This window comes from Gadus morhua, chromosome 21 (genome assembly GCF_902167405.1).
Source record: "Gadus morhua chromosome 21, gadMor3.0, whole genome shotgun sequence".
In the NCBI taxonomy this organism is placed as follows: Eukaryota; Metazoa; Chordata; class Actinopteri; order Gadiformes; family Gadidae; genus Gadus; species Gadus morhua.
The window spans coordinates 16859924-16966301 of NC_044068.1; the positions used below are offsets into that span (position 1 = coordinate 16859924).

Here is a 106378-nt window from a genome sequence, read left to right on the forward strand (position 1 = left end):
AAAGGTCCGCAGGAAACATTCACTTTCATCTCATGTGAGGGGAATCTGATGGCCTGATAATGGTCAGTTGGCCTATTGGGGTTTGGAATGGACGTGCATTTCAGTGTTGTATGGAACTTACTCCTCTGGCTCGGGGCAGACGTGGACCAGTGCCCCGTCGTGCTTGCGGTACGCAACCATGCGCTTGCCTTGGCCTGTGATGAAGTGGCTCACCGTGCCAGAAAAGTTCTTCCTGAAAACCAAGCATCGAGTCAATGACCCAGAGGTTAAACACTTTATCCATTGTGTGTCCCTATTGTGTCTGGTTCTCAGTGTAGAGACTACAAGGATACGGGATGGTAGGAAACTCCCGGCATCGTTAAACCAACAACCCGCCCTTCGCAGTGACTCCATTGTACCCTGTCTAAATCGTTGTGATCGACAGCAGTTGGGTAGCTTGTGCGAACCCGCCAATTTCCATTTCAAATTAAGTATATCAGGGCTTTGAGGGTAACCCTTGGATGCTGTACTTACGGCACCAAAGACCCCTTTGATCTCTGCCATCGGCCGCACTCTCACAGTTTACTGGGATAGAATTGCATGCCAATGACCGAGCTCAGGCTGGTATGTTTACATGGCTGACACTACAAGCCTGGGAGCTGAAGCAGGAATGTGTTTATGACATGTTCACTTTTATTTAGCAGGAGGCTCTTAGCCAAAGTGACCTGCAGTGAATTCAGATACATATGATTGTGGAGCGGGTTGGGCTCAGGGGGCACCTTGCTCCAGGATGCCTACAGGTAGACTGCAAACATGGAGGACTGAACAAAGAACCTTTCAGCTGGGCGTCAAACACTCTAACCACTTGACCTTGGGGTTCCAAACTTTTTCCAGAGCGGGACTCAATGGACAATTTCTGTCCGAGGGACCCAACGTCTGAATAGGGGGTTAGGAATCAAAAGTGAGTTGGGACCCTTAGTTAGAGGCTTGGTTTAAGAAGGTTTGAGAAGCCTAACACTAGACTAGGCTGCCTCTTAATTGTCGAGACTACCCTTCAGTCTGCAAGCCTCTCCGGATGTCTCTGGACAGGTGCTGCCTGCTATCAAGTAACCCCAGCATAACAGCACAGAATAATAAACTATACTATTTAGTGCAAAGCTCCTTTTATAATCAACTATTTCCAAAATAATAGAATAGAAAAATAAAAGTCCTTCATAAAATATAAACCACACAGGATATCCGTAACATCAGTTTAAATTACCATTCAACTAAAGAAAAAGTTAATTTGGAATGTGTGTGTAAAAGTGTAGAACAACTTTCGTATGTCCTTGAGGGGCAGGCCGTGCAACACCCACGGATTGAATAATTTGTCCGCTGGGGGATTGTGGGAACTGTACTGCGCGGCAGCGCCCTCAGGTGGCTGGTTTTGGGGAGGGTTTGCACGGTTCGGTCCGTTAGGCTGACCAGTTCGAAGACTTGAAAGACCTCCACTTGTTTCTCCCCTTGAAGCCGAACTCTGGTTGCCAGGTTGATTCTGGTTGCCGGATAGACTGGGGCTGTTGGTTAGACTGCGTTCGATGGCGAGCGCAAGGAGTTCGTCATCGGACAGCTGATTGTAGATGGAGTAGTCCTCCAAGGCCAGGCCGGAGTTGCTGGCCTGGGAGACTGAGGCACTGACCAACGCCATGTTGGATCTGGGGACAGCAATCTCAGTCACTCTCCTCCTCTCGTAAATAAAGTTATTTTGAATGCCTGGGTCTGGGCATGCATTGGTAGGAAAGTTACGGACAGTCATGCTCTCAGTCTGACCCTGAAAGAAGTGTCCGGGCACTGAACCACTAGTAAACATCTCCCAGCATGCAACCGAGAATGTATAAATAGGATGTGCAAGGTCTAAATCTAACGGTGGTACTGAATGTGCTTTCCTCTAACTGGAAGCTATGGGGGAAATGCTCTCAATAGGTCAACATAATAAAACATGCATTTGTGTGTTGTTTTAAATGCATGCAATTACTGCTGCAAAAACAACAGTGGCAAGAGTAACATCTCAAGAAATTACATTTTTCAATAAATACATGTAAATGTAGTTACCGCTCATCCAGTCTTTCACCTGAATATCCAAGGGGTGGCAAAATGTCTCACTTATTCAACTGTAATGTCTGCTATCCCTTATGTCACTCTGTTGATGTGTGGTGGAATCCATGACATCCTGTCTGCCTGCTGATCATTTAGTTGGTAGTGTCTGCTCTTGGTAGTGTCTGTCTATCTTGTGTCTCTATGTCTCCCCTGCCTGTCTGTGGTGGTCTCTGCAGCATGTCTGTGTTTAGGAGTCAGAATTCAGGGTGTATTTTTGGAGATTTTGCTCCAAGTGGCCCCTCCCACTCCTTCCCCTCCCAGAGCTGCACCGAGAGGTGACCTGTATCTTTAAACATATCACCTTCCTATCCTGTTACCTGTTATCCGACCTTTGACCTTCACGAAACGTTACCTGATTACATTACCCTCGACTGTTAGATCACATTACCTCATTACATGATGTGTTGTGATTAATGTTCTTGATTACATCAATGTAACCCGTCTCCCAATGGAGTATCGCACCTTTCTATTGGCCTAATCTCCCTGTCTGGTGTCCTATTGGGTGCATATGATGTATGCTGTTTCATGCTGCATAGTGGAAATTACATGGCAAACAATTTTTATCCAAGGCGTCTTGCAAGTGTGGTTGGGAACAATAAAAAGTTAGGATCAAAATTTGAGTAGTGAAAAATGTATCGACATTGTTGCTGTAGGAATCAGAAAGACAAGGCTAATATAATTAAGTTTATTATGAATGCATAATTAACAGGTACATTTACAAGTTCTTACATTTCATCAATATATATTGTCACTTCAACATCAAATTAATTTCAACAAAAAAAAGCGCTCAGGCACTCACTCTGAAAGGTACTCCACATTTGGGACTTTTACTATGAAATGCACTCCACGTCGTACCAGAGAAAACGCAGTAGTATATTTGGCAGCGGTAGAACATTGACTGTTTTAAGTCGTTTGGCTCCCAGAATCTTCCGGATTCTCAGTCTGCACAGCTGCATCAGGGGATGCGGTGGTACTAGTGCAACAAATAACATCAAATGATTAATGTAATGTTCAACAGATGTTCTTCTTCAGATATTGATATACATTATCACATCGTTGGGCAGGAATGTCATGTGGTTAGGTTGTTTGACTCTCAAGGTATACTTGAGCCAAGCCCCCAACCGCTTCTTAGTGATGAGAATTTTAAACAATCTCCTGATTGACAAGAGGGTAAATAGCTATAATCGTAGTGAGTAATGAAGAGTGATGAATGATGATCTCTCGTACCTGCCTTGCTTTTGATGTGCTTCCTGTCGTTGCAGCCGTCTAGGATCTCCAGCAACCGGGAGCACAGTTTGATGTGGCCAACATAATCCAGGAGCAGGGAGATGAGCGGACCGGGCTCCTTAATGGAATACTTAGAGATGGCTTCACAAAACTGAAAAAGAATTACAGTTTGAGTTAAATTTTGGTCGTGCCGCGAGTTGGTGCCCGCTACAAAACAGTCAATATTAGTCTGCAAGTTTTTATCCATCTATCGACTATCGATCTATCTTTCTCTATCATCCTTTCTTCTCCATCATCAATCTGAAGTGGTTAACACATGAGGAGATGAGTGACGGCATCAAAATATAGCCGCCCAACCGACAGGAGTTCAATGCCTTTTGCTCAAACAATCATGGGAACATGTGTTCTATTCAGAAATAACTACAAATTTGGACCGGTTGTAAACAAAGCTGTTATCTGAAGGAACATACTTCAATAGGTCAGGGAAGGTAATTATTTATTTACAGAATTATCTATCTAAATATGTATCTATCGATCTATCCATCTCTAAAATCTATATATATACCAGTATCCCTCTCCCTGTATCCATCCCTCTATCTTCAGCCCCTCCCTCTATCCTTCCATCTCCATCTGCAGCCATAGATCCAGCAATCCCATAGGTTACCCATCACGAGGACAGACATACATCGACAGAGTGTTCAGTTGGAGACTCTCTCCTGTATTGCAGTTCGTGTGCCTCCCACAGCGGGGCGAAGTATGGATGGGCCTTGCTGCCATAGTCACAGTCAAAGCAGGGGTGGACGTCGCAGCCGTGGTCCAACAGGAGCTTCAGCACGTTGATGCTATTCATGGCCAGCAGCACGGCCGACGGGAAGCCCAGTTTATGTGTGGAGAGGCTGGCGTGGACGTCTGCTCCGTACCTGAGGATGAGGGATTAGAGTGACTGTCGTTGAGAGTGTTGTGGATTGGCCGTGGCTGAGGCAGCCAGGACAGCCCAGGCCATGTTCATATGCGATACATTATGGGGGGAAGTGGACATGTCTGCAAGAATGCAAGGAAACTAAAGGAATCTGCACAATACAGTATAAAGTCAGGAGACATGGTCTCAGTGTTTTAGACTACATGTCGACACTGGCGATACAGATGCTAACTATAACAAGACAACTTTCAATTGGAGGGAGGAAGGGAGCTACCTCTATTTAGAAGGAGACACTTGACACATGTATGCTCAAATTGATCACAGGACTAGACGGATGTGTTACTTATTATATTCCACGACCGTACATCAACAGCAGCTCCACTAATTCAGCGTTTCCCTTCTGGACGGCAATCAGGAGAGGGTTGAAGAAGTCCAGGTTGGGGTCGGCACCGGCCTCCAGGAGAATGGTGGCGGCCTCCAGGTTGTCGTCGCAGACGGAAAAGTACAGCGCCGTGCTGCGGTGGTCCTCGTACATCAGCCGGTGCTCCCTGGACAGCTGGCTGTTGACGTCGTAGCCGTCTCGGATCAGCAGCTCCAGGATGTCATCCAGGCCATCCTCGGCGGCGAGGTGCAGCGGGCTGATACCGCTGCTGCTCACCATCTTCTTGCTGGTCAGAGGAAGCAGCATGGAGACCATCCTTTTAAAAAAAATCATTGGAAAACAGGTTAGTGTAAGTAAGTAAGTAAGTAAGCTTTATTTGTACAGCGCCTTTCACAGACCAGGGTCACAAAGCGCTTCACAGTTAAAACAAAAACAATAACAATACACAGTTAAGAAGTACATACAAATTTAAGTTTAAAAGGTCAAGACAACTAGGTGACAATCATAGCAGCCCCAAGACAGCTAAGCAAAAGCATGAGCAAACAAATAGGTCTTTAGTTGCTTTTTGAAGGAGTCAACAGACTCCATTGAACGCAGAGAGAGCGGAAGATCGTTCCAGAGCCTGGGAGCAACAGCGCTGCCAAGAACAGATTTTAGGATTACAGTTTTCTGTGTGTAGAGCAGCGGTTCCCCATCCGTCTGTCGTTATTCAAGGCTAGGTGTTCCCCAAAGACTTGCTTCATCATGGATTGATTATTCTAGCAAGGTCTTTTAATTGTGCCAAGGCTGGCTCTCGCCAGGCTACATGCCTAGGAACTGGGAACGTTTCCTACTCATAATGAGTGTGACATTTTTCAGAATCATTCCCTACATCTTTTAAGTTGGTGCCACAACCCAACAATTACTTGTTGGGTTGTGCCACCAGAAAGGTTGGGAACTACTGGAGCAGAGCATGATGTCCAATAAATAACTAAAACATTTCCTACTGTTTGTTTGCCCTCTGCGTGGCTTGGTGGATGGGTAGGAGGCCAGACTTTGTGGGCAGGTTTACGTCTGCCTTATGTGACAGAAGAATCTCCACCGTGCAGAGGTGGTCGTTCTTGCATGCTTCGTACAGAGGAGTCGCTCCATCTCTAGCCTGTTTATTAATATCCGCACCTGAGACACAACAACGGACACGGTAAACAATGTCAAAAAGTCAGAAAGCAGTTGCATTTGTACATTGCTTGCCTGCAGTTATCCAGAATGCACAATAACAAACCTTATCCTGGAAAAGTGTTTGGAAGTTCAGTCTAAATCCTAATCCATCTACATACAATATCCATAAGTTAGAAGGATGAGATAAAATTAATAATCACAGACGAGAAATTAGGACAAAGAGCTAACCTTTAGCCAGTAGGAAGCCCAAGACATTGGAACATCCACCCTGTGCGGCGGTGAAGAACGGCCGATTCCCGTAGATATTGAAGGTAGAGATCTTAGCTCCGGCCTGGAACAAGATCTCACAGACCTCCAGCTGGTCGGTTCTGACGGCTTCATGGAAGGGCGTTGCTCCCTGGTTGTCGGTCTTGTTCACTGACGCTCCACACCTCAGAAGGAGCTCCACCATGCGCAGGCTTTTATTTTCACATGCTGAAAGACACCATTCAGCTTACCGAACAATAGCGCTTTGACGTTTTTTCTGTCCTGCCTGTGTCCTTTAATCATCTTCTGGTTTTGCCGCACTATGTAACAGTCTAATTACACCTTTATTCTAGTGCATGCCATTAGGGATGTCCGATATTGGCTTTTTTGTCGATATCCGATATGCGATATTGTCCAACTCTAAATTTTCGATTCCGATATCAGCCGATACCGATGTCGATATTTGGGTTATTTTTCCTCAAACCTAATTTAGGTAACATTACATATCTCCTGTTGTGGAATTAACACAACATGCTTAATGCTATTGTGATGCCCCACTGGATGCATTCTTGAATGCAACAAGGCTTTCCAAATGTTAACATTGTCTGTGCAAAATAAGAAAAATACTTCAACTTAATTTAAGGGAAAAGTGCCATGTTTATTTTTATTTTTTTAATGGTCTCAGACAATAGTTTGGATTACACTCTCCCTGAGATAATCTTGACAATGCCCACAACAAATAGGGCAAACTTGACTTCACAAATGATAAAACATTGTACCTGAACAACTATGTGCAACATAGCAGTATGTTTCTTTAACTAAAACTCAATAACCTTAATTGAATAAATGCACAAATATGAGTCAATTACAATGTGCACTGTACTGCACAATTTTGAAAACATTTATTTGAGCTATAAATAAAAAAATAATAATAATAATAAAAAAAAAAATCGGTTTTAAGGCAAAAAAAATCCGATACCGATATTGACAGATATTACATTTTTATGCTAATATCGGGCCGATAATATCGGTGGGCCGATAATATCGGACATCTCTACATGCCATTAATAAGCAGGTGAGGATGCCTAAAAGTTGACATTGTAGGACATTTGGGATCAAACCCAGAATCTTTCGGCTGAGAGTCAAAGCCCCTACCTAACCACAGACCAAACTGCGCTTCTAAATCAGAACCACTCAGTAGTATATAAGATGTTTGCCTGAGTGAAGGGTAAAAGGAAAGAGCTGTACTTTTTGTGCTTTTTTGAAAACTTGTCTGCTCTTCTCCATCTTTGGAGAGAGGGGGATTGCGTTACCTCTGAACAGCGGACCCTCTCGTTCCTTGTTGCAGATGTTGGGGTCGGCGCCATGCTCCAGGAGATACTCAACACAGGAGACATGTCCTCGGTATGCAGCCAGGAGAAGGGCGGTCTGGTTTATGGGGCTACATCTGTTCACCATGTCAGGAAACCCTACGGAGAGAAAGAGAGGACAAACTTAATACAACTCTTCTTTACACTGCTGCCTGTACTTGATTCTAGTGTTCTACTCATTTAGCAGACACTATTATCCAAAGCTACTAAGAGTCACATTTTTCAGATACCACATCAATGAGTAGGTAGGGGGGCTTTCTTGCTCAACGATGACTACAGTTAGACTTTGGACATTGGGGATGGAACCCAGCACCTTTCAGTTGGGAGTCCGACCCTGTAGTATACACAACCCTGTACACTGCCCCGAGGATTAACAGACCATGAGAAAAACAAATGAAGGACAAGGCTCTGAGGTATTTGCTTGAAAGTGGTCAAGTGGTGGTGACAGGACACTAGTCTTACTTTCTATCAGGATCATGACGCATCCCAGCACGCCAAAGTAAGCGGCTTCATGGAGAGCGGTCCAGCCGTCAGTATTGGTGGCCGTCGAGCTGCCTGAGTTTTCCTTTACAAAAGCCAACAAAGCTCCTTCATCCTGGTCGCGGATCATTAACTGCATCTCAGTGAAGAGGCTGCAAGTAAAGTCATTTTATTATATTATTCTTCCAGTGGGTTAGTGTTTTGCCTTGTGTTAGGTGAATGTTTTGAGTCATTTATTAATTATTTTTTTTCATTGTATTTTAATTAGTAATAGTCATACTGTGCTAGGGGTAGGTGTAGTTAGGGCTAGGTTTGCTAGGGTTTGGGTTAGCTAGGGATGACGTAGCTAGATTAAAGGCTGGCACATAGAGTTTGTTTGTGGGGGAATCATACTCATGTTTAAAAGAGGGGCGTAGACTTGGACTTGGACACGGTGTCCTTGGCGCATCAGGAGGGGGATGAATGTAACGGCCCTCAAGGAATTGCTCAGTTAGACTTCTTTCGATGGCTAGCTGTAAGAGCTCCTCATCAGACAGGTTATTGTAGGCAGTGTAGTCTTCAAACTCCATGTTTGGCACAGTGGTATCAGGTCCAGCTGCAGTGAAGACCGCATGCCCGGTCGGGAAGGAGAATAAATGGGTATCACAGGTCACACAGCATGTACATAAAAGATATTACTAAGCCATACAAGTAACATGTAAATACTACAATGATACGCATACTCAACTCATGATATAATAATGCTTATTTTATTGCACTAAATATTTTGATCCTAGCTGGACCAAAAGTACATCCACGGGTCGCCAAAAGTGAAAAGAATTTGACCCCCTTTATTTTCCTTTTCACTTTTACTTACAATCATCTATATTTACTCGGAATGTAGTGAACAAATCATTGTAAAGATGGTCTGTCCCTGCATTAAGCAAAAATCTTTATTTATAGTAATCTGAAATTCAAGCCATTGAAATGTTGGCTGAGCACACCTGATGCTCAGCCAACATGCTCAGGTTGATCATCTGAAAGCAAAGATCCAGTGACCTGCATCTGTGTTGGTAAGTTTCAACATGCAAAAGCAATACAAATTACTGATTGTTCACACTAAAGTACATGGATGCACCAAAGTACAGTGCATGGTCGATTGGCATTAGTAGCTGCTATAGAAATGTTAAGTTACAAATACCTTTGATTTATTAAGGTCTTTATTGCACTTTATTAAGACAAATCCGGAGGATTTGAGGTCAAAACACACTTCAAAGCACCAGCTACACTAACTAGAGTCCTACCTTTCAGAACAAATCCGTCAGGGGTTTGGAAAGGCTTTCCAAGCTGTCTCCAGACACCTGTCAGGGCCCTTTGGCTGCTCAGGCTGTTGTCTGGCCATGGGATATTTTATTCTAGCAATATGCTAGCTATTAAGGGGGAGTGGTCACATTTGGCTGACCTAGTTTGAACTATGAAAACAGATTGAACTACAGGCCAGATCAACACTTCTTCCTGCCAGGCAGTAGCAAGTACTGGTTACTGGTTCGGTTTTGAATGGCTTAAGAAAAGAAGGACTTAAAAAAATTATGATGATCTGTTTTAACTGGTCAAGTATTTCTGTAGGTATTGTTGGAATTGTTATTTATTTATTATATTTTTATTAATTATTATTATTGTATGTATTTATGTTGACATACAATATTGTGTTTGTCTGTGTATACAGAAAAGATCAACATATGGGGATTTGCCCTTAATCCCCAGCCTCAACACTGAATGACTACCGGCCCATAGACCTCACAAGCGTTTAAATGGTTGGTCAAGGCTCATATTACATCCAGTCTCCCCACTTGACCCATTACAGTTTGCGTATCATCCCAAATGCTCCACTGATGATGCCATAGCTACAGCACTCCACCTAGGCCTGGCTCATCCTGAAAGCAAATACAGTGACATGCGGATGCTGTTCATTGACTTCAGCTCCGCCTTCAACACAGTCATCCCCTGTCAACCGGTGAATATACTCAGCTTAATAGACATCAGCACACCACTTTGCAACTGGCTACTGGATTTCCTTACCGACAGACCACAGACAGTAAGTGTTGGAAAAAACTCCTCAGAGACCACCAGTGCAGTGGAGTCTGTGCAAAGCACCATGTTCCTGGGGGTGCATGTCACAGGACCTGACATGGTCCACCAACACCACCTCCCTAGTAAAGAAGGCACAGCAACGCCTCCACTTCCTTTGCCGGATGAGGAGAGCTGACCTCCCCCTTCTGCCCTCACCACTGTTTACAGGGGTGCCATCAGAAGCATCCTCAGTCAACCAGCAACCCCTCAGTCTGGTACGGCAGCTACCCTGCTGCTGACCAGAAGGCTCTACAGGGGGGTGGTGAGGGTGACGGGTACAGGTCCTGGATGGTTGGTTGGGCTCATCTGGTGAAAAGCCAACCAAGCTTCCTGATCCTGATCGTGTATCATTATCTGCATCTCAGTGAAGTCACTGCAAGTTAAGTCAAAATTAGTCATGTTGACGAGTCATTATTCATTGAGTCATTATTATTACATTATTCTTCCGGTATTATGACATGGCTGGGTTCGTTTTTTGCCAACTGTTTAGTGAATGTTTTGAGTTAAAGAGTATAATGGGGGGGGGGGGGGGGGGTAGGTACTTTCATAAATGTTTATTTCAATGTATTTTAATTAGTAATAGTCATATTGTGCTAGGGGCATGTGTAGCTAGGGATAGCTTTGCTAGGGTTGGGGTTATCTAGGGATAGTGTTGCTAGACTAAAGGCTGGCACATAGAGTGTGTTTGGGGGGGGATTCATGTTTAAAAGAGGGGCATATGGACTTGGACACGATGTCCCCGGTGCATCAGGAGGGGGAGGAATGTGTCAGCTCTCATAGAATTCCTCAGTGAGTCTTCTTTCGATGGCAAACCAAGAGCTCCTCATCAGACAGGTTACTGTAGGCAGTGTAGTCTTCAAACTCCATGTTTGGCTCAGTGGTATCAGGTGCAGCTGCAGTGAAGACCGCATGCCCGGTCGGGATGGAGAATAAATGGGTTTTCAGAACACAAAGCACGTACATAAAATATATCACTAAGGTATAAAGTTACATGTGAATACTACTGGACCAAAAGTACATCCACGAGTCGCAAAAAGTGAAAAAGTTTCGGCAACCAAATTAAATTGGACCCCCTTTAGTTTCCTTTTCACTTTAACTTACAATCTCCGTTATCTTCTAAGAATCCAGTTGAACACCTCAATGTAAAGATTGTCTGTCCCTGCAATGAGCAAGAAACCGCTAGAGAGCGTGGTAGGACAGCAGAGAAGATTAACAGACCAGCCCAACCTTCCATCCAGGAACTGTACCCGTCGTCCCGCTGATGCAAGAGAGCCATCACCACCATCAAAGACCCCGCCCACCCAGCACACAAACTGATCACCCTCCTGCCTTCCGGCAAGCGCTACCGCAGCGTGCGGTGCAGGACTACCAGACTCAGCAACAGCTTTTTCCCACAGGCCATCGTCAACTCACTCAAGTAAATCCATGAACATTCTGTACAATGCTCTTTTTATGCACAATAACTTATAGTCATAATAAAGTGTAACTGTATCTCCATGCTGCTATTCTATGTTACTGTTATTATGTTAAATACTATATGTGGTATATATATTAATAGCACATTTGGAGTATGGTTCAACGCAATTCCGGCCCTTTATGTAACTTGTTGCTGACAATAAAGTTCACTTTGACTTTAGGAAGTGACACAGGAAGCAACTCCAATTACAACCCTCCAATAAAAAGCGAGACTCAAACAGGGTCAAATTTCACACTTTTAATCAGTTTTATTTATTAACTGAACATGCTTGCAGAAGACAGTATTTTTACGTAGCATTACAAGAAGCTCTATTATTATAATTGCTATTATTAGAATACCCTCATCTGATTGGTTCAGATAGCAGCCATATCATTTGATTGTTCGTTTTGCAAGCCGATCTGTGATTTGCTCACACAAACCATATAAAACCACAACAATAAAACGGTTTTAATACGTACAAGGTCCTAACCATTCAGTCGATTCAAGAAATGTTAGGAGACAAAACAGAAATATGTTATATGTAGTCCGCTAGTTTATTTTAGATAGTGGGGTTACGATTAGATACCAGGTCAGCATGGTTACATGCACAGCGTAGCGCCTTAACTGCATTAAGCAATACATTCATTCTCCGTACCGACCTAAGATGTTTACATTAATAACTTGCCTGTTTGTCCTAACCAGATTAGGATCAGTGTATTTGCATGTAAACATAGAGTTTCTGTGATAATGTGGTTGTTCAGTTGGTATAAGAAGGTGGGTTCCTATATTTGTGACAGGGTTAGATAGTTGGGGGTGAGCTTCTCAGAGGTAAGGGTTATGTAGTAGATAGGTGATTATCTTAATGTGTGTCTGAGGCTGGGGTTATGTAGTTGGGGTAGGTGCTATGTGGTTGGGGTTGAGCTTCTCAGGGTTAAGGGTTAGGTAGTAGATAGGCGATGGTTCTCAATGTGTGTCTGAGGCTGGGGTTATGTAGTTGGGGTTAGGGATACTTGGCTGGGTTTCCCTGGGGTTTGGGTTAGGTAGCAGACAGTGGGTGACTATGTTTGGCGTGGGTCCACCACACGGCCCATGTGAAGGATGCTGCCTGTCTTCTCGTGATAGATGATGAAGAGGAAGGGTCTGTTGATGGTGAGCCGGGGTGGAGGGCTGTTAAAGATCTCCATCGGGGAGCGCCCGGTGACCGGGCCGCTCTCGTCCACCGTGATGGCTGCCTTGTGGTAAACCTAGAGCAAAAACACCAACATATTCAACATCTGTGCTCACCTCGCTTACTAGTAACACCAGATGGTTCCCCTCGCTGGTTAACCCAGTTAAACACGGTCCCCTCAGTTAGACACTGCCTACCCCTAAGGGACAATACTCATGCTACTTTAAATGGGAGCTAAACTGACCCGGGCTACTTAAAATCAGTGAAACAGACTTTGAGTTTGGTTTAGGTCAGTCAACTGACCTGGGTAAGCTGGATGCCTTCATCTGTAGTCATGCCGGACAGGTCTGCTCCGTCCTGGAAGACGTCTGTGACCTTCATCTGCTTCAGGACGTCCTGCAGATTGCTGGAACTTTCCATCAGGAAGCGAGGGAGCTGCACCTCCAACCTCCTGTGGAGACCGGGACACAGTGGCCTCGTTAGGGCAGTAACGCCTAACGCCTATTCAACGGGCCCTACTTTACCACCAGACAGGTGAGCTCACAAATGGGACTGTCCACGTAGATTAAGGATAGAATCAGGGGAGCCAAAAAACTGCCATGCCGTGACCCACCTGTGTGGCTGAATGATGGCCTAGGACCCATCAAATATTCGTACATACTCATTACAATATCCAAGATTTATAGTATTCTTATTTTCACCTTCAAACATACCAATGATCAAATGACAGGGACAGGGTAAGTCGGCATGCATATAAATATATATAAAGAAATTAATGCATTGTGGCCGTCCAGCAACTTACTTATGAGACCAACCCCACAGTTTGAAAAACACTGTGATCGATTGATCAACACCAGCCTACCAGTAATAGGTACCGTCTACCAGGAAGGAGACTGGGGAGTGGATCGATACTTTAGAGTAGATAAATTGGCAATCCCCGGGGTGTGGACTCTCAGACAAAAGCCACCTAGTTCCTATGGTGGTCAGGTCACTATGCCTACGGTCACAGGGTCACGGGGTGGGGCCAACCTACGTCCTCTTAAGCTTCAGCAGCCAACCCTGGAACCTCTCGGCTGTGAACTCCTCCTCCACCGACGTCACAGAGATGTTCTCATCAGGCAGCATCACCAGCATGGCCACGCCGCCCGCCATGGGCAGCTTGAGGAGGCCCAGTTTGAGGGAGGGGTCATAGGCCAGGTGGTGCTTCCCCGAGTGGAACATCATGGGCACCTGGACGATTTGGTAGCGGTTCACGTAGAAGCGCTCGTCCTGGGTGATGCTGGCGTTGAAGAGGAAGGAGAACTGAGCTGGAGAATGAGGAGAGTGAAAAGGCGTTGTTTAAAATAAAAGAGGGAATATTATGGTTGTAAATTGGCAGAAGACGGACTCTCCATCAGAACAACCAAAAAGTCCTGATCTTCACAGAGGTGCCTACATACCCTTGCCTGCTACTTCACGTGAACACAAGGGGGCAGTATTAAATTTTCTAACCCAAAATATACATCAACGATTAATCAGGTCATGCATAGCACTGTTTTATTTTTTTATTTTGCAGTTAAAAAACGCAAACTGCGTCTGTTGGTGAATCACAACCAACTGAAAATACAGTGCTCAGTTTATTGTTGCTCGGAAATTGTCTCCAAAACAAACCTTTACCATAACAGGAGGCACGAACCCTGCTCAACCAATAAGTATTTACTATCCTCTTAGAGACAGGCAATACGGTGTCAACCTCTGGCAGAACTAAACGTCTCCATGACAGCGTAGGTCCGTGTCCGTCAAAAGGTGCAGGGGTAAACAACACTGTGTTATGACGCAGCTATGTGCTCAGACGGCTGAGCAGAAGGCAGTAAACGTCCGGCCCTCCTTACTTTGGTAGTATGCCACGCTGACCAGTAGCAGCTTGGTCTCGGCATCCAGGCTGCCCACCACGTCCTTGACCTGGTCGGCGGTCTGGCTCAGGGCCCAGCTGTTGATGGAGTGCATGGCCTCCATCCGGGAGGTGTAGGAGAGGCCCTGGGCCTTGCCTCTGAACTGGGTCTCCACCAGCTCCTGGTAGGAGGGGGCCAGGGTGTAGGCTGTGGAGGGGAAGACGGCCAGGCCCTGCTGCAGGGGGAAGCCCCCTTCCACGGTGATGGAGTTCTGGAGGGCCTGGAAGAGACCTGGGACACAAAACATCAACAAGCAGACATTAAACATTCCAATTGGTGTACTGTTGGAGTACTGTTGATATTCAGTCGTCGTATATATAGTTAGCAAGTGAGGGGAAAAACGGTCTGTCTAGTTACTGGACCAGATGAAATGAGACGGAGAGGTAATAAAGTCTGTCGGCACGAGGACCTTGGATTTATTAAGTAAAGTGGCAACGGTTATACAGAGTCATAAAGCGTGAGAGATCGAATATGTCTAAGTCCCTAATCAGCGCTGATGGTTCGTCCAGAGCTTCGCCTCCGTGGAAGGTCTGCTTCAGAAGAAGATCCAGAGTCCCTGTGTGATACAGTCTTATGCTGTATCCTCCTCTCGATGAGGTGTGTGCGTTTGAGGTGTGTGTGGTTCTGTGTGTTTTTGCTTGACCTTGGCTCCCAGGCCCTGGTATATGCATGTGTATCTCTTGTGTTCCTCCTAACGGGGGAGAGCACCTCGAAGTGTCTCCTGTGTGATAAATTAATGTGGCTCTCCCGTTCTTGAGGATGACTGGTGCATTGTCTGAGTGTCTACCATTTGCCTGGTTGGGAAATGGGGCCTTCGGCTCCGGCCTTGACCTGACTATATTATCATGTTTGTGTTATGTGTTCGTTGGGTTAGAGCAAGAGTTGACTATATTGTGTTCCTGCCATGTGATGTGCTCATCAGGCTAGGGTAGGAGTTAGCTATATTTGTAATGTACATGTGATGTACTCAGCAGGTTATTTTGCCCAACACAAGGGCCATGTTTAATGGGACCCCTTTTTCCCACAAGGTGTGATGTTGATTAACCATTATAAGCCATTCAAAAAGCCACCCTCAAATTATGCATGCATAATGGGCAGATCTACCAGTACCATTTGGCACAGTCTATAGGCCGGTAGACTGATCCATCCATCGTTCACCTGGGCAAGACTGAGTTCCACCCAGATCTAGGCCTATGAAATACCACTATATATGCCTACTAGTTAGCAGGCTAGTAGTATCGGGAAAGTGTATTGATTTGGAAATGGATTGTTATGGCCAACAGCCAATCAACATCACGCATGGTGGTGAAACAGGTGTCTTCTCAAATGAGATGTTATGAGGTGGATGTAGTAGGTCTACCTGGGATATCCGTTGGCTCCAGGTGTCCGAGACTGCTCGCAGACAGAAGTTGCTGCCGCGTCGCACCCTCGCAGCCGCTGGCAAGCATGGCCACTGCCGCCGACACGGTGTACGGGGAGAGGAGCACGTTGTCGTCCGTGCGGCTGGAGACCGCCCGGTACAGCCGGGTGGCAAAGACCGCGTTCCCAGTGGTCAGCTCCTGGGAGCTGGCTAAGTGCACGGAGAGGAGAGCCGCGATGGCGCCCAGGATCCACAAACCTCCACTCATCTTCTTGCCTACAGGAACACAAGAGGCAGCAGCACTTAGTCAGGATATCAGAGCGTAACCTCATCTATCGACCTATCAATAATAATTTACCAGAGAGTGGTAGCATCCGGTGGATATTAAGCACTTTTACCGGAATCCAATCCATTGCGATCAGAGTTTGGGCGTAGATTCCACGCAGTTACATACGACGCTGAAGTTGGCATCCGATTCGCAGCATCCGATTCAGCAGCTGGTCCACTTTAAATCGGTCCTGATTGAAAACCACTACACCTAGACTCTTCAAATCTGGACTAGATTATCACAGTGAGGCTATACATTATAATAAACATAGTTACAGATTTGTGAAACCTTTTTTCTATTTGTGAAAATGCAATACAGGCTAATTTTAATGCTTTTTAGGGGTCCAGACTGCATTAGAACGGGTCCTGATTGAAAACCACTACACCTAGACTCTTCAAATCTAGACTAAATTATCACAGTGAGGCTATACATTATGTAAAACATAGTTTCAGATTTGTGAAACCTTTACCCTATTTGTGAAAATGCAATAAAGGCTCATTTTAATGCTTTTTAGGGGTCCAGACCGCATTAGAACTGATCCTGATTAAAAACCACTACACCTAGACTCTTCAAATCTGGACTAAATTATCACAGTGAGGCTATACATTATGTAAAACATAGTTTCAGATTTGTGAAACCTTTAACCTATTTGTGAAAATGCAATGCGGTCTGGACCCCTAAAAAGCATTCAAATAAGCCTGTATTGCATTTTCACAAATAGGGTAAAGGTTTCACAAATCTGAAACTATGTTTTACATAATGTATAGCCTCACTGTGATAATGTAGTCCAGATTTGAAGAGTCTAGGTGTAGTGGTGTTCAATCAGGACCGATTTGAAGATACTAAGTGGTTTTCAAGCCGAATCGGATGCTGCGAATCGGATGCCAACTTCAGCGTCGTCACTTACATTGTGTTTGGACCTAATGTGCACGACTGGAAATTATCCACAACAAATAACCCCTCATGTGGTGATGTTATGTGTATTCAGATGTGTACGTGTCCGCGCGTTACTATTGAATGCCCTAGTCCTATACAAATGATTAAAAATATTTGATCATCAATACAAAACTAGGATGGAGTTACTACATCTAAAAACTCCCTCTTGCCCTAATGCCGTTATAATTCTCCCTCAGTCTCAGCTTGAATCAACACCCGGTTGCTTATATATTCGTTTAAGCATTGATACCGTCCCAAATTCGTGATGAATTCAGAACCTGTCATAAGAGCATCGATCCCTGGTAGATAGCGAACGACCACCACCCGAAGGCCTACGAAAACGACCAAAACAACACCCGAGCATCACGCACTGTGCAGTGTACAGGCTGCTAAACAACGCTATCAGCTGATAATTATCGGAAATAAAAGTTTAAAACAATTTACCTCGGAAGCAACGTCCAATTCAAACGATGTTTTGAAATACGAGCAGTCCGGTCATCAAACCCGTTATTCCTCAGACAGCGATACTCCTTTACCAACAACGCAATGAGTCAGGAAGGAATGGCCACAGACCGCTAGTTGGCACTGTTTCAGTCCTGTCCTTAATCGGCAGGGAGTTCAACACTTCAACACTTTTTTTATATCAATTTTAATATCAGGGCAAGAAATTGCTTTCTGATGGCTTACACAATAAAAAACAACTGATACTACTAATAACCAATAATTTTTTTATTTTAATCTTTTAATGCCTTTGGAGTAAACCAAACCAAACACATTTCTGTTGAATGTTTTATTTAAAACATGCAACACAAAGATAAAACTCAATATATTCTTAATCAAATAAAAAAAGATAACATTTACATATCTACATGTTCGCAGAAGAGTTAAATAATCATCGGTTCCACACAATACATCTGGTGAGCCGAGAGGGCGGACCCATGGGGGCATGAAGGGCGGCGGTATGTTAAGGGGGAGTGGTCAACAGAATTGGGTTGTGGTCATGAGCTGGTGTCCTGTGTTGGGGGAGAAGGAAGCCCCCTGGTTCCCTCCCTCCACACCCCAAACAGACAACTGTCTCTGGCCAGGTGAGGAGCGAACACCACCTCCAACCGGCGGCGAGCGCTGCTCTGAGTTCCCATGGAGACCGCTCCTGGGAGGCGGGTCACCATCAGTCGGACCATCACCTGATTGGCCCACGCCATGCCCAGGGCGGGAACCACCTTACTGTCCACTGGTCTGAAGCGCACAGATACACGCACAGATGATATGAAGGATATGTGTCATATTATTATTTCCCAGCAGAAGGTAAGGTGTTTGACCCATGACGAACCCCTTTGTACCACTGTTATAGAGCCTTTCCACAGAGGGGTCATCATAGGACAACAAAGGGTTCACGCATATCACTAATAATGGGTCTGCTCCTATATATGATGCACCAGGGAAAAGGTAGCAGACTAAACTTTTGAGATGAGTCTACTGCCCATGCCTTGGTACATACAAGCAGAAGTCCCGTTATTAGTGTTATGAGTGACGTGTGTTTAGATGACAGCTAAATAGGTGAAAAATACAACAGTAGAAATAAGGTGAATAATATGACAAAGAAAAGTTGAGAAATGTACCTCAACCCAGCATCATGGTTAGAATCCCCTTCCATCACATCAGTCACCTCGGGAGAAAAGCAAAAACGGTTTTACCTGCCTAGCTCCCCTCGGCCTTCCTGGTCCTACAAGGCTCTTGTACTTCATTTAATTTGAGAGTCTGGCCTCTCTCCGTTGACAAACGTTAGCTCACTTGAAGGCGGGTGTCTGTTGGAGTTTAAAACTATTGGATCTGCCCAGTGCCACTCTGGGTCTGTCATTACCAATCGACTAAAACTCAAACTAGCGCACAACCTCAACGTCATTGTTCTCAGCCACTTCGCTGATTGGACCGGCAAAATTTGGCCGGAGAAAATCCGCGAATATACCGCAAACCCAGACATAGTAATGAAGGGAAATGGAAATTTAGCGGAAGTACGTAGGCGGGCGGAGCCCTCGGCTCACCAACAGACTAAGCTAACCTACCCAACTTACTCATATAACTAACCTTACTGACTTGACAAACAGTACAAGAAGGCTTTAAACCAATGGACCATAAAAGGACCGCATCTGACCCTAAAACTGACCCTTGAATAATTTGTGGATGAGACACAGAAATGATTGCACTTACTGTAACCCAATTAACTAGCACACACATTTTCGATACACGGGAATGCATTAAGAAAGACACTAACTAACCTGACTGAGCCAAACTACCCATAACCCAACCCAACCCACCCACCTGGTTGACACAGAGGATGGGGAGCTGGTAGGACGCGCTCAGCTTGTGCAGGGCGGTGGCGAAGGCCGTCAGGTGGCGCGACCGCTCAAGGCCCTGGTCCGCCTGGAACTCGGAGCGGAACAGAGCGGCCACCGAGTCCACCACCAGCAGCCTGACCCGGCCCTGGGCCAGCAGCACCGGCACCCTCTGGGACACACACGCCATCAGCGCCCCCTAGGGACCGCACACAGTACTGCTGAGAACACTGGGGATCAGCGCCGCCTGTAGACTGACAGATGGACCTAGCACAGATCTAGACCGATAGAACCAAGACAAAATGAGGCAGCCGATCACAGCATTATAAATTATACAAAGAATACTCAACAATTGTGAATTTTCTCGAATAATATGAATAAGAAATGGTAATACATAGGTGCATGATTAGACTCCCAGCCAAAAGGTTCAGGGTTCCTTCCCAGAGGCCCTGTCAGCATCCTACAGTAAGATAAACCCAAACCTCCTACCTGCACTTTAATAACCTGTCTCGTTTCCCTGCGAGTCACTTTGGATAAGAGTGTCTTAATACTTAAAAAGCACTAAATAGTAGTAGTATATTTTACACCCTTTTTCATCCCTTTTCCCAAGCCACAACGGGAGCAGAAAAAGTGTGTAACGTGGATCAGAATGTGTGACAGGCCAGAATAGCAACTGAACTTAAGCTTGTCACCTTACGTGTACTTTTTAGTTTTGAATATACCCCACCATAGGGTCATGCAGTCCCTTTCAATTGCTTCTGGAAGGAATGAAAAAAAAATTGGCCCAAACTTTACCAAAACCAGCTTTGATATACTGTCAGCTGACATTTTTTCCATATGTTTTTGTTATCTAGTCTGGTTTGTTTCTCCGAGTTCGGCATTGTGACGACGGGGGGCGTGACCCTAAATTGCCATGTACAGGGGTATGTATTTGGATATCAATATCTATATAGGGTTAGGGTTGCTTTACAGCAACTTGTTTCTACAGCGGCCTTCTGCTCCACTGTATCCTACCAGATCTGCAGCATGCTCCACGTAAATGTTGTCAGAGAAGCAGATGCTGGAGACCACGTCTGGAGGAACATCGCTCCTCAGACTCGGCTGCTCATTCTGCAGCTGCTTCAAACGTCTGATGGGGAAAGAGTCTTCTGTACAGATGTACAGAGCACCTGCAACACAGTTATAAAACTAGAGTAAGCACTATAGTGAACACTATGTACTACCAACAAAGCAAACCCCCCAAAAAGCCAATGAATAACCTTGTATTACTGATTCCTAGATCGACTCTCCACTCTGATGTATATGTTATGTTTTTAGCAAACCTTGAAACTGGTTGGGAACCGCCAGTGCACTAACCGGAGCCCAGTCCTCCATACTGCACTGGGTACTGCACTGAGAGACAGAGCTGCATGGCCAGCTGGCTCTTCCCTGCTCCACTGGGCCCGGCAAGCTCAGTAAGACCCCAGGGAAGGAGACCACCTCTGAGCACACCATCCAGGACCGGACACCCCAGCGACACACGCAGTCCACAGTCCCACTCGGGACACTCCCCACGGTAAAGCTGTAGAGCTAACAGATATAACAATTATAATAGATGATCAACAATACACTGCTCCCACACGTGTTTAACTCAGCGTTAATACTACATTAGAACAATGTTTATCTTGTCTTCAGAATCCCTCCCCATCTTCAATAATCACTTGAAGTCCCACCCACTCTTCTGAGAATAGCTCACTCACTTGTTCGATTTCTTGATTTGTGTTATTCTGGCTCTATTGTTGCTTCTCAACTAGAATACAAGTTTTTGAGATGTTCTATCCCGTAAATTATACTCAAATTAACCAATTCAATAATAAATTCCTAGAGCTATCCTTCATTGTGACAAGTTGGGGTTGTTGCTTTTAAACTAAAATGAGCAGCACTTGTTTTCACGTTAAAGTCCCCTGGCCTGCTACTGTCTGCTCAATCGACATGTGAATATAGATAATCATCTTACCAGAAACGGGTGTTTTTTTACAGAAAAGTGCAGCTACGGCGGTTTGAAGATGATGAACGTCAGATGCGGACAATCTTGTCAGTCGCTGAAGGTCGGGTCCCGAAAACTTGAGAATGTCCCTGGCTACGCCAATGTTAGCTTATGCATATAGATACACAGACACAAGTTATACATGGTTGATCATCACATAAACTGGAAATAAAATAAATAAACCCAGAAATGAGACACTGACATGGCCTTCTTACCATTATTGACTGCTTTGATGATTCTAGGATTCAGTTCAAGTTGTTCGATACTCATTATTTTGTCAACAATAAATTGCCCTTAACTTACTATATAATATTAAAATAATAAAGTCATGCACACACAAACTCAAATATTACCGCACATTGTCACATTACGTCATCACATCGCGCAAATGCAGAACATTGGGTTCAAACCATCGCAGTAGTAGGGGTGCGTTACGATATGTTTTTTTTTAATTATTATTCAATCGCTTAATTTTTAGATTTCAAATCAAGAAATATATACAAAGATTGTATTTTTATATAAAAAGGAAAAATAAATCCATTTTACTGGGCTTCTCGGCCATAACATTCAAGTCCAGATTATACAGCGCCCCTGTAAACAATTAACTGTTCCAACCGGGTACGTTCGTCACATCTCTGATGCCTGAGCAACAATAACAAAAAGTCCTCACAGTAGGATACAAACGTACTTTTTTAAAGGTTTTTAAGATTAAATGTCGACAATGTGGCCAACGCCGTACTTAGCATCCAGTAGTTCACGTCGAAGATGGAATACGCTTTTATTCTAGTCAGAGAAAACACTGCAGTTTAGACAGCCAGGACTTAGATAACCGCTTTCAGCGCCAAACTACGTTAATTACATTAATTCATTTAAGTTAATCCTCTCTTGTGTTGGTACGTCTCCCACGGTAAGTTATCCTCCGGACCTGCAGGTGCATCGACTACCACCACCCACATTCAAGGGAATATGCATTCATAATAAAGAATTTTGCATCTCTAATGGGCGTTTGCGTTATTATGGCCTGATATTTCCGTTTGATTTGTGCAATATCTTTCTCAATATACTACGTGTTCTCGTCCGACCACTGTATGAGCAAAGATGACGTTTGCCTGGCAAACAAAGCAAACATTGACTTTCAGGAGGCTCTTTCGCTCTCATTGTCTCATACAAGGACGAACTGCTTCGCTAGTTTCCGGTAGTTAATTTGAGATCCTCTAATTTAGTTGCCGTTATTTACTACCATGTATAATGGAAATAGTATAAAATATTGGCCAATGATTTTGGTCTGAGATTCTCTGAATACCGCAAGGGTAGCTGGCCAACGCGAGAATCGAACCAACAACCCCCAAGCCGTAGTCTACTGCCGCTACCCGCTGAGCTACACTGAACTGTTGTATCTTGGTAATATCATTGGCTATTTTACTACTTGGGGTTATACTGAGTAGTACCGTTTTATAGGTGGTGTTATGATGGATAGCAATTGGTGGTGATTTAATAATCATCCTAATAATAATTTGCATTGTTTTAATCAGTTGGTCTTGAGTACTAAATTCAATATTGTTATTCAGAATATTATAAACATTACTTTTTCAACTATACCGATATAGTTTCATTAATAAATGTAAACTATTATAATCATGAATAATTTACTATTCAGTAGTGTAGCTTTCATCCAAAATAATTAGTAAATTGTATTTAGATACATGTCCCTGAGGAGGCTGCTACGAGTTAACATCTTGCCCGAAGATGCCTACAGGTCGACTGGGGTTCAACCCCAAAACCTTTCGGCAGAGAGACAAACCCTCTAACCCCAATTTTGCAACTCATAAGTATTGTGTTTATAATCCCTGTTTTATAACTTATGAGTATTGTGGAATCAGTAATCATTATGTTTGTACAGGTGATTTCTCTGCCGCGATGAGTCCCAGGGTTTGCAAGGCGTGTGGGTGTGCTGAGATCGATCTGGACCAGGCCAGGGGAAATGCAGTTTGCACCAACTGTGGTTCTGTGTTGGAGGACAACATCATCGTCTCGGAGGTCCAGTTTGTTGAAGGCAGCGGTGGGGTCACTTCGGCTGTGGGCCAGTTTGTCTCTTCAGATGGTGAGTTGTTACCTCCCTCCCCGGTCATCACAATCAGGGTGGACAATCAACACCTGCTGATGGTCCAATGGTAGATTGATTTGACCGCTTATCAGGTAGAAGAAAATAAATACGTTTTTTGTCCATTTTACGTCCCGCAGACATGATTCCTAAAGGATCTTGAAAATAACACTAGGCTGGTTCCAAGCTTAACACTCCAGTGAAAGATGGTCAAGAAACTCTTCACCGTTATCAATGCAATAATCAATTATGTAATGGCAGCTGGAAAAGAAAAAGGAAATAATAATCGCTACAAAAACAACAGGGATCCAACCTGTTGGCTTGGACCCCTAAAAAAACATTTAGCTGTATAATCACACTGCCTCAGCCATGAATCGAACCTGGCCACCCCCTACAATTTGGAGTAGATGGCTAGGACATAAGTGGGTTGAGCTATTCAATCTACACTTATGAGCTGCGTCAACATTTTATCGAACAGTTTGATAAGATTGTTGATCCCAGAATTGAAAGTAAAGATGTTCTCACTCTTTCAAACTTCTGCGGTTTGCATAGATGGAGTTGTGTGTCCATTACATTTCCATTAAGCACAAAGTTGACCTTACATATTGTGATTCAAGCTAATTTTAAATAACATTAAGCAGACTGAAGGTGTTTAGAAGCAGTCTGGTGAAAGCCATCTGAATAAACACCCAGAGACTGCCAAAGGAGCAGGGCGCCCTTTATTCAATGTAAACACCAAAACACTTCTGAATACAACCAAACATCTAGTTCACGTTTAATAGGACACAATTCTGAAATGAACACTTGGATGGATCAGACACGGAAGGATTTACATTTTTCACACTGACCTGAGGAGAGAGGCGGGATTAGACAAGCCTTTACAGCAAATACATTTATTCAGCCTCTTCATTACATAAACAGCTTAGGTTTGGAAAAGCTCAACATGCTAAAGAAGAGTCTTATACCTCTCAATGCCTCTAGGAGTGCTTAGCCCATAGTGAGCCCTTTGTCCCCCCCCTGTCCTCCAACCAGGTAGGAAACCAGCGGCTCCTTGATGTGTAGCATGGATCTAGACAATCCATCGTCTGCTTCAGTTAGACCAGCTGAGTAACACTGGCAGAGGTCATGGGGGAGTTCTGGGTGGAAACAGCACTGGTTGTGTTGGTGGCTGGGGGCTTGGTGGTAACCGCGGTAGTAGACTCTTTTTCTCTGGCAGCGACTTTCACCTTGAAGAACTCTTGGAAGTACAGAGCGCTCTTGCCCATAGGTTGATCGGTATAGTTTGAGTTACTCATATGTTCCTGCTTTTGTGAAGACAGTGCATTTATCGCTCGAGGCAGGTTGTGAGTATGGTTGTGAGGTCCTACGTTACCTGACATCTCCCGTTTCTGACCAGCGGGTCTGTTTGGGTCCAGGTACCCCACATTCTTTTGGTTGAAGAGGTCAACAGTTTCCACATCGTTTACTGGGGAGTTAGCATTGAAGCTAACGGGTAATAAGTTGTCGGTCAACCATGGGAGGTCATCTCTCCCAGCTGGAGAGGAGGCCCGGGGGCTGGTGCTCTGCTGCCCGGGCCAAGGGTCGTGGATGATTGATCGATGACCATGAAATGGAGAATTCTCATATGGACACCCGGGAGGCAGGGTTGAACCTGAAACACATGAAAATAGTGTGAAAATCCAGATCATGTTTTGTGATGACTGTGGCGATTTTGAAGATGGTTAGGGTTGACCTTTAGTCCCTAGGATCAACCCAAGTCCTGGTGTGTACATCGGGAAGATTCTCTCTACAGGTAGCCTGCTGATGGTACTCAGGGGGTAGAAGCACCTCACGGTCAGCCTGGTTCGAAGACAATGTTTATGTTGAACAAATCGATCCAACTTTATCCATAACAATGAATGTGACAAATTGCAATGCAAGCTACTAAATACTAAACATTTGAAAAAATAAAACGGATAATACAAGCGTGAGGAAAAGATTTGATGAATTACAAATTGTGCGATTTAGAAGCAATCAAGCCGCTGGTCCATTTTACAGGACAACAAGCAAACTTAATTTCGACCCCTACTTGAACTTAGAGTCTCTGGAGATGAGGGCCGTTTCGTCTGCGAGGAGACGCCTGTGGTAAAGGATCTCATTCTCGTAAGCCAGGAAGGTGTCGCCCACCTGTCCACAAACCGCACAGCCCTCAGATATTTGGATGTAATCAAGTGCAACTAAGGGACATTCAGAAACAATGCAAAGAAAGGATAATTTGTTTCCTGCAGTCGTATACATTAATATATATATATATATATATATTAGAGCTGTCAGTTAAACGCGTTATTAACGGCGTTAACGCAAACCAAATTTAACAGCGTTAAAAAATTTAGCGCGCGATTAACGCAATTACTTTATAAAAAAAAAATATATATATATATATTTTTTTTTTTCTTTGGCTCAAAACAAAGAAGCAGTAGCCTGACTGCTATGTTCAAATGACATTTGTTCAAAGCAGTCGTTTAATTGCACTATAGGCTCTTTTTTTGTATCGTCCTGTTTTGATCAGTGTATATGCCAATGTTGTTATCAATAAAAAATCATTTGCACAAGGCAAGCCGATGCACTTCACCATGTTGATAAGAGAATTAAAATGAGAAGAATTATGGGACAAAAAAAATCAAGGGATATTTAGCATAGAAAAATAATTTGTGATTAATCACGATTAATTAGAGTTAACTATGACATTAATGCGATTAATCACGATTAAATATTTTAATCGCTTGACAGCTCTAATATATATATATATATATATATATATATGATGAATTATCCATAACCGATATAGTTATCAGAATGTTCTCTTGGTTGCAAGGCATCATTTCTTGTTACTGCAAGTTGGTGCTTCTTCACCTTCCATGGTAAAATACCATTGTTTGTCTCTTGCAATGGTCTGCATAATGTTGAAGTGCTCTTTGTAAGGGTTTGAGTCATTTAGTAGTGGTATACTCTACAGGAGTTAGTCATGTTTTTGAAGTCTGGTTAGGAACATGTGCCTACCATCGTCCTTGTTCCACAAGAGTTGAGACTGAATTCAAACAGAGCTCTGGACGGGTCTGTTTGTTTCGGTCTACAGGATCTGTCCAGGAGGGTGGTGCTGTCGGGGTGCACTCTTGGCAAGGTCACACTGGGAGTGGTGACCACTGTCATGATCCCGTCTGGGGAACACACTGAACAGAGGATCACTAAACTCGTTCCACTGCTAAATGTAGTACTTTGTCTCCACCTTCCCTCCAACTTTGTTTGGAGGCACCCCTTGATTTAGTATCCCTCCAAACTTCAAGGAGGGGTAAGAGAAACACTACAAATGGTACAATTCAAATTGGTCAGATCGCAGTCCTGAAATCATGAAAACAACTGAAATGTTTTGATATTTGTGACATTCCAACAGTTTCTTAGGCCACTCAACACAATAAATACTTAAACTCTACTACTGAACTCGACTGTCTCAGTCAGGAATATAACTAATGGGGAAACATTGCTAGCTAAAAAAATTTGAGTGATACATAAGCAAATCACGGTAAAGGTGTTCCTATATATACACTATACACTAGGGGTTACTTTACCTATCAGGTCCCTTGTTTCAAATACACAGCGTCCTGAAAGCATTGATTGAAGAGCAAGTGTCTTGGCATCCCTCACAAGAAGCTGGAATACTCCATAGAAGTCATGCAGATTAATGTCCTAGAAACCAATTAAATATTTCAGAATTCGTTTTACACATTTAGTATAATTTTTTAAATGTGACAGGTCATTTCCATTTCATTCCTGGATTATTTTTTGATCTTAAATATTTTTTCCATTTGAAATAAGTCACCCTCTATCCTTTCAGGCTTCTTCCCGTTTGTCAGTTTCCTACAATACCCAGAATTACTTTCTGCACCACCCGCTCTTTCATGAGCCATAAAGCCAAGCTAATGCATTCTGGATGTACCAGTTTGATTAGCCTTTGTTTGTCCTCCTAATAAATGACCAGAGAAATTATTCGGCATATGCAGACTTTGATAGTTCATCATAAAACTCACTTTATCTTTCCTACAGTTTGGATACAAGTTAATTTGTACAACACATCATCTTCTTTTTTGGACCAAGCCCTGAGAGAGACCAACGGCAGCTATTTCATGCACAAGTTAATACAGGCTTGACTGCCAACCTTGAGAAGGCAGCCATATAGCTGTGGTGAGCTCATACTTGGTAGGTGTAACCAATGGAGAAGACGGGGACTTCCAAGGTGATGCTCTGGGTGTCGTTGTATAGCCTGTACCCCCTAAGCTCAGCCAGCTCCGGAGTGAGAGGCTCTGCTCCGACCCCAATCTCCCAGAGGAACTCCATTTGGGGACTCTTCCAGAGGCTGAAGGTGATGCCCGTCGGTGTGCACTCTGCCGTGGGCTCTGGAGCAACTGCTCAGAGCAAAGAAAATACAGTTGTCCAGTTGTTTTGACACAAGGAAGGGCTATAACACAAAGAGTCCCAAAAGAGTTTAAATCACAAAATGGAAAACAACAACCACAAACCAGAACATACAACCACATGCAGTGGTACGCACATGCGTCGTCGAGTTGTGTCGATACAAAAGAGTAGTGGTAGTACGATAGTCTCTGGGGCAGGATTATTAAGGTGTAGTTCAGGCTCATTGAGTACTGCACAAGTCCATGGTCGAGGTGCTGAAAAAGGAAATGGGACATTTAAATGTCATAGCCACACACACACCAACACATTGAAGTAAGGCTACTCACCATCCTGTGCACTACCCTGCTGTCAAAGGGGACGTGTAGTGTGTAGGCTTGGCTGCCGTTGGCATTGACAATCCTATTGATGCTGTATTCAGGCGTCACAGCAATGGGCAGATGCCTGTCGTTGATTTTGACTTCCACCAAGGTCACGTCAAAGGGAATGTTTCCCATGTACACGTCAAACACGCGCTCTGCAGGCATAGTTTCTATAACAAACAAAATACAACGATGTATACATATTTGCTTTGGGGTTTTAGAGTTTAGAGCAGGGGTCACCAACACAGTACCTGCGGGCACCAGGCCTGTTCTAAAAATAGCACAACTCATTCTTGAACAACTCTTTCCCACCTTTTTTTAGTCATTGTTGATAATTATTGTGAGAAATCATTAACATGATCAGTGTTTTCACAAAGATGAGTATCATTAATCATAATATATATCTAAAGACAAACTGAGCAAATTTGTTATTTCAGAAGAGTGTATCAAACTCGGTGCCTTTCTAAGGTTGGTGTCCCTTGGTTTAGAGAATATTCAGGACTGGTTAAGTTTTAATTAGGTTTGAAATTTGAACCTGCGATTGCTAGAAAGTGTGTCGCCTACGTGGTTATCACCGGCTTCCCTATTCAGGCCAACTCTAAACTCTTGGGCTTACGGTCGAGGGTGAAGGGGTGTCTGCAGAGTAGCGGGGTATCCAGGACCCTCACCAGTCGCTGTCTGGTCTCCACCTCGCTGCCGTCGTCATACAGCATGGAGAAGACGTGCTCGTAGAAGAGGAAGATGATGTACGTCTCCCTGTAGACGTTGTTCACCACCATGCTCTGGATGAAACCCATTTTGACACATGATGAAGAATTAACTCTGCATCTAGTCCTGTCATTTTCAAGCCACGTAATACATGGTGGGGATTCCATGTGTGGTTACGGTGACATCGCCAGAGAACACTGTCTGAGATGTTGGTATGAGGCGTTGTTTCCTTATTCAACTTAACCATTTAGTCATTACAGGCAATTTCTGGTCTATTTAGCAGTTATGCGACAATCAGTTCCGTCCACCAAGATGAACAATAGATTGATCCAACTCCACCATCCCTACCAGTTGGTACAGTCCACCAAGGGAGTGTCCCAAGATGTTGATCCATCCATGATCCATCTGAGTGGACACGACATTCCTCGTGGGTTGATTCTGGTTAAAATTAGGGCCCCTTAAAACTCACCCGCCTGTAGCCCCCTTCTGATCCGAAGGGTATCCCAACCTGGATCACTGGGCCATCCTGGGTCACGGTCCAGCCTCTGGCTATAGTGGTGTTCCAGTCCACCAGGCGCCCTTCCACACCCAACACGATGCTCCGACTCTCAAAGCGCTCTCCAGCCCAGACCATCGGGGGCATAACCTGGGGGGTCTCCAACAGTAGCTTTGACCCATCGAATGATCCAGAACCTGGAAAAGATAACCTTCAGAGAAGGCTTGAAGCGCCCCTATTCTACAACTAGGTTGGATGATGAATAGCTAAAATGATCAGTTAAAAAAAATTCTTGGAACCATTATCGTCCACTCCGATGCATGAGGAATAGATCAACCTGGGGCCAAAGCATTTGTCATTTTCAATGGAAGAACTACGAATGCTCTCTTTACAAACACATACCGACTGTACAAGACAATGAAAAGTCTGTCATGACCACAACCAGTTTCCGTCGGAAGAACAGCACCAACTTTATGACCTCAACTGGCACCCCGTGTACCTGGAGAGCAGAGGACCCTAGTCAGCTATCAACCCTATGAAGACACCCTTACACCCCCCACATAGCCACCCGAACATCCACCCTGTGACAAGGCAAAGTTACCATCACGTTATTCAGCTATAGTATTTCCAGAGAGACAAGCAATGAAATGTTAGGTAGTGGTTAGCCAACCTTCTCCAAGATGCCTGGACATTAAGGGTTTGAGACCAATTAACCTATAGCCACTAGAATATCCTAATCAATTTATTTCAGTGTAGTGCAAGGCCAAACCATAGTGATCATAGAAAATATAGATTTAAATAGGGAAACAACATTTCTGGTCACTCACGTGCACAAGCTGGCTATGGGGCTGTTTGTAGGGAGAGCGAAACACAAGTCTCTTTGGAGTGGCCATAAGACTGTAGCCCAATCCCCGGGCCTCACTGGCGGACATGATGGCAAGGTTGTTTCCTGCCAGCAGAAACATCAGCTGCCAGACAGATGTAGCCGTTTTCTGAGCCTGGAGAGAATGCATTGTTTAGCTCTTGTTGGTGCAGAGGGTAGCTTTACAACAAAGCTCCCTAAATATACCAAATGGATACATTTTTTCAACTGTATCCTTGTTGGCAGAGAACATGTTTACCAGAGAAAGAACGTCTTTCTGGATCTCCTTGGAGCCGCCATGATAATCCTCACAAGGCATGTCTTGATCCACACTGACCTGAAACACAAGAATACAAACAACACTAGTATCCAATGGAAAAAGATCAGGCTTACTTGACACACAGGTAGACACCCATGAGTGATTTTCTCCCTATTGGTCACAGCTTGGGCCAATAGGAACACTCAAAGGGTTTTCAGGCTGCTGATGCTACTAATGTTACCACTTTTCCTCAGAGGTAAATATATTGGCTGTAGTACCTCCATGTAGTTTGAGGGGTCAATATGACGGCTGTTGTACCTCCATGTAGTTTGAGGGGTCAATATGATGGCTATTGTACCTCCATGTAGTTTGTAGGGTCACTATGATGGCTGTTGTACCCTCATGTAGTTTGTAGGGACAATATGATGGCTGTTGTACCCTCATGTAGTTTGTGGGGTCAATATGATGGCTGTTGTACCCTCATGTAGTTTGTGGGGTCAATATGATGGCTGTTGTACCCTCATGTAGTTTGTGGGGTCAATATGATGGCTGTTGTACCCTCATGTAGTTTGTGGGGTCAATATGATGGCTGTTGTACCCTCATGTAGTTTGAGGGGTCAATATGATGGCTGTTGTACCCTCATGTAGTTTGAGGGGTCAATATGATGGCTGTTGTACCTCCATGTCGTTTGAGTTGTAATTATCTTGTGGTTTTGGTGGTATAACTTGTACCTCCATGTAGTGTTCCTCACAGAGGACCTCTCTCTGGGCCAGGACCAGGGGAAGATCACAGGTCTTGGAGAGCAGCTGGCTCCACCAGTGCCCCTCGGCATCTGTCAGGATGATGTTTAGGGTGAAGGTGAAGACCTCATCATTCTGGAATGGGGGGGGACATGTTTATTAATGCAATGGGATAATGAATGAATAAAAGAGGTATGGCCAAACCAAGATATTTTCTGATTTAAGAGAGTTCAGTATAAGATGTTGAACCCTAAAAATATATGGGTTCACTGCCCCTTTAAGGAAGAGTGTCTTGGTCAAGGGGAGGAGAGTCTTGGTCAATAGGAGGAGGAGAGTCTTGGTCAAGGGGAGGAGGAGAGTCTTGGTCAAGGGGAGGAGGAGAGTCCTGGGCAATAGGAGGAGGAGAGTCCTGGTCAATAGGAGGAGGAGAGTCCTGGGCTGTATTCCAATACCCGTACTTACATGAGTACACTTAAAAGTACAAAGAAGTACACTATCTGCACTATCCGTACTCACTTGAGTACGCTAATTTTTCAGATGTGAGTGCTGTTCCAAATCGAGTACTCTGTGGTGCACTCACCGGAAATGACGATCACGACTGCCACCGCGGCTCCTCCCCCGCAATAAACATCCCGCTTTGAACGGTGAACTCTTTACGCCTAGCAGCTATAAGAAACTATAAAAACTACAAAATGACTATTAATGCAGGCTATGTGGAAAATGCGCCGACTTTGGCTCAGCCTGGCTCCTCCTCTTCCGCTACGTAGCTAAGATGGCTACGGAGAGTGTCCTTCGATCCACACTTCACGATTAGCCCATTTTGAGTACGGCATCCGGGTCCTTGAAGTATACTTCTTTTCGCCGGATCTGAATTGGAACGTACTGCGTACTCAAATTTTGAGTACGCAGTACGGACAGTACGGGTATTGGAACACGGCCCTGGTCAATAGGAGGAGGAGAGTCCTGGTCAATAGGAGGAGGAGAGTCCTGGTCAATAGGAGGAGGAGAGTCCTGGTCAATAGGAGGAGGAGAGTCCTGGTCAATAGGAGGAGGAGGAGAGTCCTGGTCAAGAGGAGGAGGAGAGTCCTGTTCAAGAGGAGGAGAAGGCTCTTGGTCCAGAGGAGGAGAGTCTTGGTTAAGAGGAGGAGCATGAACCCCACCTGGTTGCTGGTGTAGCAGGAGTAGTAGGACGCCCTGAAGGTGGTGTAGCCGTCCATTCTGAATTGACTGATGGTGTAGCCACAGCTCTGTCCATTCTGACCACTGATGGAGTGGACCACCTGGTTATCTGGACAACATCGGAGAGAAGGGCTGATGACACCATTGTTTGTATTGCGTGAGGCTCCTTGAAACCATTACAAATTTGGGCATTATGGGATTTCTCCACCAACCTACAGCCTCAAACTGAGGCGCAACTCCGGTCGCAGCAACATGAAGCCACAGGTAGCGGTCCCGACACTCGGACTCAATCGGAACCTCCCGATGCCCTGAGAACCAATAACAAAGAGTTGACGCCTTCTTGACAGGCAGCTTGTAATACAGGTAGTCTGTGATGTGATGAGTCTGTTTTGTAGGCGGCTGGTTGTGTAGTAGTTTGATGAAACTAGTTGTAGTAGTTTCATCATAGGTAGTTGGTTGTGTCATTAGGTAGTTGGTAATGTGTGGGTGGTTCTAGGAAGTATTCTCGTACCTCCCTGATCTCCTGCAGCCTCTACCCTCCAGCCAAGCTCAACACAGAGCAGAAACAGTCTGAAACCACAGGAAAGGTTTCATTTCAAACACAAGAGCCAGTTTGACAATAGGTTGCTGAGACAGTGACTTACCCAACACAGATGCTAGTAAATATATCCATGGTGGGACTTTAGAGAAGAAACCAGAGATATGTGTTGAACATACACTATGAGTACAAACATTCACTGAGTTCTTTGCAGAAGGAGCTATCCACCCTGGGAGCAAGGTGTCATGTAAACACAAGGACTGTTTGATTGGACAAAGGTGTGGCTAATTGAACGAGATAAGGATTGATTGTTTTGTCTGGATTTCGGTTTTGGACATTTAGCATGATGACAATGTGGTTGTTAAGGAGCCTGGGAGTTTAATCATTTTCATGTATTTCAAAATAATGATTATAGTGAAGTGAGGTTTCAGTAACAATCTGTTTTCATAAAAACCTCAAGTGTGTGAAGTGTGAACAGTTGACATCCAATGTTTGTTGACGCTGAAATTTTTGTTTTTGTTCCAAATTGTTTGTATGCTTTAAATGTTCTCATCCCCGCTTGTAAGCCACTTTGGATAAAGTCATCTGCTAAATGACAAAGTTAAAATAACTAGCAGCCTATTCAGTGGACTGTACCATCGGGTAGGTTAATATGTCCATCATATATCTGGGTGGACTTTCCCATGTGTGAGGTAACACATTAAAGGGGTAGATTTTCAAAATACTTTTATTAGCTGATCAACATCACAGCTGTTTGTCAAAGTGGACTTTTAAATTATATAATGTTGAAATTAGATCCAAAATGTGTGTGTGTGTGTGTGTGTGTGTGTGTGTGTGTGTGTGTGTGTGTGTGTGTGTGTGTGTGTGTGTGTGTGTGTGTGTGTGTGTGTGTGTGTGTGTGTGTGTGTGTGTGCTCCCCAGGTCCAGAGAAAGCCCCCCTTTTGGGCAGTGGTTTCCACACCAGTATTGGAAAAGAGTCGCGTGCTCAGACCCTCCAGAACGGTGAGACTTCATGTCCCAAGCTTACTAATGGCTAACAGTATGACTAATGGGCTACTCATACGGCAACACGTACAGCTAACTGGTTACTCACACAGTTTACAGGCACTTCCTACAGCTAACTGGTTACTTGCACAGCTAACAGGCCCCTCTTACAGCTAACGGGCTATTCATTCAGCTAAGGGGAGCATACATGTCCTAACATGCTATTCCTACTTAGATCCTATCTATTCATAAAGCTTTTACATTCAGATTACAATCTGGCTGTTCCCATAGCTAATAGGGTATAATATGTGCTAATGGGTTATTCCTACAACTAACCAACTGCTTTTATGGTAAAGCGGTCCTTTATTAATCACCTTCAGTATCAACAGGAGGTGTGGGAGTGATCTTTAGGTTCATGTGTTCTCAGGGAAGCGTCAGATCCACCAGCTGGGCAGCCAGCTGCAGCTGAACCAACACTGCCTTGACACCGCCTTCAACTTCTTCAAGATGGTGGTCAGCAAACAGCTGACCCGCGGCCGCAAGATGGCACATGTTATCGCAGCCTGCCTCTACATGGTCTGCCGAACAGAGGGGACGCCCCGTATCCTAGACTGTGTGTGTGTGTGTGTGTGTGTGTGTGTCATGTGCATCATTCGGTAAAATGTATTTGTTGTGCAGATTCTCCACAACGTGCGTAGCGTCAGTATGGAGATAGTGGACGAAAAAACTGTTCATGGCCACACAAGTACTTAGTATAAAATGTCACAACGAACTAAGTGCTTCTGCTATTGTCTGTGGTGAGAGTGGTGAAGTGCTCTTAGGCCAAGTCAGGATTACATCAACTATGTAATCCTGACAAAGGATAGGCGAGACGTTACAATGGTCTGATCAGCCCCACCAGTGCTTTAATGTTTTACTATAGTCCCTTTACTGTTTCTGTGTTATGTATGTTATGTATGGATTGGAGTGTTAGCAGGGGTGTGTCCAGGGAGGGGCCTCTAGTGGGATACGCCCCCACCTCTCAATCTGTCCGTTGATTGGCTTTAAACCTGTCAATCAAAATCTAGGCATGAAAATGGCAGGATCATGGACGAATTATTACACTTCTAAATAATTGTTATAAACATATGCAATGCTCTACAAAGGTGCATTATTATTGTGGGCCACCCTGACTATACTTGGTCAGCATGAGTGAAGCTTGATAGCATGCTACCTTTCTTTAGCCAGCCCCAGACATGCTGTTGGACCTCAGTGACCTGCTGCAGGTAAGTTACACACCAACCATCAGGGATATTCCACACCTCAAAACTGAAACAACCTGAAACTCATAGTGCTAACCTAGCTCAACACTTGATGATGATGATAGCAGTCCATACTGAAAGCTTAGTTGTAGCTCAATGCTAGAAGATGGTTAAGGTCATTTTAACTCAATGCTATAAAATGCTAGCTGGTCATACCAATACCTCAACGTTTGTTAGCTGAGCATACTGCTGTGTGTTCCTGTGATGAACGAGGTGCTAAGAAACGGTTGTCCTATACAGGTCAATGTCTACATTTTGGGGAAGACATTCCTTCTGTTGTCCCGGGAGCTCTACATCAACGCTCCTGCTATTGGTGAGATTAAAACGCATGAACGTTAAACATCTATTTTCATGTCTGAAACGTTCACAACAAAACCAGCAAACGTAGCTTAGAGCTGAGGCTCAAACATCTCGTAAATAAAAATAAGTTGTTTAGGTTTAGTGAATGCATGCCAGCCTGCCTATTGAGACAATACTAAGTGCCCCCCCCCCCCCCCTCATTTGAAATGGTGGTATGTTAAGACTTAAATATGTCATCAAAAACCTTTTTAACAAGCATATTAAAATGCTAAAAACTGGTTAAACCACTGATCCAATGTCCTTTTCTGACTAGATCCAGAATGGATTTCTTGAGGTTGTGCAGCTTGGAATTTAAAGTGCATTTTCAAATGGATTTGTTTAAACAGATGTATCATTGCTTTTATAGCATTTCTAGTTTATTCTTTACAAATTTTAACAGAGCATTTTGTTTTAGTATTCTGGGTTATTAGTAAATCACAAAAATAAGCACAGACATTCGTTGTTATATTCTGTAAAATCGTTAAAGTTTATGTAACACTTATGTAAAATATACAGAACAGAAGGTGTATCAGAACGGGACGAGTACACTGGGTATTTGTTGTAAACTTTGCCCTTGTTGTTTAGCTATTGCGACTATAAACCATGTTTAAAAGGTTGAATTATACTGCAGCGTCCAGTAGAGTAAAATGAATACACGTCACGTGACCGTCCACCTGCCCCGTCTTTCCTGCATGTTTTCCAGGTCATTTATGAAAGATCGTTGAGTTGATGTTCATTTGTAAAATATCATCTTTTGGGGGGGCTTTGGTGGACTCCCTGACACGGCAACATAAAAACATAAGCACCAGCCTAGAGATCCATGGCGCGCACGCCGCGTGGACAACACAGCGTTCATTCAACACGGAAGTAATAATTCAACCTTCAGCATCATAGCGGTTTTCATTTAACCAGCAGCTCAGTGTTCAATACAGCATCAATAAGAGGACAGGGCATCTCATTATAAACATCCAGGGACACATGACAAGCCACGAGGACCTGGGACTATAGATTTAAAATCCTACATCCTGGATTAAATCTGAATAAATTAATCTGTACGAGTCCACCGATGAGGTCTGAACGAGTTCAACATTTCCCCCCCATGGCCCTCCGGGGCTCAGCCAAAGAAAACCAGCTCGGGGATCTGCCCCCCCTGCACGCCGGTCCCGTTGGTACTGTCCGAGGAGCACTGGAACTGGAAGGTCACCTTCCCGCACTGCACCTCCGTCACGCCCTCCTGGCCGAAGTAGCTGAGCTCGTTGCCGTCCAGCACGGCGCTGACGGTGTAGAAGGTGTCCTGCTCCACCTGCACCGGGTGCTCGAACCACACCGAGAAGGTGCTGCTCGAGCCGTCCGACAGGAACTTGGTCAGGTTCTGCGCCAGCGTGGTGCCCTGGCGCTTGAGTTCGATCTTGACGCTGTACTCGGCCTTGCCGCCGCTGGACCCGTACAGGCCCAGGCCCGCCATGAAGATCCGCTTGTCTACCGCGAACTGGATGCTGTCGCAGCGCCCGCGGTACCGCCACTGGTTGCTGCGGTAGGCCGAGGACTGGAAGCGGTGGCACCGCTGGGGGCTCAGGCCGGTGCGCTGCGCCAGGGGGAACTCCAGCCAGGGCTTCTTGGCCGCCGTGAACCACAGGAAGACGTCGTGGGTCTCCTCCAGCGTCAGCACGTCGGACTGCGCCGGCCCGTCGGCGAACTCCTCCAGGGTCATGGTGGGGATGCGCACCGAGTACAGCGCCTTGCCCAGCACGGCGCGCCGGTTGGGGGCCGTCACCACCAGACCCTGGCGCCCGCACTCGGACGCCGCCCAGTCCAGCACGGCCTCGAACACCAGCGCCTCGCGGGTGTTGAGCGTCTCCCGCTGCAGGATGATCTCCAGCGTGGGCCGGTCGATCTCGCAGAAGCCCTCGGAGCGCAGGGCGAGCTCGGCCTGGGCGTCGATCACCTCCCAGCAGCGCTGCGTGAGCTCGGGCTCCTCGAACAGCCGGCTCTGGGACAGCAGCACGCAGGCGTTCTTGGCCTCCAGGCTGGTCTCCAGGAAGGTGACGCAGGCCTTGGCCAGCGCCGGCACGATGTACTTCTTGGCGGCGTACAGAGTGGCCAGAACCGTGTCCGCCTCCAGCTCGATCTCATCGCTGTACATGTATCTGGGGAGCACGAAGCATTCAAATTAGAGCTGTCAGTTAAACGCGTTATTAACGGCGTTAACGCAAACCAAATTTAACGGCGTTAAATTTTTTATCGCGCGATTAACGCAATTATTTTATTAAAAAAAATAATAATAATCGCGATTAATTAGAGTTAACTATGAGATTAATGCGATTAATCACGATTAAATATTTTAATCGCTTAACAGCTCTAATTAAAATATATCAGTTTTTTTAGGATAAGAGAATAGCTTACAGGGTACTCAGGCATAGCTGAAGCTACCACTATAATTTGGCAATTGGCTGCATATTTATGTTAAACAGGAAAAGTGAGTCTAGATGTTCTTACTTTAACATGATGAGAAATGCGGCCGGTTCCACGTCTGGGATGAGGATCTCCATCTCTCCCTCGGCCAGGTCTCCGTAGAACATGGCCCCGAACACGGAGCTCCCCACGGCCAGGACATACTGGAACCCACCAAGAGCAGGTCAAACCACAAACTCCATCAACAGTTGTAGTCCAATGGGCAATACAAGCCATTTTAAAACACAGTCGTTGTTGACATCAAACTTGTGAGAGTCCACTCAGATGTTTGATGGTTAGATCAACCGACTAGTTGGCACAGTCCACTAAGGAGATGACAATCCCGTGGTAAATGTGGCCCTTTTACAACAACATGGAGGACTCTTTATATGATGCATAGTAGTGCTAGTGTAGTACTAATATTCACGATGCACCTGGTTACCTTGTGGGCAGGGACTCTCTGGGATTCTCCTGGTAGTCCGACGATGAAGAAAACATCGGCCATATGCTCGCTGTTAAACATCAAGGCATTCCTGCCAAGAAAGAAATCCCCAGTCAGGCCTTGTGCTCTGATTCAATAACGCACGACAGGGGCCCTCGCCCTTTTCATAACGTAACTAACCAGTACATTTAGATGCATCAAATACTTAAAGTGAAATAAGCAATAGTATCAGATTTAAATAAAAAGTGAGAGATTAAACGTTTCACTTTCTCTATTCAGTGAAATTATATATCTTTTATACAAAAATAAATTGTGACAATCCTGCATCCCAATTTGTCCCCTTGCAGCGGCCCACTTATGGGGTGCGATCAACAATTTGGAAACGTCTGTGCGGGACCACACCTTGTAAACTGATGAGTCTACATGTGGTCTACCTTTCTCTCAGCGTGGGGTGGGTGGCCTGCCAGCTGCTGGGCTGGCCGGTGCTGCTGGCGCTGGGCTGGGGGTCGCTGGGCGTGGGCAGCGACTCAGGCTCCGACACCTGGATGAAGCTCTTCTTGTTCGACTCAGTGCTGCTGGGGAGACTGGTGTTGAGGCTGCTAGGGTACAGCTCGGCGGCCATCTTTGATCTCTAGTTCACCATCTCAGAGCATTCTGGCCGGTCGTCTCTCTCCTTGTCAGGATCTCTAGGGAGAGAATAAACATTAAATATCGTCATCTCTTCTTCTGATTGACCTCAAGGAAATCTTAATTTAAAGCAAAATACATTTCTTATACTTCGATTTTTGTTAGTAAGAAGCCCTAACAGCAGATATGTTGGGGCATCTTGCTCTAGGATGCCGAGGATGGCCAGGGACATCGGCTATTGAACCCACAACCTTTGGTCTGGGTGATGAACACCCTGACCTTAGCCACTACAATGTGAAATATATATAAAAGAGACATTTACTGTAGAGATGTGTTCCTACCTGAAACATATGACATTGGATAGGACATTGCCGTGTCAGCATGAACGTCAGCAAAAACGATACAGTAGATCGAACTCAGTTTAGCGCTGTCACAATATGACTGACCAATCAGATGGACGGAGGCATCCAACGTCAACGAATGGCAAAGCTCCGTCTTCGGTTAATGGTTTTGTTTACTAAAAATGCACATCTATCAACACAGGATTTCTTATCGTTGTGAACAGTAGTCTTATTAAAAGTCACTTGTTGAAGTACGACAAGAGGAGACTTAGTGAGTGGGAAAACAAACGTATTTGTCATCTTTTGATACGAACACAGCGCTTAATCTGCATCGTGTGTCCAGCAGTACTAAGCAGCAGCATGGTTTACGGGCCTCAACGGTGACAACCAGAGAACAGACTTACATTTATTCAATTATTAACTTTTATAGTAACACAACCGTTAGATATCTTTAATACGAAATCATTACAATTGCAGAAAACGCGTCGGAGATAGTCGATAACCACAGGACATTAATCACACTCCGCATCAATCATATCATTTAGGTCTCATATCATTTACACCGATCATTTGCACATTTATTTGAAATATGAGAAGGTATTTTTTAATATCGGTGTATTCTTACCTTAACACGGCGCCAACGAGTTGATTGTCACAGGATGAAACATTGATGTTTAGTTAGCAGGCAGCCATGTTAAAGCCAGTCGCAGTGAGCAGCAGGAGGGCGGGGTTTACTGCTGGCTCCCCCGGTCCAGTTCCTTGGCCGGCCGCCAGGGCTGTTCACTCGAAAGCCCGCAGAAATGGCTTTAGTGAGAAACATGAGTTAGTTTGTGTTTCAGTTTGTTTGCCACACAAAATAATGTCATTCAAAAATGTATATTAACCCATATTATCAGTATATCATTGGCTTGTAATCTTACTTGACACCCACAAATGTGGGTTTCAAGGCAGACACCCACATGGAATGATTTTATAACTAATATATTTACAAAACAATAATCTCTTTTGGGTGCCATGGAAGCTTTCATCCAAAGTGTCTTACATATCGTAAGTGCATACATGTCTTATCATGGGTGACCCCAGTGTAATGTAAACACAGGGTTGGTGTGTTCAAGTGTAGAGGAGGGCAGGTTGTGACCGCCCCCTCCCCTCTCTCTGCAGACCCCTGTCTCTACATCCCGCGCTTCGCCCACATGCTGGAGTTTGGGGAGAAGACCCACCAGGTGTCCATGACGGCTCTCAGGCTGCTCCAGAGGATGAAGAGGGACTGGATGCACACCGGGCGCCGGCCCTCCGGCCTGTGTGGAGCAGGTAACCCACCAAGAGTACAAATGTTAATCAATTGAGCCTCATCATAAGCTCCTTTCCACTTATCCTACCTTGTTCTTGTTGTTTCTACTCCTTTTTCCTTACCTCACCTTTGGCCCTCCATCTCCTTTCTTCCCATCTCATCTCCGTTCCCGTTCCTCCGCTCTCGTCCTCTTACCTCCTCTCTCTTCTACTCTGATCTCTTTCTTCTCTTCCCCCTTCTTTCCCCATTACCTCCCTATCCCTCCCTCTTCTCTTTTATCCTTCCTCCCCTTCCCTCCTCTCTCTATCTTCCTCCGCTCCTTTCTCTCCTCCCTCACCTCCTCTCTCCTCCTCCTCAGCTCTCCTGGTCGCAGCACGGATGCATGATTTCCGGCGTACGGTGAAGGAGGTGATCGGGGTGGTGAAGGTGTGCCAGGCGACTCTGAGGAAGAGGTGATTTTTGAGCCAAATATGTGTTCCCCTAATAAAAAAACCTCTGCATGTTGAGATTTAAAAAGGGCTATGACCTGTTGATTCCTGTTCACGCTGTCGACCGACCCTCCTAGCCCAGTGTGACTCCGTTCTCCTTCTCCTGTCAGACTCACAGAGTTTGAGGACACGCCCACCAGCCACCTGACCATCGATGAGTTCATGCGCGTGGATCTGGAGCAGGAGTGCGACCCTCCCTCCTTCATTGCCGGTCAACACAAGACCAAGATCCAGCAGGTGGGTCTGTCCACCTGGCCCTCACGGGGGCAGGATAGACCCGCGGTGAGGGGGTTAGACCCCCGGCCACAGAATGGTTCTTGGTTGGAACCTCAATGTCTGCAGTTACCTGTAGTTGCCTAGAGCAAGATGTCTCCTGTTCCCTACCTACTCCTAACTGACAAGTATCTAAAAAGTATTAACTGTAAGGAGCTTTGAATAAAAGCGTAAGCATTATGTCCTGCTTTTAGAAGAGTTCCACTAAACCGGTCTTCACCTGTCTCTCTCTCTGTCTTTCTTTGTCTGTCTGTATGTCTGTCTGTCTCTCTCTCTTTGTCTGCCGCTCTTTATTTCTTTCTGTCTCTCTCTACAGTTGGAGCATGAGTTGGCTAAGAAGCTGAATGAAGTCGAAGGTGTGTCATATTTCTAACCTGTATTTTTACACACACACACACACACACACACACACACACACACACACACACACACACACCACTTCATTTCAAGGCTTTGATTGTTCTCAGTCTCAGCTCGTAAGGGGCTCTGGGGAAAAGCATCTGCTAAATGACGCTGTAAATGTCGCGGTGTGTCCCCCTTTCCTCCAGGGGAGATCAGCGGCTACCGGGACGAGATTGAGACGGAGCTAGCCAACAGCATGCCCAAGCTCAGCGGGATGTACAGCGCCTTCGCCAAGCACACAGGTCCCTGACACCCCCCTCACCCCCCTCCCCGAAGCACACACAGCCTATAGAGCACAGTCTTAACCCCCTGCATAAGTCCTCATCACCCTGGTGGCTCATTATTAACCCAGTAGGATTGTCCTTCTAAAACCAGTACCTTTTGCAGTTTAACTTCTATCCATCCAAACCCATAGGCTGTTGGTCCCGAGCCCAGCAGGCGTGTAGACCCCGACCCCTCCAGACCCAGTGTTGGGTCCCGGGCAGTGTTGCCAGATTGGGCCAGATTGGGCCTGCAGCCAATGTTGCCAGATTGGGAGGGAAATTTTGGCAACATCTGGCAACGCTGGTCCCAGATCAGAGGGGTTCCAGAGGAACACCCTCTGACAGCCCCTCTCCCTGCAGAGGTCCCAGACGAGGAGGAGGAGGAGCAGGAGGAGGAGGAGAAGCTGGGCCTGGCCTTCGGCCGGCCCGAGGGCGAGGACATGGAGCTGCAGGTGGCTGCCCAGCAGCTCACCCAGGACTTCCTGTGTCAGGTGCTGGAGGAGGTGGAGCAGGAGCCGGGGACGAGGCCGTCAGGGGGCATGCCGGGGTGCCGGCCGTGCTCCCAGTCGCTGAGCTCCATCCTGGGGATCGGGCGCCCCGTCCACGTCTCCCCGGTGGAGCCGGAGGGTAAGACTGGTACCCCCTCTCTGGGGCTTCTCTCGAGCACGGGGACACACAACACATACACTGTATGTGTGTGAGTGTGCGTGCGTGTGTGTGTGCGTGCGTGCGTGCGTGCGTGCGTGCGTGCGTGCGTGCGTGCGTGCGTGCGTGCGTGCGTGTGTGTGTTATTGAGATCCCCCCTTGACTCCAGATTTGTTCGCAGACGCCCAGTCAGAGAGTGGGGAGCTGGACCTGGAAGGCATCGATGACCAGGAGATAGAGAAGGTCTGTACCTGTGTTATGCATTCCATTACTACTTATGTTACCTCCCATAACATATGATGTTCATTAGCAGAGAATCAAGAACCTATAACGGTTGTTATTATGTGTTAGTGTTTGAATGGTGCCCTATGCTGTGATTGTATGTGAGGGTTGTGTATTTAATATGATAAGTTTGTATTGGTGTCATGGTTGTGTATCTACTATGTGAAGTTTGTATTTGTGTGATGGTTGTGTATTTAATATGTTAAGTTTGTCTTTGTTTGATGGTTGTGTTTTTAGCATGATAGCTGTGACCCTACATGTGTAACAGTTGTGTATTTAGTATGTTATTTATGTCTAGCATGTGATGTGTGTTTCTTTTCCCGCAGTACATCCTGAACGAGCGCGAGGTGGAGACCAAGACGGAGCTCTGGATGAAACAGAACGAGGACTACCTGAAGGAGCAGAAAGGTCAGAGGTCACCATGGCTGACAGATATATCTCCAACTGCAACTTAATAGTCCACTCCCTTTCCTAAACACAAGACTTTAAGCCTTCCTCCTCTGTTTTTAGAAAAGGAATTACGAATAATCAAAGAAAAGGAGCTGGGAACCTATAAGGTACGTGTGTGTCTAGGTGAAAGTGAGTTGTGTTGGGTTCTTCCATTATATTGTCATTTTGGGTTATATCGCTTCAGGTGAAGATGTTATGGTGTGTTGTGTTGTTCCATTATATTGTCATGTTGTGTCTCTTCAGGTGAAGATGTTGTGTTGTGTTGTTCCATTATATTGTCATGTTGTGTCTCTTCAGGTGAAGATGTTGTGTTGTTCCATTATATTGTCATGTTGTGTCTCTTCAGGTGAAGAAGAGTAAGAAGCGCGCTCCCATCCAGGCGGCCACGGCGGGCGAGGCCATAGAGAAGATGCTGGAGCAGAAGAGGATCTCCACTAAGATCAACTACGAGGTCCTGAGGGACCTGAACCAGGGGGGCAGTGGACCCAGCAGCCCGCCCCCGCCCCCCTCAGAGTCCTCCTCCTCCAGCACCTCCACTGGACGCCCCCGACCGCCTCGCCGCAAGAAACCCAACCGCAAGACCAACAGCCTGGCCGCCACGGCCAGCATCATGGGGAAACGGTAGGGACAGCAGAACAGCATCATGGGGAACCGGTAGGGACAGCAGAACAGCATCATGGGGAACCGGTAGGGACAGCAGAACAGCATCATGGGGAAACGGTAGGGACAGCAAAACAGCATATAAGGAGTGTAGAACAGTATTATGGGTCATAGGCTAGAACAGAAGAACAGCATTATTGGTCAATGGTTCGGTCAGAAGGAGGATCTCTTCTGACCGCACCAACGATAAGAGGTGCAACTTAAATGTGTTCTTTCTCCCCAGACTCCGTCCGTTAGTGTCGTCCATACCAAAGAAGAAGAGAGACACGTCCCAGGTCAGCTACCGTTGCTTACTTACGGCAGCTAGTTGACTACGACTCACTGCAGCCAAAAGACTACAACCACCTCTCTAACTTCTCTTCCCCCTCCCACCTCCTCCATCACACCTCCTGGCAGGTTAACCGGCCAACGGCTCCTGGGCAACCGGCTCCATCCACCCCATCCACCCCACTCCCTCCAGTCACGCCCCAAACAACAGACACACCTCCAAGACAAGCTACACCTCCACAGCTAGCCACGCCTCCCAGGGACGCCTCGACCGCTCGTGAAGCCACACCCCCTCTGGAGACTTTGGAGGAGGAGGAGGCGGAGCCTTGTGTCAGCGTTATGCAGCTGATGGCGGGAAATGGTGCGTAGAACTCAGTCTATTGATACTATAATAATAATTAAAAAGTAATTTGCAGCATCAACATATTTCACTAAGATTTGTTCCAGTCTAACATTGCTGTCTGTCTCTCTGTCTGTCTGTTTTTCAGAGTACGGCTGTGACACGGAGGAGGAAGAGGAGTTCTTTTGAACCGATTCTCCTGACCTTTGACCCCAGGACCGTCCATTCTAGGTCAGCACTTCGTAGCGTAGCATCGGCTGGTTTCCCTTGATTCTGATTGGCTGCTGGCCTGGGTCAACCAGAACCAACCTCCACCCACACTCCTCCATTCCATCACAGACTGTTGACAAGTGGACTTTGAATGTTGTTTTTAATGTTTTTAGTGTGCTTTTAAATGTATGTATGTTTCTAAGGCAGCTGCTTGTTTCATAAGAACTCCTACTTTGTGTATATTGTGTATATTCTTCAAGTACTGATAATATTATGGACTACATATTGTTTTGAAATGTTATGTACTTCTCTTATGTAAGAGGATTATTTTTAAATATGCAAACGTGTAATTTATTTTAATGCACATGGGTTTACAGTACTATACTGTGCACTGATATGCTTCACTGTTTACTGATGTAATATTTGCAGCGTTCTACCCTCAACCAACAGACATGGAAGCACATCTTTCTCCTGGTTTAGAAGTGAAATTGATTTAACATTCCCAAGTGTTCCAACCTTAAAGGGTCATTAACACTGGACCAAATCTTCTCTGAAAGTAATAATGGACGAAAACATGCAATCAGGTTTATCTTTGTCATCAGGGCAAATCTTCCCAGCCGTCTCTGACCCCGCCTCCTTTGTAATGTCAGATGATCTTAGGCCCTCATGTCCGTTGTCGTGCATTAAATGGGCATTACTCAATAGAGGGCTCCTGTCTCTTTTCTCTAAATACAGGCCGACAGACGTGTCAGAGAATCAATCAGTCTTCATTTAAATTAGTTAACTTCAAATGCATGCAACTGCAACCCCACTCCTCTAGAGTAGGATTTGATCTTTAGGGATTAAGCTCAAAATAAGGTCTACATTTTAGTCACATCGGCAATGGTTCATCATGCAGGCTACTCACTGGGAGGATGGGGGACATCCAGGATGTGGGTGATTTCTGCCCACTAAATGGGGTCTAAAATCTCTTGCTGTAGAGGATGAATTTGTTGAAGGCAAAGTAGACCGAATAGACACCCCTAACGACGTGATGAGAATGTTTTGTTGTCTTGTTTAATTGCACACAATGTCTTGCAGGTCCTGGTCCAAAACGAACTACACCACCGATGGTTCACTGCATCAAAAGCTTTGGGAACCCCTTAACTATGGTTCCCAGTTCACATTCTTGTTCCGTGGGTATTTGAAGAGGACACATCATAATCCTAGTCTTGACTATTCTCAGTGTACAGAAGTAAGTAAGACGGATGCTTCCTTTATACCAAATCATGACACCGACCTGTTTCAAATTAACCTGTTCACCTGTGGAATGTGAGCATTCCTCACCTGTCCCAGCTTTTTGGAACATGTAGCAGACCTCAAATTCTAAATAGGTTAATATTTGCAAAAAAACCAACAAAGTTTATCAGTTTGAACATTAAATATCTTGTCTTGGTAGTGTATACAATTTAATATAGGTTGAAAAGGATTTGCAAATCATTGTATTCTGTTTTTTATTTATGTTTTACATAACGTCCCAACTTCATTGGAATTGGGGTTGTACATTATGTTACATGCTAGTGGGACAGCAGGGCTATCTCACTAGTAAAACCTGACCAGTTAAATATGACTTGCTTATCCAAATATTCCCTGCTCTCAGTAGTGCTGGTAGTGTTGATAGTCAATAGAGTGTCAATATATTATAGGTAGAGTGCTATTGTACCTGTTGTCAATAGAGTTCCAGGAGTTTGTCCATTCAGTGTCGTGTTCTGACAGTGCTATTGTGTCCGGACAGTAGATTGTCTGTAGTTTCAGTAGCGTGCTGGTACACTGTGTGTCTGTGTCCTAGTGTCAGTTGCGTAGTACATCAAGAGAGAGTCTGTTGAGCCCCGGGATCATCAGTAGGGTGAGGCTCAGTAGCCGAAGGTCTGTTTGATGGCTTTAAAGTAGTATCTCCTCCACCCCTCCTTGGTCCGCTCCTCCTCCCCAGAGGGGACCCCCTTACAGTCCAATCTGAGCTCCGTCTCGTTCCCCACGCCCTTCAGAAGCAGAGTGATGGTGGCGTAGTGCTCTAAACAACAAACAAACACAACAACAACAACTCAATCCACAGAACCACAAGGCTTCTGTTGCAGGTGTATAGGCAAGGCAAGGCAACTTTATTTATATAGCACTTTTCATACACAAGGCAGACTCAAAGTGCTTCACATATAAAAATTGTCATACAATAAAATAAAATAATAGATAAGTAAAAGAAAACATATGCAAAGAAATGGGTAAAATAGAAAGTTAAGAAGGCATATTAGTATTAAAGGGACTCTTACCTTTGTTGCATTTGAGAATTACAGCACATTCAAATCATCCCGCCTTCCTCCAATGCCCCACCCCCTAAGCGTTATTTTTTAGAGTACAAAACTAAGCGTTATTTTTTAACGAGTACTGTAACGACCTCGCCGGTGACATAATGATGTCGAGTCATTAGTAGTTGAAGGTAGTTTTAATGAACCAAAACCAGGTCACTGAAACCCGTAACATTGTAACCAACGGCAGAAAACCGACACAAAACAAACCCCGGTTACCCCGGCAACCCCCAACACGGTCTCACTCGCGTGCAGGCCCCCACCCTCCTGTTCTTCCAAGGCCCTCCCCTAGCTGACCTAATGATTCGCCCCCACGCTGATTGACAAGAAGAACATTACAATAAATGCACATAGAACAACTGGCATAACGGACAACGAAATATAATGTAACACATAACACACAAACTATTTAACTGTCCCAGGGTCGCTACAGTACAAAAGTTCTAGACTCCCATGGGTTATGTTTAGACTCCCATGGGTTATGTTTAGACTCCCAGGGGTCATAATATAGAAACGTGTATGAGCATTACAAACAGAGTAGCGGGACAACGTAGCGTCTGAGGCCGAAATGGGTCCCCTAATCTGACTGAATAGTGTGGTTGTTTGCCAACGGTCTGGAGGTCTTCCTGGAGCTCCAGATTAGCGGGACAACGTCGCGTCTGAGCCCGAAATGGGTCCCGTAATCGGACTGAGTGTGGCGGTTGGTTGCCAACGGTCTGGAGGTCTTCCTGGAGCTCCAGAGTAGCGGGACAACGTCGCGTCTGAGTCCGAAATGGGTACCGTAATCGGACTGAGTGTGGCGGTTGGTTGCCAACGGTCTTGAGGTCTTCCTGGAGCTCCAGAGTAGCGGGACAACGTCGCGTCTGAGTCCGAAACGGGTCCCCTAATCGGACTGAGTGGTGCGGTTGGTTGCCAACGGTCTGGAGGTCCTGAGAATCATCCAGGGGAGCGGGACCACTTGGCTTCTGAGGCCGAATCGGGTCCCCTTGTCGGACTGAATGGTGCAGTTGGTGGCCAACAGTCTGGAGGTCTTCCTGAGGCTCCAGAGGAGGGTAACTCTGTGAGTCTGAGTCCGAGATGAGTCCCCTAATCAGACTGAATGGTGCAGTTTCAGTACGCCGTGGACCACTTTGGTCTGCCATCGTCAGTCGCTACGGTCGCTACTCGCTACTGTCTGCCGTGGAATCAAAACAAACCCTCTAGTTGAGGACGCGCCTTGATGACGCGGGCCCGAATGCGCCACAAGAAGCAGACGGAAAACCTTATATATCCATGCAGCAAACAGACAGGTCTGTCGGCCAATAAGGTCATTCGGTCCGAAGAATTTTATTGGTTGAAGTTTTCACTAAATATTATGAGAGTAAAATAATTGTTTGTTTTTACTCCTGGTGGGTCTGTCTTGCATATTAGAGTGTTATTACCTTATTAATACCAATTTAACCTTATCCAAAAAAAGTGTAAAAATGCAACAAAGGTAAGAGTCCCTTTAAGATGGAAAATAAAGGCAAAGTAAAAAAAAAAAGTTAAGAATAATAGCACAGTAATTACAAACTATATTTTCCTCTTGCAACTCGAGAGATATTCTATTCATCCCAAAGGAGGAATTTGCAATATCAGGTTAATGTAATAATATTGGGATGATATAGAATTTAATACCATGTAATAACGAGATGATGATGTAATGATGTTATTTTTAGGCTCCAACAATGAAAAATATATAATTCCTTCTGAGAAAGCTGAGATGGATGTGTGTGTGTGTGTGTGTGTGTGTGTCTCTGTGTGTGTGTGTGTGTGTGTGTGTGCGCGTGCGCGTGTGTGCGCGCGCGCGTGTGTGCATGTGTGTGTGTGCGTGTGTGTGTGTGTGTCTCTGTGTGTGTGTGTGTGTGTGTGTGTGTGTCTCTGTGTGTGTGTGTGTGTGTGTGTGTGTGTGTGTGTGTGTGTGTGTGTGTGTGTGTGTGTGTGCGTGTGTACACATACCACTTGGCCAGGTCTTGAATCTCCACCTCATGACAATCTTTTCCTCTGGAATCTGTTGACGAACCATCTAGTTGTGAGTACTAGCCCTAGCACTTCTTAAAGTGCAGTGCTGTTAATAATCAGGTTCTCACCAGCTCAGAAAACTCTCCGTTCACGTTCCCGTCCAACATCTGGAACTTTCCTCCTCGACAGCCGTCCACCTGGGCCGCTGAGAGGGTGAAGACCTGCACAAACTGCACCGGGGCCACGGGTTAGGGTCTGGCTCTGGACTAGTCTACACATCACACATTAAGTAATCCAGCAGAAGCTTTTACCTTCAGCGGTATACAGTGATTCCATTCAGGCGCAGGAAGGGGTTATGGAGCATCTTACTCTACGATGCCCAACCTTGGAATGTGGACAGCAGGCATCAAACCCAAAACCTTCTTACGAGGGGTCAAACCCTATAAACAAACCACTTGACTAACCTGCCCTTCAGGTTTATTGTAATATCCCACCAGGGCCTAAGTTGTTTACAGTACAATTTAATGAAACACACCACTGAAAACCACAGGGGTTTACCTCACCTCACATCTCATAATTGTGGTTGTAGTTATGGCCTTCTGGTCATTATTTAGTAATTAATCATGATGTCATTTGTTGTTTGGAGACATTTTTGTGTTTGGAACTGCCAGAGCGTTTCTCAAGATAGACGTGGCAGAACTGAGTTTCCAGTAGCCTAGGTTATGGTATATAAAAAACGTGCATGATGCATTCTGATGCATAAGGCCAGCACAGCGGCAGGCCTGTAGGATGTAATGGCTGAAAGTGTACAGGCATAGGCATTGTTAATGATACCACGCTGAGTAACCAGGGCGGCGATGTTCTCACCTCCTGGTTGATGAAGGTGCGGTACAGTTCATCAGGTGACGTGAGGAACGTCTCCTTCAGACTGAAGCTGCAGGTGGAGATCCTGACCCCTGCAGTACTGCCGCTCCCCTGCTGGGGGCCCTGGGGCACAGCTTTGGCCGGCACACTGGTGGAGATCTGTGGAGCAACATCGACACTACTCAGTGATACTGTATCTGATAGTTAGAAAAGGCCAAAGATACTCCTGCGTTGAATATCCACCGGCGGGCGACCCTTTTCGTCTTTCCTTCTGCATTCTTCGGTTCATGCATAACCAACTAGACGAAGACCTTAATGTTCATTGGTACGACACATCCTCCCGTCACCATACAGCGCTCAGAGGCAGCAATGTAGAAACCACCCATGCAACTGTCGCTATTAAACACAAACACCACCTCTACATACACTGTGTGCATCCCCTCAGGCTCGAGGCAGTAAGTTGTGTTCCAGCAGTAAGACCTGTCAGAAGAGTTTCCGTCAGTAAGAATCCGGCCGTCAGAATAGAGAGGAGGGGGTTCATCTCCTACCTGAGTTCGGCTGGTGGTGACCTGTTTGGGCGTAGGCGCTGGTGGAGGCTGGCTGGGTCCGCTCGCCGTAGGAAGGATCATCCCGTGAGAGAAGGCTGGAGCACAGACACCAACGGGTCAAAGACCATCTACTAATACTAGTGCCCCTTCAGGGACATCCCCAGATGGACCTGAGTATCAATCCCTAAATCCACTACCGGACCTCCTAGACAGTGGTTGATTAATGGAACAGTGGTTACGGGTATGTCCATATTATTGGCAGATTGGTTGGATGGTAACAAACCTGAGACCTGAAGATGCGGTGAGGCCAAAAAGGGCTGGGAACCTATTCTAGACGCTGGTGTCTGTATCTAAACCATCTGGGTGTTTATCTAGAGGCTCACCTGATTTGAGGAGGGTCACGTATTCTCCCAGAGCTTTGCGGACCCTCTCGACCCCCTCCTTCTTCATCAGCCCGAGGAGAGGCGTGACCGGTTCGTCTTTACACAGACTCACCGAGATCTGCAGCCACAAACCACACAGTCACCAACACAGTCACAAACAAGCAATCACAAACACACAGTCACAAACACACAGTCACAAAAACACAGTCACAAACCACAGTCACAAACAAACAATGACAAACACGGTTACAAAAACACAGTCACAAACACAAAATCACAAACCAAACAGTCACAAACACACAGTCACAAACACACATCACAAACACACAGTCACAAACACAGTCACAAACACACATCACAAACACACAGTCACAAACACACAATCACAAACAAAGTCACAAACACACAGTCACAAACACGCAGTCAATAACACACAGTCACAAACACACAATCACAAACCACATGTACTGCCAGGTAAGGTCTTTTTCTGAGATGTTGGTGCAATGAAAGAAAGGAGATACTAAATAAAGCTGCATAAGGATATCACAAAAATATATGTAATATATTATATATGTAGTATAATTATAAAGTGTGCAGTAATAACTACATTTTTATATGTAACACTTGACTAACCCAACTCAGGGTACATAAGACCTCTTACCTACCCCACCTATGGAAGCACTCAACTACAGCCCACTGGTATCCTGATGACTCTAAGTGCTTGAGCGTTCCTAGCTACTGTCTAGAAGCCCGTGTGAGGAGGCTTACGTCCAGGTCATCCATGTCGTTCTCATCAGAAAGGTTTGCCACCTCCAGCGTTCCTTTGTACTTGATACCGATGGCGGTAGTTCCTGCAACACAGGGGGCAAACATGCAGTGAGAGGCCTGCTCAGACACTGCTGCTATAACTATGTTCGTAACAGTCCTTCCTGTTTAAGTTGTTGATTTAAAAAACGAATTACATGCGTAATGTAGTTTCACTTTAACTCTATAAGACTTTAAAGGTGAAGCATAGGTTAAATTACTTGTGTTTTATTAGTAGTTATACAATGTCTACAATCAGATGCAAGTGAGGATCCATGGATACTATAACCAATGACTGGCACATCTCTCTGTGTACAGAACTGATTTGTGATCCTCAACCCCATTTGTTAAAGATCGCTCGGGATGAAAGCATCGGCTAAATAACTAATGGCACCTGTAAGTGTAACTTTAGGCCTATCCAGTAGAGAGGCTACAGAGGCAGGTGAAGACATAACCAGGTAACTAACCAAGCCAGACGACTCACTTAACCAGGTGACTCACCCATCCAGGAGGCTTTGATCACCCACTCGTAGAAGAAGATGAGTTTCCCTTTACGGTTGTTGATGGAGGCCTCTCCCTCCAGCTTGGTGACATCCGTCAGCCGACAGCTGGCCCCGTCCCGCTCCACCCGACAGCCCACCAGGAGCTCCGTCAGCTTGTCTGTGGACCAGGCCGTCACATCGCGCTCCGTCCTGGGGGGGAAACACACACACACACACACGCGCAAACACACACACACACACACACACACACACACACACACACACACACACACACACACACACACACACATACATATGAAGCCATCAACCCATATACACACAAGAATACATATACTGATATACATACAAAAACATAACATACATTTATGCATACCAAAAAACATTATATACACACAGAAATACACATACAAACACATGTAACATATATACACGCAAGCACATAGCACACACATACACAGACGCACACATAAACACACACACACACACACACACACACACACACACACACACACACACACACACACACACACACACACACACACACACACACGTGCACACAATGTACACGCGCGCGCGCAAACACAGCGGGCAGAGTTGGACCCCACAGACTCAGATATAAATATCTCTGCATGTGCTTACCAAGCTGCGCTCCTAAAATAACCTTCTGGATCCTTCTGTTCTACTACGACCACCAGCCGGCCAGAACCCCGTCTTCGCTAAGCAAGGCTACAAACAAAGTCAGCTAATGGATCATAAGAACTAGACACAACTTTAAAAGGTTTTGCCATGCAGCAATCTAATCAGTATATTCAGGAGGTACTGACGCCTATAGTAAGGCGTCTAGACGTTGAAACCAACCACACAGCAGCACCTTCCAGCAGGTGATAGCACACTATAAAGTGTTGTTGCGTTAAGTTGTTTTCTCTACGATATGAACGTAGACTCAAGTATTCCCATATCCTTTAGTTTTCCACTCACCAATGCCAGTTATTCACGTTGGTCGCGTCGGACCGCTCCTCCACTATCCAGCGGGGGTCCCCTTCTCCCCACTTGGCCATAGCCGCACCAAAGTTTCACTGGTTCAAAAAAACACTGGCAAAAATATAAAAAATAAATAAGAGAAAACAATAGATCAAGTATCCCAACACTTCTTTGGAACAGTGTACAGGAATTGTTTCAAGTAAGGCAGTGTCGTCCTATAATAATACAATAATCCTTATAATTATCCGTAGCCTCTGCCCAAAGGTATGAAAGGTTATTCCAATGGTGAAAGTATGTTAACAAAAAAATTAGTTATTCCATTTATCGTCAGCGCGTCATTTATATATCTGATCCCCTCGCCTCCTCTCGCATGCAGCACTGCGCGTCACCGGCCGCACTGCGCGTCACCGGCGCCGACAGCTGCCCCCCGCAGCTGGGGCAGCTTAAATGATCCTTCTGATCATTTAAACATCAAGGCAAGTTACATGGCTTTTAAGCATGGCTTATTTTTTTGCTTTTCCAAAGCTGCCTGTTACGTTAAATTGTTCTTGAACTGTTACGTTGACTATCCGCCTGAGTAAATATGCGCATCTAATTTATGGCAAAGTTGTCCTTCTTGTCTTCCCGTCATCGTACTGTGGTAATGACGTGATGACTACATCTCCCAGAACGCACTGCGCGATCTGAAGCTGCAAAAGGTAAACTGCTGGATCTTGATTCTTCTTCATTCTCCTCCGTATGTCATTATGTTATTGATATTATCTACTGACATTCAACGTTCAGCAAATCTATTTTCATTGTACGCGTCTCGTAGGTCCAATTTATATTCGATTATCTGCCCGATATAAGGTAGTTCCTGTCCCATATCCGTGTTAGCAATCTGACATGTTTACTTGTAGCCTACCTTTCAAAGACATAAACAGATGTATTCGGGGTGTGTTTCCCCTGTGTGCGAGGTATTACTAATAGTAGCGAATACATGCATAGCTACACAAGCACTCTTTGTTTAGCCAACGACATGTGTTAGATGTCCATGCAGGTTGATCTAGGCTAGGGGATGTAATGTATCATGAATAAGCAGAAGACTGCTGTCTTGATTTCAGATGTCGAGGGCCAAAGCAGACGAAGATGATTACTGGAACAGCAGCAAGTTTACGCTGGCTTTCACCTTCGACGAGGAGGATGACGATTATACACGGGTAAGAAATGATGAGACCTGCCACACTAAACAAATTTACACACATACATAAGCTTGAAACCATGAACATTTCATTGTTTTGTGAGGGCAGCTAAAAGAGTCCAAAAAGGCTGTGAACAGCATTTCCGCCCTAGCGGATGAAGACGATGATGACGATGACGTGGAGAAGGTCAGCTGGAGCGGAGAGCCAGTCGGAAGTAAGAAGCCTTCAGATTTTTTTTGGTTTTTAGTGGGGAAGCCGAAATGTAACAAAGGCCGTGTCTGAAGTCGTTTGCTATTTCCCTCATTCCTTTTCACTACACTGAACACTATATAGTCCACTAACTAACCTAGCCTGGGAACCAGAAGAATCTGCCAGCTCATGTTTTATTTGCCATGGCATATGAGTATGGCCTCCCTCCGGTCAGACAGATTTCCAGTAGTCCCGGCCCGGGTTGGGACAATCACAACCGTTCCATCCAGTATGGGACTGGTTTGATATGACGACTTTACCCTACAGGGTGGTTCCCTATGGGAGCGCCAAAAGTTGACGCGCGTCGTGATCCCATTCAAAGTGAATGTAGAGACGCGTTGCTGCTGATTTGCGGCGCGGCATGCCTGTGCCCGCTGCCGGGCACGGGCGAAGGGCGCGTTCACGTATTTTGCGGCGCGTCAAATGCTGCTCGAGTTGAAATATTTCAACTTTTGACGCGCGTCAAAAGTTTGACGCGCCGCAAAACTTGATTTGACGCGCCGCAAAACTCAGGCGTCAACGCGTTCGGGCAGCAAATGCATCTTTTGGTGTGAACGCAGGGTAAGGAATTAAGATGAGTGGCTCACACTTTTTTTTTGCTTTTATTGGTTGTAAGTCTATCAAATGATGATTGTTCTGTCGAATAGGGAACCAGATTTGTCCCTGAAATTACACTGCACAATGTTGACGCCCTATTGCACTATATAGGGAACAGGTGAATTAATGGACGCTGATCGGCCATGTTTCTGCTACTGTTATCGCCAGGTATCTCCTGGTCCGTGAAGGAGACGGCGTCCAAACTCCGGCCAGCAGGGGACAGCAGAGAGCTAGGCTTCCCCAAGATCAGTGCTTCGCCTTCCCTACCCAAGAATAACTCTGTATATTCCCTCAGCTCCCTCTTCAAAGGTACAGCACAGTACAGTACACTGCATCATACCCTAACCCTAAACCAGTAGAATCTTTAAAGGCATGACTCTCATATCTTGTTTTGAGTCACTTCTTTGTTCTTTGTCCACAACATAATCTCTCTCTCTGCTCTTCAGCAAAGACCAAAGTAGGCGGCATGCTGTCCTCTAGTGATTGTGAGTAAATCATCCGTTTTTAAACACGTTTTCATGGTCTTTGTGACCATGAGAGGAAAGACTGACGACATTGGGTTGAAGAAGAGATGGAATGACATGTAGCATAGCACTGCAGGTTAGAATTGAACCTGTATGTCGCTAGAAATGTGTGTGGTAGTCTTGAATGTCGATGAATCTATCATGATTCTTTTCATCAAACACACTAAAAGAGTGAAAAGTGATTTAAGTATATGTGTAATAGTCTTACTGAGCATATTTCTGGTATCCTTCCAGCTCAGTCCATGTGCTGGTGCAGAAGCTTCTAAAGACCAGATTCTAGAAGGTTCTACTAACTAATCGGATGATTTGTGATTCTGTAGCATTCAGCGACACACCTGCCAGACATTACGCACCAGAGCTACGGAAACCAAAATGTGAATACAAGGTTAGTATCTTCTAAGCATGGTCATGAAGAATGATGTACTTCAAAGTTTTTCCCCTAAAAGTGATTTTATTCGTACCCTTTGCAGGACTACATCAGTAACTGGTCCCCTCAAGAGACCATCCTGAAAATGCAACAGGGAAAGGTAGGAATACCTCCACAGATTTAAGGATCAAGAAGGCTATACTGTACAGCCTGCGTGCGTGTATGCAGAAGTACCTGAAGCGGACACTAGTCTAGCAGATTAGCTAGAAGCAGGTTAGAAAGTCATGGTTTTACATTTGCACTTTTTGTCGTACCGTGCCGCGCTGATTTGCGTTACCGCTACCAGTTTAAGCGTTCTTTACCGTACCGTACCTCACCGAAGATGAACCTTCTTCGAGGTCGGGCCACTCCAAGTGGACTGTTGTTTTGTCTCATCAGCCCTGGTTGCTGTTCGGAGCAAGAAGTTGTCCCTCAAATTGTAGGAATATAGATATAAGTATAATAATAATAATAATAACTGAATAGAGGATACAATTGTGAGTGTGGTGTCATCGACTCAAGACAAGCGAGTAATCTTAGTTAGGACAGGCCTTCAAGCGGGAAGCAAGGTTGTAATTTAAATGGAAATCCCAGCCTCCATGCCTAACCGGGCCAGTATCGTATAGTTGAAAATGCGATAGGTGGTGTATAAAATGCAGGCAGCATCTGCCAGTCACCAGTATTGTTTACTATGCCTTGTTGTGTTCATTGTGCAGGTGGTTTCTCTGGAACGGTTCCAGTCGCTGCAGGACAAGATGCTCCTATTGGACAAGGCTGTCGACGGGCACGACGGGAACATCATCACAGCTGTAGGTCTTCCTCATTTCCCTCATCGTCATCAGAATCATCTTTTTGATTTTATTGACGCAACATTTTCCCTCCATTTCAGATATTAATCTATTTGAAGAGATCTTTGTGTAAAGGTATGTTTCCTCCAGGCTCCAGTATTACCAGTCAACCACACAATTAGTTAAATTGTCATTGTAATTGTTAAAGTAGTGTAGCTCACTGGATCTGAAGGCTCACCACCGAGGTCCTAGTGTCCACTCCGTTAACTCTGTAGAGCTGCTGGTCTTATCATCTGCCCTGTTCCCCTGTGTAGAGGTTCTGTTCCGAGAGCTGGTTGGCAGGGAGACAGCCCTGCGACACTACATCCACTACCTAAAGGAGAGCGGGGAGCAGAAAGTCCTACTGGACCTCTTCAGGTCAGAGGTCAACTCATAACCCAAAACCCATAACCCTAACCTGCGTCATACATTAACCCAACCCTTCCCTTATGTCCTAACCCTTATCCAGAAAATGTTGCAACTTCATTATTGTGTGTAATACTACTAATATTATTATTAGTTTATTGTCTGGCATTATTAGTGATTATTAATTATAATTTATATATATATATATATATATATATATATATATACACACACATTTAATTATATATACACATTTAATTAATAATGTGTAGCTGCTGCAGTGTGGGCTTGTTAAGATTAGGAGGTATTATGTTGTAATATATTATTATAATATTATATCTATATTATTATATCTTAAGGCATCCCCTGTTTTTCGCCTACAGGGCTTTGGGCCGGACTGAGGATGAGGCGGTATGTACTGTAACACTATCTTATTATACAACTTCTAATTTCACTTCTGTTGTACTGCCTCTGCTGTCACGACAATAATACGGTCAACCTTTACTACCTCAAGTATTAATATTGTAATACCTCCTCTACTCTATCGTTTCTACGTTGCTAGAACTTTCTTCAACCTACAATCTCCTGTTACTACTGTTATCTTCCGTCCCCATATTTACTGTTGCCTTCAAACCCATAGTCACATCATCCTGTACTATTGGATGATTTTTTTTTATTTTATACTTTATATTAAAAGTATGTGAGAAGTGTTGGTAGGTGGTGTATGATGGGTGGTAGGTGTGTGTGTGTCTCGTGGTGTGTAGCTGCTGCAGTATAAACATCACCTGACCATCACTGATGAAAACAAGCGCAGAGACTTCCTCAAGACCTGCCTCGGGTACGTTGCGCTGCCTCTGCTATGATTAATGCAGCGTTTACATTTCATCAGTTTTCACTGGAAAATACCAGATTTCTTTCACAATCATAAGAAAGTAAGAACATAAAAGCTGAGCTGCTGGTGATTCATTGTATGTTTGGGATAGGCTCAGATTGTCTGGCCTACAATGCTGTGCCTCTAACATGTAATTTGCCTACTTAGACAAGTCTTGCTTGTCTAAGTAGATGAACTGCTGTTGAGAGGTGCCTTTCTTTTAATGCACCACCACAGCTGCTTATTTCTGCAAAAAAATAAGCTTCCTGTTTTATAATATTTCAGTGCGGGGGCCCACATTCTACCCTGAAAAGCCACAATTGTGGTAATGAAACCTGTTTCAGTATGAATAACAATGCAACGGCAAAGACTTTATTTTGGATTATTTCATTATATATCCTGCTTCAAAACTTGGCCAAGAGACACAATAAAAAGGATATCCTAAGATGTGGGAGAGAAAAGTGGAGCATCTGTATTTTTGACAGTATTGATCATGCTTTCTGCGCTTTTTTTTGCATCTGCACTTTTTTGTTTCCAACAATAAATAAGTCGTTCCTTTTTCTGTGAAAATTTGCTTGTGGTGAAACTAGGCCGGAAACATGTATCTGCAAATGGACGGTGGCGACTGCAGAACAGCCAGGTTCACATGTAGTAGTTAAAAATCCAAGCATGGGAGAGGAACTGAATGTCTGCCATATTGCTCTCATTGTCCACCCCCAGTACGTGGTACTGGGCAGCTCTCAGTGGCATGTATGCATGAAGGGTACCACGTAAATAAGCCTGTCTTTGTCTGGATCTGTCCACAGCTTGCCCTTCTCCCCAGAGGACTCGCTCCATGTCCAGGACCACTACACGCTCCTGGAGAGGCAGATCATCATAGAGGTGAGCTCTGCTCTGCACCCCACGCTTTCACTGGAAAGGCTCCAGCTCGGTGTCAAGCTGCCGTTCTACACGCTCCACAAAAGAGCACGTTGTCGTGGCAGTTTCTCTATCAGAGTTTGAATCCTCGACCCTCGTCAACCTGCCTGACCGTCCCCGGGGTGACCTAGGAGAACGATAAGCAGGTGGAGAGGACCGGGCAGTCGGACGTCTTCAAGAGGTTCCCCAGGAAGGCTTCCATCCTCAACATGCCCCTCATCACCACCCTCTACTACTCCTGCTTCTACCACTACAGCGAACCAGAGGTACCCGAGCCCCCTTTACCCTGACCCCTAACCACCTTAACCCCCTTAACCCTGACCAGGGATTGACCGATATCGGCCGGGCCAATTTCCGGCGCTGATATTCGGCATTTTGTCGCATATCGGCATCAGCCTTTTTTTTTTTTATCCGACGGCCGATAAGAGATCAATTTAAGACTGGGTTATTTTGGCTCTGATGCGGCCGCGCCTCTCTGTCTGCTGTCACTACGCTGTCTCCAGCATTGTCCCACCCACAGCACCATCTGATTGGTTACACGCTCTGGTTACACGCAGAGCCGCGACGGGTAACAGCCAATCAGCAGTGAAAGCTGCGCATGCACAGTGCTCACACACACACGGCGGAGAGGAGAAAACGTTTTGTCTGGTTTGGTTTCGAGGTAAGTTAAGGCAGCAGACTCTCCCAAAATTGTAATAAACATCCCAGTCCTCTACAACTCACAACTACTATTAACATTACTGTAAGCCAGCCCATTAACGTTATATAAACATAAGCGGCAGCTCTGCTCGCTCCCAGTCCGTCCAGGCGTGCCTGTTAATCACTCGAAACAAGGTAGCTGATAATATCGATATGGAACTAGTCCGTGATAGTAGAAGTCTGTGTGTGAGTGAGAGAGTAAAAACCTAATAAACTCAATTCAGTCCAGTTTTATTGCAGGGAAGCACGTTAAGCCGTGGTTATACTTCTACAACTGCGTAGTGCGCTATCCAACTGCGTACCCACGGTGACGCCTCGAGCCCTCAGTTCTCCGTCGTGGTGCCGGATGCGCAACGCAATAATGCTTTAAAAGCAAAAAATGTGATTGCTAAAAGCAAACTATTTACTACCATGACCCTTGCCGTCTCCGTTGTCCCTTGACGGAGTGACGGACACTTAAAAATATTTCTAATCTGATAAGCTGTTGTGTTTATCAAATATGCTTAAAGATCCCATGCCATTCTATTTTATGATGCTTTAATATAGGTATTAGTGGGCCACAAACACAGTATTCAAAGACGTCCCCGAAATTCAGCTGTGGTGCAGAGTTACAGTCACTCCGAAACAGTCGCACATTGAGCTTCCCCCGCGCTGTTTCGGTGGGCGTGTCAAGGCAGGTCAAGGAGGGGGGTGGGGGTGTGGCCCTGAGCAGCTTGTAGCCTACTACCATGCGCTCTGTATACGGTGGGCGTGTCAAGGCAGGTCAAGGAGGGGGGTGGGGGTGTGGCCCTGAGCAGCTTGTAGCCACTGACAGTACCATGAGCTCTGTTTACGGTGGATGTATCGCAATGGCTCGTAGAAACCCATATTATACATAGATATCTATATCATATAATATATAATATATATTATCACCTGGCCCTGAGCAGCTTGTAGCCACGGTACCATGCGCTCTGTTTACGGTGGATGTATCGCAATGGCTCTTAGAAACCCATATTATACATAGATATCTATATCATATAATATATAATATATATTATCACGGCCAAAAGCTGTGTGAGCCTCCAGACGATAGGTTATTATGAATCTCAAACGACCGCGTCTACTTCAGATTGATGTGGATGTGGTAGAACCAGAGACGTCGGAGAACCCGACAAAGTCCTTTGTGATTCATTATATCGTCTGGACGCGCACACAGCTTTTGGCCGTGATAATATGTATTATTTGATATAGATAGCCATGTATTATATGATATTATTTAGATATAGAGCAGAGCTCCAGGACTGTAACGCAAGTGTTGTACACTTCCTTGTTATTTGGATAACCGTTCTGCTGTTGGTGTGATGGCGCATATCATTATCATAGTCAATTATCATAGTCCGACGTGTGATGCGCCATCACACCAACAGCAGGTTATCCAACGGTTATCCAAATAACAAGGAAGTGTACAACACTTGCGTTACAGTCCTGGAGCTCTATATCTAAATAATATCATATAATACATATATATCTATATCAAATAATACATATTATCACGGCCCAAAGCTGTGTGCACGTCCAGACGATATAATTAATCACAAAGGACTTCGTCGGGTTCTCCGACGTCTCTGGTTCTTCCACTTCCACATCAATCTGTAGTAGACAGAACCGTGCGCTGCCTGCTGCCTGCTGCCGGCGCGAGGCACCACCGCCCGGCTGCCCGCTGCCGGGCGGTGGTGCTTCGCGGCGGTGGTGCCACCGGCGGCAGGCAGCATGTCGCAGTTCATGTAGTTCGATGTCGTTCTGCCATTGCATTCAAAATTCTGTAACAAGCCTGTTACTACAAACTAAGCAACTACCGTACACGTATTAGCATTTAGCACTAGCTCAATCACGACTCCTTCAGAATTCTTGTGGGTGGTTACGAACCAACCAAGTGGGCAGGGCCATGAATAATAATTTGACAACGCTACGTCACAGTGTCACCTTATCCAGATCGGCTCATTTCTTCTGCCTTTTTCCTTTCATTGCCTATTGCATTCAGCAGACAAACTGCATAGATTTCAAACTTACCACAGCTCACAAACTTATTCAGACCTATGTTATTTAACAAACAATAGGAAAAATGTGATTTTAATGGCATGGGCTCTTTAAAGGCATTTAAATTAAGTTAAGTGTTGGAGTTTGTATTATTCAAAATATTGACGCCAATATCTCCCCTTTTTCTGTTAATTAATATTTTAAAAAAACATCGGTCTATCTCTTCCCCTAACCCCTCATCACCACCCCCTACTACTGATACTTCTGTTGGAAGTAACGCCTCCTATCAGTTGGAGAGGCACTGGCCTGAGAGACACTAAAATACACCAACATTCTACAACTACTACAGAGGGTACCCTAACCCACCCCTTACTAACTATTACCTCCTAAACCTTATCCTTACCCTAAACCCTCTACCCTTACCTTAACCTTCTGCTGTCCCTTTAGCCTACTTTCCATATTGAGGCAGAGCTGCACCGTTATGAATTAATTCTGAATAATATTGAACCGTGTCTAACTGTGCGGCCTGTCTGCCTCCTTCCAGGGAACCTACAGTAGTCCTGCCAACATCCGCAGAACCTTCAAGGTTAGGGGTGTGTGTGTGTGTGTGTGTGTGTGTGTGTGTGTGTGTGTGTGTGTGTGTGTGTGTGTGTGTGTGTGTGTGTGTGTGTGTGTGTGTGTGTGTGTGTGTGTGTGTGTGTGTGTGTTATATATTTATATATATTCCAGTGTTATACTGATATAATGTCCTGACCTCTGTGTGTCTTCCAGTTGGCTGAGAAGCAGTATTTCCTGACCGCCCTCGCGGCCCGGGCTAAGCTGAAGGCGTGGACGGACGTGGACTCCTTGTTCACCACCAGGAACTGGCTCGGCTTCACCAAGAAGAAGTCCCCTGTCGCCTTCCAGAGGGTGCTAGACATCCTCCACAAGAACAACGCACCTGTCCAGGTAACAGCAACACACCTGCAAAGGTAAAAACAGGTTACCTGTACAGGTAGGAACACAGCTGTACAGATAATAACAACACAGCTGTACAGATAATAACAACACAGCTGGGCAGGTAATAACAACACACCTGGGCAGGTAATAACGACACACCTGGGCAGGTAATAACAACACACCTGGGCAGGTAATAACAACTCACCTGGGCAGGTAATAACAACTCACCTGGGCAGGTAATAACAACTCACCTGGGCAGGTAATAACAACACACCTGGGCCAGTACAAACAACACACTTGGGCAGGTAAGTATTTCTGCTCAATCTAAAAGGTTCAACTCCTGCTATATCCTCCTCGACTGAATGTTTGTATGCAGCGCGCAGGCTTGATGCACTCCACTTTTTCTGTGGAGAATCAGCGTCTTGAATATTTACTACAGCGTTACTACAGCTCGATGCGTTTTCGCAATGAGTCCGTCTTTACGGAGAAATTCCTGAAACGCATCAAAGGAAAACGGAGGGGAAAAGATTGCTTTTGCCCGTATGGACGGGGCCTCAGAGAGTGAGGGGTGGTTTCTGAGTGACCGGTGAGTTGAAGTGCTTCTCCCCCTGATCCCCAGGTGTTGGAGGTGTATGTCAACCTGCTGGAGGACCTGGAGCTCAAGATCAACATGGCCCACAAGTTTAAATGCCATGACGTCATCATCAACGTGAGACGTGCATCATACACACTTTGTAGTATAATTTTAAACTCAGCATCTGTATGGCTGTGATTGATGCGTGTCTGGTCCTATCAGACGTACCGAGACACAAAGGACAAGAAGCAGTTGCTAGGATACCAAAAGAAGTTTGACATGAGCTCCGCGGAACACAAGAAGATAGCGGACGTGCTCAACAACTCTGTAAGAAACACACACACGCTACACATTCGATACAGACACACACAATCTCTGTATTCAAAGGCGATCAGACCAGGCTGTGATGATGTCTTGACGGTTACATTTTTACTCAGCAAATCCGTTGGAAGAACTGAGGTTTGGACCACATCCTGACCAACAGTTGTGTGTCGAAAAACAACTCCTGCGTGTGATTGCACCTCCGGTTCCTGGTCTGTAAATATGTATATACTGTATGTATATATGTTTACCTTATGTATGTACTGTATGTATAGAGTGAACTTTTCAATCTGACGTGATTAAGTCATAACTGGGATTCATTTTGCATTTCAATAAAGAATTTATGAACTATTGTATGTTTCACCAAATTACTGATTGATCGATTTTGCTAATACGACTAAAATGAGATCATGGCCATTTCTATTTTGTTAACAGTCGCAATAACAGCAACGGTGTAAACAAAAACAATAACAGAAAATACTCACTTTTTTTGGCCTGCCCCTATCTCAGCTATGTGTATGTTCACGCCCACGAGCGAGGTTGTGGGGATGTGTGAGTGTGTTTTCGGGGACTGCCCCCTTGAATTGCTTGAGGACAAGTTGGCCGTGAATACCTTTTTTGACTACAGGCAGTCCTAGTTGTCGTTGTTATCCTCTCAAAGTCCATTAAGTAGACCAGCGTTTCTCAATAATACCAGGGCGGTGGAACACCCACATAGACCCCCGCGGACACGCAATGTTGATTTTAGGTTATTCGTTGAGAAAAACTTGCAACAGCAAACGTCTACAAAATGTTTTTCCAATGCTGCCAAATGTCGTCCTTTGTTGTACCTCACGCAGGTAAAATAGCTTGACTTTGAATGATCATTTTGATTTTTTTAAACGGATAATCCACTATTGCACAATTGGTTAGTAGGCCTATACATTAACTATTGGTTGCAGTGCAGACTTGTCAAGGCAGTTTAAAACAGTTTGACCTATTGCACAAAAGGTGCACGTTTGGTTTTGTAATTAACCTTTCCCATTATACTGGATGCAGTAGCCTACAACTATATATTGTGCATGCAGATGGATTAAAGGTTATATTCATTCGCTCTATCTACAGCAGCCTATGCACAGCAACGTAGGCCTACCGTAAAATTATATGCGTCTATTGTTAAATAGCCTATAAAAGTTGGGTCTATTAGTTATTGTAGGGGTTGGGTATTATCTATAGGCCAAACACAAGACAGCTTCAGAAGCGTTTGGCTATTATCTTTCAGATTTGCATCTGAAATGCATTCTCTTATTTTACATAAGAGAATGAATCCCCTTTACAGGGTTCAACAATATCCATGCACGCGATTTTCTTGTACGCTTTTTGAGGGAACACATTAATTCCGAAGAACAGTGCATCCATTTTAATAGAAAATGTTCTCCGAATTCTGAGAAAATTCGGTGCTTCCGGTGCATATAATGCAAAATACTGTTGGTTGTATTCAGGGCTTGCTCAACTTCCTGCCACTAATTTTTTTTGAAGCACTTTCATACCCCAGAAACAGGAACTACGAGGGAAACCGCCCAAAGCACATGAACATGCACAGACACGCACTGAGCCCTGTATTTGCGCGGTCTGCGGGCATCACGGCGGCCATTGCGGCGATGGTGTTGGCGCCGCCGGCGCTTCTTTGTGACGCGCGAGGGCGAATTGCGGGCTGGATATGAAGTGCTTCGAGCCCATAGAGTAGACCTACGAGGACAACAAACAAATATTTCTGAACCCGGCACGTCATGCACTTGGGCGTGGCTGGCTCCCATGATGCAGAAGCAATTCTCTCCTTGATGTTGCCCTGCGCCATTGAGCAGTTTCCGTTTTTTCACGAGGGGGGAAGAACGGCCAGGATATGTGACTCTACTACTCTGAAACTGTGACATCCAAGACGTCCTGGAGGCCTCCCAGAGCCAGACGCCCCCCCCCCCCGTCATCTTAGTCATTTTTTAAGGTGGTAGAAGGGATTTCCTGTATTATGTGGTTATCCCCCTGTTGAGTAAACCTGCGTTTCTCAATAATACCGGTGGAACAGCCATATCGACCCCTCGTGTGTGTGTGTGTGTGTGTGTGTGTGTGTGTGTGTGTGTGTGTGTGTGTGTGTGTGTGTGTGTGTGTGTGTGTGTGTGTGTGTGTGTGTGTGTGTGTGCGTGCGTGCGTACACACAAAAAAAAGGTGTCGAAGAAAAAGGGCGCATTCTCTTATGTTACATAAGAAAATGAAACCCCTTTGCAGGGTTAGGCTGATATCAGCAGTATCCATGCAGGTGAGTTTTTCGGACGCTTTTTGAGGGATCATATTATTTCAGAAGAACAGTGTATCAAATTTTTTTCATAGAGAATGTTCTCCGAATTATGTTTAACGCTTCCTTACACCCCCACGCCGTTGCACATAATGCACAATACTGTTGGTTGTATTCAGGGTTTGCTCAACTTCCAACTTCCGCCAATTTTCTTGTGAAGCACTTTCACAAACGGGAACTACGAGGGCATCCACTGCCAAAAGCATACGCATGCACTCACTCACACACACATGGGCAATGCTTTTTACCACACTCTGGGATTATGTCATTACAATGAAGGAAAGAAAACTACAATTACAAATAGGCTTTAAAGCATCTTGAACTTTTAGCACTTTTAACTGCAAGTCCCTAGTCCCTTATTTAGAACTGATCGGTTGTGATCAGATAAGAGTGACTGTGAACATTTGTTTGATTTCCCCAGGAAGTGATGACACATCTTTGAGCTTCTCTAATTGTTTTAACCTCTTGTGCTGTGTGTTTTCCTCATTGTTCCCCAGCAGAGCTAGTGTACCAATACCATGGTAGATGGTGTCTCTTAAACTACGGGTCTGGGACAAACAATCGAGGCTTGGAAGCGTGCAGTGGGTTGGCATCCCCGGACGCACTGAAAGGGTGAGAGATCTTCACCGCGGTCCACGCCTCCTTGTGTGTCCATCAGAGGTGTCAAGTAACTAAGTACAAATACTTCGTTACCTTACTTAAGTAGAACTTTTGGGTATCTATACTTTACTGGAGTAATTATTTTTCAGCCTACTTTTTACTTCTACTTCTTACATTTTCACGCACTTAACTGTACTTTCTACTCCTTACTTTTTAAAAATGGCGTCGTTACTCCTATTTAATTTCGGCTTGTTTTTATTCCGCCGGCGTTCAAAAAAAAACCCATCCAGATAATTTGCGCCATGGGATAGAGTGAATTTGATTGGTTGGATGAGAATAGAAACATATACCATTCTGGCACCCTATTGGTTTATACGCGATACATGGCACCTGCGCATGACCAGAGCCCGTCCACATTCAGTACACATATATGGCTCTTTAATGTATTTGAATTGTACTAATTGCGTTCATTTTCAATGGGTGTAAATTTGTCTGAAACAGGTGCATCCCAATTTTTTCAACATTAATATTATAGTCATTAGATGGCCTTTAGAAAAATGTTTTTTGGGGGGAAGTGGGGCAGTGTGCTATAGAGGTGTGCTGTGTGTGTCACTAAATCACAGATGGGATAAATGCAGAGACCAAATTCCTTGTATGTGTCTGCATACTTGGCAAAAAAAGCTGATTGTAATTCTATAGGCCCCTGTGGCACGGCCTACGCTTTTGTCCTTAATGGCATTTTTTTCCCCTTGCATTACTTTTACTTTAATACTTTAAGTAGTTTTGAAACCAGTACTTTTATACTTTTACTTAAGTAAAAAGCTTGAGTTTCAACTTCTACAGAAGTATTTTTAAACACTAGTATCTATACTTCTACTTGAGTAATGAATGTGAATACTTTTGACACCTCTGGTGTCCATACAGACATGCAGGCGGAGGCGACCACCGCCGGGAACGCGACCACCGCCGGGAACGTGATGGCCTGCGCTCCTCCGTACGACCAGGCCCGTGTCCCCATGGTAGTCCTCTACAGCGTCGTCTTCGTCGTGGGCTTCCCCGCCAACCTCCTCACCGTGTGGTTCACCTGGAGGCAGGTGCGGCGCAAGAACGTGCTGGGGGTCTACCTGTGCAGCCTGTCTGTGTGCGACCTGATCTACCTGTCGACGCTGCCCCTGTGGGCGCTCTACTTCGACGGCTGCCACAAGTGGGCCTGGGGCTCCCGCACCTGCCAGGTCACCGGCTTTGTCTTCTACACCAACATGTACATCAGCATCCTGCTGCTGTGCTGCGTCTCGTGCGACCGCTACGTGGCCGTGCGCTACGCCCTGGAGTCGCGCGGCCTGCGGCGCCCGCGCGTTGCCGCGGGCATCACGGCGGCCATCGTGGCGATGGTGATGGCGGTGCACGTGCCCGTCTTCTTGATACGCGAGGACGAAATGGATCACAAAGCGGACATGAGGTGCTTCGAGCCGGATCACGACCCCAGCGGAACGGTCACGGCCTTCAGCTACGCGCGCTTCTTCCTGGGCTTCGTGGTGCCGCTGGCGCTGCTGACCGCCTCGAACTGCGGCATCCTGCGCGCGGTGCGCGCCAGCCACTCGCTGCAGCTCGGCCAGAAGAGGCGTGTGCGCTGGCTGGCGGTCGCCGTGGTGACGCTGTTCCTGGTGGGCTTCGCGCCGTACCACCTGGTCCTGCTGGTGCGCGCCGCCTTCTCCCACTCCCAGAACAAGGCGTTGCAATTTGCTTTCTTCAGGTGGATCTACGCGCCGTACTACGTGTCTGTGGGCTTCTCCACCCTCAACAGCGCCTGCAACCCCCTCCTCTACGTGCTGTCCAGCGGGGACGCGCGCGAGGAGCTGTCCCTAGCGCTGCGGGGTCAGAGCGAGGTCACAATGGGAACAGGGGGGTGTAAAGGAGAGGTGACAACACGTCCGATACTATATAGAAGTGGTTCGAGGACTCAGTGCGAGGGCGGCTCAGGAACGAGGGGGGAGAGCGTTCAGTAGGCCTATATGTGACGCTACTTCTCTGAAACATCCAAAGTATTCCTGGAGGCCTCCTAAAGCCGGACGCTACAAGCTACCGACGTGAGGGGCTTTTAAAGGTAGGCTACTATATGTTTGACAGCTACCGTGCAACAACATGTTCGAGTGAATCCTATAGGGAACGAACGCTAGTGGCTCTCTGTTGACCAGGATAGTCTCCACTTGTAGGCTCTCAGTGTGTTGTCATAAGGAGACTCGGGGAGAGGAGAGAGAACCTTCGGGAAGAAGCAGTGAAATACTCACCGCTATTGATAATGCATGGTGCATTGCCTTGTAATCAACAATTCCTCACTTTTTTTTTTTAATAAAATAAGCTTTTATTTGAAACAAAGCTTATGGTTAGCGTATTTCTTTTCTCTCCCACCTCATCATGTAGCCTAGGTCAAGAGGTCATTTTTGGCAGTTTAACACGCATCCGCTCCAATGACAAACCCATAAAACAGTCAGCATCCTTCAAATATCCAGGGATGTGGATATTGAATTCTGAGAAAATTATGTAATTAATTCAGAAAAATAATTGCGTAACTCGCGCAGCCCGTGCATATAATGCATCTGTTGGTTGTATTCAGTGCTTGCTCAACTTCCAACTTCCACCAATTTTCTTGTGAAGCACTTTCACAAACGGGAACTACGAGGGCATCTACTGCCAAAAGCATACGCATACACTCACTCACTCACTTACTCACACACATATGTGCAATGCTTTTTACCACACTCTGGCATTAGATGTCATTACAATGAAGGAAAGAAAACTACCATTGAAAATAGGCTTTAAAAGCATCTTGAACTTTTAGCACTTTTAACAGCAAGTCTTTACCTTATTGAGAAAAGATCGGTTGAGATCAGATAAGAGTGACTGTGAATATTTGCTTTGATTTCCCCAGGAAGTGATGACACATCTTGGAACTTGTCATTGTTTTGCGTCCTGTGCTATTTGGTTTCCTCATTGTTTCTCAGAAGAGCTAATGTACCAATACCATGGTCGACAGTGTGGAACTCTGAATCAGACCAGTGTCTCTTAAACTACGGGGCTGGGACAAACAATCGAGGCTTGGCAGCGTGCAGTGGGTCGGCTCCCCCGGACGCACTGAAGGGTGTGAGATCTTCACCGCGGTCCACGCCTCCTTGTGTGTCCATGCAGACATGCAGGCGGAGGCGACCACCGCTGGGAACGCGACCACCGCCGGGAACGCGACCACCGCCGGGAACGCGACGGCCTGCGATCCGCCGTACGACCTGGCCCGTGTCCCCATGGTAGTCCTCTACAGCGTCGTCTTCGTCGTGGGCTTCCCCGCCAACCTCCTCACCTTGTGGTTCACCTGGAGGCAGGTGCGGCGCAATAACGTGCTGGGGGTCTACCTGTGCAGCCTGTCTGTGTGCGACCTGATCTACCTGTCGACGCTGCCCCTGTGGGCGCTCTACATCGACGGCTGCCACAAGTGGGCCTGGGGCTCCCGCGCCTGCCATGTCACCGGCTTTGTCTTCTACACCAACATGTACATCAGCATCCTGCTGCTGTGCTGCGTCTCGTGCGACCGCTACGTGGCCGTGCGCTACGCCCTGGAGTCGCGTGGCCTGCGGCGCCCACGCGTTGCCGCGGGCATCACGGCGGCCATCGTGGTGATGGTGATGGCGGCGCACGTGCCCGTCTTCTTGATGCGCGAGGGCGACACGGATCACAAGCTAGATATGAGGTGCTTCGAGCCGGATCACACCCCCAGCCAATACGTCACGGCCTTCAACTACGCGCGCTTCTTCCTGGGCTTCGTGGTGCCGCTGGCGCTGCTGACCGCCTCAAACTACGGCGTCCTGCGCGCGGTGCGCGCCAGCCACTCGCTGCAGCTCGGCCAGAAGAGGCGTGTGCGCTGGCTGGCGGTCGCCGTGGTGACGCTGTTCCTGGTGGGCTTCGCGCCGTACCACCTGGTCCTGCTGGTGCGCGCCGCCTTCTCCCACTACCCTGAGCACCATGAGCTTCATTTAGCTTTCTCCAGGTGGATCTACGCGCCGTACTACGTGTCTCTGGGCTTCTCCACCCTCAACAGCGCCTGCAACCCCCTCCTCTACGTGCTGTCCAGCGGGGACGCGCGCGAGGAGCTGTCCCTTGCGCTGCGGGGTCAGAGCGAGGTCACAATGGGGACAGCCTGGGGGTGTAATGGAGAGGTGACAACACGTTCGATACTATATAGAAGTGTTTCGAGGACTCAGTGCGACGTCGGCTCGGGAACGAGGGGGGAGAGCGTTCAGTAGGCCTATATGTGACGCTACTTCTCTGAAACATCCAAATTATTCCTGGAGGCCTCCTAGAGCCGGACGCCACAAGCTACCGACGTGAGGGGCTTTTACAGGTAATATGTTTGACAGCTAGTGTGCAACAACATGTTCTGGTGAACCCCATAGGGAACGAACACTAGCGGCTCTCTGTTGACCAGGATAGTCGCCACTTGTAGGCTCTCAGTGTGTTGTCATGAGGAGACTCGGGGAGAGGAGAGAGAACCTTCTGGAAGAAGCAGTGAAATACTCACCGCTATTGATAATGCATGGTGCATTGCCTTGTAATCAACAATTCCTCACTTTTTAAAATAAAATAAGCTTTGATTTGAGAAGGTTAGTGTATTTTTTTGTGCTCCCACCTCATCATGTCAGATCCATCTGCGGTAATAGGCCTATAGTCTGCTGGGCAAAAGGCCTTAAGTACACACCGTTTAGCTAAAAAACGTTGTGAACCCAAATTTGTATGCATTTCTGGCGTGGAGTCATCAACACGACTTAACACGAAAACATATGCCCGTTGGGAATGTCTTTTTTTATTAGGTGAACTGTGAAACAAATAGCCTATAGGCCTAATTATATCGTTTGGTATGGATTTGTCTATAAGGAAATAGGGCGATATGTTTATGTAACCTACATACGCTTTTGCGGTCAATCTTTCTATGTTATAGGCCTACCGTAAACTGTTCATTATCATTATTCAGATGGCGATTAAATATGGCTGTATTGTTCACTTCAACTAAGCGGATATGAGAGAAGATACAAAATAATTCCAAATAACACGTAGGCCTACTTATTTGTTGGATGTCAGTGGCGGCTCGTGATTATTTGTGGGTGGGACGTAGTCATGGACGGAGGGTCTGGAGGAACTCCCCCAGAACATTTTGAATGAGGTAGATGTGATGTGACTACCTAAAATCATTTAGATTGAGAGCCTATGTATAGGTTAACTAACATACATTAATTTAATATTTTCCATGCACAAATGCATTTTGAACATTTCTGCCCTCGTCAAACAACAAACCCACATGTGTGCAAAGATCGTTCAATCACTGGACAAAAAGGTCTGGGGCGGGGTAAAGGGTAAAATATAAAAAATAAGTAGGCTAAACAATCATGGATATCTGATTGATCTGCGGACCGGTCGAACTCCTCTCATCCTGATTCTGAATGTTAGATGCATCTGCATTTTTATGTGTGTTTTCCAGCATACTTTTTACCGTGGTAAAGTTGGTTTTATATTGGACGTTGGATATTCGACACATTCGAAAGATCTATTTAGCACTGGCTATGATGTACGAATTTGTGTCTAACCAACTTAGATGTGTTATTACAAGGCCTGTCTATGTAAAGCAAAAAATGTTTTACAAAAAAAAGATCTTTTGATTTTATATCATTTTTAATGTTGATAAATGCTTTAAAACGATTATGTACTATTACTGTTTACTTACCCTTTTCAAAACACAGAGGGTGAACTCAGCTAACTGCCCTACACATAACACAAAGCTTATTCTCTAAAAAAAAACATCCTTTCATCTTATATAATTTTTTAATGTTAAATGCTATAAATCTATTATGCGGCTTGACCTTTTGACCTACATGTCAAAACACGTGTGATGAACCCATCTAACTGCCCCACACATAACACAAAGCTTATTTTTTCCAAAAACCCACCTTTTGATTTTATACTATTTTTTTAATGTTAAAAAAGGCCATACATCTATTATGCGGCTTGACCTTTTGACCTACCCATATCAAAACACATCTGGTGAATCCATCTAACTGCCGCACACATAACACAAAGCTTATTTTTTCCAAAAACCTACCTTTTGATTTTATACTATTTTTTTAATGTTAAAGAAGGCTATAAATCTATTATGCGGCTTGACCTTTTGACCTACCCATATCAAAACACGTGTGATGAACCCATCTAACTGCCCCACACATAACACAAAGCTTCTTTTTTCCAAAAACCCACCTTTTGATTTTATACTATTTTTTTAATGTTAAAAAAAACTATAAATCTATTATGCGGCTTGACCTTTTGACCTACCCATATCAAAACACATCTGGTGAACTCAGCTAACTGCCCCACACAGAACACAAAGCTTTGTGTTATGTGTTGGGCAGTTAGATGGGTTCATCACACGTGTAAGACGCTCTCAGGCGCAAACGTAGCCTCCGCTACGCCACAGGCCCCCACTACGTTAAAGTTGAATTTAATGACATCTATTGCGAAGTACACTTTTTAAAAGTATATGTTAAGTATACTTTAAATTAAGCACAAAAAGTAAAAGTATACTTATACTAACTTTTGTATAATTGAATTATACTTGTAATACACTAAAGTATACTACTTTTTCACCTGGGTATATGTATATATATATATATATATATAATATATATATATATAAATATATATATGTGTATATGTGTATATATATATATATATGTGTATATGTGTATATATATATATATATGTGTATATGTGTATATATATACATATACATATATATATATGCATATACATATATATACATATATATACACATATATATACATATATATACATATATATACATATACATATATATACATATATATACATATACATATATATACATATATATATACATATACATATATACATATACATATACACATATACATATACATATGTATGCATATATATATATATACATATATATATATATATATATATATATATATATAGGCCTAGGCCTACATCATACATAGTTTATTTTTATGAAAGGCAATTAAAAAAAAAGCAGTTTATGCCAACGGTGGGACATATTGGATTGGATATGTACAACATACATTTTAGTGAGAAGGTCCAATCAGAGCAAGAGATGATTTCCGACATTTTCAAATCAAACTGAACTGCGTCCTGTCTGAAGCGTTTCTCGTGATAATATAAACTCCAGCTTGTAACCAGGCGACAGCGTCCCCTTGTGGTTAAATCACACAGACTCTTGAAATACATTTAGTTTTTCTCAGTCGCTTTGGTACATTTCTCAGATCAGAATTGAAATTTGCAAAACAGTAAGTGCATTTCTCAAAACAATTCGTACAAATAGCAAAACACCATGGATTTCTTGCAAAAGCCAGTCCCCTGCTCAAAATCCATACCAATACACTAAATATCTGTGTTGATGAACATGTCAGTGCCATCAAAATGACAAGTCCTTGTGTCATTGTGTACGGATAAGACAGTCAAATTGCTTAGTCATGTTGTCAATATAACAGTGTATTGTGGAGGGATGTTCTGATGTAAACTATGGCTAAAGTTTTGAAGACAATTATTGTAAATTGTAAGTTACACCAGGTGGGAGATTGATTGCAGGAGACTGGACAAGATTCACATTTACGATTTGACTGACTGTTCTGTAATTTGTTGACGGACCATGTCATTGCTAGAAATGTGAATATAGGACAATCTCCTTAGGGTAAACTGTACATGCATTGGTGTAGGAATAACAGTGCAGTCTTCCTACACCTCCTGACGTTCCTGTCTGTTGGGCCACAAATTCTCATTCTCACGCAGCCTCTCTTCCTCTTCCTTCTTCTCTCTGGCTGTTGACCCCGTCCAATTCCTTGTCCTTCCATTGTCAGACAATGTAACATTATGTTGTGCTCCAGCTATATATATATACAGTATATATACTTGCCAGTTTATGGTTCATGAGATGCACCTTTGAGCTATTTCAGTAAACTGGTAGATCGTTGGTTGATATAACACTTCCTGCATTTCACCTCTTTAGAGAAAGTCAAGATTCACCTGGTAGCAATTGACAAATTCAGGACAGATTTAGAAAAATAGTCCAATGGAAATGTATAGAAATATGCTGGACATATGACAACTTGTTCAACCATTTTGCATGTAAAGACTTATGCAATGAAGTAATACCTAACGGTTGTGGAGCTGAGACTAGGCTATACAATAGACACCCCTTGCAAAACATTTTGATCAACATGACATAAGCCATTGATAATGTAGGAAAGAGCAGAGAATCATACATAATCATTTGCATGAATGTACCAAAGCATTTGCAACTTGTTCAAAGAAATGAGAAACTGCTTTTTTTGATGTGCACAAGTGACACAATGATGTGAAGATTGAACAGGTAGTTGAGAATTTCAATTCTGATCTGAGAAATGTACCAAAGCGACTGAGAAAAACGGTAAAGTTCAAATTCAGGTGGGCTATATAGAAAGGCCTTAATAAACGGAACACAATCTTTACTTTAGTTTATTGGTTTTAATTCTTACTTCTATAACTGTTAAAGACGTTCATTTGAGGTCCAACAGAGTAATAATAATGCAACGTATTCATTTCAGAGGACGAAACCAAACCAAACAAGGGACATTAGGCCCCGCCCACTCACAACGGTCAAACTCGTTTAATAAAGTTAAACTTGAACATAAAACCCAGCTTTGCTTTATTTATGTAGTCATGGACAGAAGCACAGATATTTTATTTTCCGGTCATACTTGATGTGTTGCTTATTCAATAATTACAAAGATTTAAACGGTGATTCTGTAGTGTTTCAGACGCGTCTATTCAGGCTGGGGGAGGGGCTACAACAGTGTGCAAATACAAGAGTAGAATACAGTGGGAGGAGCGCCCCCTTCTGGTACAGAACGATAACGACTTGAACCACCTCATCCACACAATTTTTTTTCAAAGTTAAAGCGCAGACTCTTATTGTGGAATACAGAGTTTATAAAAGCAGCTCTAGTTAGGAAAAGCTAGCAGCGGGGTTAGCGCCTAGCGGCTCCTGGCGTATGGGGTTTTCATGGCTGACTGCGCCGCAGGGGAACACGGCTGTAGTGTTGATCAGAAAGCTTCACCTGGCAGAGGTTAGGTACACCACCGTTCCTATTGAAACGGAGCCTTAAAAACTCAAAAACAGCTAAATTAAAAAAATAGTAAACCCCACCCCCTTTCTGCAGGAGACTCCTCTCTGTAGATTTGGAAGAGGCATGGTCAGTGATGAGGAAAGGGGTGTGGTCACCAAAGAAGAGGGGCGTGGGCAGTGATGCAGGAAGGGGCAAATACAGGGCATGGCAGGTGAAGGAGTACGGGCAGTGGTCGGGGATGAGGGGCGTGGTTTTGGCCGTAAGTTTAGGGAGGGGGATGCAGTCAGGCGTCGAGGGCGGGGTCGAGGGCGGCCTCAAGGCCGTCCAGGGTCAGCTGACTGCGGTGGGAGGAGTTAGGGCTGGAGGGGCTGCTGGGGTTGGAGCTGTTAGACGGAGTGGAGTGTTTGGTGGAGTCGGAGTCCGGCTGGGCGAGAGACACAGGAGAGAGAGAGAGCGAGAGATTGAATTAAGGTTAAAGAATATCGGACAAATGTTTGAATAAGATTAATTTCAGTCGCATTTCATGTGTAGAGGAATTTAGATGTTAATGTACATGTTATTATATATACGTACAGTACATACATATATACGTACGTAAATATATAAATACATGTTAATATATATACATACACAATACACATACATATGTAAATGTATAAATATATATATATACACATATATTTGTATATAGATATTAGGGCTGTAACGATACGCGTATCAAACCGAAAATCGCGATACTCAAAGCCACGAACCTGTCTCGCGGTGTGAGAAGGCAGAAGCGCGATATGCCCTTTCTAACTCTTCGGTGAAATTGTCCGATTTAAATTTGCTAATAATTTGTCTAAATAATAGTCTGCTGACAGCGCCCCCTCCTATCGATGCCGTAAATATGTGACGAGGTGCCCTCTCTGTGATCACAGCTCTCCGTGGCTACGGAGGATTGCATTTCTCCACAGCCGTCGAAGTCCTCATATGCGATATGAACGACATTTATCCATTTGAATAAACCAGCCAAACAGTTAAAGGGGCCCTATTATGCCTACCAGCAAAAAGCATCCTCCAACTGCAATCTTTGGTTATTTCTTTATTAATTTAGCTATACTTTAATAGTATTCTTTCGGTTCAAATCTGTTCAGTGTTCCAAATGATTTGTTATTAAATGTTACATTAAGATAATTGGTATACAAGTCTTTAAAAACACTTGTATAAAAGTGTTTTTTAAATTTAAAAGAATCGTGGGATGTATCGAACCGTGGGTCAAAAATCGTGATACAAACCGAATCGTGAATTTGTGTATCGTTACAGCCCTAATAGATATACACACACACACACACATGTATATTTATACAACGGGGGGCCTGAATCCAGCAATCTGATTGGTTCCTAACTGTTGTATAATGAGCGCATACATAACTGCTATGACGCCCAATCATTTTGTGAAAGTATCACTCCACGCCTTGAAGTGGAAAGTGTCAAAGAATACAACCGTATTTTTACTAGTGTGTGTGTGTGTGGAGTCATTTTGCCATAATTTTAACAGTTGTATAAAAGCAATAGCACAGTTCACTGAAGCCTAAAATCGGCGAGTGAACTGCTCCATAGGATAAATTGCCGGCGAACCGCTCTAGCCGAGCCTTCTCTCGGAGGGACGCTAAAGTGTGTTGCATAGCGACCGTCGTGCATTTTGAAGGCAGCCAGGAGGGACTACTTTTTTGTATTCTTTAATAAAACGGCTACTTTGACTTTATTGGTTTCTTTTTAAATGTAGTGTGTCTATGACTTTCGTTTTGCCATAATGGTAACCGTTGTATAAAAGCAATAGATCACTTCAGTCAGTGGTATGTTCTCATTATACCACTGTGAAGGGGGTCGCCGGCCCTCCGCTGCGCATCGGGGCCGGACAACGCCCCTTCTTAACAGTGGTATAATTAGCACATACCACAGCCTGTCGTGATCTATTGCTTAAATAAATGTACACACACACACACACACACACACACACACATATCAGTCACTCCAGGGTTTCGCGGGCCTTTTTTGAGATTGTTGCGGCCTAAAATGCTTGATTGCGTGAGCTTTTCCAAAAAGTTGCGATGAAAGTTGCAGTGTTTTTAATGTTTTTGTTGCGATTACTGCTGCTAGAGCTAGAAGAAGTGAAAGTTGCGATAAAAGTTTTCCCAGAGTAATTTGTTAAATATTACGTCATTACTTAAAAAAACATGATTTAAAAGAACAACAACACTGAAAAAATGGTCCTATGAATAATTGATTCTTGATTCTTTCCGCGATGGCAATTGACTTGGATGCAACAGCCTATGTCATAGTGATCTGCCTCGTCGTCTGACGTCCTGCTCTGTAGTCCTGTTCTGCAATTATGTTTCGCGGTGGAAAAATGATCATCAATTGGAGATTTCCGCTTATGTTCCACTACAATATTGCATGCAGTGCAAAATAATTCCCCCCCGCTTTCATGTAGAATACCAGAATACTGCTTTTACAATTTACAATTAGGGCATTTAGCAGAAGCTTTTATCCAAAGCGACTTACATCATTTAATACACACATTGACACACCGACGGCAGAGTCAACCATGCAAGGCGACAGCCAGCTCGTCAGGAGCAGTTACGGTCAAGTGCCTTGCTCAGGGACACATCAACACTCAGCTAGAAGGAGCTGGGGATTGAACTAACAACCTTTCGGTTACAAGACAACTGCTCTCCCTCCTGAGCTAAGCCGACCCCTTTTTCGCAATCTTTCGCAGTTATTTTGGTCTGCAAGTGTGAAACGTTTGACGCGCACATGCTGCATGAATGCTTGAATCGCTTGAAGTAGTAAACACGGAAGTAATGCTGCTATCCATTTGGATGGTACGCTGGTACAAACGACGAGCTTCAGCGAGAACGTGACGTATTTCCCTTGCTCCAGCCTTCCAGTTTGCCATTTGTGTTTCTGTCGAGCCACGAGGGGGAGTAGTAGCAGGCTAGTCATCATTAGCAACATAGCCTCTTTAGCAAACCAGCTTCAAAACAAAACTTTACATTGAATTGCACGCAAAGCAAGACCGTGCAATGCATATATTGGTGACCGGATTTAAGCAGCAATGAAATCAAGTGTGTAAGAGGTTTTAAAAACGACATTAAAACCACCAACGTGGTACAAATAGAAAGAAAATACATCTCATCCCCCATTAACTATGGGCGCAGCCATCTTCTTTGCGAGTTGTACAGCTCTGCTCGCACTACTTTGAAAGCGACGAGATACTACGACCAAAAGGGGGCGTGCCTCAGTGAAATGCCGCAGAAAGCTGGGAGATTTGCGACTTTACCACTTCGTAAATCCAAATGGATAGCAGCATAAGGCGGAAGGTAGTTGGTTGACGTCAGTTCAAGACGACGCTACTGATTGGTCAAATTTGCGGGAAAGTTGCGGTGATTGGTTAAAATTGCATAACCGCCCTGAATTCGCAGTGATTGGTTGATGTTGCGTTGAAGTTGCAAATCGCAACATCGTGAAATCCTGGAGGGTCTGATATACATATACACATACACATACACATACACACACACACACACACACACACACACACACACACACATATATATATTAGTGCTGTCAGTTAAACGCGTTATTAACGGCGTTAACGCAAATCAACTTTAAAGGCGTTAATCTTTTTATCACGCGATTAACGCTCTTGGCCTGGCAAACGTTGTAGTTCTTTCACAGGCTGTCTAGCAACAACTAGTCGCGTTAGAAAAACTAAAACACCATACCGAATCTAGCAACACCGGAAACAAAACAACAAGCACGCCTCACAAACTTGTTGGGGCAAGCAAGAATACGGAGCGGGTGAAAAACTCCTTAAAAGTGTGTGCATGTTTGTGTGTCACTGCACGAGAGTTCAATGTTGTCATTAGCTGTTACTTCTTTCTGACCAATCGCAGTTCAAGGCCCACCTGGGCTGTACCACTTTGGGAGGGGACGCTCAGTTACTCCCCTCTAGACAAAATCGACTTGGTTGCGACGTTGAGTGAGTGAGAGGTTGCGGGCGCACAGCTCAGCAACGGCGCTGCAAGGAACTTTTATAAGCCCAATATTGTTATCCCGCAGTAATCAGCCCGACAGCCCCGAAACGTTAACGGCCCACTAGAAATTCTCCCGACTCTCCCGATTACCACTCTGCCACCGTGTGTGTGTGTGTGCAACCTGAAGCCTGGTAATGTGTATAGGCCTACGTACGGTACGAATATTCATACTGGTTTAAATAATAAATTATAGTGTTTCCCATCTTTGCTGAGCAAGAGTTTTGTTCCAAAGTTCAGTGACTGAAACAAATAAAAGCCTGGGCTAATGAAGTTTTACGGTAGACCTACCACTGTCATGCACCTACCCGATGTCAAGTGGACCGGGTTAAATTCACTGCGGGTATTAACGGCGTTAACGCAAACACTGCGGGTATTAACGGCGTTAACGCAAACTAATTTTAACGGTGTTAATTTTTTTATCACACGATTAACGCAATTTCTTTTTTTATTATTCTTTGGCTCAAAACAAAGAAGCAGTAGCCTGACTGCTATGTTCAAGGCAGTATGTTTGTTTGTTCATCGTTTAATTGCACCATAGGCTGAGTCCTAGTTTACCTTTGCACTTTGTAATTTTTTTTTGTATCGTCCTGTTTTGATCAGTATATGCCAATGTTGTTATCAATAAAAAAACATTTGCACAAGGCAAGCCGATGCACTTCTCTATGTTGATAAGGGCATTAAAATTAGAAAAAAATAATGAGACAAAGAAATCAAGGGATATTTAGCATAGTATTAATCACATTAATACCATAACTATGGTATTAATGTGATTAAATATTTTAATCGCTTGACCACACACACACACACACACACACACACACACACACACACACACACACACACACACACACACACACACACACACACACACACACACACACACACACACACACACACACACACACACACACACACCAATGTGAATGAATGTAGAGCCAGAGGTTTATAAGATAGATCCTGGTGTTTACCTCTCGGTCCAGGTCTTGGTCCGGCTCTCCAAGGCTTCTGGACCCAGAGCCTCCAAACTCTGCCCCTGAGAGCACAGTAACAAACAACGTATTCACCAATAGTTCCTCACCTGAACCCACCCCAGTTATTCAGATGAATCCCATCCCACGCGCTGCCCTTCGCCCCACAGTAGTTAGTGTCTCATCTCTGAGGATCGGTTCATGCAGTTCAAGCATTGAATGACATTCAACGGGCAAACGGCACGATTGGTCTTTGCGTTTCAGGTTGACCAATCACTACCAATATCCGTGTACATAAACCAGCCCTCAAGGCGAACAGGGAGAGATCTGCCGTTGATGTGTAGAAGAGTCAGAGTAGCCGTTTGTGTGCATTTACCTGAAGCGGTGCGGCTGATGTGTGATTTGCTCCTCTGTTGCCGGGAGATACTGGAGAGGGGGCGAGGCTTCTCCTTAACAACCTCATCCTGAGAGGGAATGCCCTACACACACACACACAAATTTATGAAGGGCATTTGAGATGTTTGCATAGTAACTATGGAAACAAGAGCATCTTATTGTTGCTAAGATGGTGGAAGCCAGTTACGGTGTGACACGGAGAGGAAGGGTTGGAGTCAAGACAGGTATTGGAGGAGGAGACAGGAAGGGGCAGGGTCGAGACAGGTAGTGACTGGCTTGACTTAGATAGGGCAAGTTCAGAGACAGGAAGTGGTAGGGAGGAGACAGGAAGGGGTAGGGAGGAGACAGGAAGGGGTAGGGAGGAGACAGGAAGTGGTAGGGAGGAGACAGGAAGGGGTAGGGAGGAGACAGGAAGGGGTAGGGAGGAGACAGGAAGGGGTAGGGAGGAGGCAGGAAGGAACATGCTTAAAGAGAGGAAAGGGGGTGTGGCCTACCCATCCTAGAGAAGAGGAGGAGGAGGAGAGAGAGGAGGAGCAGAAGTCTGGGTTGAGGAGGGCACTGGACGGAGAGCTCAGGTGGTAAACGTGCTCAAAGTTGGTGGGTGGGGAGATGAGGGTGTGGCGGGAGGGGGAGGGGGAGGGGCTGATGACATCACTGCTCTGATGTCACATGACACAGGTGAGGAGGAGGAGAGAGGAAAAACAGAAGGTGAAGAGTTCTGTCAGAGTTTGTTTTGATTTGACACCAAAAGAAAAAAGGGAAAAAAAACAGAATGAATGCCCTGGGGCCTGTACCACGAAGCTCGCTTAGAGGGTTAGCGAGGTATGTTGAGCTCAAAGCCTGGGTTGGTTGTACCACGAAAGTCGATCTCTTTTAGCGTTGCTGTATCAGCATGGTGACTTATGCCGCGTTTCCACTGCAGGGTGCGGAACGGATCGGATCGCAAAGGTGCGGTAGGGAGGGGGCGGTATAGCCCAGCTCAGTTCCGAGGTCGCGTTTCCACTGCCGACAGTACCCTTGGTGGTAGGCCGGATGTCGATCGCCGCGGCAGCTACGTAAACATCGTAAACAACGTCTTCCTCCCCAAGAATGCAGACGAACGTCTCCACCTCCTTGTTCGCCCAAGCAAGCTTTTTACGCGACATGTTAATTGTAAAGAATAATACCTCGAGGCTATTGTTTGTTTGTTTTTATCCCCGCGTCACCAGGAAGTGACGATTCTGTTGACCAATCAACGGAGGGGGGGTGTAGCTAGAATTTCACGGGACCCTTTCAGGCGTCTGGTCTTGTTTTGGGTACCGCAACGGAGGAGTCCCGAGAATGGGGCCGGAACGGGTACGGCAAAGTCCGGGTCACGCCCACTTTTGGCGGTGGAAACGCGACCCGACCCGCACCTTTGCGATCCGATCCTTTCCACACCCTGCAGTGGAAACGCGCCATTATGCTCGCAACCAAACCTGGTCGGGAGCAGTTTTTCGGCTTAGTCTAGCCGGAGATCGGCTACTTAAATCGGCGTGCGCAGCTTCCTAGCCCCTCCTCTGACAATGGCGTCACCATTTGTGGGTGTTCCCGTGGACCTCGGCGCACTTCTCGTACAGGCGTCTCTCCGGTGACAGAGGGTTTTACGGGACAGAACCGATCCCTTGGCATTGTCTGACGATATTCAGATTTCAGACTTTATTGTCATTGTGCAAACAACGAAATTGGGGTTCTTCATGAGAGATACAGATTCTCATCAGAGGGTGTTCGTTATTTGATCGTCCTTTTGGACCTTATGTAGACAATGCCTACTGTTGCGCATTATGTCTCCGTGACAGAGTGCTAGAGTGGAGGTAGCACGTCAGTCTTGAATTTCTGCTGAATTTCTGCGGGGGTTCGACTCCCAAGTGACGCGAATTTATGTGAAGCTTAAAAAGTCCCAATTCTCATGCATATGGAATACTTATTCACTAAGGCCCCGTTCACACGAGGCCGAAACGGGCGAAACCGTTACGGTTTCGAAGTATCTCCGTAAAGACGAAGCCAAGCGAAACCGGGTAGATCTGTAGAAACGCTGTAGTACACATTCCAGGCCCATACGGGGCGCTGCTTCTGGTACAGAAATCCAGAAGAAATGAAATAAGAAGAAGAGGCGAGCATGCGCATAAAGGCTGCCCTTATGCGCATGCTCGCATGGGATCTCTGAGACTCCGCGGGCTTAAGAGCCATTGGCTAGCTAGGAGGTCGAGGGGTGGGCCGATGACGTCACGAGGTTGGTTTCAGAAGTTTGCGGTTTCGGTCAGCGGATTCACCGGCTTCGTGTGTACGGAAGGCCGAACCGTACAAGACCTTTGCGGTTTCGCCATGATTATATTCATCATATTTTTGTGCTTATTTCGAACTTGAACCCATATTTTCAAGGCCGTGCTGGCACCACATGTATGGGGGTAAAATGCATGACGATAGACCGGCGAATTTGAACCCCGGTCACTGGCGTTCGGGTCTTATGCTTATCCACTACGCTACAGCCGCTACCTCTCAGCGGTTGAAAACATGCGATACATTTCTTACATAGGGTGTATTTAAAGTGAATTCCCTAAATGATAGAATAAGGCAGGTTGGACGTTGCTAATACATTTTTAAATCATCATCATTCTATTTGGATTAATGGCGAACAATTATGCATTTGGCATAGTTATTTTATAGACAATATGCAGAATCATTTCACTTATACGCATATAGACTGCTTGATCTATCGTAAAGGTGAGAAAAATGACGCAAAAAACGCCCCTTTCAAGTGAACGCGCACTGAACCTAAAGCGGAAAACCTGGTTCAACTAATTTAATCTAAAGTGAGCTTCGTGGTACCATTTAACTCTGAATGCGAGTTGCGGCTCTGTCGAGCCAGGTTTTCCCAAGAAAGCCTGGGTATGTTCAGCGAGGTTCGTGGTATACCCCCCTGGTGACTAATTATCACAATAGAAGGAGGAGTAGGTAGGAGAAGTAACTGAGGGAGAGAGGATGTGAAGAGTTACCAGATGGAGGGAAGATAGAGGAGTTAAAAGGGGGAGAGTAGGAGGGGGGTAAGGGGTTACCAGGGGGAGTGGAGGAGTTACTAGTGGGAAGGAGGAGGGGTGAGGAGTTACCAGGGGAGAGGAGGAGGAGGAGTATAAACAGGAGGAGGTGTTAGAGTGGTCTAAGGAGGAGTAAGGCAGTACCAGGGGGAGGTCCATGAGGACCTGCATGCCGTCCCCTGGCCCCATGTGGGCCACGTGGTTGAAGTTGGTGGGGTTGGAGATCATCCTGGACCGCAGCTCTGGGTCCCGCAGCATCTCCCTGGAACAGAGGACAGCACCGTGTTGATGACAGGCAGGGTGGGATAGCGCTTCTTAAGGGCTCTTTGTGGTTCCACGTGCACGCAACGCAAGGGGGTTATGGAACCCTTACGTCCTTGCGGACCCTCCTTGCGTCCAGCAAGTGCGCCTCCCAAAAATCGTAACCTTCCGTCGAGGCGACGCCACAGCAAGGGCTGGGATTGGTCCGCTAGCTAAAACCCGACGCAGAACCAATACAGGTTCACGACAGCGTCGAAGCGTCGGCGTGGTCATTGCGTTGCGGGAACGTGGGACTGTAAAAAGGCCTTTAGACCACGGCCGTCCAGCCTCATCACCTCCTCTGCTGAAGTCGCTCCTCCTCAGGGACCTTGAAGAGGAACTTGCGTTTGCTGCGGGTTCGAACCATCAGCTTCTTACTGTTGTCCGACGTCTCTGGGATGGCCAGCTCTCCTTCTGCAGGAGTGGGACATTCATTCACATGTCAATCATAATTGTTTTTTTACATTCAATGGCCAATTATGCTTTTTTTTCATTCCTTTTTATGGTTTGCTTCTCTAGTGATGTCTAGCTGAGGTGGTCTAGTTAAGGCGGTCTAGTTAAGGCGGTCTGGTTTAGGCGGTCCAGTTAAGGCGGTCCGGTTAAGGCGGTCCGGTTAAGGCGGTCCGGTTAAGGCGGTCCGGTTAAGACGGTCCGGTTAAGGCGGTCCGGTTAAGGCGGTCCGGTTAAGGCGGTCCGGTTAAGGCGGTCCGGTTAAGGCGGTATTGACAGATACCTGAGCTGCTGTTGTTAAAGTAGATGAGCCGTGGCTGTTCAGAACCCAGCAGGTTCAATGTCCCCTCGATGTTCAGAGGCCGGATCTAGAGGGAGAGAGAGAAAGAGAGACATGGATGATGAACAACACGCATAATATGACATGCACGTCCGTGTTCAGCCTCGCGGCCGGGCTGTACCTTTCTGAGGGAGATGGTCTGCACCCATTCAGCAGTGTGGATATCGAACACGTCCACCCCATACTCACTGTACACACTCAGGTAGAGCGAGTTAGAGCCTGCAGAGAGAGGGAGAGACAGGATTTATATATAATAGCAGGTAGTATATAAAAATACATAATAGTACATAGTAGTAGGAGTAGTATATAGCAGTAGTAGTAGTAGTATATAGCAGTAGTATATAGCAGTAGTAGATAGCGTCAGTAGTATATAGCAGTAGTATTATATAGCAGTAGTATAAGGTAGTATTATATAGCAGTAGTATAAGGTAGTAGTATATAGCAGTAGTAGTATTATATAGCAGTAGTATATAGTAGTAGTGTTATATAGCAGTATTATATAGCAGTAGTATATAGTAGTAGTATATAGCAGTAGTAGTAGTATATAGCAGTAGTGTTATATAGCAGTAGTATATAGCAGTAGTAGTATTATAGCAGTAGTGTTATATAGCAGTAGTATACAGTAGTAGTATATAGCAGTAGAATATAGCAGTAGTGTTATATAGCAGTAGTATATAGCAGTAGTGTTATATAGCAGTAGTATATAGCAGTAGTATATAGCAGTAGTATATAGCAGTAGTAGTAGTATATAGCAGTAGTAGTGTTATATAGCAGTAGTATATAGCAGTAGTAGTAGTATATAGCAGTAGTATATAGCAGTAGTAGTATATAGCAGTAGTATATAGCAGTAGTGTTATATAGCAGTAGTATATAGCAGTAGTGTTATATAGCAGTAGTATACAGCAGTAGTATATAGCAGTAGTAGTGTTATATAGCAGTAGTATATAGCAGTAGTATATAGCAGTAGTAGTGTTATATAGCAGTAGTATATAGCAGTAGTGTTATATAGCAGTAGTATATAGCAGTAGTATATAGCAGTAGTAGTATTATATAGCAGTAGTATATAGCAGTAGTAGTATTATATAGCAGTAGTATATAGCAGTAGTATTATATAGCAGTAGTATATAGCAGTAGTGTTATATAGCAGTAGTATATAGCAGTAGTAGTATTATATAGCAGTAGTATATAGCAGTAGTAGTATTATATAGCAGTAGTATACAGCAGTAGTATATAGCAGTAGTAGTGTTATATAGCAGTAGTATATAGCAGTAGTGTTATATAGCAGTAGTATATAGCAGTAGTATATAGCAGTAGTAGTATTATATAGCAGTAGTATATAGCAGTAGTAGTATTATATAGCAGTAGTATATAGCAGTAGTATTATATAGCAGTAGTATATAGCAGTAGTAGTATTATATAGCAGTAGTATATAGCAGTAGTAGTGTTATATAGCAGTAGTATACAGCAGTAGTATATAGCAGTAGTGTTATATAGCAGTAGTGTTATATAGCAGTAGTATATAGCAGTAGTAGTGTTATATAGCAGTAGTATATAGCAGTAGTAGTGTTATATAGCAGTAGTATACAGCAGTAGTGTTATATAGCAGTAGTATTATATAGCAGTAGTATACAGCAGTAGTATATAGCCTTACTGCAGGCCAGGGGGGTGGCGGGCCACATGAGCTCCAGGCTGCGGGAGCGCCGGCCCTGGGGGTCCACGTAGATGCCCAGCTGGCTGAAGCACAGCAGCAGCTCGCTGGAGCCCACCTCCAGGGCGTGCAGTGCGTCCAGCGGCTGGTGGGCCAGGAAGGCCAGCGAGGGGTCCGAGGGGCTGACCAGGCTGACCGGGGACGACTCGCCCTGCAGGGCCAGCAGGGCGAAGCCCGAGGGGTAGCCCATGCACAGGCGCTCCCGCACCATGCCCAGCCACTGGGCCAGGCCCGGCGCCTGCACCTCCCACAGCTTGCGGAAGTGGGGCTTGACCCGCGTGATCTCGTAGCACATCACCTGGGACAGGACACACAGCACTCTGTTGGTCACCCTGCGAGGAGCTGGAGCCTGGGAGTCTTACAGCCTGACCACTGGCTATGGTAGCCTGAACACACAGTCTCAGGTCGTAAGAGGTGGGTATGGTACACACAACGTATTGGGCCTCAATACCAGAGCCTATTTAATCACCACACAATCTGCTGTATAAAAGAGGTACTGAACGGAAAACCGTCTGCATGAAAGTGGCATCAACCACGCGAGATGTCGTTTAGAGGAGCCATCAAACACACAACCTTGCGTCACACAGTAGGAAATCACACACATTCTTCTGTCAAAAGTATCAAACACAAAGCCTGTCCAAAGGAGGTATCCAACCCACAACCTTCTGTCTAAAGGAGGTATCCAACCCACAACCTTCTGTCTAAAGGAGGTATCCAACCCACAACCGTCTGTCTAAAGGAGGTATCCAACCCACAACCGTCTGTCTAAAGGAGGTATCCAACCCACAACCGTCTGTCTAAAGGAGGTATCCAACCCACAACCTTCTGTCTAAAGGAGGTATCCAACCCACAACCTTCTGTCTAAAGGAGGTATCCAACCCACAACCGTCTGTCAGGGCATCGACCACATACCCGGCCAACATAAAGGCCTTCTTTCAGTAGAGAAGGGCTTGGGTGAGTGGGGGGGCTGACCTGGCGTTTGACGGCGGCCAGAAGGCAGGCGGGCCCCCCGGGCCGGAGCACCCCCGTGCAGAGGGCCTGGCAGCCCTTGGTCTCGGTCAGCTTGATGTCGAAGGAGCCCTCCACGCCGTCCAGCACGGCCCAGGGCTGGAGGTGCACCTGGCGGGTCCGCCCGCACAGCAGAGCCACCATCTTCTCCTTGGGGATCAGGTCGATCTGGTACACCTTCTTGGAGTCCGAGGCGCGCACGATCACTGGAGGGGCACGGTGGAGTCAGACAATCCTCAATCAACCAATCATATCGGTCCGTTCAAATATCAACCAATCATATACATCTATATGGTATAGTATCAACCAATCATATCGGTCCATTCAAATATCAACCAATCATATATATCTATATGGTATAGTATCAACCAATCATATCGGTCCATTCAAATATCAACCAATCATATACATCTATATGGTATAGTATCAACCAATCATATCGGTCCGGTCAAATACCAACCAATCATATATATCTATATGGTACAGTATCAACCAATCATATCGGTCCATTATATATATCAGCCAATCATATAAATCCATTATAAATATCAACCAATCATATCAATCCATTATAAATATCAACCAACATATCGATCCTTTATAAATATCAGCCAATCATATTGATCCGATATAAATATCAGCCAATTAAGCTAATAAAGGTTTCATTAAAGGGTGCACAGTGTACTGATTTTCTTCAAACTTTTTGAAAGGTCATTCACGGTGATCTTATCTTCAGTCTGTCTGTGTATTGGTCTCACCATCTCTGGTGATCTCCACCACATACAGGCCATCCTCCGTTCCCAAGGCGATACGCTCCCGGTCTGTAAAAGAGAGCGAGAGAGACCAAGATGAGAGAGTGACAAAGAGACACAGTGAGAGAGCAGAAGGCAAGAAATCAATTCATGTACGTAATGATGAATGCTGTTCATTCAAGCTAAGGAATCGGTTGCGTTTTCAATGTCTTTCAATTTAGCTCGGTTCTTTTCTAATGTCATGGCTGGATTTAGTACGCCTGTCACAACATCCTCCTTCACAAACATAGTTACCGTAGTGGCGTGTAAAATTGGCATTGGATATATTATCAAATAAATGTAGCTACAAATCTGGCCAATCATAGAAGACTTGAATCTGAGTCATATGTCAGCAGACAGTTTTGACTATGTTAAGCAAAAGCCTTTACCTTAAGTTAGGGCTCTATATTAAACATGATATATTAGGTTAAGGGCTACCTATGATGGCGGCTGACAGCGTGGTCTGTATTAAGTTAAGGGCTCTACATTAAGTTAAGGGTTACCTATGATGGCGGCTGACAGGGATGTCTGCATTAAGTTAAGGGCTCTACATTAAGTTAAGGGTTACCTATGATGGCGGCGGACAGCGTGGTCTTGATGGCGGGCAGCGAGGAGTCGTAGGCCTCCTGCAGGAAGTGGACCTGGCGGTTCTTCAGACGGTTCTTGGACAGGATGTTCTGCAGACTCTCCAGAACCCCCACCCACCTCCTCTTCTCGACCTCGCTGTCGGCCAGCACCAGCAGAGACCCCGACCGGCCCGCCCCACTCTGCTGGGACCAGCACACCTGGAAGCACACGGAGATACTACTATTACAATGATGCTACACAGGGACCATACTGCAGTACTACGATGAAACATACAATAGCAATAACAACATGACAGCATGGAGCATACTGAGAAAAAAAGGGGTAAGAAAGTAACAATTTGTAAACCAGTTACATTATTATTCTTGATTTTTGAAAAAAAACAAGATATCTAAATTGAAACACTAGGTGCTGCACTTTGATGTTGTACTGCCGTTGTTTTGCCTTTACAGCCATTCATAGTTTGAAAAATGCAATGTGCATTTTAAGGGCCAACGGTAAATAATGTTGGGGATTATTTTGTACATCAAATTCCTCATCGACACGCACAATTGGCTGGACACACAAGCTAAAATCATATCAGATACTTTCTCGAGAGCACCAGATACTTTCTCGTGCTCACGAGAAACGTTAAAAACATTATATTTGCTCCCAATGACCCTTAGCGGGTTCCGTACTCTACCACTGTGTCCGCCATGTTTTTGTTCAAAGTTTGTTGTGACGTGTAACGTGGGTGGGAGAACACTACGTACATGTAAGAGGCGGGATTGAGCAGCTTTTAGGCTTGGAGAGCAGCGGTCGGCCTTATAAAATAGCGCTGGCAAGGCAATATCAAAATAATATATGGCGATATTGTCTCAACTACATATCTCTTTCAAAAATATACCGGGATAAATTTTACTACCGGTATATCGCCCAGCCCTACTGGACAGTCAAACCACTTTAAAGCTTTTATTCTCAGTTCCACTGTTGACGCAGATACTTCGGTTTGTCTTTGTAGTGAGGTGGAGCATACAGTGAGAAAGGTGGGACTCGAACCTGTGAACGTAGTTGTGCTGGTGGATGGAGTGAACGGCCAGGACCATCTCGGCCACGTAGAACCGAGCCATATCCTCCGGCAGACGGTCCTCAAACTTACTCAGCAGGTTCAAAAGGTCGCCGCCCACGTAGTAGTCCATCACCAGATACTACAGAAACAGAAACACACTTCCTTAGGCTAAAGAGATTGAATACGATTGCTACGTCACTGTGTCACTCCTTAGACACTCATTCTTCTAAATACCTGAGACCAAGTGATGTTTGGTTTATGTTTACGGGCAACATCTTTATATTCCTGTACTACAGTAATTGTCGCAGGTTTAAGGAAATTCAAGAATATCCTAGTATTCCATTGGTTGCATTTACAGTAGTACTAATAGTAGTATCTGTGTACTGACCAGGTAGTTGTCGTCCTGGAATGCGTAGTGAAGTGCCGTGATCCATTGGCTGTCTCCGTTGACCAGAACGTTACGCTCGTCTCGGAAACAAGCCGTCTGAAAAGACAACACAAGGCCTCCATCATCACCAGCTGCATCACCACCACCACTCCAACCACCACCGATATCATCAACATCCAAAATGAAAAAAAGCATACCATTTTAAACACATTTTTACTTGCCAACACAACATTGACAGCAGGTCCACATTTAATAGCTACAATTCCAGGACTCTTGACTCAGCATATGCATGTTATAAGGTTGTACCCTCATATGTAAGGGAATTTAAACATAGGTCTGTTCAACAAAGAAATGTAACCATTGGGACAAAGCGATGGTTTGTGCTATGGGTACAGTTGGTACCTGGCCGAGAGGACTACAAACATGATGTGTTGGCGCCAGCACCAGGCAGCTTGTGCACCCGTGTGCATGCGAGTGCGTGCGTTACCTCGGCTCTCTTCAGCATCTCCCATTTGTTGAGGATCTTCATGGCGTAGACCCTCTCAGTCTCCTTCATCTTCACCACGGCAACCTGGAACACACATACATCATGAGGAAAAACTCTCAATCCCCACAAAAAACACTTGGTCAAAACACACAATCGCCTCCATCCCACTGCACACACACACACACACACACACACACACACACACACAACACCCTTCATTACTATAAAACTCTTCTTCACTAGTACACTCTTCATCGCCATAATGCAGTCTTCCTCAACATAACGTAATCAACAGATCACCTCATTCTCCACCCCACAATTCATCCTCACCACTACACTCTTGACCGACCACCACAACACTCTTCATCACTAGAACACTTTATCACTCTTCTCCATGCGTGTAAGAACATAAAAGGGGCAGCTCTCTCTCTTTATATCACTCTGGTTCCTCACTGTTGCTGTTTAAACCATCACTGCTAACTTGCAGCATTGTTTGCCATTATATATGGCAGGTCTCTCTCCCCCTCTCTGGTCTCGCTCTCCTTTTATGGACAGAGGAACAGTCATTGAGCCTGACCTGCCTGACCTGCTTGAGACACACACACACACACACACACACACACACACACACACACACACACACACACACACACACACACACACACACACACACACACACACACACACACACACACACACACACACACACGTCAAGTGGAATCGTGCTAAAAGGACGGCTGAGAATTGGGTGTATATAATTGTTAGTTAGCTAAAGACTGGATAAACATGTTAGTTAGCTAAAGTCAGACAACAGAGTTGCGGTTAAACCAAGTGTGAGGGGTGTAGGTAAACGATTTACAGGTGAGATCAAAGAGCATCATGGTTTAATTATTGACAGATGGTTTCCTCCTGGTGAATCCACAATACTCTACACTATCCAAACCCTTTCAATACCCTCCCCCAGTCCAAACCTAACCTATCTTAAGTCTACTTGAGTGATGTAAAGGCCTGAGGAAGCTATCCCAAAGACGTTAGTAGAGCTATGTGTTAGCTAGCATTCACCCTAAGGCAGAGCTAAGAACACTAGTCCATAGCCTAATGTAAAACTCTGACAAAGCTAGCCCATAGCGGTAGCATTAGCCTACTGCCAAGCTAGCTAGACCTGTGCCAAATTAAGAGCTTCAAGCTGCCTAGTTTACAGTACAACCCAGTCTTCTATTATAAAGCAGGAGGTTGGATTATTTTAAGTGTATGTCAGCACCCCTACCAACACAACTCGGTGCTAGCTTCAATAGGCTTACTTTAATTAACAGCCGAATATGATTGGGTTATGTATTTAATGGTGTAATTTACATCATATTTCCTCTCAACAACCAATCATGACTGAACTAGTTTCTGAGAACCGACACAGCGTAATGAAACTGGGAAGCCTTGTCCATTGTAAACAGGAAATGCAGGCCAAGCGTTATCTGGCTGCACTTCCTGAATAGTAGACAGGAAGAATAGAGACGGAAGAGAGGGAGAAGCGGAGGTCAAGAATACCTTTAATAGTAAAATGTGTTTTACATACCCTAACCATAAACCAAAATGTCCAATACCGTAAGCTAGTAAATTCTACACGTTGTACTACCAACTAGTAAATAACGTGTGGTAACATCCACAAGTTCTATGCCAGAGATAGAAAATAGACTAGCTTCTTGGCAACAACATTAATAAGCTTGAGCTCAGGGAGGCGATTGCCTGTGCCAACAGTGGCATTCAACCAATCACATTGCTCGGCCCGTTACTGGTTCTTACCTCTCCGAAAGCTCCTCGACCAATCACCTTGAGCATCTCAAAGTCGTCACGGTGGAGCCGCATCTCCTTCACGGTGGTGGTGAAGGGTTTCACTGTGGACGACACAGAGAATGAATTCAAACACAAACACAACACTCTTTACTACTGTGGGCCGTTCTGGTCACTGTGTGAAACCATTGATGAAGCTTGAATTATAAAGTTGACACTGAGCTATTTACAGAGCGAGACACTGAGACTGACTTGGATGTTGTGTTTCAATTGATCTTATAAAAGGGTTCCATACAATTCTGAAAGAAAAATAAATGGAAGAATAGAATACAGATCTATCTGCATTAAGATTTCTGTGCCAACAAGTTACAAGTACACAATGTTATTGAGTAATAAATTAAATGCAAGTCGGCATGAGTTTAAAATTGTTATAGCTTAATGCTAAATAGAATATAGGAAAAAAAGGTTATTGGAAAACTTAGGCAATTTCAATGAGTTTACTTGAATATGTGACTTTGGTTTACAGTCATTATAGGTTATTTAATGATCCAAGTCATGGGACTTATGTCAAAGCTTTGGAAAATGTACTACAAGTAAATAGTATGACAATCATTTTTGACTGAGCCAAGCAAATATTAGAAGAAATGTAAGATTGTTGATATTAAAAATACTCAAAGATTATACTTAAAAAATTATACTGAAAATTATTATAATTATAACACACATCCATCTTTGATAATGGCATGGGGCTGCCAACACATTGTGCCTGCCTTTCTCTTTCTCGCCTAACCGGTCTGTGGACATTTTATAAAACTAGTGGACCGGTCCGTCGTACAAAACCTGATGGGAATCATTTGACTATGTATCTGCCGTATCAATGTATAGGCCTACATAGCATGAAAGGGTGTAAATCACGCATGCTTTCAGTGTGCTGTGCCCTAACATCAGACCGACACACCAAGTCCTATGTGTGACTGGTTTATCAGGGCGAGGTGAACCCTATTTATTGTCCGACCCAGTGTCTGCATGTGTTCTCGACTTCAGGCGTAGGAACGCTCCGACGTACGATATCAGCCATGTTTGATCGGGGGATGTGACAGGGAGTGAAGGGAAAAACGGTCTGTCTAGTTACTGGACCAGATGAAATGAGACGGAGAGGTAATAAAGTCTGTCGGCACGAGGACCTTGGATTTATTAAGTAAAGTGGCAACGGTTATACAGAGTCATAAGCGTGAGAAATCGAATATGTCTAAGTCCCTAATCAGCGCTGATGGTTCGTCCGGAGCTTCGCCTCCGTGGAAGGTCTGCTTCAGAAGAAGGTGAAGAGTCCCTGTGTGATACAGTTTTATGCTGTATCCTCCTCTCGATGAGGTGTGTGCGTTTGAGGTGTGTGTGGTTCTGTGTGTTTTTGCTTGGCCTTGGCTCCCAGGCCCTGCTGTGTATGCCTCCTAACGGGGGAGAGCTCCTCGTGTCTCCGGTGTGATAAATTAAACCGGGGAGTGCCCCCCCGAAATGTGGCTTCTCAGGCCCTGGTGTGGGCAGGGGTATCTCTTGGTTCCTCCTAACGGGGAAGAGCTCTCAAAATGTCTCCTCTGTGGTAAATTAAACCGGGGAGTGCCCCCCGAACTGTCTCGTGTGTGATAATTTAATGTGGCTCTCAGGCCCTTGGTATGGGCAGGTAACGGGGGAGAGCTTCAAAGTGTCTCCTGTGTGATAAATTAATGTGGCTCTCCCGTTCTTGAGGATGACTGGTGCATTGTCTGAGTGTCCACCATCTGCCAGCCTGGGAAATGGGGCCTTCGGCTCCGGCCTTGACCTGACTATATATTATCATGTTTGTGTTCGTTGGGTTAGAGCAAGAGTTGACTATATTGTAATGTGTCTGCCATGTGATGTGCTCATCAGGCTAGGGTAGGAGTTAGCTATATTTATAATGTACATGTGATGTACTCAGCAGGTTATTTTGCCCAACATATCCCCCTCAAGTCGTCGCAAGACGACTTTTACTCATTAGGGGTACGAGGGATAGGACCCCAGCGCGGGACTACCATCATAACACCATTAGAAATAACAGAAAGAAGGCAAAATGATCATAAAAACAAACAACCATGAACATGGGACTAAAACAACTCGCTGGACCGGGTGTATGGGGAACCACGTGGGAGAAACGCCACCCATGCTTCAGACATGGGCATGCCATACACACCCCACCTAGGGGGTGGCATCCACCCCGGCCTTACATCGCGAGCAGACAATAGCAACAATACTGGCAGCAGATGATACACAACAAAACCAACACCAAACCATAACAACAACAACAAAATGCAACAACAAAACCAACCGTAAACAATAACGATATAAACAAAATGCAACAATCACACAAACACTACACAATAACAATCACAGGGAAAAAAAATGTAACCATGAAACGTGTCCCTAAATAATAATAATAATATCAGAAAGACATGAGGTACACAACGAATGGCAATCCCCCTCAACCCATCCCTAGATGACCACACACTAAGGATGTAACAATCGTGTAACAATAAGCAATCACACGCATGGGGTATCCAGGGTAGGCCCGGGGCACGGGAACAACTAAAACCATGGAATAGTCCTGAGCGTCATCACGGGCAGGTGGTCGCAAGGCGCCACCTGAGCAGTAGACCCTTTTATTCAACTGCGCTCAGGACCTCATCTGATAAACGGGCAATCAAGGCCCCTGGAACCTCGCCCGTGTGTATCCCCGAGCTCCATCTAGTGGGACAGCGATATAAACAACAACATTTACGTTCCCGCCGTCGGTTGCGTAGACGCGGGCATAGATATGGGAGCGGCTAAAAACAGTGAAGCATACAGAAGCGAATACAGCCAGGGGCGCCCTCAAGCCTTAAGGGAACGGGCCGCAGCCCCTGGTACCGGAACGCAGATCCCCGGTCCGGTCGACGTGGGTGCATCAGGTGGGAGGGGGGTGGTGCCGTTGGCGGGGACGGGAATGGGGCAGCCCACCTGGAGAGGTTACTAGCACGTCACAGGTGGGGGGGGGGAGGGGGGTGTGGTGGTGGGGCTCTTGGACAATGGTGCAGGGGGTCTATTCTATGTTCTCCAGCCAGATCAGGTCGGGCCCCTCTGGTGGTCCCTCGTCCAAACTCTCCGGTGTATACTCGATCCCCAGGTAAGCTTGGATGGCACCTGCTGCACCTGTAGCGCCCATCGCTCATTGGGCTCTCCATCCATTCTGTGAAGGGGTCATTAATGCCGGAGCTCTCTGCCAACTCTAATCTGAGGGATTGTAACCCTGCCAGCACCCTGCCAGCGCCCTGGCCACCGACCCATCCGTACGAAATCTGATTGCATCATCCTTGGGTAGTTGGTCGGCTCCGGGCGTGTCTGCATCTGGCTCCTCCTCTGGCCCTGGAACTTTGTGTTTCTCTTGCTGGAATTACAAACGTATGTACAACAGTTAGATGTTCAAACATATTTTCCTTAATTCTATTTCTAATTACTCTAATGGAAGTCCCTTTTGGGACCCTCGAATGTTAAGTGAAGGCATGGGTCGACCCTTAAGCATTTCATGCGGGGTTAGATGTGTCGTTCTGTTAGTTTTCATGCGATAACTCATAAGTGTCAGTGGTAGTGCATCAATCCTTTAATTTAGTACTCTAATTTAATTTTGTTAATCTTTGTCTGAAGCGTCCCATTCCTCTTTCCACCATACCTTGTGGTTGAGGATTGGGGCGTAATCTAGTCTTTATTTGACATGCAAATGTTGAATCACTTGTTTGAGTGTTCTCCGAACAAACGTCTTGTCTGAGATTATTTCTGACGGAATTCCAAACCTTGTCTTGACTTCTCCAGTCAGAAACTTGATTACTGTAGTCGCACTTTGGTCTTTTGATGGGACTGCTTCTACCCATCTGTTGAACACTGTATTTCACACTCATTTAGCTGGATGTCAATCATTGTTTGCAAGTATGGTGAAGAAAAACCTTGTTTTCTAATTATTATTATTATTATCATTTTTTTTTTTTAATTCTCCTCAATACCTCACCCCTTGCGCAATGGTCAAAACCATGCGCATTAAATGATGAGCAAATCTAAGATCGCAGTTGGTGCAACCAACGTCGAAACGTCTAACCTTAACCATCAGCAAATTAAAGCCAATCTTTTGGGAAGGGAAATCGAACCAGTGTGTCCAAAACCAAAGCCCAATATGGGTGGGTTTACCATCAGCCGCCTGAGACCACGCTGTTCCAAAGTCATGCACTAAACCGAAAAACGTACATGCGTTAGTGGGCTTCTATACCACAAAGGTAAAAAAAAAATTAAATAAAATGCGACATGCCCTGTTCCAAGACCACCTCTGCTGCCAGAGCTGACATATCTGACGCCTGTTCCTCCTCCACCTTACATCCCACCCGGCACTTCCTATGATTGTTGCAGCTCGTGACTTCATGATCAAGTAAGCCAGTGCCCACAGCGACTCTGCCAAGTAATCGTGACTGTGCCTGCCTTAGGTCGTCCCGGGTGTCAAGGTGGGATCTTACCCGTCGTTGGCTAACCAGCCTTCCATACTGGCTTATTGCAGGATGCCGTACCTGGGATACGATCAATCCCCACCTATATGGTGGTATAGATCGCAAGGTGGAGGGATGGAGACAGAGTCTTCAGCCGCTTCTGCCCTATGCAGCGTGTGTGTGCGTAAAAGATACACCTCAGGGAAACTATAAAACAAAAAGTCATTTATCAGAGCTAAAATGATTAAAGTGTTGCAGCAGCAGTAGTGGCATTTGAAAGGTAAACCCACTACTTCCGAATCCAAATTGACAACATAGCATGTAGGATCCCTTCCCAGCAGATGTAGCGCTAATCCCCGTCATCCTTGACCAAAGAGATTTACCCTATATTTTAATTGGTGTAGTCCTATTGTACAGTTTATCAAGATTACGTTTTTACTTTATGTATATATTTTTAATTATTATCCTCATCTTTATCATATCCATATTTATTCAATTATTCTTTCCTGTGTGAAAATAATAATAATCACTTAGTTAATAGCAACACCTTCTTTAGTCCAATTGCATTAGATTATCATTACTGTTGTCCTAGGAAGACAAAAAACAAAATAAAAACTAAACTTAAAGAACAACAAATTAGCCATAATGTGAATATCCACTGCGTGTCTCCCTGTGACTCTCTCCCTCCTTCAGGAGAACACGCTCTCTCTCCCTCCTCAGTACGGGGTGCTGTTTGGTGCAAGATAAGGCTGGAATGTGGCTTCTCTCTCTCTCTGCGTGTCTCCCTCCCATTTTGGGTGCGGCCATAACGCCTTGAAGCGAGCGTGCCCCGGGGGCTGGGTGTGGGAGAAACCAGTGGTAGTTCCTTTTCTCGGCCAGCAGAGGGGTTGTTCAGGTGAAACCTATGGACAGAGACTACAAAGAACTTCAAACATGGCAGACGGGGAACTACAAATTTATCAAAGCCTGAAAACTCAACAGAGCTCTACCTGTATTCCTTGGATATGTGGTATTTTATGGCGTATGGCCACCACACGCTTTCACACACGCTTTCAGTTGAACACACTCTCTATTTCCTTTCTCTGTACTGTGTGTTAGTGTGTCTCTCTGTACTGCCTTAATGGTGTAGGTCGACAAATGGGGGTGAAATGTGTTCTCTCTCTTATTCTTCCTCACTCCCCTTAGGGTCCAGCAGCACCTAGGACTGTTAAAAGATAAGCCTGGAATGCAACATCCTGAACTCTCCATCATGGAACAACGGCCTAATAACTATCTCTCACACACAAAAAGACCCTTCTGTCTCTTCATTCACAAATAACTTTTCACTTTATTATATATAACTTAATACTGCTCCCCCTTTCCAAATTTCTATATACACAAAACTACGAAGCTGACCACCGAAATTGGTACAGGCCTCGTCAGGCCGAACCAAAACACCCTCACAGGTTCTAACTTCCATACAATTCTAGGGAGGGGAACTACAGCATGAGGTGGAGTAGAGGACTTCAAATATGGTGGACGGGGACCTCAAATGGGAGGACTACACATATGGGAAAGGGGATTACACTCTGGGCCTTAAGGCCGATGCGCGGTAAAATATCCCCCCTTACGTGCTTAAGTGCGTCGGCCCAAATTCCTGACTATGCGACTAAAACACTACGGCCCTACGCAGCTCGCAAAGACTGTGATTGGCCAGCTAACCACATCCTTTCAGGAGTCTCACATTTCCGGTTTTACAGCATAATAGCGCCATTTTTAAAAGGCCGTGACAGAAGCGAATGAAGAATTTTGAAGAAGGAGAAGAAGAAAACACAAGAACGAATTATGATAATTATAAACAGTACCGCGGGAAGTAGGGGTGCTGGGGGTGCTGCCCTGTCTGAGGCCCTGTCTTATCACAGAAAACGATTATTTCTAAAAACTCCGGCCAAAGTGGAGATTTCTGAAAACGCCGGTTATGTGTTGTGTCAACGGGGAGAAACGGGATTTTAGGTTCTGAAGCGTCACATTATGCACCAGGAAATGCTTAACGTCATGTGAGCGCCCGCTGTACCGTATTGTTCCGAATATAAACACAAACCCGACCTATGTTTGGAAAAAAGATTTGAAGACCAGATCTTGTTTTTATAAATAAATAAATTGTATTCATTGAAATAATATACGAAAATTAAAAGGCATAGAATAAAACACTGCATTGCCACTAAACAGTAGTGCAAATAGGCCGTACTGATGTGTACACAAAAGACTATTCCTGACACTCCTCTGCCCCGCTGTGGTCGCTCCGCACTGTTTCGGCCCGTGGCAAAGCGGGTCATAGTCGCTGCTGTCCAAGGCATTTTGAGATTTATTTAATGCTCATATGACCTAGTGCTGAAAAAAAGTTATATGAAAAAGTGTGAGGGGAGCGGTGGCGCGCTAAACTTGTTCTGTGAGCAGCTGGATGTGAACCATGGTGTGAACACAACGATCGATTTTCGACTGTGCGCGCATGCACTGGTGTAATTGAGCTGCGCTGCTATATATCTTTTTTTTTATCAATGTAGCGAGTTGCGAGTCTAGTCCAGGCTGAGTTTTTTTTTCCAGCACCCCCTGCTGAGAATACGTTTCCGCGGCTATGATTATAAATATAAACAAGCCAGCGATTTCCACTTCCACGCCCACAGATTCGTTCGTTGCTCCCCCTACTGTTCTGGCGGAGAATCCCCTTGCAATACGCGCAATCCTTAAGGAACCTTACGGGAACCGTAAATCAAAACTTGTCTAAAACAAGTCCCTTGTGTAAATTACGTGCTTACGTCTCTGCGTCTAAAACGACCCTAAATAGGCCTAACACACGAGAGCGGATGAGAGACTAGGGGGTAACTCTTGTCACTCTTGGAGGAGGAGATCGAGAAAAAAGGAGGAAAAAACAGGGGGGGGGGGGGGGAAAGCAAAAAACAACAGGGCCTAGAGACGTTATTCAATACATCCAGATATTCCTCATAGCCAATAATCGTTATCTATCCTTATTGATTAATCTGCTTCAACAGACTAAACCGTCAACCAACGCGGCAAAGAGATGTTGTTTAGTATCGTAGTTTATCTATGCGACAGGTCCAGCAGTAATTCAAAGAAACACAGTAAAAGAGATATCATTTATCCTTGTCAACTTATCTAGGTCTAGTTTTAACGGTTCAAACAGTAAATTGAAGCGACACAGTAAAAAAGGTTATTTATCATTGTCAATTTATCTATTTCCGCAGGTTACGCCATAGAGCAACGTAATACGTCAGAGAGACATTATTCATTATTATCTATCTATCTATTCTTACTTTTACCCGTTTTAACGGGCAAAGATAGAGCGGACCACGCATACACACTCACTGATTCACTCACAGATTCCCTCTTTCTCGCAGACGCACACAGAAACATATCGACAGACTTCTCATTCTGTGTCCCGCACCCACAATCATCAGACACGGCAAAATAGCGTTGAGCATAGCAAAGCAAGCAAGCGTTGCACACATAGCCGGGTTATCACTGATTGATTTATTTCCATATTTTAGCCGGCCCAAAAATACGCTCGCTCTCTTTCTTTCTCTCATACACACACTGTCTCTCGTTCACTCGCGCATACACACACTGTCTCGCTTTCACTCGCGCATACACACGCTGTCTCTCTTTCACTCGCGCATACACACACTGTTTCCTCTGCAGAGGGACTTTAACCCTGATAAAGGACTCTAACCTTCTTACCACATAGAATTATTTAATACACATCCAATACTCGGCCATCGGTAGTCTTGTATCACTATGACCGATTCTTATAGGCCCTAGGGTCTCGAGGGTATTTTTCCACCATGCAACGAGCCTAGTTTTTTTTTTTTTTCTTTCCCTCTGGGTCCACTCTATGGTCCAGGCATTTATTATTCCCTCTGGGTCCACTCTCGGTCCAGGCATCCCTCTGGGTCCACTCTATGGCCCAGGCATTTATTATTCCCTCTGGGTCCACCCTCGGTCCAGGCATCCCTCTGGGTCCACTCTATGGCCCAGGTATTTATTATTCCCTCTGGGTCCACTCTCGGTCCAGGCATCCCTCTGGGTCCACTCTATGGCCCAGGCATTTATTATTCCCTCTGGGTCCACCCTCGGTCCAGGCATCCCTCTGGGTCCACTCTATGGCCCAGGCATTTATTATTCCCTCTGGGTCCACCCTCGGTCCAGGCATCCCTCTGGGTCCACTCTATGGCCCAGGTATTTATTATTCCCTCTGGGTCCACCCTCGGTCCAGGCATCCCTCTGGGTCCACTCTATGGCCCAGGCATTTATTATTCCCTCTGGGTCCACCCTCGGTCCAGGCATCCCTCTGGGTCCACTCTATGGCCCAGGCATTTATTATTTTGGCCATCGGTAGTCTTGTATCACTATGACCGATTCTTATAGGCCCTATGGTCTCGAGGGTATTCTTTCACCATGCAACGAGCCGATATTCGATGTGTCACGCGTTCAGGGTCAATCGGGTTTTATGGGGAAATGCTGGGGTGCAGTCCTATTCGTCCCCACGAGATATCCCGTAGCGAACCGTTCTCACAGTCTCATCTCCTAATGTGGTTCCTATATAACTATGCAGAGTTTGGATTTTATCAACAGGTTCTGCCTACCTTTTGTTGGGCCCGAGGTGAGACTGCAGGAATCGGTCCGGTGCTCCGGGGTCCCGAGGCCGTGCCGCTCTCCGTCTCTCGTTTCCCAGTTGCGGTCCAATTCAGAAAAAATCACGTCGTGGGTCACCAAATTGAAGGGAAAAACGGTCTGTCTAGTTACTGGACCAGATGAAATGAGACGGAGAGGTAATAAAGTCTGTCGGCACGAGGACCTTGGATTTATTAGTCATAAGCGTGAGAAATCGAATATGTCTAAGTCCCTAATCAGCGCTGATGGTTCGTCCGGAGTTTCGCCTCCGTGGAAGGTCTGCTTCAGAAGAAGGTGAAGAGTCCCTGTGTGATACAGTTTTATGCTGTATCCTCCTCTCGATGAGGTGTGTGCGTTTGAGGTGTGTGTGGTTCTGTGTGTTTTTGCTTGGCCTTGGCTCCCAGGCCCTGCTGTGTATGCCTCCTAACGGGGGAGAGCTCCTCGTGTCTCCGGTGTGATAAATTAAACCGGGGAGTGCCCCCCCGAAATGTGGCTTCTCAGGCCCTGGTGTGGGCAGGGGTATCTCTTGGTTCCTCCTAACGGGGAAGAGCTCTCAAAATGTCTCCTGTGTGGTAAATTAAACCGGGGAGTGCCCCCCGAACTGTCTCGTGTGTGATAATTTAATGTGGCTCTCAGGCCCTTGGTATGGGCAGGTAACGGGGGAGAGCTTCAAAGTGTCTCCTGTGTGATAAATTAATGTGGCTCTCCCGTTCTTGAGGATGACTGGTGCATTGTCTGAGTGTCCACCATCTGCCAGCCTGGGAAATGGGGCCTTCGGCTCCGGCCTTGACCTGACTATATATTATCATGTTTGTGTTCGTTGGGTTAGAGCAAGAGTTGACTATATTGTAATGTGTCTGCCATGTGATGTGCTCATCAGGCTAGGGTAGGAGTTAGCTATATTTATAATGTACATGTGATGTACTCAGCAGGTTATTTTGCCCAACAGGAGAAAAAGAGGACATCATAGCACAGCCCTAATTTGGGGATTTTGTGATCTGTACAAGAGTGTGCTGGGAAGAATAAAGGCCCTGATGTAGATACAAGAGTCCCACACTAGAGCCCCGATGATTACGTCACGTTGGGACTCGTGCACTAAGCGGCAAGTTGACCATATATCCCTTTTTAAAGATCCCATGCCATGCTATTTATGGATGCTTTAATATAGGTATTAGTTGGCTACAAACACAGTATTCAAAGACGTCCCCGAAATTCAGCCGTGGTGCAGAGTTACAGCCACTCCAAACCAGTCGCACATTGAGCTTCCCCCAAACGCGCTGTTTCGGTGGGCGTGTCAAGGCAGGTCAAGGAGGGGGGTGGGGGTGTGGCCCTGAGCAGCTTGTAGCCACAGTACAATGCGCTCTGGTTACGGTGGGCGTGTCAAGGCAGGTCAAGGAGGGGGGTGGGGGTGTGGCCCTGAGCAGCTTGTAGCCACAGTACCATGCGCTCGCCGCTCTGTTGACGGTGGATGTATCGCAATGGCTCGTAGAAACCCATATTATACATAGATATCTATATAATATAATATAATATATGATGTATATTATCACCTGGACTTGCATGCGCTCTGTTTACGGTGGATGTATCGCAATGGCTCTTATAAACCCATATTATACATATCTATATCATATAATCTATAATATATATTATCACCTGGCCCTGAGCAGCTTGTAGCCACGGTACCATGCGCTCTGTTTACGGTGGATGTATCGCAATGGCTCTTAGAAACCCATTTTATACATAGATATCTATATCATAATATATATTATCACGGCCAAAAGCTGTGTGAGCCTCCAGACGATCAAACGACCGCGTCTTCTTCAGATTGATGTGGAAGTGGAAGAACCAGAGACGTCGGAGAACCCGACGAAGTCCTTTGCGATTCATTATATCGTCTGCACACAGGTTTTGGCCGTGATAATATGTATTATTTGATATAGATATCTATGTATTATATGATATTATTTAGATGTAGAGCCCCAGGACTGTAACGCTGCTGGAGTTGTTATTAGGATCTAAACAACACGTCGGACTCTCGTCTCTGGTATTTCTACAACGAGACTCGTAGTGGGGGTTATCTCAGCCATGGTTGAGAATGAATTGGGGGAAAGGAACTTTGGCTTTGACTCCCTGAAGTACATGAACCACGACATGGAGGAGAAGGGGATTGTTGGCCGCGAATGTATCCCGCTTGAGCCCTGCTTCCCGCCGCCTCGGCAGCGGTCAGCGCTAATCACCGCCTCCTGAAGCGGTGGTCCATCGGCAGCGAGGCTATGGCGGGAGACGACCGCGGTCAACAATCCCTTTCTCCTCCATGTTGTGGTTCATGCCTACTTCAGGGAGTCAAAGCCAATGTTCCTTTCCCCCAATTCATTCTCAACCATGGCTGAGATAACCCCCACTACGAGTCTCGTTGTAGAAATACCAGAGACGAGAGTCCGACGTGTTATGCGCCATCCCACCAACAGCAGAACGGTTATCCAAATAACAAGGAAGTGTACAACACTTGCGTTACAGTCCTGGAGCTCTATATCTAAATAATATCATATAATACATAGATATCTATATCAAATAATACATATTATCACGGCCAAAAGCTGTGTGCACGTCCAGACGATATAATGAATCACAAAGGACTTCGTCGGGTTCTCCGACGTCTCTGGTTCTTCCACTTCCACATCAATCTGTAGTAGACAGAACCGCGCGCTGCCTGCTGCCTGCTGCCGGCGCAAGGCACCACCGCCCGGCTGCCCGCTGCCGGGCGGTGGTGCTTCGCGGCGGTGGTGCCTCGCGCCGCGGCAACCGGCGGCAGGCAGCATGTCGCAGTTCATGTACTTCGATGTTGTTCTGCCATTGCATTCAAAATTCTGTAGCTAGCCTGTTACTACGAACTAAGCAACTACCATACACGTATTAGCATTTAGCACTAGCTCAATCACGACTCCTTCAGAATTCTTGTGGGTGGTTACGAACCAACCAAGTGGGCAGGGCCATGAATAATAGTTTGACAACGCTACGTCACCTTATCCAGATTGGCTCATTTCTTCTGCCTTTTTCCTTTCATTGCCTATTGCATTCAGCAGACACACTGCATAGATTTCAAACTTACCACAGCTCACAAACTTATTCAGACCTATGTTATTTAACAAACAACAGGAAAAATGTGATTTTAATGGCATGGGCTCTTTAAGCTGCTAATGCTAAATTGCTAACTTTAGCTCCACTCAGACCTCGACTCCTGCCGCGTCACAAGAGGGCGTGGCCTCGAGGGACACACTAATACAGGCTCTGTGCCCGCCTGTCGTGTCATGTGATCCGTGTATACAGTACATCATGTACTTCCGGCTGTGCCTGCCCCCCCTCCCCAACACATCTCATCCAGACGTCAGCTCCTCCGCAGTTTTGCATGCACTGGTGAATGCCTGCAGTCATGGCCCAGCCGCTGGCTTGGGTAGAAACAGAGCTGTGTCTGCCCTACCCATGAAGGAGAACATAA

The 106378-nt window shown here is 45.3% G+C and overlaps 11 protein-coding genes, 1 long non-coding RNA gene and 1 pseudogene across 21 annotated transcripts in view; 4 read left to right on the forward strand and 9 right to left on the reverse strand.

Moving 5' to 3' along the window:
* The window catches only part of LOC115534879 (uncharacterized), a 13762-nt gene extending 4342 nt beyond the window's left edge, over window positions 1-9420 (reverse strand). Inside the window, exons 1-13 of the mRNA XM_030346161.1 lie at window positions 9181-9420; window positions 8291-8492; window positions 7880-8049; window positions 7361-7516; window positions 6030-6275; window positions 5630-5801; window positions 4627-4959; window positions 4028-4262; window positions 3343-3493; window positions 2947-3088; window positions 2481-2486; window positions 1335-1673; window positions 122-232 (exon numbers count right to left, since the gene is read on the reverse strand). Coding sequence (XP_030202021.1) covers window positions 122-232; window positions 1335-1673; window positions 2481-2486; window positions 2947-3088; window positions 3343-3493; window positions 4028-4262; window positions 4627-4959; window positions 5630-5801; window positions 6030-6275; window positions 7361-7516; window positions 7880-8049; window positions 8291-8466 — 2237 coding nt within the window. The 5' untranslated portion in view covers window positions 8467-8492; window positions 9181-9420. The remainder of the gene's footprint in view (window positions 1-121; window positions 233-1334; window positions 1674-2480; window positions 2487-2946; window positions 3089-3342; window positions 3494-4027; window positions 4263-4626; window positions 4960-5629; window positions 5802-6029; window positions 6276-7360; window positions 7517-7879; window positions 8050-8290; window positions 8493-9180) is intronic.
* A 2285-nt stretch (window positions 9421-11705) lies between these two features.
* On the reverse strand, window positions 11706-17779 carry LOC115534600 (protein Z-dependent protease inhibitor). 2 transcript variants are annotated; one of them, XM_030345688.1, is made up of 7 exons: window positions 17630-17757; window positions 16280-16453; window positions 15922-16197; window positions 14502-14792; window positions 13664-13937; window positions 12934-13081; window positions 11706-12706 (listed from the first exon to the last, which is right to left on the reverse strand). In XM_030345688.1, exons 2-7 carry the CDS (start codon window positions 16332-16334, stop codon window positions 12521-12523), a joined length of 1230 nt encoding a protein of 409 aa, XP_030201548.1. In that variant the 5' UTR covers window positions 16335-16453; window positions 17630-17757; the 3' UTR covers window positions 11706-12520. The 2 variants fall into 2 exon arrangements, with proteins under 2 accessions (XP_030201548.1, XP_030201549.1); XM_030345689.1 differs by lacking the exon at window positions 16280-16453 and having other exon boundaries at window positions 17630-17779.
* A 181-nt stretch (window positions 17780-17960) lies between these two features.
* On the reverse strand, window positions 17961-22169 carry xrcc3 (X-ray repair complementing defective repair in Chinese hamster cells 3). Its single transcript, XM_030346192.1, has 7 exons — window positions 21760-22169; window positions 21515-21652; window positions 20875-21087; window positions 20533-20687; window positions 19505-19717; window positions 18805-18851; window positions 17961-18421 (listed from the first exon to the last, which is right to left on the reverse strand). The coding sequence occupies exons 1-7, from the start codon at window positions 21812-21814 to the stop codon at window positions 18184-18186; spliced, it is 1059 nt and encodes a 352-aa protein (XP_030202052.1). The 5' UTR covers window positions 21815-22169; the 3' UTR covers window positions 17961-18183.
* Window positions 22170-45994, forward strand: brf1b (BRF1 general transcription factor IIIB subunit b). Of its 3 annotated transcripts, none has more exons than XM_030346181.1 (19): window positions 22170-22451; window positions 23445-23645; window positions 34158-34238; window positions 34648-34821; window positions 35454-35485; window positions 35762-35834; window positions 40883-41032; window positions 41371-41464; window positions 41611-41737; window positions 42090-42129; window positions 42322-42417; window positions 42799-43065; window positions 43265-43326; window positions 43692-43773; window positions 43876-43922; window positions 44162-44436; window positions 44699-44750; window positions 44872-45103; window positions 45231-45994. In XM_030346181.1, exons 2-19 carry the CDS (start codon window positions 23462-23464, stop codon window positions 45269-45271), a joined length of 2109 nt encoding a protein of 702 aa, XP_030202041.1. In that variant the 5' UTR covers window positions 22170-22451; window positions 23445-23461; the 3' UTR covers window positions 45272-45994. The 3 variants fall into 3 exon arrangements, with proteins under 3 accessions (XP_030202041.1, XP_030202042.1, XP_030202043.1); XM_030346182.1 differs by lacking the exon at window positions 22170-22451 and adding an exon at window positions 22710-22945; XM_030346183.1 differs by lacking the exons at window positions 22170-22451; window positions 23445-23645; window positions 34158-34238; ... (1 more) ...; window positions 35454-35485; window positions 35762-35834 and adding an exon at window positions 38368-38495.
* On the reverse strand, window positions 24405-31590 carry LOC115534895 (uncharacterized). Of its 2 annotated transcripts, none has more exons than XM_030346179.1 (14): window positions 31511-31590; window positions 30779-30856; window positions 30485-30655; window positions 30060-30156; window positions 29631-29854; window positions 29070-29235; window positions 28421-28623; window positions 28231-28348; window positions 27876-28084; window positions 27251-27368; window positions 26685-26854; window positions 25714-25811; window positions 25378-25484; window positions 24405-25296 (listed from the first exon to the last, which is right to left on the reverse strand). In XM_030346179.1, exons 1-14 carry the CDS (start codon window positions 31514-31516, stop codon window positions 24740-24742), a joined length of 2322 nt encoding a protein of 773 aa, XP_030202039.1. In that variant the 5' UTR covers window positions 31517-31590; the 3' UTR covers window positions 24405-24739. The 2 variants fall into 2 exon arrangements, with proteins under 2 accessions (XP_030202039.1, XP_030202040.1); XM_030346180.1 differs by lacking the exon at window positions 31511-31590 and adding an exon at window positions 31137-31141.
* Window positions 32540-33441, reverse strand: LOC115534904 (uncharacterized). Of its 2 annotated transcripts, none has more exons than XR_003974378.1 (3): window positions 33210-33441; window positions 32911-33006; window positions 32540-32807 (listed from the first exon to the last, which is right to left on the reverse strand). It is a non-coding gene; the product is annotated as an uncharacterized LOC115534904 (long non-coding RNA). The 2 variants fall into 2 exon arrangements; XR_003974379.1 differs by lacking the exon at window positions 32540-32807 and having other exon boundaries at window positions 32910-33006; window positions 33210-33268; window positions 33343-33434.
* btbd6b (BTB (POZ) domain containing 6b) lies at window positions 36317-40458 on the reverse strand. 2 transcript variants are annotated; one of them, XM_030346188.1, is made up of 5 exons: window positions 40347-40458; window positions 39188-39437; window positions 38754-38844; window positions 38357-38475; window positions 36317-38007 (listed from the first exon to the last, which is right to left on the reverse strand). In XM_030346188.1, exons 2-5 carry the CDS (start codon window positions 39373-39375, stop codon window positions 36975-36977), a joined length of 1431 nt encoding a protein of 476 aa, XP_030202048.1. In that variant the 5' UTR covers window positions 39376-39437; window positions 40347-40458; the 3' UTR covers window positions 36317-36974. The 2 variants fall into 2 exon arrangements, with proteins under 2 accessions (XP_030202048.1, XP_030202049.1); XM_030346189.1 differs by lacking the exon at window positions 40347-40458 and adding an exon at window positions 39722-40339 and having other exon boundaries at window positions 39188-39439.
* A 699-nt stretch (window positions 45995-46693) lies between the features above and the next one.
* Window positions 46694-54106, reverse strand: LOC115534903 (activator of 90 kDa heat shock protein ATPase homolog 1). Its single transcript, XM_030346193.1, has 9 exons — window positions 53692-54106; window positions 52712-52902; window positions 52175-52257; window positions 51407-51524; window positions 51024-51118; window positions 50479-50634; window positions 49740-49841; window positions 49609-49660; window positions 46694-47342 (listed from the first exon to the last, which is right to left on the reverse strand). Exons 1-9 carry the CDS (start codon window positions 53769-53771, stop codon window positions 47185-47187), a joined length of 1035 nt encoding a protein of 344 aa, XP_030202053.1. The 5' UTR covers window positions 53772-54106; the 3' UTR covers window positions 46694-47184.
* A 151-nt stretch (window positions 54107-54257) lies between these two features.
* Window positions 54258-64538, forward strand: vipas39 (VPS33B interacting protein, apical-basolateral polarity regulator, spe-39 homolog). 3 transcript variants are annotated; one of them, XM_030346185.1, is made up of 19 exons: window positions 54258-54392; window positions 54798-54893; window positions 54984-55089; window positions 55890-56030; window positions 56168-56206; window positions 56566-56630; window positions 56716-56772; window positions 57368-57460; window positions 57541-57574; window positions 57754-57856; window positions 58228-58255; window positions 58609-58682; window positions 59522-59597; window positions 59765-59899; window positions 62896-62937; window positions 63123-63299; window positions 63910-63999; window positions 64087-64191; window positions 64302-64538. In XM_030346185.1, the coding sequence occupies exons 2-19, from the start codon at window positions 54798-54800 to the stop codon at window positions 64320-64322; spliced, it is 1482 nt and encodes a 493-aa protein (XP_030202045.1). In that variant the 5' UTR covers window positions 54258-54392; the 3' UTR covers window positions 64323-64538. The 3 variants fall into 3 exon arrangements, with proteins under 3 accessions (XP_030202045.1, XP_030202046.1, XP_030202044.1); XM_030346186.1 differs by lacking the exon at window positions 54258-54392 and adding an exon at window positions 54408-54430; XM_030346184.1 differs by lacking the exon at window positions 54258-54392 and adding an exon at window positions 54629-54650.
* A 2476-nt stretch (window positions 64539-67014) lies between these two features.
* LOC115534901 (probable G-protein coupled receptor 132 pseudogene) lies at window positions 67015-69490 on the forward strand (annotated as a pseudogene).
* LOC115534900 (probable G-protein coupled receptor 132) lies at window positions 67032-71762 on the forward strand. Of its 2 annotated transcripts, none has more exons than XM_030346190.1 (2): window positions 67032-67126; window positions 70301-71762. In XM_030346190.1, the coding sequence occupies exon 2, from the start codon at window positions 70303-70305 to the stop codon at window positions 71404-71406; it is 1104 nt and encodes a 367-aa protein (XP_030202050.1). In that variant the 5' UTR covers window positions 67032-67126; window positions 70301-70302; the 3' UTR covers window positions 71407-71762. The 2 variants fall into 2 exon arrangements, with proteins under 2 accessions (XP_030202050.1, XP_030202051.1); XM_030346191.1 differs by lacking the exon at window positions 67032-67126 and adding an exon at window positions 69080-69218.
* Window positions 71763-75681: 3919 nt separating this feature from the next.
* Window positions 75682-91312, reverse strand: LOC115534880 (serine/threonine-protein kinase MRCK beta-like). The gene is made up of 13 exons (XM_030346162.1): window positions 91304-91312; window positions 91036-91176; window positions 89973-90189; window positions 89372-89434; window positions 88578-88819; window positions 87549-87903; window positions 86019-86116; window positions 85841-85925; window positions 85404-85521; window positions 84952-85069; window positions 81735-81837; window positions 81359-81423; window positions 75682-76732 (listed from the first exon to the last, which is right to left on the reverse strand). The coding sequence occupies exons 1-13, from the start codon at window positions 91310-91312 to the stop codon at window positions 76592-76594; spliced, it is 1755 nt and encodes a 584-aa protein (XP_030202022.1). The 3' UTR covers window positions 75682-76591.
* Window positions 91250-93963, reverse strand: LOC115534038 (serine/threonine-protein kinase MRCK beta-like). The gene is made up of 3 exons (XM_030344618.1): window positions 93710-93963; window positions 91913-91996; window positions 91250-91521 (listed from the first exon to the last, which is right to left on the reverse strand). The coding sequence occupies exons 1-3, from the start codon at window positions 93770-93772 to the stop codon at window positions 91390-91392; spliced, it is 279 nt and encodes a 92-aa protein (XP_030200478.1). The 5' UTR covers window positions 93773-93963; the 3' UTR covers window positions 91250-91389.
* Window positions 93964-106378: the final 12415 nt, after the last annotated feature.

Bases quoted from the DNA above. Each gene is read 5' to 3' on its own strand.
- btbd6b (XM_030346188.1), bottom strand. From the start codon at position 39,375: ATGGCCGCCGAGCTGTACCCTAGCAGCCTCAACACCAGTCTCCCCAGC. The intron at 38,476-38,753 runs GTAACCAGGTGC...GGTGGGTTCCAG, and splicing joins AGAGAGTCCCTGCCCACAAG to TATGTCCTGGCCGTGGGGAG. The intron at 38,008-38,356 runs GTAAGAACATCT...CGTGCTCCCCAG, and splicing joins GCATTTCTCATCATGTTAAA to ATACATGTACAGCGATGAGA.
- xrcc3 (XM_030346192.1), bottom strand. From the start codon at position 21,814: ATGAGTATCGAACAACTTGAACTGAATCCTAGAATCATCAAAGCAGTC. The intron at 21,088-21,514 runs GTAAGATGATTA...TATATCTGTTAG, and splicing joins TAAAAAAACACCCGTTTCTG to CTCTACAGCTTTACCGTGGG. The intron at 18,422-18,804 runs GTACATTTCTCA...TGTGCGCTTCAG, and splicing joins AACCATGATGCTGGGTTGAG to ACCAGTGGACAGTAAGGTGG.
- LOC115534903 (XM_030346193.1), bottom strand. From the start codon at position 53,771: ATGGCCAAGTGGGGAGAAGGGGACCCCCGCTGGATAGTGGAGGAGCGG. The intron at 52,258-52,711 runs GTGAGTCACCTG...CCTGTGTTGCAG, and splicing joins GATCAAAGCCTCCTGGATGG to GAACTACCGCCATCGGTATC. The intron at 51,119-51,406 runs GTGAGCCTCTAG...TCTGTGCTCCAG, and splicing joins CGTGACCCTCCTCAAATCAG to CCTTCTCTCACGGGATGATC.
- LOC115534895 (XM_030346179.1), bottom strand. The intron at 30,656-30,778 runs GTAAACATGTTC...CATTCTCTCCAG, and splicing joins AGAAAGACGTTCTTTCTCTG to GCTCAGAAAACGGCTACATC. The intron at 27,369-27,875 runs GTATGAGCTCAC...ATTGGTTTCTAG, and splicing joins CCATTGGTTACACCTACCAA to GACATTAATCTGCATGACTT.
- vipas39 (XM_030346185.1), top strand. From the start codon at position 54,798: ATGTCGAGGGCCAAAGCAGACGAAGATGATTACTGGAACAGCAGCAAG. The intron at 57,575-57,753 runs GTATGTTTCCTC...TCCCCTGTGTAG, and splicing joins GAAGAGATCTTTGTGTAAAG to AGGTTCTGTTCCGAGAGCTG. The intron at 63,300-63,909 runs GTAACAGCAACA...CCTGATCCCCAG, and splicing joins AGAACAACGCACCTGTCCAG to GTGTTGGAGGTGTATGTCAA.
- LOC115534038 (XM_030344618.1), bottom strand. From the start codon at position 93,772: ATGCGGCTCCACCGTGACGACTTTGAGATGCTCAAGGTGATTGGTCGA. The intron at 91,997-93,709 runs GTAAGAACCAGT...TGTGTGTTCCAG, and splicing joins GTCGAGGAGCTTTCGGAGAG to GTTGCCGTGGTGAAGATGAA. The intron at 91,522-91,912 runs GTAACGCACGCA...TTGTCTTTTCAG, and splicing joins AGATGCTGAAGAGAGCCGAG to ACGGCTTGTTTCCGAGACGA.
- LOC115534880 (XM_030346162.1), bottom strand. The intron at 89,435-89,972 runs GTAACCCTTAAC...TCTCTTTTACAG, and splicing joins GCTGTCCGCCGCCATCATAG to ACCGGGAGCGTATCGCCTTG. The intron at 76,733-81,358 runs GTAAACACCAGG...TCTCTCGCCCAG, and splicing joins ACCAAGACCTGGACCGAGAG to CCGGACTCCGACTCCACCAA.
- LOC115534900 (XM_030346190.1), top strand. From the start codon at position 70,303: ATGCAGGCGGAGGCGACCACCGCTGGGAACGCGACCACCGCCGGGAAC.
- brf1b (XM_030346181.1), top strand. From the start codon at position 23,462: ATGAGTCCCAGGGTTTGCAAGGCGTGTGGGTGTGCTGAGATCGATCTG. The intron at 23,646-34,157 runs GTGAGTTGTTAC...TGTGCTCCCCAG, and splicing joins CCAGTTTGTCTCTTCAGATG to GTCCAGAGAAAGCCCCCCTT. The intron at 41,738-42,089 runs GTGGGTCTGTCC...CTCTCTCTACAG, and splicing joins ACAAGACCAAGATCCAGCAG to TTGGAGCATGAGTTGGCTAA.
- LOC115534600 (XM_030345688.1), bottom strand. From the start codon at position 16,334: ATGGATTGGATTCCGGTAAAAGTGCTTAATATCCACCGGATGCTACCA. The intron at 14,793-15,921 runs GTAGACCTACTA...TTTGTGTCCCAG, and splicing joins GGAGCCAACGGATATCCCAG to GTCTCTTCCAGGCCCTCCAG. The intron at 12,707-12,933 runs GTCAGTTGACTG...TTTTTGCTCTAG, and splicing joins AAGGCATCCAGCTTACCCAG to GTTTACCACAAGGCAGCCAT.